This window comes from Botrytis sinoallii (assembly GCF_014898435.1).
Source record: "Botrytis sinoallii strain Bc 23 chromosome Unknown BSIN_001, whole genome shotgun sequence".
NCBI classification, from domain to species: domain Eukaryota; kingdom Fungi; phylum Ascomycota; class Leotiomycetes; order Helotiales; family Sclerotiniaceae; genus Botrytis; species Botrytis sinoallii.
Window position 1 is genome coordinate 1,154,605 of NW_024066028.1, and position 144,179 is coordinate 1,298,783.

Sequence of the window (144,179 nt, forward strand, 5' to 3'; positions counted from 1 at the left end):
TATTGTAGAAAGTAATGGTATTCAAATGGATCTAGAGAAAATCCGAATAATTGTGGATTGGAAATTATCTGTTAGTATAATCGATATTCAAGTATTTATTAGGTTTTTGAACGTTTACTAATAATTTATTAGAGATTTTTCGAAGATTATTAATTTAATAATAGATCTGATCAAAAAGAATGTTTTGTTCTTGTAGAGTTTTGTTTGTTAAAAAGTGTTTGACTAATTAAAGTAAGCATTTATTAAAGTACTTGTTCTGGTTTCCTTTAATTAAGAAAAGGAAGTGATTATAGAAACCAATATCTTCGATTACGTATCCGCTGGAGTACTCTCTTAATATAATAATAATGGAGTACTTAAACCTATTACATTCTTCTCTAAAAAACACTTAGTAATTGAATGTAATTACAAGATTTATGATAAAGAACTATTAGTTATTATCCATTGTTTCGAAAAATGGTATTTCGAGTTGGAAGGCGTCGCATTATCAATTCAAGTAATCACTGATTATAGAAATCTGGAATATTTTATTACAATAAAGCTATTGAATTGCTATCAAGCCTATTAATTCGAATTTCTATTTTGATTTAATTTCCGAATCATTTATTGCCCCAAAAGCTAAATGCCAAATTTGATATACTAACCAGAAGATTAGAAGATTTTTTTAAAAAAGGAATAAATATCTTCTACATTAAAGCTATATTATTCTGAAATAAGAAAATCTGGATTTCAATTTGTTTCCCACTATTGTTACCCTAATCGAATCCAAGATTGCTAAGAAAGTATACTTCACTATAACTATTTATAACTAAAGAAATCCCGATTCTACTAATACTACCAACCACTTGGATTCCGATAATACCATAACTTTACTAGAAAATAATAAAGTTATAGAGTCTGCAATTCTATATATCATATTTATATTTAACCTTATAATACAATTAAAGGATTTAGAAAACCTTTTAAACCTTTTTATTGATTTGTTTACCCTGTTCCATAAAGGCTACCAAGCTAATCCTATATCCAAATCTATTCTGAAATTCTTATAAAAGGGATTTCCGAAATATTTGAAAATCATTTTTATTGAATATATCAAAACAACAATCTATTGTATTATTAAGGAAAACTATATATTCCAATTATAATCCCCTGAAAACCTATTTGCTCCATCTATACCATGAATCGCTCACTGTTAATTATCTGTATCGTACCCGAATCTTTGAATTATTATCCCGAAACTATTATTAGTCTGGATATTACAATTATATTATGCAGTGGGTCCGTAATTGTTATAATTACTACTACACTACTCCGAATTGCAGAGGTCAGGAGGGAGTTCTCCGCCCACTCCCGATTCTATAAAAAGCTTGGCAAGATATCTTAATAGATTTTATTACATATTTGCCCAAAAATACTGATTTTGATACTATTATAATAATAATTAACTGATTAATGAAAATAAAACATTTCTTGCCCTACTATGGTACCTACAACTCCAAAAAGATTGCCCACCTATTCCGAAAGAATATCTGAAAGCTCTACAGCTTATCCCTGATTATTATATCTGATTGTGGAGCTTAATTTGTTTCTGAATTCTGGAAACATATCTGTAAGCGCTTGGGTGTAACCGCCAAGCTTTTAATTACTTATTATTCTGAAACTGATGGATAAACCGAGAGGACTAATGTGATACTGAAATAATACCTCTGATCGTATATAGCCTATTTACAAAACGATTGGGTAGAATAGTTTCCATTTATCGAATTCTCTATTAAGAATATTTGATCTGAAAGTATTCAAATAATCCTGTTTTTTTTGAATTATAGGTTTTATTTTTATTTGGGCTTCGAGTCTATATTGTCCCAAAGTAATCGTTTTGCTATACAAAATATTGAAGAATTTGTTACTAAAATGGAAGCTATTTCCTTATATCTATAAACTGAACTAATTACTAATCAAGCCTGATACTTGAAGAATATTGATACCTGTTGTTTCTTTATTTGTAAATATCTATTTGATAATCTGATTTAACTGAATACTAGAAATATTAAGATCCTATACTTATAGAAAAGCTCGATTAGAAGAACCTTAGGCCTTTCAAAATCCTGAATCTGATAAATCCCTATGCTTATAAACTAGAGCTCCCAGCTTCAATAAAGATTCACTCTGTTTTCCATATCAACCTGCTATATCCTATACACAATAATCCTGTTCCTGAACAGTGTAATCCGCCATCATTCCTTATAGAAATAAACAGCCTCGAGCGTTTTGAGGTTGCCGAAATCCTGAACTCCTGTTAGAAAAGAAGAGGTCGTAAAGGACCTTGCCTGAAATACATTATTTGTTGGATCGACTACAATACACCAATTAAGGAACCTACAAGCTATCTGAAAGACACACAAAAACTGATTCACAATTTCCATCGAAAATACCCTGATAAACCAGGACCCACTTGATCGAATACTGCCCGCCTCCGGACAATCGAACCATAATACCTTCGCCTCAACGGAACTCGGCTCTTAAAAGAAGAATAATGTTACGGTATAAGATCACATAACATATTGGTTCCCTCAAAGAGGACCGAATTGGACACTCGCGCCGGAGCGCAAGTGAGCTAGGGCCTGATCGGGCTAGCTCACTTAGCAAAATCCTATATATCTTCAACTTGAAAGATCCTGTATTATAGTTTTTTAAACTACATCTTAATCCTCAATCTAAACCTATTACCCGAATTAGTATAACTTTACTAGATTAGAGCAAAATTATTAGAACCCTATCCCACCCGTCTGTCTGTTTTGTGATACTACGTAGCTCCTACCTATTAAAATATCGCTTTCGCGATGACTACTCCGCACCCGCCTGGCTGGCCTAGGGACTCCTCAGAATTTGGCGCTTCTGTATCGGAGGACCCCCAGGTTTGGTATCAATACCTTCAATCGGTATTTGTGTATTATATCAAGCTGAAGAAAACCAATAGATCACTTGAACACGAAATTTCCGAATCCCTAATCCGCGAATATATTCAAACTGCTCTACACAAATAGGTTACTATTCAAAACACTTGTTTATTCGATCATCTTACCAAATCTATATCTATTATATCTACTCGTTTGAAAACTGTATTTTTCAAAACTCCTACTGATTTTATCCCCAAACCTATTATACCTGCTCTAACTACTTGATTGAGTAAGTATATCTCTAATCCGAAAGAGTTTGATAGTATCCGTTCCGATTTATATAGATTTGTTTAATAGATATATAGAAAATTGAATACAAATAATAATAGATTCCCAATAACTTCTATCTACTTGACTTACACTATTAGAAAACTTACTAGAAAAGCATACAAGCTTATATTACCTAAAATCTTCCATGGGATTCTTTAGTTTATTAACTATATTATATTTCTCGAATATTTCGAAAATGCTTTTAGAAATCCTGATTCAATACAAAACGTATAGAATAAACTATATATACTAAAGTAAAGATATCTCGATTTTAGTATTTTCTTTGCGGAATTCTAGAGATTTGCTTTAAAAGGAGAGATGCCTAATGATATTCTAACCCTACTTTTATTTCAAGAAATCTTTTGCGAATTACAAGATATATTTGTTGGAAATCACATGTGTAGCACATGTGTAGCACATGCACACTACTATAAAACTCCTTCTTTGGACTTTCTGGATATATAGATCTGATATATATATTTCAATATATCACTTCTTATATATAATTTACTATCTATTTCTAATAGATTATAAGCACCGTGTCATTATAAGCTTTATTTTATACCTCTATATCCCCTAAATCTCGAGTTCTCATTCCTCTATAACTATCCCTACTCTTGATATTATAGCAAGCAAGATTATTATCAATATAGTTCAAACAAAATGGAGAATACTAATCACTTTCAACAATTATAATTGGATAGACTTCTATAAAACTATTCGAATTATTATGATAGTAGTATCTGTATTGTCCCTGTGTATAGAGAGAAGTATAAGATCAGTGAGCAATCGAACCGATATTACTGAATGAAATAGAAAAGCAGGAATTGTATTTTCTATTATTAATTCCTGTATTATTCCTATATATCGCTTTTAATTCATGTATATAATCAATGTAGAAGACATTATAGAAACCTGGGCGAAATTCTTAACGTTCAATAATAATGCAAACCTTCAATACACTTAGAATCTCCGGTAATAGTTTATTTGCAAGCAATTCGATTCTAAAATAGAAACAATTCAATTCTTCTTCAATCAACTCCTCAACTATCAATATAAATTATTTGCAATAATACAACCTCTATCTGAAATAAAGATTTACTTTTATCTTTTGAATATATTATTAGATACAGAAGTCTGGTAGATATAGTAAAACTTTATTATATCATTAAATATGAATATACGAGATGTGCTATATGCTTTATAACAAGTTGAGAGAATTCTTTGAGATATAATAAATCATTCAGCAATAGCTAATATTATACAAGGAAATATAAAAGGAAGAGGTAATAAGAGAGCTTGAGGAAAGAGCAAAAAAGGATATAAAGAATATTATAGGAATAGAAGAAAATATATGCTTAAAAAAGACAACAATATTTTACTAAGTTCTGGTAAAGCTATTAAGACTGGATCTTATACTTGCAAATTCTGTAAGAAGAAAGGATACTGGCAAGATACTTGTTGGGAGTATAATAAAGTCAGAAAAGCCTAGTATTCAAATAAAAATACTGAGAATAATGGTTTTGTATAAGTAGTTATAGCAAACGAATATATTGATTCTCTATATTCTAATATTGCAATGTATGCCAAAATCCAAAATGATATATGGATTCTTGATTCGGGAGCCTTTCATCATTTCACTAGTTTTATTGAAAATCTTTTTAATATTGTATAATAAGGTACTTTACAAAGAATCAAAACTGTGAATAATATATATTTTATAAGCACTACATACAGAACAGTTATTATTGGAAACTCTATATTAAGAGATATCTGATATATTAAGAACTTTCAGAATAATCAATTCATTTCAATTGAAACACTTACCAAAACAAATCGAAAAGTTATCTTCGAAAAGGATTCAGCATTATACTGGAAAAATGGTCAGCTAGAGATAGCTATAAGATATATTAATAATAGTTATATTATTCGATAATTATTTATTCAACAAGTATATATAATAAATATAGATTTAGAAATAGAAGAGATTGATATAAATAATAATAAAGCTGAGATTATATATTAACGCTTAGGTTATTTCAATTATAATTAAATAGATAAGCTAAAGAAAGCTTTAAATAGATTGTATTTATTTATTTATTTATTTATAGTGATTAACATCTAATATCTGACCTCCCAAGGGGTATTCTAGATGTACTAAGGAGCGGGCCTACAGGCCGCTAGTGTTCCAGCTGCTTATAATAATATAATGTTAGCTAATTAGGGGCTTGTTGCCTTTGGTATTCCTTTGCTCAATACCGCTTATAGCGATCCTGCGGCTGTTCTGTCTAAGGGTTTGTAGTTCTATTTCAAAGGGCCTTGTTTCATATACCATCCGAATATCGGCGGATAATCAGATCGATTGTTATCGATCGGGAAAGCGCTCGGAGTGCTTATAGTTATTCAATGCAGATCTTAGGTTGATTAGAGTAGAGAGCTTATCCTCGGGATATTGGAGCAAATTGGAATTCGTGTAGTTTTGTATAGTTTGAATATATCCTAATATAGAATCTGGATCTAGCGAGAAGGTCAGTAAAGCTATATTGTGTTTGCAGGATGTGATTGATATATGCTATTGTGTCCCATTCAGATCGAAGTCGATTTAGTGTAAGCAGTTAGTTATTGTATGTTTGATTATTGATTGAATATTAAAAGAAATGTAGTGGGCTTTTCTTAATCCCATATGTATAGAAGTTCATACTATTTTCGTGATTGAATTTGATATAATAGGCTGCAAAGTTATCGTATTTAGTCTGTATCGCTATGAGTCTGTATAATACCCCGCGAGGGAGCTTGAGGCTTTCCGGTTCCGAGGTATCATATACCGGTTTCCATGCATTGTACGTTTCGAAGATCAGGCCCCTTTTTTCCTTCCACTATCTGCTTTCGGAACACCGACATTTGGCACGTAGGACAGAGCGGGAGCTACTGACTGTAGGGAGGCAGGATGGGCTAGGGTCAAGCGGCCCAGCCGTGCCCTGATCAGCGAGGCGATCGGCTGCCTCGTTGCCCTCAATCTCAGTATGCCCAGGGGACCACTTGATTACAATATCGTAGTGTTGCATCGCTTGATGACATTTGTGATATGCCCATTGAGAGGAGGCAGCAGCGCTTCCTCGCATTCCCCAGATTACTGAGGTGCTATCAATGTATAACCATATTCGTCCCTGATAGGGGCGATCAATGATGCTCAGGAGGCGTTTTAGTCCCCGCCATGCGCCGATCGCCTCAGCGTCAAAAACATGCGACTGTTCGCGTACACGGCCGTAGCCGCTATCGATCTGTTGCTTGCCGCGGTAGATTGCAAAGCCGTACCCACGCGGTAAATAGATTGTATTATACTAAAAGAAAGAAAAGTGTTAATCGAAAAGCTTGTGAGCCTTATTTTGCAAAAAGGATAAATAAGTATTTCAACAAATACACAGTTATCCGTATATCTACAAAACTACGACGCTTGTATATGGATTTATCAGGGATTCAAGAATCTTCTGAAAATAGAAACAAATACTTTATTACAATTGTTGATAATACAACAAAAGGAACTTGACTTAGATTCACAAAAGATAAATCTGCAGAAACTGTTATATCTATACTAATAGATCTTATCAATCAGATTGAGAAAGAGTTCAATTGTAAGATTGCTATTATTAAAGCAGATAACAGGAAAGGTGAATTTGGGATATTCTTTTAAATAGAGATTGGAAAGAGAGGATTGATATTTGAACCCTTACCTTCTGGAAAGTACTCTATAAATGAAGTAATCGAAAAGAAGATTCAAAATATTAATACTATAGCGAGATTGCTATTGAGTAAATCAGATATCAAGCCTAGTATATGGGAATTCATTATCAAATATATTGTGTATCTGAAAAACAGATCATTTATCAAAATATTATCTTTTGGAGAGACAGGAATGCTCTTTATATTGATAATGTTATATGAGGTTATATACAATAGACAGCCTGACTTTAAGAAGCTCAGGATATTCGGTTATAAAGTGTGGATCAGGAATCTCCAGTAACTAGGTTTAATAACTAAGAAATTCGAGTTTAGAATATTCAAAGAAAAGTATATTATAATTGGAATAAATAAAAATAAAATCTATTGCTTTTTCAATCTTTATATTAAAACTATTATTAGAATAATAGATGCTGACTTTAATAAATACAGATATCCATTTAAAGAACTTAAAGAAGAAAATATTCCAGAATTGTCTGGAATAAAGAGAAAAGGAAACCTTATTTATATGATAAGCAAAAGGCTATAAAAAGAAGAATATAATTAGCAATATAAAAAGATATATAAGAAAATATATATATTAATAAGTAAGAGGAAGTTCAAATTCAAAATGAATAAAAGAAAGCTTGGATTTATCCTTTGCGAATATTATAGCAATAATAACTATAGAGAACTAAATATTTAATACAAAATATATAAATACCTTTATTTTCAAAACAAAGAATACAAATAGTTATAGAGATTTCAAAAGCTAGGCCTATTCCAATGATTGTTTTAGTTTGAGATGCTCTAAATGAAAATTGCAAAAAAATGGTTAAGAAAGATCTTTAATGATTAGATTATTTAGTATATAGTTGTATTGTATACTGCCTCTGTATACTTTAAAGATCTTTTAATTGATGATTATAATTCAATACTTAAAGAATCAATAGAAACTTAAAGACATTATGCAAAGGAATGCCTAAGTATGAATAGAAGCAATCAGAAATGAATTGTAGAGTTTTAAGAATAATAATATTTTCGAAATTATAAATAAAGCTATACCCACAGACCGAAAGCTATTAAATAATAAATATATTCTAAGAAATAAACTAGATTGCTTTAGCAATTGATTAGAAGAAAAGCAAAATTAATAATCAAGGGGTATCTTCAAAAATATAGAATAAACTACCAAAGATTTTTGCTGATATATAAGATATTCGATTTATTCACATTTTACTAACAAAAGCTATAATAAAAGATTTAAAGATTGATAAATAGATATTGATACTGTTTTCTTGAATAATAAGCTAATAAATATAGAAACCTTATAGAAATACTAGAATATTTTCGAAGAAATTTTCCCTGAATTAAACTCAAAGTAAACTATATACTTCAAATTGAAAAGTCAGTTTATAGCTTAAAACAAGCACTAGAGTTTGGTGGATTGTGGTTCGAAAATTCTTTAAAGAGATTGGACTTGAAGAATCGATAGTAAATCCGAATCTTTTTATAGAAAAGGGAGTATATCTTCTACTATATATAGATGATCTGCTAATAATAGAAATTGTACCAATATGAATTCGATGAAAAAATATCAAAAGTCGAATGGAAATACAAAGACTTAGGCGAAATCAATATATTCCTAGGTATTCAAATAGACAACATCAATAAGATCAATCACTTAAGATATATTAATCGAATTATACAAAAAAGATTTTATAAAGATTGGGATCGACTTTATTGATATAAAAGATTTGCTCTTACCTCCTAGTATAACTATACAAGATACAAACGAAAATGAATTCCTTTGTTAAAACGATATGATATATATCTTCAAATGTTGATAGTACTATTTATCTCTCGAATTGTATTCGATCTGATATAGTATATACTATTAGCCAGCTTGCTTATATTATTATACACTAAGGGAAAGTCATTTAGTAACTTGTAAAACACTTATTTCAATATCTTATTAGTATATATTCAATGGATATAATCTATTCAAATCAACTAAATATGCTTGTATACGAATATCGAGCTTATATAGATTCGATTTGGGGATCTGTAGTCAATAGGAAATCTGTTTAAGAATAGCTTTTATTAAATATAAAGAAGCTATAATATAATCTTTACAAAACAGAAATCAATATCTCTCTATATAATAAAAGCTAAAATTATAATAGCAAAACGAGAATACAAAAGAATTAGTTTGAATAGAAAAGCTAGTAAAAGATTTAAAAGAATATTTTAAGGAAAAGCTCTTTATATCCAACTTTATATTATGATAACATTAGTGGAATTGATTGGATACAAGAGAATAAGTTTTATAGTAAAATAAAGCATATCGATATTCGATAGAATTACATTCAAAAAGATATAGTTGATACCAAAAGACTATATATTGTATGAATTCTAGAAACTAAATAAACAGCCAATATCCTTACAAAACACTCACATACTCTGGCTTTATAACTTATAAAAAAAAATCTAGAATTGGATCTGGAATGCTGAATACAAATATATTAAAAAGAGTTAATAATTATATTTGATCAAATCAGTCACTTTGATCGATTTGATTAATTTAACTCAAATTGACCAAATTGACCAAATTGATCAAATTGACCAAATTAATAAAAATCACTAAATACACTTATTTCAACAATTTCATTAGGTTTATCAGATTCACTATATTTACCAAATCTATCGAATTTATCAAAAATTGTTCAAATTGATCGAATTGGTCAATTTATTATAAATTAACCAAATTGACCAAATTGACTATTTTAAAAAAACCATATGGGGTAATAGATAAGCTGAAGGTCTGTTTATATATAATAAGATTTAAGTGATTTACCATACTAAAAAGGTAACCCTACAATTGAAGGGTAACGAATCCGAAGCAATCCGTTGATATATATACAAAGTGTTGAAAGGTGTGGTTCACGTGATCATGGAGCAGGGGGAGCTAGCCCCAATTAGTACTAGTAAGAGCTCTGTCCTATACAGAGCTCTTTCTCTCGGAAGTAGAAGAATATACTTAGTACACTAGTCCTCCTAATACTATTACTTTCTATCCTATACTTCCCATCTTATTCCCTATAGAGAGTTATACTTAAAACAGATTATAAGCCCGGATTCGCATCTAGATTAGAAACTATTGGTAAAAAGAAATGCGTAGAGGTACAAAAAAAAAGGCAAAGACCTATATAATCAAAAAAAAGGTAAAGATTTATACAATAAAGAGAATAAGTTGTAGAGATATAAAAAAAAGGTAAAGGTTTAAATCAAATCGAAAAAATTGTAATAAAGGCTCCTTACTAATATAAAATCGAAATCCCCAAAAAGATGTATTTACTCTATATAAAAAACTCAAACCACACTAAAAAGAAAGTAAATAAATATCCCCACATTGTAATACATCAAAACCAAAATCAATAATAATACTTGCAATTATGGGAGACGATTCTGATAATAGACAGTCAAAGATCCTAATATTGGATAGAAAGAATTGGTGCTATTGGTTTAAGATGATAAAGCTGTATTTCGTAAAGAAAGGATGGGGTTATGCTATTACAAAACAATATGGCTGTATGCAGAACACTCTATGCAGATTTTATCAAATTGATGGATACGATATATAAGATAAAGAAGGCCCCAAATTGATACAGAGCTTTTTATTGTTTAATATATTAATAATATAAATAACAAACTTATCAAAAAATACTAGTAAGTTCAGTAATATTTATTTATTTATTTATTTATAGTGATTAACGTCTAATATCTGACCTCCCAAGGGGTATTCTAGATGTACTAAGGAGCGGGCCTACAGGCCGCTAGTGTTCCAGCACTCATAGTAGTGTAATGTTAGCTAATCAGGGGCTTATTGCCTTTAGTGTTTCTTTACTCAGTATTGCTTATGGCGATTCTGTGGTTATTCTATTTAAGGGTTTGTGGTTTTATTCTAGAGGGCCTTGTTTTGTATGTCGTTCAGGTATTGGCGGATGATTGGGTTGATTATTATCAATCGGGAGAGTGTTTTAGAGTGCTTATGGCTAATCGGTGCGGGTTTTAGGTTGATTGGGGTGGAGAGTTTGTTCTCGGGGTATTAAAGCAGATTGGTATTTATGTAATTATATATGATTTGGGCATATTCTAGTGTAGAATCTGGATTTGGTGAGAAGGTCAGTAAAGCTGTGTTGTGATTGCAGGATGCGGTTGATATATGCTATCGTGTCCTATTCGAATTGTAATTGATTTGGTGTAAGTGGTTAGTTGCTATGCATCTGATTATTAATTGGATATCGAAAGAAATATAATAAGCTTTCTCTCGATTCTATATATACAAATGTTTTTATTATTTTTGTAGTTGAATTTGATATGATAGACTGCAAAATCACTGTATCCAATCCGCAATCATTATAAGTCTGTATAGTACTCCGCGGGGAAGCTTTGAGGCTCCCGGCTCTGAGGTATTATATGCTGGCTTCTATGCATTGTATGTTTTGGAGATCAGATCTTTTTTCGTATTTTACTATTATTTTTTAAGTGCCGACATTTGGTATATAGAATAGAGCGAGAGTTGCTGACGATAGGGAGGCACGATGGATTAGGATCAAGTAGTCCAATTGTACCCTGATTAGCAAAACAATCGGCTGCCTTGTTGCTCTTTATCTCAGTATATCTAGAGAATCACTTGATTGCGATATTGTAGTATTGTATTACTTGATGGCATTTATAATAGACCTATTGGAAGGAATCAGCAGTGCTATCCTCATATTCCCCAGATTACTGAGGTGCTATCAATATATAGCTATATTCGGCCTTGATAAGGGCGTTTTGATAGTATTCAGAAGATACTCCAATCCCTGCTATACGCCGATCGCCTTGGCATCAAAAGATATATGACTGTTTTGTATATACAATTGTAACTGCTGTCGACTTATTGCTTATTATAATAGATTGCAAAACTGTATCCTATACAGTAAAACCGCGTTTTATTATATTATTCGAATCCATCTAAGAATATAGAATAATCTTTTTGGGGAATTAGGTTTTATTAGTCTTTAAACGCTTTCATAGTGTTCTCTTTGCTTATATTATTACTTGGATTAGTATGGCATTTAGGGGAGAAGTGTGGCTATAGGAATCTAGGGCGCTTGGTTATAGGGATGCTCGTTTTATTCTTTGTAATCTGGTAATAGAATCTTTCAGTGTGCTTGTGCCTTGTTCTTTTTTCTTGATATATAGCTTCAATCGGTTTACAAGTAGGTATTGTATATTCATTGTCTAAAAGTCGAAACACGAATCTCAACCTGGCTTGTTCTAGTGTAACAATTCCAGCTGGGAGATCAGTTTCTGCAAGGAGTGCGGTTATCAGGGTTGTCTTGTAGACAGATAAAGCTTCTCGTGCTGCATTGTAAATCGTCCTTGCTGACTAGGTTGACGTATTTCTTGATGCCAATACCAACTGACAGAAATGAATTATATTATAATTACTTTCTAGAATATATTATAATACAAAGTAGATTCGCTACACCTATAATACTTTCCCAGCTCATTTGTGATAAAGCTACTAGTATTAGGCTTCTGTAGAATCTTTTGATTACATTAAATTATTTATTATATAATTACCTTTAGAAGTTTCGATCAGGACCAAAACCATTCCTTTATGCTTTTATTCCTGTTTGTTCCTTAAGCTTATCTGATATCTTCATTATGCCCTTTGCCCTATAGTATTCGATTATAGACTGATACACATATCCGTCCTCTCAAGTTATATAAACAGTATCACTATCGCTATCATTATATACTATACCTCGCAGCTAATAGCCATTTCGTGTTACCTTGCCGGATCTCTCCTATATAATAAAGCCAACTATATCTTGCAGACTTGCTATTTCAAACCTCTAGCCAGACAGCCCTTCTATAGTGTTTCCAACTCACTAACCAAAGCTTTGCTTGTAAAATCCATTCCCCCAATGTATAATTTGTAATCGAAAGTAGAACACTAGAAGCGCATTGCATATATATATCATAGGATTAGCCTTTACCTGAAATCCTCTATTGCCATAATATCGATCGAGCATTATCAAGTATAGCTTGCTAAAAGCACCTTTCTATAACAAAGCTCCTCCACCACCATAACCGCTCCCATACACTCAAAGATAGATACTAAAAACATTCCTCCTCCTATTCTATATATACTCCACCAGCCCTATAGACAATTGTTCTAGCCTTTATATACTTCCTATTACTCCCTTTATCATTTATAAATATCCGATTCAGTATACCGCAGATTGTACGTATTGTTTGGATGTAAAAACTCTACACACTAATACCCCAAGGTATTCTGGTCGATTTGTCGTTGTTCAAGTAAGGATATTGGCCCTGTTTCTAACACAGGCTTCAGTTAGATTTAGGCTATATTATAGAAACTTCATTATCCACTATTTCAAGAACTAATTTCTACTTTCGCAAACACTCTACCACAATATACTCTGGCTCTGCTTTCTATACAGATTTGTAAAGACATAGTTCTACATCAATCCCGCTCTTATCTCCCTTCCATTGTTAAATGGTTTTCATCTCGTTTTGCTAATAGTCCTCTATTCCGAGCATCTTCGCGATCACTTTCTGGTAATCAGCTGTATGTACCTTCGCTCCCAATATGGCCTCCGATTAGTATACAACCACCACCCGGCTCAGCTGACTCTACTTAGCTCTCCATCACACGATCAAAGGTTCGTAGAATACACCACATACAGGTGAGAGTCATCGTATCCCTGAGTTCAGTAATAAGTAAACCAAATTGGGAGGGTAAAGTACAAATATGTTTATTTCTCAAGATTTGCAAAACAAGTTTATATAATTGATAATATGAAAATTAAAAGAGAATGTTATAATTGAAGAAGGCTAAAGCAAGATATACTTTATCTAAAAGGAATAGTTAAAATAAAAGTAATATAAAAGGATTTGTTAACTGAAGATATTATTTTAAGATTCTTTATTCAAGAATTGCTAAAATGTTTCAATATTACTATTAAAACAATTGATACTCAAAACCGTAATTTTATAATCAAGTTTGAAAAAGATTCAAGCTATAGATAAAATAATTGTTTTAGAAATATTATTTTAACAAATAAGAATAGAAATATAAGTATAACAATAATCGTATTAAAACCATTAAGATTATAGATAATATGATAAAGACTATTATTAAAGTTTTGAGAGAAGATTTTATAATTTAAATAAAGGAAAAGAATACTTTTATTATAACAAACCGAATTATATTGTACAAGACTATCATATAAGGAAAATATTCAAAATCTATATTAAAAACAATCCAATCAAAAAGTCATTATTCTTATCGAGATATTAAACAAACTCAAATTAAAGAAACCATAAGTCTTTCCTCTAGTAATTTAACTTTCGTTTATATACAATCACGATTATATTATAACTGAAACCTCAAATAAGGAAAAACCTTACCATTATCTAAGTGAGTTTGTATATATATCCTTCTATGGCAATATTAGAAAATGGATTGCAGATACTGATTGTTTGTTGTATATACTAATTAATCCCATCTTTTATCTAACTTAAACCACTTTCCAAACCAAGATAGATAAAGGTTGGAGGGGGAGAATTGATTGTGAGAAAGTATGGAATAGTAAAAATAAAGTGAAATGAAAAGGTATATAAGTTGAAGGTGTTATATATTCCAGGACTAGAAGCAAGCTTGTTATTTACAAAATCGTTTTGTAGGGAATTCAATATTAAGGGAGTCTTCAATGACAAGAAGATATACTTTTATAGAAATAGAAAAGTCCTATTATCTACAAACAATTTTCATAAAATTTATGTGATTGCTAATACCGTTACTAGTAACTTTGATACTGCATTTCCAGTTGTAAAGAAGAATAAGGAAGTTCCACCAGAAGTTGAGAATATTATTTATAGTGAAAACAAAACAAACAAAGCAGATACCCAATAACAAAACCGCCTGAACCAGTACTAGCTATAACATTGTTGCTTCGAATATATAGAATATAAAGTCTTAAATAAACTATATCTTATTACAACCCTAAAGAAGAATATCAAGTTACCTATAGATCTAAAGTCTTGTAAAATATATACAGTAACAAAGATAAAAAAGCATTACAGTACAATTCTCTCAGAATACAAAAAACAACCATTAACTCTCATATCACTGAATGTATCGAAATCATTTCCAGTATTATTTCAAAAAAAACAATATTTTACAGAGATAATCTATAGCTAAACAAGAAAGGTTTGAATAATATATCTGGAAAAGAAAAGTAATATCATTAAAGAACTCGAGAAGTAAAGAGTTGATATAAAACGAAAAAGTAGATTCCTGATTGAAGCAATATGTACCGACAATGCTTTAGAGATCGAGAAGGTATTGCAGAAATGGCAAGACAAGTTGGGTATGTAATGATAATCGATATGTATGTATACCTCAAATCAAAATGGTATAGCTGAATAAGTAATTCAAACTATCTAATCAAATATTTATATAATACTTAAAGACTTAGAAATACCAATTGAATTTTTGGGATTATATAATAAAGGCAAATATGTATACTAAAAACAGAACGTATATAGGATTATAGGTAAATAAATTCGAGGTTAAATAAAGATATAGAGAGATATCTACTAGCTAATAGTGGGATATGACTGTATAAGCAAAGAAGAAGTAAGTATTGTTATACAAGGTATGAACCAGAATAGTACTATCGATAGTATACATTAAGATGTAAGAATTGAAGTGCTACTCTTATATCAATCCAATATCTTATCCTAATAGTGCTCGCCGAGACAAGTTAATGAATAAACAAGAATAGGTGTGTTTGTTGGATATAATGATTATATAATAAAGCAATTATAGATATATGCCCTGGATAGATATATAGTAATAAAAACAAGCAATTGTATATTCTTCAAAGGATTATTAGGAGGTAAGATAGATCTAAAACTACACTCTATCACTTTAGGGGGAGAATTCATAGAAAAATAGGGAATACAAAACATTTTACTGGAATGATAATTAATAGGAAGACCTTGCAAGACTACAATTGAAACTACAAGCATAGCACCTATAGAATCTGCATTTACCAAATCAGTTGAATACAATTCAAAGGATGAAGTCCCAAATCTCACTGAGATATTTACACCAAGATTAAGAACTATTCTATAAGTCGTTATTCTGTATATAATACAATCATTAAATGCCAATCTAATAAATATAACCACAAAGATCGAAAAGGATATTGAATCAACAACAAAAAAAGAGATTAAAAAAAACAAAATAATAAAGCTGACTTTCAAAATATCAAGTGTTTATATGTATTCCTTACCATTATTATAAACTTGAAACCGGATTAAGAGTTCTTTACAGAACAACAAAGTAAAAACTATATATTTATTTCAGAGATAATCATTACAAATACAATAACAAGGGATATACCGATTCCGAAAATATATAAAGAGATAATAAGCGATCCAATCTACAATAAACAATAGCAAACAGCTATCGACCAGAAGATTAAGGAATTGGAAAAGAATAAGATATAGCGACAAATCTACAATAATAGAACGAATAATTTAGTCAGCACAAAATGGGTATTCACAACGAAACTGAATGTAGATGGATCATTGGAATGATTCAAGGCTAGACTAGTAGTAAGAGGCTTCATATAAAAGTACGGAATGGACTTTTCGATACATTCACATCTATAATATAATCAATAACAATTCGTTTATTTTTATTTATTATAATATTACAGAACCTTAAGGTATATTACTTCGATATAAAAAACATATTTATTAAAACAAAACTAAAAGAAAAGATTTTTCTATCTACACCATAAGGAGTTAATATTAAATAAAAATATGTTTTTGAAGTTCTTTATAATTTATATAAACTAAAACAAACAGCTTATAATTGAAACAACCTCATAAAGAAATGACTTATCGAATAGAATTTATACAAAGCCTAACTAATCCATACTTGTTCACCTACTCTAATAAAAGGATTATAGTATTGCTATATATCAATAATCTTCTTATTATAGTATGGAATTTAGATAATATATTGTAATTCAATAAACAATTTACTTTTATCTTTAATACCAAGAATCTGAGGGAAATCGAGAACTCAAAGCTTCTAGATATGAAAATTACTAAAAACAAAAAGAACAGGATTCTATATATCAACCAAGAATAATATTTCGAAAAAGTATTAAGTAAATATGGATTTATAAAGGGAATATTTAGATCTATCTCAATATTAATAAACAATTATAAAGCATTTCGATCGACTCGAGAGGATGATAAATAAGCAGATCCCATTAAATACAACTATATAATCAGAGAATTGATATACACAATAATATACTCAAAACCTGATATAGCTTTTGGTCTAGAAAAGCTCAGTCAATATATAAAAAATCCAGCAGAATTTTATATAAATCAATTACGAAAAGTAATACACTATTTACAAATAATAATCAATTATAAACTACATTTCAAACCAGAGAGAATTCAAAATCTAATAATCTATTCCGATACAGATTACACTAGTAATATGGTTGATAGAAAAAGTACATCAGGAATAGTCGCACTTTTGGAAGGAGAACCAGTATTCTGGATAAGTCGAAAGCAGAACTCCGTATCAACATCAACAATTGAATCAGAGTATATAGCTCAATCAATTATAGCAAAACAAGACTAATAATTAGCCCAAATACTTCGAGATATAAAATACAAAAAGTTTGTTACAGAGAACGGATCCACTATCGATATGAAGGGAGATAATCAAGAAGCTATAACCCTAATTAAGAATATACAATTAACTAACAGATCAAAGCACATTAATATTGCATACCATTATATACAGGATTTTAAGTAGAAAGAAAAAATCGATATCAACTACATTCCCACAGATAAAATGATAGCAGATAAACTAACGAAACCATTGACCAAGGATACATTCAAGAAATTCATAGAAATGCTAGGAATAACAAATCACCACAATTGACCCAAAGGGGAGTATTGAAAGATATAATTCATGTGATCATGGAGCAGGGAAAGCTAGCCCCAATTAGTACTAGTAAGAGCTCTGTCCTATACAGAGCTCTTCCTCTCGGAAGTGGAAGAATATACTTAGTACACTAGTCCTCCTAATGCCATCACTTTCTACCCTATGCTTCCCATCTTATTCCCTATAGAGAGTCATACTTAAAACACAAAGAGGATTTTACAAAAGCAGATTGAATTCGTATTGCTAAATGGATTGAATCCGATCTGATATAAACAAGGAAAACAGGATTCAGATAAAAAGTATTCTTGTACTACAATACAATATTAAATTATAGGGCTATCGAATTCCACTGGAGATATAAACATTATAGACAACTCTGGAATGTTAGTACTATCGCAGGAGTTAATAAGACTCTTTACAAATATGTATATATATAGAGTTTATATGATTTAGATAGTAGATTCCTACTATAAAAGGGATATTGGAAATCATATATGTAGTATATGTATGGCATGTGCATATCACTATAAAACTCCTTCTTTGGACTTCCCGGATATATAGATTTGATATACATATTTCAATATATCACTCCTTATGCGTAACTTGCTGTCTATTTCTGACAATATTATTATATAACCTTGCTTCAATCTATGAATTTTGTTAATATATTAATTACTTATAATAACTTGATAACCAATTCTATTAATATTAATAACAAATCTATTGTATTCATTCTATTGTTTCTAAAACTTTATTTTGGAGAATAATTGCTGTTCTGTTTTTATGATTCGCTAGTCTGAAGTCTACTTCTGGAGATCCAATGGACCTGAGTTTAGGAAAAAAGGAATATACTACTAGGAATCTGGGTTCGCAGTGGAAACGCAGTAAATGCTATTGCTGTGGCTTTGTCAGCTATCTGATACGAGACTGCTTATATTCCGATATCTGTTCTGTTCAATTCTGAGTTATTATTATTATAACCAGCTCTATGAGAACCAGCCCTGTACCGAATAATCCTTTGAGGGGCCGAGTCTTTATCCATTCCTTACTTTGCTTTCTTTCTCGCTCATTGACCAGCTCAATCAATTCAGGAAACAGAATATATCTAACCTAAATCACAATCAGGATGATTTTTTGCATACTCTTCACTTATCTATTACTACTATTTATAGCCTTCCTTTAAAAGATAAACTAAACAATTATACAGATCTAATGATTCTATCTATTACTCTACTCTTAGAAAAAAATATCCTTTCGATATATACTATAGTCGATAGCGGATACAAGGAATTGCTTTTGTAAATCGAAGTTGAATGTCTTTTTAGAAAATATTAGTATATCAATTGTCTATAGTATTCGAAGTTATAGGATTCGATAGAAATATCCTGTTTGATAATCGAGTTACCTTTTATATCCGAATAAAACTTAGAATCAATAATCATATCAAGAAGAAAATCGTTTTGTATGTAACCGAGCTAGCTTACTATTCTATTGTACTGGGGATAGCTTGATTTAAGAAATACAATCTCTATATCGACTTCGCGATAAACTTGTTTTAATTCGATAACTCGTTTTGCTATGAATTTTGTAATACTCCGTTTCGCCCGTTCTGTATAAAAGCTTTGCCAGATATTTTTCCAAAAGCCCAATCTATATATCTATCTACCTGTTCTGAAAGGTTAAAGAATAAGGATATAATCGCGATCTCCCTAAAAGCCTATTCGGCTTATACTTGTTGGAAATATAAAATATTCTAAATATCAATCGAGCAAATCAATGATATTTTAAATAAAAAAAAGAAGATATTCGATTTTAAAAATCTATTACTTGAATTCCGAAATTGGAAAGATATCTTCTTTCTAAAGAATATAGAGAAGCTATTTCCTTATTGATTATATGATTATAAGATCTGTTTCAAAAAAGAAGCTATTCCTTTTTTCAGTATTTTGTATTCTATATTCTATTTCGAATTAGAAGCCTTGAAAGAATAGCTGGAAGAGAATCTTAGAAAAGGGTTCATCCGGCTGAGCTCTTCCCCCATTGCTTTCCCTATTTTATTTGTCAAGAAGGCTGATGGAGGTCTCCGGTTTTGTATAGATTACTGTACTTTAAATAACTTGTCGGTCAAGAATCGATATTCTTTACTATTAACAAAAGAATCTCTAAATAATCTAAAAAGAATAAAGTATTTTAATAAAATCAATATCATTTTTGTTTTTAATAATATAAGAGTGAAAGAAGGGCAGGAATATCTGATTGCGTTTTGTATCCGATTCGGATTGTTTGAATCCTTAGTTATATTGTTTGGGCTGATAGGGGCTTCTGTAACTTTTTAGAGGTTTATTAATAATTCTTTATGAGGATATCTGAATGTATTTTGTATTGTTTATCTGGACGACATTCTGATATACAATTGAACTTAAGAGGAATATGTTTGTTATATTTAGAAGGTTTTGTAAGTATTGAGGGAAGCCGGCTTGTTTGTTAAATTCGAAAAGTATAAATTTCTGAAATCCGAAATCAAGTTCCTAGGCTTTATTATAGGAAGCGATAATATCCAAATGAACCTAGAGAAAATCCGAACAATTGTGGATTGGAAATTGCTTATTAATATAATTGATATTCAAATATTCATTAGGTTTTCGAACTTTTATTAATAGTTTATTAGAGATTTTTCGAAGATTATTAATCTAATGATAAATCTGACCAGAAAGAATGTTCTGTTTCTATAAAGTTCTATCTGTTAAAAAGTATTCGATTGATTGAAGTAAACATTTATTGAAGTATTTATCCTAGTTTTCTTTGATTAGGAAAAGGAAATAATTGTAAAAACCAATATCTCTGATTATATATCCATCGGAGTACTTTTCCAATACGACAATGATGGAGTATTTAGATTTGTTATGTTTTTCTCTAAAAAACATTCGGCAATTAAATATAATTATAAGATTTACAACAAAGAATTGTTAGCTATTATTCGTTACTTCGAAGAATAGCACTCCAAGTTAGAAAGCGTTGTATCATTAATTCAAATAATCACTAATTATAGGAATCTGGAATACTTCACTATAACAAAACTATTGAACTATTATTAAGCCCGCTAATCCGAATTTCTATTTCGATTTAATTTCCAAATCATTTATCGTTTTAGGAAGTTAGATGTCAAATCCGATATACTGATTAGAAGATCAGAAGATCTCTTTAAGAAAAAGGATAAACACTTTTTACATTAAAGCTGTATTATCCTGAAATAAGAGAATCTGGATTCCGATTTGTTTTCCGCTGTTATTATTCTAATCGAATTCAAGATTGCTAAGAAAGTACATTTCGCTGTAACCACTTATAATTAGAGAAACCCCGATTTTATTGATATTATTAATCACTTGGATTCTAATAATATTGTAATTTTGCTAGAAAATGGTAAAGTTATAGAGCCTGCAATCTTACATACCATATTTGTATCCAACCTTGTGATATGATTAGAAAACCCAGAAACCCCTTTAAACCTTTCTGTTGATCTGTTTATCTTGTTCCACAAAGGCTACCAAGCTGACCCTGTATTCGAATCTGTCCTGAAATCTTTATAAGAAGGATCCCCAAAACACTCGAAAATCACTCTTACTGAATGTATTGAAAACAACAATCTACTATACTATTGAAGGAAACTATACATTCCCAACCATAACCCCCTGAAAACCTACCTGCTCCACTTATATCACGAATCGCCTATTGCTGGTTACCCGCACCGTATCCGAATCTTTGAATTACTATTCCGAAATTATTATTAGTCTGGATACTACGATTATATTATACAATAGATCCATAACTACCATAGTTGCCATTACATTACCTCGAATTGCAAAGGCCAGAAGGGAATTCTCTATTTACTCCTGATCCTATAGAGAGTTTGGCAAGATATCTCAATAGATTTCATTACACATCTATTTGAAAGTACCGGTTTCGATACTATTATAATAATAATTGACCAATTAACAAAAATAAAATATTTCTTGCTCTACTATAGTACCTACAACTCTAAAGAGATTGCCTACTTGTTCTGAAAGAATATCTGGAAGCTTTATGGCTTACCCCTAATTATTATATTTAATTATAAAGTTCAATTTGTCTTTAAATTTTGAAAACATATCTATAAGCATTTGGGCATAGTTGTTAAGCTTTTAATTGCTTATTATTCTGAAACTAATAAACAAATCGAGAGGGCTAATTGTTGAACCTTAATGCCTTGTATTTAAGGTTACTAGGAATGAGGGGTAATCAGGATCGACAGAGGCTTATAGAAGATTCTAGTCTTGTAGCGACGACGACATTGATTAGAAATACAAGAGATAAAACAGAAGGTTCTAGATAGTCCTGAAAGGCCTATATATACAGGTCCTCTATCATTGTAAATAAATAATCAAGTTGAAATCAATATTCAAAAAAGGATAATATTAAATCTGAGTCACCATTCGCATATATATTATATATCACTTATATATATATATATAATAAATCTTTGAACAAAAGGTTATAAGCCCGGGATAGCGCCAGGACTTAGATATTTTAATTCGATCAATTCGAAGAGGAGCTTATAAAATCGATTTATAAAGCTCAGTACACTTAGACTACAAGCTAGAATAGAGAAAGATTATAATTTCGAGAAGCCGAAGATTAGTAAGCTCACCAATACGAATTATAAACCATAGAATATCTAAGTAAAGCAACTTCTTAAAAGCCAGAGCCTTTGGAATATAATAAAGAAAGATACAGATATCAGAAAAAAGGCTTTAGGATCGAAGAATCCGGAAATCATAGACACAAAGACTAGCACAATCATTATAAGCCTTTGCGGAAAGAAAGCTTTAAGCTTTATATTGCTCTGCTCAACTGTTAAGGAGCAATAGAAAGTGCTGAAAGATATGTATTAGCCATTAGAACAACAACAATTAAGCTCTAAGATACAAGCTTTCACAGAGTATAAGATATCAGAAGGAAGTTCAGCTAAGGTAGCAAAGATAGCTAATTATCTTAATACCTTACAAGCTGAAATAAGTGAAATATCACCAACAAAAAAGCCATCGAACACATTAAAGATATCGATCTTTTATAAGGTAATCAGAGATATGGATTCGCGGTTTGACCCCTTGATTCTTCAATTAGAGGTCAGAGATGAACCACTAAGCTTTAATGCTATAGTAGCTAAATTCATGGAATTCGAGCATCGAATAGGCCCTAAAAAGAGTATAAAAGAAAATACTCTGAGTGCAAAAACAGATTCGAAAGGATTTAAAGGAAAATGCTTCAATTGCGGAAAGGGAGGGTATAGAAAGGCTGATTGTAGAAAGGCTAAAAAGGATCCGGATAGTTCTAATTCGAATAACCCAACTACTGGACCATTATCGATATTCAATGGTAGTAGAGGCCTATTACCAAAAGCGGAACAAGTGAAATCAGCCGAGATTAGTTGAATGGTTAATATAAGCCAAAAGTGTTCTCAAGAACCTATATGGATAGTGGATTCAGGGTGCTCAAGGCATATGACATATACTAAGGAGGAATTTAGTGATTATAAACTATTGGATGAATCTATCGATATTACTATAGCATTGGGAACTGTAATTAAGGCTATTGGTAAAGGGACTGTAGTTTTAAAGGTTAAGGTTGAAGGGGAAATTAGGTTTACACCCTTAACTCGAGTTTTACACATTCCAGGACTAGCAGGATTGTTAATCTCGGTTTTGCAGTTTCAAGATAAAGGACTGACTATAACAACTATAACTAGTTCTGAAAAGAAGCTACTGATACAATATCAAGGAATGACTATAGATACTGCCTATCGAATAGGGCATGCCTATACCCTTAAAGAACCTGATCAGTATAGAGTTAATAGCCTAAAAGCTTTTAAATTGATAGAAGTCTTTAAACAAAAGGAAGCGGTATTGTAGCATCGAAGATTAGGCCACTTGAGCCCAGGAAGCCTTAGTATGCTGCATAAAGCTACTAAAGGCTTGAAAAAACCAATTAAAGGCTTAACAGAGCTATGCGAAGCTTGTATTACCTCGAAATCAATAAGAATAATAAATCGGAAAGCTTCAGAATGTTGTAAAAGCCTATTAGAGAGAATCTATAGTGACTTTTGAAGTCCTTATAAGATACCAGACTTATTCGGAGAGCTTTATATGCTTACTTTTACAGATAACTATACTCACAAATCATGGGTTTATTTCACTAAAGATAGGAAATCATTGCAAAATATATTTCAGATTTTTAAGGCTAGAGTAGAGAATGAGACAGGTTTAAAGCTCAAGATTTTTAAAGCTGATAATGCCTCTGAATATAAGGCATTAGAGTCTCAAATAACTACTACTGGCATAGTATTCGAATATACTACGCTATATACACCTAAACAGAATAGAATAGCGGAAAGGCTAAATAAAAGCCTAATATCGTTAGCTAAAACTATGCTTCAAGACGCAGAACTACCACCGAAGTTTTGGCCAGAAGCAGTTGCTACAGTCTGTTACTTAAGGAATAGAATTCCTATTAGCCCTGATGGCAAAACACCCGAAGAAGCATATAGTGGCAAAAAGCTATATATCAGACATTTGAAAGCATTTGGCTGTGTAGTTTATACTCATATTCCAAAGGAAAAGCATTCTAAATTGGAACCGAATACTAGGAAAACGGTATTTGTAGGTTATATGCCTACAAGTAGACAATATAGACTATATGATATTGAAAAGAGGAATATCATAGTATCAACAGAGCCTAAATTCTTGGAAAATAAGCATCTGAGATGGCTAGAAGGCTTAAAAGATGAGAGAGAAGTATTAGTGCCTTTCGATTCAATAGAGTCTGTATTATTTATTAGTAGTAATAATAAGGGATCTATAGAACTCCAATCAGAAGAAGAAGATATTGGCGATACAATAGTGATAGATACAGGAAATTGGACAGCCGGATCTAGATCTTCTGAGAACTCTAGGTTTAGGGGGGTAAAGGCTCTTGAAGAAGAAGAAGAGTCTGAAAGCGAATTTGAAGATATCCAACAAGAGCCGGAAACCCAGAATCCTCAAGATATATTAAGCGAAGAAAGGTCTATAGGATGTACACTTAAAGAGCGAAAGCCAATAAATTATGCTTTGTCGATTATATCGAAAATCAAAACACCTGAAAGCTATAAAGAAGCTATAAACAACTCTGTGTATAATATATATTGAAAAGAAGCTATTCAAGAAAAGCTAAATAAATTACAAGCTCTTGGAACTTGGAAATATACAGAATTGTTTAAAGAAAAGAAAACAATAAAGTATAAATGGATATTTACAGTCAAATATACCCCTACTAACTTGATTAACAAATTCAAGGCTAAACTAATAGTCCAAGGATTTAAGCAGATTCCAGAGAATGATTTCCTAGAAATATTCAGTCCTATAATCAGACAAGAAAGCTTGAGAGCTTTATTAACTATAAGAGCCTATAAGAACCTGGAAATACGCCAAATAGATATAGTCAATGCCTACCCAAAAACTGAACTATATACTACAATATACCTTAAGCCTCCAAAAGCATTAATAAAATACCCAAAAGATAAAGCTTTGCTTCTGAAAAGACTATTATATGGTTTAAAGCAATCAGAAAGAAAATAGTATATTGAGGCTTACAAAGGATTAAATAAGCTAGGGTTTAATTCAACTTATAGCGACCCAAGTGTATTCAGAAATCCGGAAACAGATATATTAATAGGATTATATATAGATAATATAATTCTATTAAAATTCAACTTAAAGGATATTCAAGAAGTCATAAAAAGAATATCGAAGATTTAGGAAATAAAAGATTTAGAAAACGTAAACAAAATATTAGGCCTACAAGTCATCAGAGATCAACAAAAGAAGACTCTGAATATAAACCAGAAACAATATATTGAAGATCTAATCAAGCGATTTAGGATGGATAGGGCTAAACCTGAGAAATTACCAGCAAATAATCGAAATACATTGGTTATAGAGCTTTCCGATAAAGCTCAAGCAGATCAAGCCCTATATCAGAATGCTATAGAAGATATATTATGGGTAGCTAAAGGTACCCGTATTGATATAGCTTATATATCGGGACAAATCAGCCAATATTGTAGTAGGCCTATAATAAAGCATTGGAATACTGTAATGAGGGTATTGCGATATCTTAAAGGAACTATTGATTATAGTTTAGAATACGGCTAAACAGATAAAGCTACAAAACTATAAGAATACTGTGATGCCAACTATGCTGGGGATATAATAAATCGAAAATCGATATCAGGACATCTATATTTATTATTAGGAGGACTTATAAACTGGAGCTCAACTAAACAATGCTGTGTCAGTACTTTAACAACTAAAGCTGAATATATAGCTTTATCAGAAGCTAGCAAGTAAGGACAGTAATTGAGAGGGCTATTGAAAAAGCTTCATAAAGAACAATATCTAGACAAGAGCTTAGAAATACCAGTTTATAGTAATAATCAAGGATGTATAGCACTAGCTAAGAATCCTATAGCTTACAATCGCACTAAGCATATTGATATCAGATATCACTATATTAGGGATCTAGTAGCCTATGGAAAGACTACTATTGAATATTGCCTAACTAAGGATATGCTAGCAGATTTACTTACAAAGCCATTGTCAGCACCAGCATATATGAATTGTATCAAAGGGCTATTAAAGATTTAATAAGGATAGGAATATTTACAAGATATAGGAAGGGGACTGTTGAACCTTAATGCCTTATATTTAAGGTTACTAGGAATGAGGGGTAATCAGGATTGACAGAGGCTTATAGAAGATTCTAGTCTTGTAGCAACGACGATATTGATTAGAAATACAAGAGATAAAACAGAAGGTTCTAGATAGTCCTGAAAGGCCTATATATACAGGTCCTCTATCATTGTAAATAAATAATCAAGTTGAAATCAATATTCAAGAAAGGACAATATTAAATCTGAGTCACCACTCGCGTATATATTATATATCACTTATATATATATATATGATAAACCTCTGAACAAGACTAATATAATATTAAAACAATATCTCCGGTTATATATAGTCTATCTGCAAAACGATTAGGTAGAGTGACTCCCACTCGCCGAATTCTTTATCAATAATACCTAATCTGAAAACACTCGAATAACCCTGTTCTTCTCGAACTACGGATTTCATCCCCATCTAGACTTCGAGTCTATACTATCTCAAAATAACTGTCCTGCTATACGAAATGCCAAAGAATTTGTTACTAAAATGAAAACTATCTCCTTATACCTACAAATCAAATTAATTGTTAATCAAGCCTGATACTCGAAGAATACTAATACCTACCATTCCCCTACCTATAAATACCTACCCGATAACCTAGTTTAGCTGAACACCAGAAATATCAAGACTCTATGCCTATAAAAGAAGCTTGATTAGAAGAACCTCAAGCCCTTTAAGATTCTGAACCTGATAGACCCATATATCTATAAACTGAAACTCTCTGTTTCAATAAAGATTCACTCTGTTTTTCATATCAACTTATTATACCCTGCATATAATAACCCTGTCCCTAGGCAATGCAACCCGTCGCCATCACCTATCGAAGTCGACGGCTTAGAACAGTTCGAAGCCGCCGAAATCCTGAACTCCTATTAGAAAAGAAAAGGTTGTGGAGGACCTTGTCTAAAGTATACCATCCACTAGGTCGACTACAAGACACCGATTGAAAAACCCACAAACTACCTGGAGAACACGTAAGAACTGATTTGTAATTTCTATTAAAGATATCCTGATAAATCAGAACCTACTTGATCGAATACTGCCCACCTCCGAATAATCAAACCATAATACCTTCACCTCAACAAAGCTCGGTTTTTAAAAGAAGAGTAATATTACAATATAAGATTATGTGATATATTGGTTCTCTCGGAGAAAACAGAATTGGGTATTCGCATCGGAGCGCAAGTGAGTTAGGGCCTGATTGGGTTAACTTGCTTAGCAAAATCCTGTATATCTTTAATTTGGAAGATTCTATATCATAGCTTTTTGAGCTACGTTTTAATCCTTAATCTGAATCTATTACTCGAATCAATATAACTTTATCAGATTAGGGCAAAGTTATTAGAATCCTATCCCGCCCGCCTGCCCCGTGATATTTAGTCAGATCCTAGAAAAAGATTATAATGAAATCTTTGCTTTTATAATACGATTTGATACACTCCACTTATTTCTAGCAATCACTGTAAAAGAAAATTTAGAATACTAGCAATTTGATATAAAGAATACTTTCACAGAATCCCAGCTCAAAAAAGAAATATACCTTATACCGTTTTAAGAAGTAAATATATTGAACGGATATATCTTACAAGTATTATTTATTTATTTATTTATTTATAGTGATTAACGTCTTGTGGAGGACCTCCCGAGGGGTATGAAAGACGTGACTAGATCTAGAGTTACAAATACAGAAAGGCGCTGATGCGCACGCTAGTAAAACCTCATAGGGTAAACCCAGTTCCTTCTATATATCCTAAACAAGCCAGTGTAATGATCGCAAATAGGGCCGTTTTTTGATTGGCCCCATATTCCTAGCGCTTCCTTCTGCTCATGGAGAGGAGCGCTCTGATTGTACAATTACTTCTGTCATAGAATCATGTTTTATAGACAGGAGCAGTGTGTACAGGTGTGCCGCTTCAAAGAAGTGGGTGTATATGTGGTGATGCTTCAGAGGAGCGGAGGGTTCGGCTATTAGGCCGCTCAAGAGGAGCGGCCGGAACGGTGGTTCTGCTTGATAGCGGAGTGGCGCATAGGCGCAGTGGTGGTGGCTGGAGGGGGGATCACTAGTTCCTCCTCAGCACTCGATCGATCGCTTTTGCGGCCCATAATAGAGAAGCTCTATTAGGGTTAGCGGTAGATTGTCGAAGCTCAGAGGAGCTGTGTTATGAGGTCCACACTAAGGTGGCCTATGAGGCGGCATATAGAGTGGATCTATGTGGATCCCAAAGATGGGGATTGGCCCATATATACGAAAATTTCGTCGCTATAGCCTTAAGTCGTAGAACAGTGGGAGAGTGGCCCGATCACTTTACCACTGAACCAGCCGGGCTCCTTGCGGAGGACAATGGTCTTTTTGTCCTTACAAGTATTAAAAAGTTTATATAGTCTTAAATAAGTTGAATGGGACTAAAATCAGCTCTTAAAATCAGAATTAATTAGATAGGGTTTTAAATAAAGTTTTATTAATCCATATCTTTATATATATATAGTTTGACAAATCAATCTACTTATATACATTGATAATATAATTGCTTTCTCGATTTCAAAGGATTAATTTACCTAGTTCTCTATAATACTCTCTTTACACTTTAATACCAAGAATCTGGGAAAGATAAATAAGATTCTAGGTATTAGAATTATAAAAGATTAGATAAACAGATTATTTATACTAGATTAAGAAGAATACCTGGAAGTAATACTCATAAAGTTCGGAATCTCATATGCTCAGTATTACACTAAGAAGGTATCTACTGTGGATTATTTATATCTATAACCTATTATAAAGACAATAAACCTATCGTAGGTCATGAGCTAGTATATGAGTATATAGTATATAAGAGGGAATAGACTAATATTAGTCTATTATGGGAAGCTGGCTCGTATTAACAACTAAATAGCTATGAAACACGTGATTTTCATGAAACAGTATATGATATTCTTATTTTCTTTTTCTATATTCGAGGGGAAAAGGCCTTATTTTATGCTTTTTCCTACTAATCTAGCTTTCCACTTTCGTTTATTTCTCGTAGATCTCTTCCTAATCCGGCCATTCCATCAAATAAAGCTTTTCTTTCTTATTCCTTATTCGATTTCGCTAGTACTATGTCGATCTTACTACGAATGGATTGAAAGAACTAATAAAGAGCTAATAAAGAATTGATTTTCAGGCCGTTCTAGGCTAAGAGCTCTCTTAAGCGACGATCATGTGATCTGATCATGTGATATTGTGATTTGCTCTTAGTATACTATATGAATATAGAACTATATATATATATAAAAAGATATATTATTATATTATTTTTTATATAAAAACAATAAAACCAATTAATATAACTAAGTATCAACAAGTGATAGGTAGTCTTATTTATCTAATAGTGTACATACAATCAGATATCTTATTTATTCTAGACCGATTATTACAATACATAACAAAACCAATAAAGTACTATAGGATAGAAGTGAAGAATCTAATAAAATACCTAAAATCAACTATCACTTAGAATTATTATTATTATTAGTAATTTTCAACCGGGCCGTATAGGCGAGCCTCCCGGGGGGCATTACGGTTGGGCTAATTGCGGGGTGATCTTCTAATTTACATAATCCTCCTTTCCTAGGGATGGGGTCTCAATACCCTTAGTAGCCTCCCAAGCGATGGCTAGTGTACTTGTACTTTTGTTTCCGATTCTTTGAGCGCTTTTGTGTGCACTTTCCGATCTCTTATATAATATTTATTTGAAAGCTGTTTTATCCTGTAAGGGTAGTTTTTGTATACATTCTCTTGTAATATGGTATACTGCATACTTCAATTTTCTTTTATATAGTTTTTCTAAATCTATTCTCTCCTATTCTCTACTTATATTCACTTGAATTAATCAATTCCTTTCTTTCTCCCCTTTTATTCTTCTAATAGCATTCTAGGGTATATACTTTTATAAAAATCTGTTATAGCAATAAATTTAGCGAATTTGGTTAGTGTATATATTAACTGTTTTAGTAATTATTCTTGAACTACTTGATTATAAAATGAATATTTAGATTTGATATCTAGGGGCTAGATTTTATAGATTGTAAGGATTTTGCGGTAGTACACAATATGCTTAGGGGATTTGAATACACTGTATAAGCAGTGGATCATTGCTTCTTTGTATTTAAATTATTGGTGATAGCTTTTGAAATCGTTATATACTGAGCGGATCGCTAGTATATAGTGGAGAGTTGCTTGTGAGAATTCTAGTTCCTTAGAGCATTTATTTATACTCTTTGAATCCCATTTCTAGTACTGTTTGGAGAGTATTGATATCTATTTGATTCATCATGCCTATATTACCGATTCCATAGTAGTTTTTGCTATAGAACGGATATCGTTTGTTATAGGTCGGTTTGTATATTCTAAGGCTAATCTTTTTATACCTTTATCAGCAAGTATATCTATTTGCTTATTCCCTTTAATTCCTATATAGTCTAATAACTATTTAATCTGGATTCAATATATTTACATTAATTTATAATATAATAAAGGCTATACCTCTCATTTCTCATATCACTGATATACTATCAATATATATATAGATTTCCATCCATTTTATACCGATGATATTACTAATTATTACTTGGAGACCTCGGTATACCCTAATTGTTTTTGTATTGAATATATGAGAGTTGTAATGCAATCTATTGTTTTCTTTATATATTACTATTTGTTCTTTATATATAATATATCCATATTCTACTTGCCTATTATTCTTATTAATCTATTCCAATCCATTAGAGAATATGATAATTTAATTATATATGTGCTTATTCCATTATTCCTGGAACTACTCTGCCACTACCTTTTTTGTAAGGCTTCTAATGGGATCTATTCGATACTCTGGTGTATAGTAAGGCTCTGTTAAAATCGTTTCCTTGATTTGAGGAAGGTATTGACTGATTACCTGAACCTTTATTCTGACTGGTTATAATTGGCCTTTCCTGTTATCGGAGAAGTAGGTGGCTTTTATTCCTCGGTAATAAAGAGAGTGTTTTGGGTTAATAATTTGAGTACAAAGGGCTGCTTTCTATTTTATTTGTTTTAATACTATTTCTGCTAATGGGAGAGCATTGTTTCTTATTATCACTATATTCGGGATTGTTTGTTAGACTAGGAGAACTCCTTTAATTACTATTTATAGAATCTTATTAATAACTAAAATCGCTTTTTCTAATTAGATACTTACTATTACTAATATCCTATCTTGATATTGTCCAATGATTTTTGTTTGTTCTATATATTATATCTCTGCTTTATAGAATAAAGCTAGGTATAAACAAGTAATCACTACTTTCTATAAGAATACTATTAGGAATCCGTTTGTAATCCGGACTAGCTTTTAGATATAATAAGCCAATTTCCGGTTTTTAACTACTTGCATTTCGACATACTATTTGAATATAAGCTTACAATCAAATCATATACCTAGCTATTATAAAGCCGATCCTGATACAATCAGAGAAATAATGTAATCACAATTTATTTCATATACTGAATTGATAAAATGCTTATACTGTATTATATAGATTATCTCTATCTTTTCAGATATAAAGATTATTTTGTTCCTAGCTTCCCAGCGGAATATGCTTTTTATATCTCTTATTAGCATTACAATATTTTGTTGAACACTTGTCAATAATCAGTATAAATAGATATCGTCTATATACCCGAATCAAAGTTTAGGGTTTTATTGAAATAGCTCTACGAGATAAAGCATATACAGAATTAATAAAAGGGATAAGCCTTATGGGATATAACATTTCATTATGCTATAACCAATTATTGCTTTATTAAATCTAACTTTGAATTGCCTTTAGATTAAAAAGGAGTTGATTAGAGCGATTAGATTCTGTAAGAACCCCTATTCCCTCATTTATTTTAGAAATCTGTTTTTAAATAGAGTATCGAATATTCTTTATACATTCAGTATAACCATTATGATCTCATAACCTTTGTTAAGCACTACTTCTACATTGTAAACAAACAACGCTATTAAATCCATAGCTAATCGTTTCAAAAGGGTATTACAGTATTATAGACTGAGTATTTCTTATATTAGAGCTATCCATACTAGATGTTTTGCTATAATCCTTTTAAAACCCTTCTTAATACAGAAGAGAAAGACAATAAACTGCTATAATCGTGGGGATGTTCGATCTGTCTTTCTTACTTTTAATAGTATAACTACTTTTGCTTATTTCTATACTATAGAAAAGTAATTGAACTGTAAATACTTATTGAAAATGATATATAGAATTAAGCCTATTTCTATCCAGATAGTCTTTAATAATCTCATTATAATCCGGTTTGTCCCTAGGAATATACTCGAGATCCTTATAATATTATATTCCATTTCCTCTATAAAGATAAGCTTTTTCAGAATAGTTTTTCCTTATTTTAATTGTATTCGGAGTCTGGAAGATTATTAATGACTTTGAAGTACTATAAAATCTTCAAGTATAGTAGCTTGGTCTTTTCTTTATTTAATATAGCAGTACATTCGCTTATTATAATTAATGAAAAGCGATATATAAAGCTCAGATTGTACCATCCGATTATTTTATATAGATCTCGATCTGATTTTATTTCATTAAGAAATTTCCTTTAATACCCTCTTTTGGCCTATTATATATACAATAAAAATGCTCTACATTCTATAAAATAATCACTATTAATTATATAGCTTTGAAGATATATCTCGAGTGATTATATAATCGAGTATCCATTAAGGAGCTGATTTTCCTATCTTCCAATCCAATCTTTCTATTGTTTTGATTATCTATTATAATATCTTCTATATATTTTTAATAGCTCGATCTAAAGCTATACTTGTAACTACTATTTATGCCTTCTATTTGATTTCTATTATATTAATTAATATCATTTTTTGAAATAAAGGTGTCACGGGGTGACACTAAGCCCTTTCTGTCCTGTCCTGTCCTGCTATATATGTGAGAGTAAGGTAGAACTTCCAGTTCTACCTCCTAGTCTTTTGGGCGTTTAGCTCAGCGGTAAAGCTTCTGAATACTCCCAGAGGTGATTTCGTGATATTAGATAGAACTACTCTTGGTTATAAATGGAGCTGTATGGGGGGCCTACTTATAGCTTACAAGCCTTTATTGGTTTGGGGGCTAGCATATATAGATCCTGTCTGCCTGTCTGAATGCCTGAGGTATTAGAATTCAGAATCCTGAAACCTCCTAGTAGGTGATGGTATGGAGACTATACCTTAAGGAGGGGGGTGGTGTTACGGGGTGACATTAAGCCCTTTCTGTTCTGTTCTGTTCTGTTATATATGTGAGAGTAAGGTAGAACTTCCAGTTCTACCTCCTAGTTTTTTGGGCGTTTAGCTCAGCGGTAAAGCTTCTGAATACTCCCAGAAGTGATCCCGTGGACAAAAGGTAGATCTTTCTTTTTGATATAATATACATATTGGGATCTTAATATAAGCTTGGCTCTTTATATAATAATAAAAAGGATATTATAATCAAATCTATAATATATATCAGCCCTTACTTCTATATATATTTCTAGAATATTGAAAAAGATTAATCAATTATATATTCAACTCTATATATCACTTAATCCAAGATGTTTGTGAACTTAAAGCCTTTATTATTAGATTATTCTGTAAACTAATTGCTATTATACACTGTATTTATATCTGGCTTGAATAATATATAATAAATATTAAAGTCTTCCCCAATAATTATATTTTTAGTTAATATTAGATTAAGGATCATTTTTAGGATTTTTGAGATATTCGGTTTTCTATATAGATTTAATAGTTTAATTCCGCTTATAAAAAGCTATATATAATCTCTATACTCCTCTCCTGTTAATTGTAGCACTTATAATCTAATCTCAATTTTGATATATATCATTACTCGTAAACATCCCTGCCCTTCCTCGTACATCCCGTTTACCCTCCAGGAGGTTACTAAGAATAGGTATTAGTATCCGTTATATAATTTGAATGTGTATATTGAATACCCAGAACTCTTATACATAGTTATATTGATCTTTTCTTAAATACTCACTATAATACTATTACATATAGTACAAGGCTTTTCTATATGTTTATCCAGGTAAGAGATAGTGAATTCGATCTATTCATATAGATCTTCCATTATTATATTATATTCCCCCATTCATAGTCTAATTACTCAAAGCTTTAAGATTGAGATTCTTATTGATCTTTGTTGCCCTATTATACGTAATATATTGATCTTATATATCCCGCTCTTTATTTGTTAAGCTCCCCGAGATATTATTCACTTGCTTTTTTCCAATATCGCTTTCCGAGTTATTGTTATTTTTGTATTGAGAGATTACATTTATTCTAGATTTCCTTTTCCTTCCTTATATTATCATCAGTATTTGAACTATTACTGCTAGTACTGAGGCAATAGTAGTATTGATTTCCCCTACTTATCGAATAATCTGGATCTACTTTCGATCTGGGTGCATTATCTTGCCATTTATCCATTAGGGCTTAATAGAACAGTTATTATAATCCATTGGAAAGGGCCCACAGCATCCTGTATATTGTGTTGGGTAATTATAATTTCTGATTGGCTTATAAATAGATAGTGAATATATGCACTTTCTATATACCACTTTTTTTTTATATTTTCAGCTTTTATAGTATTATTGATACCCTAGGTCATATCTTTTCAAAGCTTGTCTTCTACTTGCTAGAAACATTCGAATCTCGTTAAATAGATTATAACGAGGTAACTGCTTCTGAAAGAATAGTATCCAGATAATCCGATTCTGCTTATCTACTCCAAACTTGAATCTCGCTACCCATACTGAATATAATCCCATTTGATATTAGATTTCTTCCCTCATTTGTTTTTCCCCAATCTTTATGGACATTCCCAGGAGATCGATAATGATCATCGGGACTCCTAGTACTATATATGTATACCATAACTCACTGATCGCAAGATTTATAGTTTTAATAGCTGTTATAGCCTATTGCTTGTTCGCAAAAAGGATTATATAGGCTTTTGGGGAAGCTGTAATTGTTTATTTAGTTTGAGTAAATATTATTGTTACAATAACTCTAGCCTCTAAAGTAATAATCTCTAGAACCACCTTTACCAACACCTATCTAATCCCCTATAAAAACGATTCCATTTTGATTTGTTTGTTGAATCGAAGGAAAAGTCTTTTATCTATATATTCTAATTTTGGTACTTTATTAATCACTCGCTTAAGCCCATTTACAGCCTCTGCTTTCACAATTGAGCCAGAGGGAGTAGTAATTGTAGATTTAGGGGTTCAAAGCATCCCCGTATATATCTGTGTAGTTGGCTTTATGCTTTCTATTGCTAGCTTCGAGTTGAAGGTCCCTTTTGTATTGTCTATAATGACTATTAGTGCTCTGTGTATCAGTTCTTCTATTAGTCGGCTCAAATCCTGTTTCACAAATTGCACTACGAATTATATAAGGATCGTTTTGAAGCTAATAAGTATTAGAGCCTTATTTATAATATACTTCTATTATATATCAATCTTCTTCTGAATAGCTATCTTTACAACTATTTCAATAATATTCTGATTGTTTTTAAATAAATTTGAGAGAAGATTAGTGTTTTTGTTATTAATCTATATTTTCTTCGAAACAGTAATTGAAAAGCGGTTATCGAGATCGATCGGGGAGCCTATTATTCCTGTAGGTGATGGCTGGCTTGCTGACCCTCTTTGATTCTGCTGCGACAATATTCTCGAGCCAAGCAGCTCGGAGCGTTACAGTAATTGTGCTGGTATATATTGCATAATATGATTTCGGGATATCCGTAGATATGGTTGTTATGAGCTCGTGTGAGTTGTCTTTATGCTAGATTGACTATCACTTAGAAACTCAAATACAAACCCAAGAAAATACAATATTAGATTGTAAGAGAATACAATTTATTAGCAAATACCATAAAAGTTTTTATTGATGTAAACTGGGTAAGCAATCGATATGATTGAAAAAGTATCTCTAGGAGAGTTACTATATTCTACAGAGGATTAATCTTATGAACTAGTAAGAAGCAAAACTCAATAGTAATATCAAATACTGAATCCGAATATATATCAATGGCAATATTCACTAAGCAGGGGAGATAACTAGTTTAAATGCTTAAAGATCTAAGAAAGATAGAATATATATTAATACAAGGAAATACTATTTAATTATTAGATGATAATCAAGGAGTAATAGCTTTAATCAAAAATCCACACCTACATAAACGATCAAAGTACATTAATATATACTATTACTTTATTAGAGATTTTATTAAAAAGAAAAGATTGTGATTAGTTATATTAATACCTCGAATATAATAATAAATAGAATAACCAAACCATTAGGAAAAATCGTATTCGAAAAATTCAAGAACATACTAGGATTAAGGTAAAAACATTAAAGAATCAGAAAAGCAGAAATTGAAAAGAGTAGTAATTCTTATAGAAAAATGTTAAAAGAAATAGAAGTTATTAGTGCTAAGTATATAACGTAATTAGTAATATGATTACTTAAGCCTACTAGATTAGACTAGGCAAGGCAGGTATATTGATTCTCTACAATGTGGGGATCAAGATTAATACATATAACAATATAGTCAATATAGAGGCCTCTTCCACTCAATCTTCTAATAGATATTATATATTTAGGTTTACTATTATATTCAAGTCATTTAATTCAATCATTTGATGTGGGTTGTTTTGGTAATTTGAAATGTTTATATAGTGATCAAATTGATGGATTTATTAAGGTATATATTAATCATATTTTGAAGATTGAATTCTTTATAGTTTTTAAAGCTGTATATAAAGAATTAATCACAATTCAGAATATGAAATCAGGATTTCGAGGAGTAGATTTAATACTCTTTAATCCCAAAGCTATATTTTCGAAACTAGATATTCAAATTTATATACTTATTCCCTCTCCCCCCTTTTTCGATTTAGATTAATAAATCTCTTAAACCCCTTATAATCCAATTAAAGCTCTTTCTCAATTAACATTAATTAAATCTCAAATAACTCATTATCAATCAAGCTCCTCTATATCTATATTCGAAACTATATTAACTTTAACTAAGGGTATAAAAAGATTAACTTATAAGAATATATTTTTGAATATAGAGATTTGTATATTTCGAAAGGCAAATGAGATATTAAGCAAGTGTTGATGTATGAAAAAAACTTAATTATGTTAAGAAGGAGTATTTACTAAACAAGAGGCTTTTGATATGTTATTTCAGTAAAAGGTTGATATTCAGATTCAATACAACAAATATCAAAATAAGGGAAATCCTAATAGAGAAGTATTTTCTAATAGGTGTTGTAGTAAGTATGGAAAACCAGATCACAATTCAAGAACTTGTCAAAACAATGTAATAGATTCTAGATTATTAGATCCTTAATAGTTTCAATCAATTGATTTAATGGTTATAAAATAATATGGATTTGAATACGATAATTGAGGTGAAAGTGGCCCACATGATGATATGGCCCACATGATGATAAACCACGTTATAAGTACCTACCTACCTAGGTATTTTCCGCTTCTTATCCTTTCTCGCCTGCGGATTGGGTTGGTGGTTCGTGAACGAACGAGAGGATGCTTGATTAATATTCTCTGCCCTGCTCTCCTCTCCTCTTCCTCTCCTATCAGGCTATCAGGCTATCAGGCTACCAACCCAATTAGAGACTCACTCACCCCTAAATCTCAAATCTCAAATCTCAACTCACTCCCCTCCCCTCCAGTCCCCTTCCTCCCAAATCAACCACAGCCCTAGACTACCCAACAGCCCCCCACAGATCGGAGAGGAAACCCCCTTCGATCCATTCATCCATCCATCCAACCCACCACCACCCATCAGATTCCACCCCACAATCCCAAGTATCTTCCCTCCATCTCCATCTCCATCTCCATCTCCTCAACCAAGTCCTCCGTGCTGACTACTACCTACTACTACTACCTATATCTCTCCTTTTCATACATATACACATATACATATACACATATACATACATACATACATACATACATACATACATACATACATACATACATACATACATACATACATACATACATACATACATACATACATACATACATACATACCATACGCATAGCCTTTTCATTTCTTATTATCATAACATCCCATCATATACCATACCTTCCTTCCCTGCCTATCCACAATCCCAAAGAAAAAACATGCTCATTCGTACTTCATCCTTACATCCACACCACAAAACAATCTTCAAAAACACAATCTTCAAAACACAATCTTCAAAAACACAATCTTCAAAAACACAATCTTCAAAAACACAATCTTCAAAAACACAATCTTCAAAAACACAATCTTCAAAAACACAATCTTCAAAAAAAACATCTCAACACAACAATACCACAAAAAATCATCTCAAAATGTCAAATTCTCATATCACTAGTGACCTATCTATCTAAACTATTTCTTTTGAGAGAAGAAGAAGAAAAAGAAAGAAAAAAGAGGAAACCCCTTAAGAGCACAAAAAAAAAACCATCCGCCCAAAATTCATAGGTATCAATCATCAATTTCATTCTTAATCTTTTCTCTTCTCTTCTCTCTCTTCTCTCACGTTCTTTCACACTGTAATCTCATCTCATATCATCAATCTTTCTTTTCTTCCCTTCCCCTTTCCCCTCAAATATCTCAAATATCTCCCCATTCTCCCCTCTCAAACTACCATACGAATCTCCATCAATCCATCATCCCCCCTCAAAAACCCCTCAAAAACATCTCCCCTTTCCCTTCCATTTCCCTTTCCCTCCAAAACCCAAACAAAAACCCACAAACCCAGCTGCGTAAAGAGAAACACCTCACAAACTACACTTCACAACCACCACATCATCACAAATGCAATGAAAAGTAGTAGCTGTAAGCCCACGCGTAAAAGAGAAAAAAAAAGTAAGAAGTCGAAATGTAAAAAAGGGGGGTATGCATCCATTCCATTCCATTCCATCCATGCCTGCCAATCCGACAATAGAGTAAAATACTTGAACATAAAAAAAAAACCCCCCTGATTCGTGAAAACTTGTTGTAAAAGGTGTACGGAAATAAAGCTATGTCTGAAACATGCCACACAATGATTGATTGTGTTCGAAACCGAATATCGAAGTTGTAAAGTGGTGGAAGAAGATCAAATAATCAGTTTTGTTGTGTCCTTTCTGACCGGAGATTGTAAAATTGGTGCTGCTTCCCATACTCCGCAAACACAAAGCGATTATGAAGTTATTGTATCAAGATATGTTCACCACTAAAAGGTAAGACATATGTCTCAAATAACCCCTCCAGAAAATCAGCGTCTCGCCAGACCCTCCCTTTCCTTGAGGCGACTAGTTCTCCATCCCTCATACCAAAGTTCTCTACTCGCCTCCCTCAATTCACCCCTCCACTCTGCAAATATTGCTTCCTTCAAACGTACAAAATCACAATGTTCAACATTCATCGGATCCGCAAAACCCCATGGGAATTTACGGCCAATAACATCGGGTTCATACAAATCAGGGCTGATGATTGAGAGAGGTAAATAAGGAATCTCGCTGATTTCGGATTCGCGTTTATGGCGACGAATGGAGCCCGAGGAAAGACGCTTAGAATTGGGAGAACCACCCGAAGAAGCTGAGCCATTCTCAGAAGTAGCATATTCATCTCTTTCATCGAGGCGGCTTTGACTGTGGCCGATAATTGGGCTTTCGGGTTCATCATCTAGTCCGAGTGCTTCAAGTGGGTCGAGATTAGCCTTACGCAGACTATCCCAAACCGTCTTCTTCAAATACGTCATGTGGGCCGTTGTAATAGTGTCGGCTTTTGAGATGACCGGAATCACAGTAGTTTTTCCTTGCAATGTACGAAGGACTTGTAAATCAAGATCTTCATCCAGACTACCAAACAAACGAGGGCCTGTACCAAATACTCCAAAATGTCCATTTCCATTTGAGATGACATTCTTTGAATCTTCAATATTTTGGTCCAGGCGTGTGGGGTCGAGAATGAGGAATACAGCATGGATGTGTGTATCTTGAACCCCCGGAGCTCTCATAACCTTCATTTCTTCCGTGAAAGTTTCTTCGAATTTGCTTTCAAGAAATGAAGACATATCTCGAAGTTGAAGATCCACGACATTTTTATCCAAGCCTTCTGAATCCCACAAGGTTACACCGATTCGCTCACCCTCGATTTCCGATTCGATATAATGCGAGACGAATTTTCCCGACTTGGGGGTACGTGGAGCAAATATATCTTCGGCCAATGGTTCGGGCTTCGATCTCTTCTTGGGAGGCATAGCGAGGGAGGTTTTGAGAAAATTAAGGAAAGATGTCTTGCCTGCACCGCGTGCGCCAATGATGAGAACGCTGCAGAGCCATTAATAAAAGTCAAAAAAGAAGGTCATGGTAAAAACTTACTTGAATGGAGTAGGATCTTTGCGTCTTCGTACTCTGCGAGGACTATTAATTGTGCTCACGGCACTGCTTGCATAGCTGTATCTTCCACGATGTGTCATGCTCTCTGATCTAGCATAAGGATCAACCCAACCGCCATTCCTCGCACCCGAAGGAACGGGAGGAACTGGCACACTGAGTGTGCTACTCATCGTGTAAGATCTGGATTGAGGATCCATTGAAGCACTTCTCGCACCTTGACCACTATTTCCAGACGTCGCCGAACCCGGTCTATCTTCACCACCGAACGAGGGAAAGTGTGTAGGGACAGCAAGGTCGGGAAGACGAGGTGGAGATCTGGGGATCGCAGCTGCTTCGCGAAGGAGTCTTTCACGCTCTTGCTCTTGCAATTGAGCAAGATCTTTCTTATGCTTGGAGTTTAAATTTCCGGACTTGGACCGACGAAGTAATAAACCACCAAGACTGGAACGACGAGGGGGATTGGCGTTATTATTATGCTTTCCGTTCTCTGGAATTCCTGCTAATCTCTCGGCGCCATGTGATGGCGACGTTGCAGGAGTTCGTGGTCGGATTGAAGAAACCATCGTGGAGGTTCGATTTATTGGGAACAATAGTGTTTGTCGCAGAATTGACAGGGAAGGCTTGATTTGATCAATTCGTATTGTATGGTGAATAGACTTTTAATTGAATTGAAATTTGAAGAAGAGGGTGAATGAATGGATGTTTCCTTTGGAATTAAATTTCCCTGTAGGCCTTGCTAATCATTAATAAAATGGATTTTGGAGAAGGACAAGGTTTGGAAGAAGATGGCGAAAAAGCTGAGGACGGAAGAGAGAGTGAGTGAGTGTCGGGCTGGAAAATAAAAATATAGAAAATAAAGAGTTCGGCAGTGAGATTGATGAATTGAGATTGCGAATTACTTTTTTGAATGAATTATGATGTGAATTATTTCGCTACTCTCTTCTCTCGCGCTGTCTTGTTTCTTGAGTCGTAGACCAGAGGTTCTTCTTAACTTATAACTTATAAGACGAACTACGACGGCTTTTTTTCCTTTTTGTATTTCCATCTAAAATGGGGATTTAAAGCACACGACTGTATTGCATGAATTTTGGATATCTCGAGAGATGAAGAAGAGGTATACGGCTTTGAATCCATTGATTTGCAAATAAAAGAAAAAAGAATCAATGTCAACATACCAATACCCGTCTGGCAATGGTATCAAATGGATCCAATGAGCTCCAATTTTGATTTGGGAGATCCTTGGTAAGGCTGTAACGGTCCAAACTTTTCCATGCAATGCTAGTCGCTAGCTTCGTCTCTGGCGGTTTAGTTTCTCTTTGCTCCTGCCCTTTTGGCTGAAATGAATGAAGGGGTAGGCAGTGCTAGACGGGAGATGCTTGAGTCGAGAACTAATGTATGAGAATGATGTTTGGATCCAAAATTAGGAGAAAATGAATATGGAGATTGATGCGTAGGATATTGAAGAAGTATTGTCGACGTCGATGTGGCGAGATGTGGTTAGATGAACTGCGTCGATGCAATCATGGAGACCAGTGACGAATGGAGATTGGATATTAGATTTAATTGATAGAAGGAGGTATTAATACATGATAGTATGCGAGGAGGTCTAGGTCGGTAGGTAGATTGGTCGTCGACGATATCTAGAATAGAAGTCACAAAATAGGAACGTAGTATAATCGTATTGTTGAAGATATTCAGACCAAAGATACTATTCAGACCAAAGATACAAAAGTACAAGAGAAAGAAAGACGATATGAGATAGATCAATAGGTGGTAGATAGGAAGGTACATGGTAGGTAACATACATCAGCTACTCAATCATCACCTCTTATTATCGTTCTTCCATCCATCTAGACATTCTTCATGTATCATATGCACCATTGATCACTGTACTTGGTCCCTTTTTCCCCTTATTCAATCCAATCCAATTGATCCGATGAAAGCGAAAGAATGTCAAGCAAGTATCTCAAAGTAAATATCCAAGTATTCAAGTATCATTCAATGATTCAATTGTTCATCCCATTCTATCCCATTCATGCAATCAATCACTCAATCACTCAATCAATCAATCACTCACTCAACCATCCATATATTTAAACAGCCTTCTTCCCTCCCCTCCCCTTCCCACCCACAATTCCACAGCGATCATTTCTCCAAATCCCTCTATCCTCCGACCCATCACGAAACCCGTCCGTCCATGCCTCATCCCGTACCACAATACACAATCGGTACACAGCATCACCATCTCTCCATTCGCCATTCACCATTCACCATTCGCCATTCACCATTCACCACCCATTCATTCTCCCTCCTCCGTAACGAATTTCAGGGGCTCCCAAACCAATCTACGTACCTACCTAAGTAAAAGCCAGCCACAAACAAACCAATCACATACAATGTCTCCCTCATACATACAATACAATACAATACAATACAACAAAACCAATGATACATACCTACATACATACATACATATACACACACAATCCACTAAAAAATAATCTCCCCAACAAGGAATACCCCGACGTCTCTGATGATCGGAAAGTTTTCAGAACCCTTACGTAGACAGCCTTGGATTGGACCAGACTCGATGTTTGAGCCATCCATCGCACGCAGGGGTGCGGACGGGGTTAGGGTCAGGAACCAAAAACATGGGTGGCATGGTTGTGGATTTTGATTTTCCGACGTGGAGATGTTTCATCTTGAATACCTACGGAGTAGTATTCTGTACCGAGTACCACGAAGGATAGACTTTTTCTTCTTCACTTCTTCGTATTCTCGCAAGAAGTTTGACTATTCACTATTAACATCCACCACGTAATTCATATATAGGTATTAGATACGTATATTATACCCAGATACCTACTACGGAGTAGATCTAAAATATATAACATCAATCAATCAATCCGTAACATCTTTCATATATTTAATTGACATCTCAATAAGATTTTCTCTTAATACTCGTACTCATCATGCTCATACTTGAAAGATCGACTCATACCTATCTCGCCTACTACAACACACCATCACAACTATATCATACCCCCCTATCTCCCATCCATCTCCCATTCATCCATCCATCTTCAACCAATTCCTCTGACCTCTGGTTCAATACAACCATCTTCCTTTCTCCAAAGAAAACTATGTCACTTTCCATTTCCCGCTTTTCTTCGCCCTCCCTCACACTCTTATATCTCTTACGCCTTTTACACCCCAATTCATCAACCCATTCTCCATCACTCCAGCAATCCACAATCCATCAACCACAAACCCTCAAACCCACCCATCGAAAACCCAAAAACCAATTCATCATCACATTTCATCAAACCCATCCAACTTCCAGTCCAGTTCAATCCAATCCACTCCACTCCAACCACCAATCCACCCACCAATCCACCCCCTCAAACCCTCACCCTCACCCTCACCCTCACCCAAACCCAAACTCAACACAATGCCATAAAAAACAACCCCCTCCCTCCCCCCAATTCCAATCCCAATCCCAATAACATACATACATCCATACACATACATAAAACCGTACCCGTATACCCGTATACCCGCATAACACCATCCATCTCCCTCCAAGTTCCAACCCTCATCCTCGCCTATTATCGGATTTAACTTCTCACTCCACTCCCCTTCACTTCATTCTACTCTACTCACACACACACACACATCACTCCCACTCCCACTCCCACTCACTACATCCAACTACTCGTAATCTCTCTTATAAATCCTCCACTACCAATACACTAACCTACCTAGGTACCTATCATCAATTCGTTCACACCATACCATACCTATCTAGCATCTAGTAATTTCTTATACATACATACATACATACATATACACATGCCGCTAACAACGCGCGTTGCTCCGAGCCCCCTATCATATTATCTATCTGTCACTTAGTAGTACCTACCTACCTAGTACCTATCTACTTGTACTTGTACTTGTACTTGTACTTGTATCACACAATCCCAATGGGGAAAAAGACAACGAGTACATCATCAAAAATCGAAACCATTCATTCACGTGAGAGTACATAATTTAGAATCAAAAACACCCGTGGACATTTCCACTACACATATTCATTCACATTGATATTCATATAATTTCTTAAATATCTCAAGGTCCTTTTAATTGTTCTCTACTAGCTAAAATACTAGCTAAAATATCCACGCATCTTTTATCCGTGTCTGTAGAACATATAGCCATCTCACCCACGATAATGTGTGACACCCTTTCAGTCCCCCCCCTCAACCTCACGTTCTGCACTCCCTAGTCATATTAACTGCTGTGCACCAGAGTTCCATTTCATTTGATCACCATTTTTGACCAACCGCCCAAAGCCCAACGACCAGCTAGCCATACGTGGCCCAAAGTTTCCTGCCCAAATTCGCTTGAATGCAAAAGACTAACTCCTAAAGCAGAGGCCAAAATGTAAGGCTTGCTACACAAAATTGTTGTTAAACAATCGTCAAAAATGTATCACCAAGTTCCGAGCCATTCTATGAACAAAAGAACAAGGCAGTGATACTGCTTAGCCCAAAATGACTGTGCATCTCATAAAATGTATGCTTTAGAAGTTTGAAAGAACCAAAACGCCTTGGGTCGTACGACTCTATATCAACAAAGGAAAAAAAAACAGTGGCATTATTTACGAGCCGATTTGGTGAGGTCATAAGGTAAATGAAACTGTAAAATGAGATGTGAGGGCAAGGGCCAAAAGTTTCTGGAAATAAATAATACCGAATTCAAAGAGCGCTGGCACCTGGATAGGCGGAATTTGGTATCATGCCACCACGCATGACACGAGGCGGTCCTCGACCACCACGACCTGTAGGCAAGGCGAAGTCTGGATTATCATTCAAGAGAACATCCTCTCGTCGAGCGGCAGGTCTTCTATTCGGCATTGGAGGTCCTCCGTAACCACTAGCATCTCCGTTCCAGTTGGGATTAATCCCTCGTTGTGACACTGATGTAAAAGTGGACCTCTCAGATTCAGCTGGAGAGCGTTGCCCCGACTGAAGCTCCTCTAAAGAATTGTAAGAATTGTTGCCATCTAAGTTGCTCAACGGATTTGGATGAAGATGAGACTTAGAACCATAGTTGTTATTCGAGGAATGTGCAGCAATATTAAGGGCGGCGGGAATTGTCAGAGATGACTTTGTCGCTGGAGCTGGAGCTGGATCGGCAAAACGTGGGTCAACGTCTTCGTAATAAGTACCATTCGAGTTATCTCGTTTGTGAGTAGACTCGCTAGGAGGAAGTTCGACGACAGGTTGCGAGGCAGGGTTAAGAGGTGATGATCTACCTGCTTGCTGTCCCCATACTTGTCTTGGTGGTACATATCTGACCGCATTAGAAACTTGGCGATTCAATGATAGAAGATCACTTACTCATCTTGGCTATACTGACTCGTCTCACTAATCAACGTCTCATGCCTTTGCTGTATTTTTTGCTGTTGTAGGCCCACCATTCCAGCGACGTCGTCATCACTGTCTCTGAGATTGCCGAATTGCCCGACAAATCCCGGAGGTGGATGTGATGGACTGCCTGTTGTCGCATCCTAATGCCAAATTAGTATCATCAATTTTTCAAGGTGGTTTACGGACTAACCATCTCAATCGCCTGTCCAACCATGCCTACATTTTCTAAACCTTCCAAAGGCGGAGGTGATTCGGCACGAGGCAAGCTACTGGGTCTCATTTCGTCTGGCCTGTATGCAATATATCCACCGGGAGGCGCCGGAGAAGCATCCCTGAATCCACCAATAGGCGCCGAAGGATCAGAAGGTCCTCGGCTGTCATACCCGGGTGGGGGCGCTCTTCCACCGTTACCCATCGCCATCATTCCGTTGTTCAACCCTCCTCTGTACGGGCCTGGGTAACCGCCACCTCTTGGACCATACCCACCTCTCGGACCATACCCACCTCTCGGACCATAACCCCCTCTTGGCTGGCCATAGCCATAACCTCCACGGTTTGGGCCTGGTGGAGGGCCCCCATAACCTCCTCTGTATCCACCCCTCGGTGGTCCATAACCACCTCTTCCTGGTGGTCCTGGTGGCATTCCACCTCGCCCTCTCGAATTCATGGAAGTGTTAGAGTACTGGTGGCTCAATGCCTGTCCCGGTGGCCCAGCAGATTGGTCACGATTTCGCATACCGTATGAATTTCCTACTTGTGGCATCATCGGCATCATCGGAATTGGGTTTCCGTATTGATCTATAGATGGGGTGCCTGATTGTGGTCCATTGTAACCGTCCATTCCCTGACTCCTAATAGATCCACCAGGGACATTAGTAGGAGAGTTTTCAGTGGTTGGGGTTCTTGTAGTCAAAGGTATCCGTTCGTCACTTGTTCGTTCATTGTTATTCGCATCAAATGTGGCAAATGTTGGTAATTTCTCGTTGTCCGGATTTTTCGAACTGCTGGTGTCAGTGACAACCGGAGTGATTGTTTCATTTCCTTGACGGTTGTAGAAATTCTCCCCGTTCATCTCTGCGTTCTCCTCAATACGACGCTTCCTTGCTTTTCGACTAACCAATGTTCGGCGCATAGCGCATGACACAACACCACTTGCGGCGATAATGACTGTGGCGGCGAGCACAACATATGAACCCCATGCCATGTGAGGTACGAAGAGTAGAACATCGATGAGGAATGCGAGTAGGGTGAGAATCAAAGTCAAGATGCTCAGTATGAATATTCCCAGTAGGTATCGAGGGGAATGTGAAGGTGCATGGAAGTGAGCGGCGATGGCTAGGATTAGCATGATAAGTGTGAATAGCGCAGCTACCGGGTGGATAATGAGAATAGCAGATAATGTTGATCTGGTACTTGTAGAGAGATCGAATGTAGCTGATTGAGTTTCATCGTAAAGACTTTCTAATAATTATTCAATATCAGTGCTGTGCTTGGGATGCTAAAGTACGCATTGCGCGGAAGCATGTGTTGAAAGAGTGTGCATTCAAGAATTGGAACTCACCAGTACTATACCCAATTTCAATATTGCTACAAGTGCTTCCTTTACAAAACCCAAAGACCCCAAACTGAACTCCATCGAAAGAGGCCAATGGTATCGACTTAATTATAGGAGTTGATAGAATTGACACGAGCAAGCATGCGAATGCAGCGAGCAGCAAAAGCGATAACGGAGTCGCCGGTCTTAACATTTTGTTGTCCTGTGCTATGCTGATGCGTAGAAAATTGGAAATGCCAGCGTCTTTAAGACGCGGCAAATATCGAGGTTCTTTCGATCAAAGGGTGTCCAGGTGATGTTGTCGCGGAATGTACCTCAAGTCTCAAGTTCTCAATTTGTTGATTGTGATTATTATTGTTGTCGTCCTGAATTCCCCACTCCTGACTAGACATCGATAAATGGAATATAATTTCAGAGAATTAAGTCATAAATTGAACGATAAAGACTGGATCAATGGACGCTGTTGTTCTGTTGTTGCTGTTGTACTTTTCTCCTGACGATGGCCTTTTCTGAGAGACTAGGAGCAGGCGGGGACCAGGGCAAGAGATGGACAGTAGCCAAACAGCCAAAGTACATGTGTTTTTGTAGATTGTGATTAGAATTGACTTTGGCTTTTGGGAAAAGCAAGGTTAAAAGCGTTGATAGCCCACGCCTTCCAAGAACGGTTCCTCGTACTATGTCGTTGTAGGGTTAGAGCGTAGGCAAGTGCAGTAGAACCGTGAAGGGATATCGTGTGGAGTGGGATTCAATTGGTCTCGACTTCAGCCAAGATTGAATTCTTCCGAGGTTTCAAAGGCTGTGTAAGATAAAAATCGTAATCTTGGATAAGAGTCGGAGTATGGTAGAGACAAGAGTGTAGGAATTGGTGTCTGTTTAAAAAAAAATCCTTTGAATATTTGTTTGTACACGAAAGGATGATAGTCTGGTGGTCTTTCAATCTGTCATGTCAGTCTTTCAATATGGTGGTAATTTTCTGTCTCAATCTTATGGGCGTTTCAGATTATTATTGTCCGTCCTTGGAGGTTTTGAGGCTTGAGGGGGGAAGGGTTTGCGTCGTTCAATGAGTGTCTCGTCTTAAACTACTGCGCTACTGTACAGTCTGCACAGGATTCTGTACTCCGTAGAGGTAATGACTTATGAGCGATGGATGATGCTTCGCGCGGTACTGGGTAGGTCTTCTCGTGATAAATTGTGAATTGCTCAGCCCCGCTGATTAAAGTTGATCTTGATTATGTGCCCGGTATGTATGGATGGATGGGATGGGACTTTATTCTAAAGAAGAAGGAGAACCTGAACACGACACGACATTTTCTGCTTCTCGGAAATTTACCCAAGCAGTATCATTGAGGTCGATTATGCAGTCAATAATGAGGCGATGGCGATAAAATGGAGACGGGACGGGATGAATACGTGGGTATGGACTCTGGAGGTATGATAGATAGATAATATGGAGAATATGATACTAGAGGGAGGGGGAGAGGGGGAGGGAAGAAGAGAAGAGAAGAGGACATTAATATTAGGAATTTGTGACATTCAAAGCATGCCTACCTACCTAATTCATTCACTCGAGTATTAACTACCTACCTAGTACTTATCAGCCGGTATGATAAACTTATGAACTCGCATGACCATAATCCTCTACACTTGGTGAGTCTGGAGTCGGGAGCATCAGAAAGAGAACGAGAATTCAATACTCCCTTGAACATTTGAACTTGACGTCCCTGGGTTACGCTTTCTGGTACACGGTTTCGGACGCGCTGTTCATTTTTTACTGCCATCACCTGTAACAAACTAATCACAGTGGACATTTGTTTCCAACGACATGAGGATCTTCAAACCCTTCATGCGACATCTAAAGTTATAGATCATAAGATGGAGCTATTGCTTCCTTACTATGGATATGCAAATCATACAAGTTTATATTTAGTTCTGCCTTACTACGCCTGGCTATGTTTTCTTTTCTTTTCTTTTTATGGTACTTGAAGTCTATCAATCACATATCGAGAGTGCTAACCACCTATCTACTTCCTAAAGTCTATCATAATCTTGGTGAATGAGTGTGTATGGAAGTACTTGTCGATATCTATCGAGTATTCTATGTATACTAAGTAGGTATGAGCAAAGTTGTCCGAGAGATACTACTTTACAAGTCAATCGAAAAGAGGAATAATAAACATCCACCTAGAATGCCTACTAAGTAAGTATCTAATAACGCATAATCTCGAATTAATGCATCTTTGAACCTAATGTGTGACGGCATCCAATTCGGTGGAGGCATGCATTTGCTCTGATAGTGCTCAAGTATGATGAGGGAACAGCTAATGCTGATAAATGAATGCCAATAATCACAATCAATAGGTGAAAAGTGCTTGGCCACTTCAAACTTGGTCCTTGTAAAATCCCCCCTTCTGCATAAAATACCGGGACGATCATACAGAGTACAATATGGATGTGCTCCATTGCCGGTGGACTTTTCCTGGCTCTGATGGTTTGTTTGATGTTGTACGTACGCATATGATACGAGATGATGATATGAGAAGGATTTGGTAGAACGTGATTTAGTATTAACCTTCCATCCTTCCATCCTTTGTCCTCCGTATTTTATAACAGCTTCTCAAAAGGAAACAAATGACCACTCCCCATTCTTCAACTGCCTATTATTGGAAACATCTCCATCTTCATCTTCGGTGCCAATAATGCTTATTAGTATATCCAAGGAGAATCCGTGGAACTTCCATACTTGGATTTATTGGTCGGATATGTCAACTCGACCGAGCCGCTTAGTAATAAAGCAGGCAAACGGGACGGGGCGGGGTTAACACAAACTGATTTCTTATCAACGATAACGGTGGGAACTAGCTGATAGTTTTCCTTATATTATCGTCATCGAATATTGAACTTTTTACTTCCTCTATGCATTCCATTCACGTCGGCATTTTTACGTAGCCATGTACCTGCGAAATGCAGGCAGGAGGTTGGGGTTCATTGTACCACCATGTAACAACTTATTATTCAATACATTCTCTTCCACACACCAAATATCCCATCAGGCACGAAAACAATCAAGTCAATTTTTAATTCGGCCAAAGAAGGAGACGATTGGAAATCATGTATATACAAAGGTGCCCCAACGTCTAGCCCATGCGCAAAGATATCAACCTTTTGTCCCCCCTTCGCCAGCATCTTTGGGGACAGCCGCCCCTCCAAAGCTATATCCTCGATCCATAAAATGGGGACGAAGATTACTATATGTCTCGGCGGCGACAGGCATAGCCTATCTCATAGACACCCAATTGTACGCATCCTCTATTACCAGATCATTGCGAACATTCGGCCTGGGTATATTGGTGGCAATCGATTATAAGCTTAATTTTAGGCCAAATCCGATTCTGGGGGGTGACATTACGGACTTGCATAGGAGAAACGCTGAGAGGATGTTCAATCTTTTACACCAAAATGGCGGATTATACTTGAAAATTGGACAAGCAATTGCTATGCAAAGTGCAGTCTTGCCTCCTGAGTTCCAGAAAATGTTTGCGAGAATGTTCGATGATGCTCCGCAGAATGAGTGGCATGATGTAGAGAGGGTTATCAGGGAAGACTTTGGAGGTAAAAGTCCAGAGGAAGTGTTTGGTGTTAGTTATACAAATAAGCCTGGGAGTGGAATAATCGAAACAAAAGCTAGAGCTTCAGCATCTGTTGCGCAAGTTCATTGGGCGAGGCTGGCTGATGGGAGAGAAGTGGCAATCAAGGTTCAGAAACGAGAGATTGCTAGCCAAGTGGGTTGGGATCTGTGGGCTTTCAAGTGAGTTTCCTCTATTCGAAAAGCATTCAAAACCTTGGACCTTGCTAACAATATGTTCAGGGTAGTGATGAAAGTATACACATACTGGTTCGACCTTCCCTTGTACAGTCTAGTGCCCTATATTACTGAGCGCTTGATGCTAGAAACGGACTTTGTAAATGAAGCGAATAACTCAGAACAGATGGCCGGACTAGTAGCAGGTGAACCACGATTGAACGGTCGTGTTTATATTCCCAAGGTATATCGTGAACTTTCCTCAAAACGAGTCATGACGACAGAATGGATCGAGGGTGTACGTCTTTGGGATAAAGAAGCTTTGACAGCTCCTTGGCTGGGTGGATATGGCAAAGGTTCTCCTGGAGCAAAAGGAGCCCCACTGTCAAATCCCTCGCCAAACATCCTCTCAAGTAACAATCCCAAACCCGACCGTAGCGCGGAATGGAGAGGTCGTAATGGCAAAGGTGGTCTTGGCCTCAGTTTGAAACAAGTCATGACCACCATGGTTGATCTCTTTTCCGCACAAATGTTCCTCTGGGGAGTTGTACATTGCGATCCTCATCCAGGGAATATTTTTATCCGAAGACAGCCCAACGGTCAACCAGAACTTGTCCTAATAGACCACGGTCTATACGTTTCCATGACTCCAACTTTCCGACATCAATACTGTCAGTTCTGGAAAGCTATCATGACCTTCGACAATGCCTCGCTTAACGAAATCACTTCTGCATGGGGTGTCAAGGCCCCCGATCTTTTCGCATCGGCAACTCTTATGCGTCCATATGACGGTGGCGACAACAGCACCAAAGATCGCATCACCAAGGATCTGAAAGGCAAAACAGCCGCTGAGCGTCACTACGAAGTCCAAGAGAGACTCCGTCAAGGCATCCGAGATGTTCTTTCTGAAGAAGAAAATTTCCCCCGTGAACTCCTCTTCATCGGTCGCAATATGCGCATTGTGCAAGGAAACAACCAATTTCTCGGCTCCCCTGTTAACCGCATCAAAATGACCGGTTCATGGGCATCGCGCAGTCTGGTCGATAGCAAGGATTTGAGCTGGAGAGAGAGATGGGTTAATGGGTGGAAACATCTCTTGTTCAGATTTGTATTGTTGAGCACCGATATGGCTTTTTGGGGAAGTAAGATTAGACAATTTCTTGGATGGGGCGGAGGTATGGAGGATGATATTGAGAAGCAGATGAGGTTTTTGGCCAAAGATCAGTTCGGAGTGGAATTGCAACATGGTGTGTTTGATGGATAGATTTATGTATGTGCTGCGGCGCGGGAGTAAGAGCGGGTGTAACATCACCGTACAATCAGTTAGTCGTGTATTATAGATGAAAAGTCCTTTTCGTTTCTTGGCGGGTTAATATATCATAGATAACGTAGACTAGATATACACTCCATCATGCTAGATAGAAATAGCTGTATAATCACAAGTTGAATTTACCACTCATAAGATCTTGATTATGAAAAAATTGCAAACCCCCGCCGTTCCCCACAATAGAATAGGCTACTCGAGGAGAAGAAATATCAAAGCATAGGTATGAGTAACGAGTTCCTTTGTATGAAAAGGCAAACAGGGGAAGTAAATAGATACTTATTTCTTGATAGGCGATGATTAGGGAGAAATCTGAGATGCAGAAGAAATCTGGTGAAATCAACTTTAAGACGATGCGTGCAACTCAGGTCAGAATTGTATCTGGATTTTAAGGAATGTTTGACAGGTGTATATATCATATATTATACTAGCCAAGTCTACAGGATCTCCTATAATTAAGTATTAATCCAAGTATAGCAGTATTATGGAAATTGAAAGACAAAAAAGTGAAAGAAATATCAAGTCAGAGATTTATAAACACGCTCTTAAAGAAAGATGTCTGATTTCAAAAATGAAGAGGGATATAAATATACAAGAATCATCATCTCTCATTCAATATATAAACAATTGAAGTCGAATTCACCCCATCAATCAACTTTGACCAAGCCATCGGAACAACTTCGGGCCGAAACCTGAAAGTTGGATTTTGTTTCCCACCTTGATTTGTAGAGTTCCAGGATTGATACAACAACTATTGATTTGACTGAAAGACCTTTTCTGTAAAGAAAGAAATCGAAATCAAATGGATAAGTGTTTGTGGCATTATTTGCTGTGTTTGTTGCATGTATTCCTACTTGCCACTTATATTTTGCAAGTAGGTATGATTGATAGCTTACCTAGTATTTAGAGCTTCAAGCTTTTTCATGGGCGCAAAATCGATCAGAATAACGAGACATTTTGCATTGCAGTGGTCTGGTTTTGACTCACCAAAGTTTTCAGTCTCTCTCAATGACACGGCGCGATACGAAATTCCCCATTCGAAGATTCTCGGATTGGTATATACCTCGCTATTCGAATATACAAGAAGAGGATTCGAAGGAATTGTGGATATGGAGATTATGTCATACTCACGAAGTCGCAAACTTCACATATAATCTTCTTATGAAGAGGAGAGCAAATACCAGGCTTCTTCTGTCGCGAGCAGGTACTATGGAGGATGACGCACTTACATGGACTGACTGGCTTTGGCATCAGCACACTGATGCCGTTTCCAGTTATCGATATGCTTAAGTTCGACGGGACCCCCCCCCCCCCTCTCCCCACCTGATATGATGTCAACCATGGAGATTTTGGGTTTTGGTAGAAGCACATCGAGAATCCATAGCGAGAGATACTACTACGCTCAGGATCCAGCGGCGCCGCCACTGATTTCAGAACCTGTCATTACTGGCATGGACTTAAGTTTTGTTGAGAGCAGACGACGCTCGCGAGCTCTAACGATGGCAAGATATCAAGTGATATGTGGTTTTGGAAAATAGTATGCTGCGATTGGGATGCTGAACTGACAGCATCTGCAGTGTTTTCTGAATCAGAAACGTAAAGAGTTCCTCCGTACTGTGGAAATAGCACTAGGAAGGTTGTAAAACTCACCGAAGTGTCATCATGTGTTGATATTTCGGGGAGGGTACAGTAGATACTGGTACCTATGGAGTAGGGATATGAATAGTTCTACCAAGTGCTTGCCTAACAGTACTAGGTACATGTAGGTACTGGCTCACCTCATCGCCGAGGAACGAAGAAATTGAACGATTATTGAAGGAGAGTTCATATTATTGCTGACGTACAAAGAAGAAGTGTTCTCTTCGCTTGTAACGACGTTTCTCCTTCCATATCTAAGTATTCCCCATTTCGTTGTTTCCTTGGTCGATTCCCCCATGTGGATGGATGACCTGGACAACGCACCGCAATGCGGTTTATCTTCTCTCCCACAACCTCATTCTATTTGCTGCTGTCGATTGAAAATACTCATCCTAGAGAATGTTAGTTATAGATGGTATAGTGTATGCATGATTCTCTGAACTTACAACATCTCTTTCCTGCTTCGCCTTGACAGCGACAATGATTCTGGCCCATTCTTCTTCTTCCTCTTTCTAGTAAAATCATTAGCAAAGTTGCTATATTTCTCTTCAATCATAAACCTCAATTTATGAAGCGAGTGTACACACCTCAATCTGTTGTTGGGCTTGAACAGCTCTGTTCTGCGCCACAGCACGCGCATTATGAATGCAGATCAACTCAACCATTGCCATTCGGCAACCTTGCGCAGCACCTTGAAGGCTCCTACGAGTCGTGTATCTGTGAGTATTTAGAAGGGGGATGTACCCAGATGCATCGACCTGGTTCCATTCCTGCGATCCGCGGTAGCGTTGAATGTGTTCAAATACTGTTAAGGATTTTAGTTAGTCTAGCAGTCCTCCATACAACATAAGCAAGGAAGGATGGCACATCGTGTCATGTCTTGTCCTGTCTGAATGTAAGTATCATGTGTGAGAATAACATGGCTTACGGCTTTTTTTATGGTCATATCTAGTCATCTCGTACTGTCCCAGCAAGCTCAAGGCAGATGCTCTTGGCCAAAGGAGGCTGTTGCGTCCGGGAATTGGAATGGTGTCAGCGAAATTCATGATGGTTGAACCTATCTTGACGTTAGCGACGAAGATCGATATAAATTTGCGATCAATATGCATATACCCCCTCATAAATTGAGGTGCAGAGAAATCCCAATATTCCTTCGGAGAGACAAGGTATTGATACTACACAAGGAGTATATATGGTTTGCTTACCAGTGGTTGTCATCTTGATGTTTTATGTCTTGGAGATTTTAAAAAAAATTTCTGCTATGATGGATTGATGAAGCACAGAGAAAAGGTTTGTGAAAGTGCAGAATGAAAAACAAGGAAAAATAGGGAAAGAAAATCAACTTCTCAGCCTCAAGTATTCACTGTTACAATCCGAATCCAAATTCACTCTCAGGATCTAAAATTTGTTTGAGATTTTTATGGATATGGATACCTACCAGCTTTCTTTGGGAGAAAAAATTGTGTAGCTGTCAAAGGAACAAGTGAATTGGGCATATTTATTGAAATAGAGAACTATCTATGGGTACTCGACTCTACTATGTAGTAATGGGTTTGATATCATGATGTGATTGTGAAGCTGCCGCTTTGCTAATCTAATCTATTATTGCTTCCCTCTATCTTAATCCTGCTGCATACATACACTTTCATTGTAGCTGGTTCATAAAGAATAACTCTAAAATATGCTACACGTTCTCTGGACATCAATCGCTCAAGCGAAAGGCAGTATATTCAACCTCATTTGCTCTCCTCCCAGCTAGAATGAACGGGTTCTCTTTTGAAAAAGCGGGGAGAATGGAAGAACGGAGTAGTGTTAGGATTCAGTAGTTTCTCAGTGCCCATGTAGACAGGGTTTTCTGAAATATAATACACCTACCTATGTGAAAATACATGCAAATATACACGAGGCCTTCCACTACCTGTTGTACCAACGTTCTCTTCACCTGTCTAGCATCTCAATCTCCTATGCCGTGTCTGCCAGAAGAGGTCAAGCTGCGAAATGTATGTGCTAGTTGGTAGCCGCTGACGAAGATCTCTGGGCCGGAACATTTGCGCTCTTCCTTTTTGGTGAACCTTAAGTTCCCGGTGGAATAATTGTATATATCGTGGCTAAAATGACTCGCCTGTCATATCCGACTCGTTCGAAAAACGAAGACATCTTTTTTTCGGGTTCGTTAATGATTTAGATGGCAGGCAAGTTTGGAACCGCAGGTAGGCGTAGAGGTCTGGGTATTCTCGTCTACAATGACAACATAGGTGTTTCCTTTCTATATATATATTAGCACAATATCTCTCCTACAGAACCATTTCGTGCATAGAGGGGAGCTTCTTGGACCCGTAACTTAAGTATGCCAAGGGAGCTAGCGTAAGAGCCATAGTAAATTAGATGTTGAAGGCGAATAGGATTCGTCTGCGCTGTAGATTCCCACTATGCCGTACAAAGCACGAACAGATGGTTTCGACAAGAGGAGGTCACAAACTCGTGAGTCTGTAAAAACGTCTTCGATGAACTGACTCTGGTGTTGTGCAGCGAGTCATTGTAGGTGATATCATACTCTGTGCGCCGCGAGCGAGGATCTCCTAAATAAGGACCAAACTTTGTACAATAGAATTCGTTCTTCTCGTGTCTTGGGTCCAATATGCGAGCCTCTAAAGCTCTTCGTATGTGTCGAAGGTCTTGGACGACTATGTGCAATGTTTCGATTGAAGTGTAAGAGCACCTGCGGTAAAGCCGAAAATTCGGCCTTGCAGGGCATGTATAGCAGGCAAATCTTCCATTTGTAGGTTATGGTTTCAAAGGGCTTGTCTTGATGTCCAAAAAGGCACGGAAAGCGTCAGCCAATATTCATTCGTGTCGATGGGGGTTCGTTGACTTCAACTTCCTTGACCTACCTTCATTTTATGGCACATAAGCATTGATATAGCACAACAAGCGGGAGCTATACAGGCGTTTTGTATGTAGTATGGATAACATTCAGAGAGTGGCTGAACACGATCTTCATTACTGCTGATATTTATGGAAAGGCGAGGAATTTTCAATGTTGATGCACTTCTATTTTTCTAAATCTTCAGTCAAAGAGGCAGGTGCGAGCTTCACCTTCCGAACAGGAATATCATGGAGACAGGCAGTGTTACTTGGATTATTAAGTTACCAGATCATAAAGAACCAAAGTGGAGAGAGAATGATACCTTAACAATTTTGAAGTTATAGTAAATTACTATATCTATGGATAATTGCTAGTTCTAGTCAAATATAACCTCCCCTCACATTGTTTTTGGCAAGAACGATTTCTCCACAATCTCGTCGCCCAACAAAGCTCGAATTCGTCCATTCCGCCAATCATAATTTCAAAGAGGGCGGGACACTAGCTTCATTTTCTTCGTTTCTCCAATCTCTCCATTTTCTATAAAGTTTTCTATTTACTCCTGCCAATTCTGTTACTCTTCCTATTCTTCTCTTTTACAACCACCTTCGAAATAACCTCCATCAATTCTGATCGATCTCTTCGATCTTGATTGATTCTTCTTTCTTCTCATTCTTTCTCCATCACTTTGATTGAAGTATCCGATACTTTCAATCAAACACCAAGTCTTCTCGATTCTTGATTGTAAGTCAAGTCCACTTGTTTTGGTTTGTTCTTCATCCTTCTGTTTACTTCACGCTGCCATCAAAACAAACTCCCCTTCCTTTCATCTTCCACCTATTTCGATATATGTCGAGGCGTCTCTAACTTTTCATAATAGCGTCAAGGATTCCATTTCTCCCTTCTTCCATTCTCTTTGCGAGGCTGCCCTTGGGCTCAAGTTTGTCGCATTCACTTCTTCAATCAAGTAAGTTCTTCGATCTACCTATCAGTTTGTGCATCTGGCATGTACATGGCATTCACTTCACCTTTTTACTTCCCCGCTACTATCGTTGGCATTGCGCTGCGCGGCCATATGCGCATGTCTACTACCCCTCTTCCATTTCGCTTTATCAGGTCGCATTTGGTATCGGACAAGATTATTTATTACCTTCAACTATACCCACCTTATTCTTCTTCCTTTCTCTTGCCTTCCTTTATCTTTACCTTGTTTATCCTTACAGCTTCTCAATTGTTATTGTGGTATTATTGCATCTTCATCGATCTTCGATTAACTGATCTCACAGACTTCACACGATCATTCACTTTCTTGATTCTTTACGGTACGTCAAAGACACGTCAGATCTATGCTCTCCCCCACTTTATACTTCTTGGGCTCAACTAACTTGTTGATTCATTGCAGATCACTTCAAGTCAACATGTCTGCCTTTGAAACTGGAGATATGGCTGCTGCCTTGCCTGTCACAGCAGAAACACCTGATATTGTCGCGGTAGAGCGCAAGAAGCCTCAAGAAGCTGGCTGGGTTGCTGCCAAGAAATATGACTACGAAACTTACAACAAGTCCACCAAGGAGCAAGCAGAAGCCCGTGCTGCCATTGCAGATGATGCCGAGGGTGATGCTGAGCCAGTAGCTGATGCAGTTGAAGATGCAGAGCCAGAGACACTTGCCGTTGGCGGTCTTGGTCCTGGAGAATGGGCCTCAAGTGGTGCTGTCTATGAGTGGAACGAAGAATATGGTGATGTTGGTCCTAGATTCCCCGATCTGGAGGATCAATTGTTCGGCAATAAAAACAACCATGTTCGCCAGGGTCTCAACTTTGAGAGGTATTCAACTTCATTCCTTATTATATGATATTGTGCTAACATTATTTTCTAGCATTACCACCCTTAAGGTCACACAAGAGGGGACTGTCAAGATTGATCCCATCCGCAGATTTGAGGATGCAGGTCTTCACCCAGTCATGTTGGAAAACATCAAATGTAAGTTCCCCCAGAAACCTTCTCTTGATAGTTAATATTGACTCTCTGCTATTTTAGTGGCCGGTTATCATGTTCCAACCCCGATCCAACAGTACTGCCTTCCAGCAGTCAAGAAAGATCATGATGTAGTTGCTTGTGCTCAAACTGGTGAGTAATTATCATTCTCCAAAGCATTGAGCTATTTACTGACTTTCCATGTTCACAGGCTCCGGCAAGACTGCGGCTTTCTTGATTCCAATCTTGTCAAAGCTGATGGGTAAGGCCAAGAAGCTTGCTGCCCCTCGTCCAAACCCAGCCACTTATATGCCAGATCGTGACAACTATGTCAGAGCTGAGCCATTGGTCGTCGTTGTCTGTCCCAGTCGTGAGCTAGCAACTCAGATCTTTGATGAGGCTCGTCGCTTCTGCTACCGTAGTATGCTTCGACCTTGCGTCGTTTATGGTGGCGGTCCTCTTGTAGAGCAACTTGGTCAACTAGCCAAGGGCTGTGACCTTCTCATTGGTACCCCTGGTCGTCTTTGCGATATGATCCGCCGTCCTAATGCTCTCACTCTCAAGCGCCTTAAGTACATGGTTATTGATGAGGCAGATGAGATGTTGGACTCCAGCTGGGATGAGGAGTTGAAGCAAATTATGAGCGGTGGTGGTAAGTACTTCGATCTTTCCGGTTTCACATGAATATTGCTAATTTTGAAATAGACCAAGAAGAGGGCAATATCAACTATATGATGTTCTCTGCCACTTTTCCAAAGATGGCTCGTGCCATTGCCAAGGAACATCTGTCTCATGACCATGTTCGCATTCGTGTTGGTCGTGCTGGTAGTTCTCACACTAATATCAAGCAAGACATCATCTATGTCGATGCTTCCAACAAGCGTCAAGCTCTCTACGACTTGATTCTATCAACCCCACCTGCTCGTACCATCGTCTTCGTCAACACAAAGCGTGCTGCTGACGAAATCGATGATTTCTTGTTCAACAACGATCTTCCTTGTACATCCATTCACAGCGATCGTACTCAACGTGAGCGTGAAGACTCTATTCGTGCTTTCCGCAATGGAAAGATGCCTATCTTGATCGCTACTGGCGTTTCTGCCCGTGGGTATGTTTAACACACCGTTCCTCATTTCTCATGCAATGATGTGCACGTCATCCAAGTTTATCGGCTAACACAGACTCCAGTCTTGACGTACATAATGTGATGCATGTCATCAACTTTGATTTGCCATCCAATGATCATGGCGGTATTGAAGAGTATACTCATCGAATTGGTAAGCACATTTTTACCTCAACTTAATCTTGCAGCTGGCTAACCGTTTAATGATCAGGTCGTACCGGTCGCATTGGCAACATGGGTCTTGCAAGCTCGTTCTATAATGATCGTAATGAGGATATTGCTGAAGCTTTGGTCAAGACATTGTTGGAAACTCGCCAAGCAGTTCCTGACTTCCTTGAGGCTTATCTTCCTGAAGGTTTTACCATGGACGGCCAAACCGGTGATGTCGCAACTCTCAATTTTGATGATGATTCAGATGATGAAGAGGAAGGTGGCGAGAATGCTGAAGGTGGTGCTGAAGGTGGTGCCTGGGGAACAGAAGATGCTGCTACTGGTGGTGGTTGGGGTGCCGCTGAAACCACTGAAGCTGCTGCAGCTGATGATGCTTGGGGAGCTCCAGCTTCCGGTGATAACGGATGGAATTAAATCATCTTCACAAGTCGTGATAGGTTTTGATTTCGATAACTATCCTACACTTTCATGTTATTGACATTTCAAATGTTTCTAGCAATCTGCTTCTATTTGTCCTCTATCCGATGACATATGTGGGTAGGGAAGGCCTTGCTTTGCACAAGGGCTCTCTGCCTATTATGTTAAATTTGTATGCCTATACTTAGGCCGGAGTTGCCTTGGGGGCGGGATTGGCCTTGCATTGGAACAAGGATTTCCTGCCTGGTATGGATGCATAAAATATGGGGTTTCAATTTTCAATTCTAAGCAAAATCATAAAACAGGACAGTTAATAAAATAATACTTTGTTCTACGTGAATTTGAATTCTTACGCGTGCTTTCAGGCTGTAGCATTACTACCTCGCACCTCTAGATTGAACTTTGATAAATTCTTTGACATAGTTTGTAATAGTAAGTAGGTAAGAGTATGGAGACTGATCGAGAAAGCAGTGCTGATAGAAATGCATTCTTTCCGGGAGAAGACCTCCAATCGAGAAATTCATGTATGGGCCTTGCGCTGTATTTTAAGTTGTCAACAATCCGTGTCGGATTTGGATCAGATATCCATTTGCGTCTATCAGATACCTTGATATTGCTGTCGTGTATGAGGGATCTGATAAAATTCTTCCTTGTTCATGCCACAAGATACTCCTCGATAGCAAGAACATACATTCTACCTGTGGACGGAAAGCTCTCTTTCGAACAATCTCTTCCCTTTGTGGCCTTCAGAAATACCGAAACCCAAATAATCAGGCCAGAAAACTTCAATTATCTATTCTTCCGAATTTACGAAAAGACCTACGTACTCTACTTCACTTGTGCCAGCTGATGATGTATTTCTGCATTGAGAATTAATTCATATCAGATTTTCTTTTGTGCTCTACTCATATGAACAGTGTTTTGGTTTCTAGTCATCAAAACTTGCTAATCTGTCCCCCCCCGGAGTGTGGGAAGTGATAGCTGAGCCTGGATGTCTCATATACATGTATATCTAGTACCTCTTGACTGAGTAATGGATTTATCTTTGCGATCACAGAACTCTAAGTTTTGAGAAGATTCACTGGAGAAGGGTTGTATTAAGATTGAAGGATTCCACTCATCCATGTGATGGTATTCGAAGAAATGCAGATTTCACACATGTAAAAAGGTAGCTGAATAGATTAAAGTAAACCTTGAAACTGAACGATGACAGCGTACAGACATATGACTGTGACTAGACAGGTACACGTAGACTGGCTCACCCCGATATTGATATGAAATTCATTGATTGCCATTGAAATTCACTACACCCCAGTTGTAACCGTAGCCACAGCCATGTTTCTGAATGACCATTCCTCTCGCATTAAAATGAAAAACCATCTGGGGATTCACATGCGCCTGTACACTCTGGATAAGTTCTTTACAAAAATTTGACATCAAAAGTAGGGACACAGCATTGATCAGCAAGTCCTAAAATTCTGTTCCATTTTCTCTACGTCTTACCTTTATGACATTGCTCGACAATTCCACCCTTGCTAAACAATGACAATTCTCAATTCGAATTCACAGCTTGTGTTCACGGCGTCAACCTTCATTCTTTTGCTTCTCTCTATTCTTGCTGTTATCCTCCATACTTCGGTCTTGATCTCTAATTCCTGGGACTCATTAGCTGTAACTGAAACCATCCATTTCGACTACAAAGATTTCAGCATCTATGTTCTTCCAGAGCACCTCGACGCATTCAGTTCCAAGTTGGCGCCAGTATCTAGCATTATCTCTCTCGTTACATCTACAGATTGTCTGGCATTTACCACGGGATACTGGACCAAGAATAAACGAGTAAGATCCGCAAAGATCTATATTTTTTGCAGAATTAGTACTGATCATCCATAGACTTACCAATTCTCTCCTGTCTCAATCCTTAGATTGGCTCTGTTATTCAATACACTATTATCCTTCATCGCAGTAACATATCTCCACATCTCATACATCCGATCCGCAACATACAATCCGGAACGCAGTTATCGTGGACACTATCATGAAGGAAGATTCGATTTCGAAGCTTGGACGTGTCAGGTTGTGAGGTATTCGGATGTGTATTCGGATGGGATGTGTAGGGATGCGAGAGCGGGGCGGGTGGTGCAGATTCTGATTTTTGTGGTTGCGGTTGTGGCGATGTGGGTTGGACGGTGGGAGTTGAGAGAGGAGGGGAGGGGAGTGGAGGGCCGGAGGGGGGAGCGGCTTTGGTTGAATGAGGGCGTGGGAGAGAAGAGTGGTGGGGTAATGGATTGAGTTGTGGTGGATTGAAATGTTGGTTCTGGGTTACTGCAGGTCATATGATCAAGGTAGAGAAAGGGAAAGAAACATAGGATAAAGTTGTAGATATATTGACGGATATTTCATTTGCCCAATGATTCAGGAATTTCCACTTCCGATACCTTTTGGCTAGCATCTCTATGTATCCAAATAATTTTTGGATTTCTAGAAATATTCGCTTCACACCTTTTCAGAATTCTCAGTTATCTACCAATCCATAATTTTTCACACCTCCGAGTACTTACTTTGCACATCTGCTTTCAAAGCCGTCAATCTAATCTGCACTTTAAATTTAGCTACCTTGCACTATTGCTTTAGTTCTTAAACTGGTATCTGAATACGTACGCAGTTGTTGGCTTATGTTATCTGTGGATATCGTCATGTTGGGCTGATGTTGGTATTTTGGCGTACTTATATCCTCGATTATCTCCCGGGTAGAAAGTCAAGAATGAAAGTTTTCTCCTCCACTTCTTCTTTTATCTGGGCTTGTCAGTAATAGGATAAATTATAATCTGTCTATCTCTCTACCATTCTACAAATTAAATCTTGCAACCTACAATTTCTATGTTTCCGAACAATGGCATCAACCAGCTCCGAGGAGAATCTTCCAAGTCCTAAAGCAGGATATTGGAGATATTATAAACCTCGACTTCTTATTGACATGCTAGATGAAAGGGCGCGTGTATGCCCTGATGCGTTGTTTGGGGGATATCCCGTTAGTCATACTTGTAATTTCTAATTCCCTGGCTCCTTGACAGATGTCCATTTTGTACGGACGTCTCGTGCTCATAATCTCTCTTTTCTTACAGCTTTGGTTTCTTGCCCTCTTGTACCAAATAGACATTCACTCGCCTACTCGTAGATATCCCTGATCAATTACTCACAAGGCTATCGCAAAATTACTTATGCTCAGTTAGCAAATGTGGTAAACGGAGCTGCTAGGTTTCTTACCGAGAAGTGTGGTCCTGGAAAAGATTTTCAGACATTGTGTTATATGGGATGGAATGATTTTCGATATGTGATTTTTATTTTGGGGGCTGTGAAGGCGGGATACAAAGTAGGTTTCATCTATTTTTATGGGGGTTGAAAAGGCTGTGGTTGCTCATAGTGAGGAATCGCAAGGAAAAAGAAGAAGACAAAAACAATGAGGGTAGCTGGAGTTGTCAAAATCTGAAAGCTGACTGATGAAATATAGCTTCTCCTCACATCGCCCCTTCTCGCCGCCTCAGCAACCACTCATCTCTTCACTACCATGTCTTGCAAAGTGCTCTTAACCACCTCTCCCCAACCTCCAACTGTAGCCCCCGTTGTGAAGCTTCACGATTATTTACGTGTTCTCACAATCCCTTCTATCGAGGAGCTGCTCGATACCGCTTACGAATATTTTCCCTATGGAAAAATAGTTGAAGAGGCTAAAGGGGAACCATTAGTTGCGCTTCATACATCTGGGACTACTGGACTTCAAAAAACCAGTAATCTCTAATCATGATTTTGCGGCTGCTTATGTACGAGCGTTGCAATTAGAGCCTCCAGAGGGATTTGAGTCTTTGGATAGAAAGAGTGAAGGCGGGAGGGTGTTTTCGCTTACCGCCCCTTTTCATGTGCGTTTCTTCCTTCCTTGCAACCTAAAATCATACGTTATAACAATCATCTTATTGAATTACCTCATAATATTCTAGACATCAGCTATCTGCGTTATGATTGCAGCAATAGCAAATCAGACAACCTACATTTTTCCACCCGCGGCCACAATTCCCACCGCGGCTCTTGCAGTGGAAGGACTCAAACACACAAACGATGTCGTGGGTATTCTTGGTGGACCCCACTAGTAGCCGATTGTGCTAAAAACTCAGAGCTGCTCGATTTCTTCGCAAGTCACGTCGGATTAATGTGTTATGGGGGTGGAGATGTCGCACAAGCATTGGGAGATATCGTTTCTACCAAGCTAGATCTATATACATCTCACGGATCCACGGAATTCGTAAACTACCCCCTGGTTCGGGAAATCGGAGACCGGGAACCGAAAGATTGGAGATATTTTCACGCGCATCCAGCTGCTGGATTACAGTTTCGACTTCATCCTGAAGGAGAAAATCTGCATGAAGCGTATATCGTGCGGAATCCAAACCTGAGGATGAACAACCAGTTTTTAAACTCTTTCCTACGCTTCAGGAATTTAGAACAAAGGATCTATATTCTCCTCATCCCAGTGAACCAGATCTCTGGATCTATAAAATGAGATCAGATGATATGATTCCTCTTTCCAATGGCCAAATCGCAAATCCATCAATCATGGAACATGCGGTCCTTGACTGTACGGGTATCAAAGAAGCTGTTGTACTCCCTGTCCAGAAGATCGGCTTAGAGAACTATATCACGTGTATTACTCTCCTTATCGAACCTGCTTCTAAAGTGTTATCTACTGAACAGAAGGATGATTTGATAAAAGAACTTTGGCCGATTGTTGAAAAGACAAATTCGTACTACAGAACGAATGCCTTTGTTGAAAAGAAGCGCATCTTATTTGTGGATCCACGAAAGCCATTAGCTAGGACGGCCAAGGGGACTATTAGTAGGAAGATGGTTTTGGAGGATTACAAGGAGGAGGTTGATAAACTTACGTAGGTTATGGGGGTTTCTGTCGGGTTTGAATATCTGCTCTCTCTCCATGGCGGATGTTGTTCAGCAATAGCTTGAACTCCCAAACTCAAAGAGTTTATCTTAACCTTTCACTTCGGGGCAAGAATCATTATTGAAGATCTTCCAGAACGTACTGAATGTGAGAACCCATAAGTATACGTGAGCAATATCGAGATTGAGGAAAGTAGATTCTTTCAACAGGACATATAGTATTATTTCTGAAAGTAATTTGGAAATGTATGAGATGAGACCTATGGTAGATTTATAACTAGCGCTTATATAAATGCAATTTAATGCGTTGGGTAAGAGAAGAATGACTGGCGAGTAAAACAAAGGTGATGGCCACGGGAGTACAACCAGCCAGCTGGTGTCAACGACTTGAATCTTTAACAGCGTTGTGAAATGAGAGATGAAGAGGTCAAGAAAGAGAGACAACACGATATCTAATACTGGAAGCTATCAGAAGTGCAATAAGTGATTAGACCGATTCGTTCTGGCTGACTTCCACGTAAGGCAAATAAATATCACAAGTCTGGGTCGGACGACTATATTTTAACTCCCTTGCACGCAATTCCATGCATTCTAGTTTGTTTGACTTCACACCTCTGATATGTGGCCTGTCCCGGAGATTGTTCAAAATCTAGACGTGCAACATAACTACGAAGTTGTCACCGGAAACTTCTCCAGCCAAGGTTTGCGTACTGCCCGGAGATTGTTCATAATCTAGATATGCAACAAATCCAGATATAGTCCCAAGCTCACACTTCCTCAGCACTCGTGTGTGAAATGCGCGGAAATCTTCCTGAGTTCAGACGTGCAACAATATCAATGAGAGTTTTATGATTGATCAGCTCGTGCTCAAAATCTTGCCACGTCTCACCCTAAATGATCAAAAGTACGTAGTGTCATGGAATCTCCGGACCTCTCCTTTCTCCTCTGAAACTTCAGACAGCTCGGAGAAGGGCCAAAATTTAGACGTGCAACAAGACTATCTTGAACACATACGAATACAGGTGATTGTCATGCTCGTGAATTTCCCCTGTTGAGATTTCCGAAGAAATGTGTCTTGGCCGAATCTAGTCTAGGTCTTACCGAGCGGACCTATAAGAATGCTACATTTAGCAGAATCCTGATCCACCAATTCCGCATATGCTGTGAGGCGTGAAGCGAGAAGAGGCGAGGGGAAAGAAACTAAAAGTGTGTAAAGTAGTGAGAATAGGTGCGATGTATACAACACGAACGGTACAAACGCCTGCAGTGGATGAATCTTCCAGCCTATGAAGTAACCTAGGTAGGTAGTTGAGACATGGAGAGACAGATATGTACACGACAGTATTAGTGAATATCTTGTGCCGCTTCCATGGAGTAACTCGAGATGGTATAGATGGTATATTGAGTACGGTAGGTATAGTCTAGGTTATGGTTCCCTTTGTGATGTGTTGATGAGATGAGACTGGCATTGATTTTGTAATCTATGATTAAACTAGCGCCAAAGTTCATGTGATTAGATAACCTTACCAACAGCCTTGTATGAAGCTCGGACCCACTAAATTGAACTTGTCGCGTCTCCATCTGAACAACCTCAATTCTAGATCAACAAAGTGAACTTTGGGCTGCATTCAATTTTTTGTCAAGTCCAGCTGCTAAGTCACTACGATTATTTATCACGCCAATAACCCGACGGGAATTACTACCACATATAATCCGAACTAACCAACAATAATTCGCAAAAATGCCACCCTTCAAGGATGAGCACATTCTCATCATTGCGCCTGGCTCACAAACAACTCTTGCTCAACTAGGTCTTCCTGAATCCTTTACACCACCACAACGAAGATTTCCCACTCGTATGTTTCTCGCTCCTGATGGAAAAACCTACGAGCCATACAAAATTCGACCAAAAAAGAAAGACGCCTCAGCTACAACAAATGGCGATACCGAGATGGGTGGAATCAAAGAAGATAAGGTAGATGAGGAAGAAGAATTAGAGGAAGTCCCTGAGGATGATGAAGGCGCTATTTGGCCATTGAAAGGTTTGTTTATCTGTTTGCTTGCAGGTCTTACACATACTGATACAATGTAGAGGGTCGAATCGAGAATCTTCCAGCCTTTTGCGCTTTTTTACATCACGTTCACAATCAATTATCGCCAACTCTTCACACACCTGTAATGTTAATCGCGCAACCTGCCTGGACAGCCAAGAATCATGAAGACCTCACTCAATTCATATTTGAAAAGTTCAGAACTCCGGCGCTTTGTATTATGGACAGCGCATTGGCAACTTCATATGCATTTGGAATCGCAAACTCAACAGTCATTGATGTAGGGTTTGAAAAGGTTGACATTACTGCTGTTACGGACTTCCAAATATCTGGCAGAGGAAACATACCACAGTCGGGTGGAGAGGCAATGACATTACGCTTGCAAGAGTTACTCAAGTCGAAGGACTTTACAAGGGATATGGCAGAACAGTTGAAGAAGAGTGCAATATGCGAAATATTACCCCTGGGGACTCCTCTACCGGGCGGTGAGGAGAACGTAGAAGTCGTAAGCAACCCTGCCGCTGCAGCTTCCACTGGCGCCCCATCATCTGGACCGAATGTTAAGGTTGCAGAAGCACCTCGTGGACCAGGACTAAATACCGAGGTGGGAGAAGAAGATACCATCAATGGTGTCGATGTTACAGAAGATGATGGTGTTTTAGACGTTGCCAGTATTGTGGCAAGTGGGAAAACTCAAGAATATCTCGCAAAGATCGAAAAGGAGAAAGCTGGAAAAGCTTCTAAGAAGGCTCAGAAGGACAAAGAAGCAGCGGAGGCGGCAGCAGCTAAGCCAGTGAGATTACCAAATTCGAAGAGACCTCGCGCCACGTTCCACTACGAATCATCACTTCCTGAGCCGGATGCAAAACGCCAAAAGACACCCGAGCCAGTGACCGCAGCGAATCATGAGGGTGTACCATCTCCAAACGGCACATCCACCGATGCTCCCGTTGAGGCTACGTCAGGTACCGACGCCGCTGTTGCGGTAGATGAAACTGCAGCTCGTGAGCAAGCAAAGACAGCACGCAGACAGAAAGCTTGGGAAGATGAGCATCCGGACCGCATGAGAAGAGATATTGACATCGGCTTAGAGAGATTCCAAGCAGCCAGTGAGAGTTACATGGACGCTATTGCCGATACTGTTTACAGAACCATCCTCTCCGTCGACGACATTTCCAAACGTCAAGATGCTTGGGATTCTTTGATTATCTGTGGATCAGGATCAAAGGTCAGAGGCTTTAAAGATGCGCTCATTGCAATCCTCAATAGCCGATACCTTATTTCGCCAAGCTCTGCAACCATGTTTATGAGTGAACTCCCTTCTAATCTACCAACGCCATCCGGCACAGGTTCCATGACACCAAATGCTTCCTTCTCCTCGACACCACACCCAGTACCCTCAGCCAACGCAGTGAATCCCTTACTCCTCGCAGCGACTACCGCGTCCAATCCTGCACTCAACCCCAATATATCTTCGTTCAACAGCGGTGCAAATGCTCAGCATTCATCACACTCTCAGTCACCCACTAGCATTAAACTCGCCACTCCCCCAGGATACTTCCCAGAGTGGAAGACTTATGAAGAGGCCGTGTTCCTAGGATCTCAGGTAGCTGCCAAGGTCATTTTTGTTGTAGATCAGGGTCTATCCAAGGGGTTCTTGTCACGAGTGGATTTCAACGAAGAAGGACCAACTGCTATTCATCAAGTGTAAGTTTCTGCTTTCCATGAATCATGATATAAGTGCCTTGTACTGATATAGAAATAGTGGTCTTGTGTATTAAAAGAACTGCGAAATCGGAGTATGTGGTAATGCATCTGGGAGAAGAGAAGAGAATGATGATAAATTTACAAACAAAAAGTATACCCATATTTTCATCAAGGCTCATATATTCATGTTTGTAGTAATGAAATGAATATTCCTTTGTTTCTGCTCACCTTTGATGTACTAGATAACTTGAGCTGAGGTATCTGTGAAGGAGTAAACTCATAAGTATATCAACTAAACAGCCGATTTAAGGCTCCCAAAAAAAGAATATTCCAACTCCCTCTCTCTCACATGTAGTTATACCTCCCCGCTCTTTCGCCTCCAGTGTCCGCTCCTGCCATTTTACGACGTCCGACGAGGCTCTACCTCTCTCGTACCGAAGCTATTAGTGAAACCCCCGAATTGGTCGATTTTATATTGATAGATTTGGTCAACAATTTTAGTCTTTGGAGAAGAGTGAATCTCAGAGGAGGGTTGATGAAGTGAGAATAGGGATGAGCGGAGTGTGGTGAGAGACGCTCAACGTTGTCTTTATCAATTATCACTTTTGGAACAGAATTGGTTATCTTTTTATTCAACTTTTAACAGAGATTGAATATAAAAAAGCCAATTGGAGCCCTTCCCGCCTCTTCTTCCCTCTTCCCTCCTTCCTCGTTTTGGATTGATGACTAAAACGACCAGTTCAAGTTATATAAAGGAATAGACATCCGTATATTTCTCAGCCTTTTGGAGAAGTGGGCTTTATGGGAAGAGACAGATCAACCTACCCAGGTGAATTGACTAGGTACGCTCCTTCCTTCTCTTGTACTGCCTACCTACTACCTACCTAGTAGTACCTATTACTTATTAGGTACTGTTCGAAGGATAGATGCAACCGACTCCCAATCACGCTTTTTTCTGTCTAGCTTAGCAAATTCACTACAGCGCGCTAAATTTTTAGGCAGGTTAGACTTTATTCATTTCGCGTCACCCTTCTTCTAAATTTATTTAATTTTACCATAGAGCGCTTTTCTTTTGTAAAACTTACCTGAAAACTCAACATCTAACAACATCTACCTCTTTTACAACTACCTTCTCGAAACCTAGGTGTCTGGAAAACTTGTAAGTATTATTGTCTTCCTCCAAATCCCTTGTCCTATTCAGGTCTTTAAAATCATCTTTGTGCCAAAACTCTAGTTATTGCTTTGCAGGATTTTATTTTCCAAATTTACCTGCTAGGGTCATGTGAGTTTTTGCTAATGCTACTTACAAGAACTAGTTCAACATGAAGCCATCATCTCGCCCTGTACGAAAGGCTGCGAACAGAGTTACAAAGCCGAAATCGAAGGCATCAACCAAAAAGAAGAATACCACCATTGCCAAGAAGATCACTCCTGAGCCAGAGGCGGCCAAGTCTATTGTAACGAATCCGGTTGATCGAATTTATAAGACTGTGATTTTGGAAAGTAACGATATCGAAGATGGGTTGTGGATGATGCGCAGACTTGGCAATGGCAAATATGAAGCTGTGAATCTCAATGATGCTGCATTCGAAGACATCTGCTCAGAAGAAAATGAGGCGAGAATGGCTTCCTCTCCGGAAAGCGTCGAGGTTTTCAAAGCGAGCCAGAAGTCGATAAAAGATGTTTCATTAAAGCTGGATAGAGCTATCTTTACCGCGAGTATGTATTTGACTTCGCGTTCGAAGACAATCAATGCACTCGGGCAGAGTTAACGTTTTCACTACAGGTGGAAAGGTCTTCCGATTCAAGAAGCTCCCTATAGAGCTGCGATACAAAATTTACGAGTATGCACTAATTTCAGAAAGTGGTTTACGCCCCGGCTATGCCTCCTGCAACAGTTTCAAATTACCAGGTGTTGCCCTTGGCCTTCTTGCCTCCTGTCGCTCTATCAATGCAGAGTGCATGCAGTTCTTGTGGAAGAATACTTTCGACCTCAATGCCTGCAGCATAAAGCGCCTCAGAGAGGTTAAGGATATTTTAATCCAGAATGCCCGTAATTTCAAATACGAATGGTCTGGTAGTGGTTCTGGTCAATCTAAGGATATGCTCATTCTCGGAATGCTTGCCTCTTGCGAACATATCGATACTCTGCATCTTGTATTGTGGGGATCTTGTGTAGATGGTCACCGCGCATGGTACAATCGTAAGCCACAGCATATGTATCAGAACGACCCCACCGTTCCTGCCGTCGTTCAAAAGTTCAGTAGAAGCAATGGTTTCGATAAACTCGTTAGTCTGCATGACCTTAAAAAGGTCATTGTTACGAAGCACTGGACTTTCACCGATGCTAGTGGTTTGACCGACGTAGATTTCAAAGCTTTCGAGAAATTCTTGAATGATAAGCTTACAACGCCAGTAGCATCACCTGTGGTAAGTCCCTGATCCTGTCAGTATATTCTCCTGAGCATCTTTCTAACCACATCTAAAGGTCGTTGCTCACTTACCTTCCGCTTCAACAAGAAAGTCTACCAGAATCCTAAAGAATGCCAAACCACTCAAATATGTCCCGGATCCATTTAGCGAAGACGAGGAGGGGTTTTGGGATGAGGATGTGGATGAAGATGGTGATGACGATGGCGATGACGAAGAGGAATGAGATCCACAAAATCTGAATCATTTCCGGATATTGCGATTCTCAGCTGCGTCTGTTCATGCTTGAGGATTTGGGGCTATGTTGTCTGATACAGGGTTATGAGACTTTGATGCGCGGATATTGCGAGGGGTTCACACTTTATGTTATCTAATATGGGGCTTATGAAGATTATTTCTCGAAGAGGCCTACTATTTGCGAGAAATAATAGTATAGTAACGTTGTGAGAACGTTACAACTTACCCAAGAAGTGAGAGTAGGTTTCATTCGAGGATATCAACTTTCATATTCAGTGGTGGCGGCAAGCAATAGCTTGCTGAATAGCAACAGCGAAAGCAGTCTACTTAATGTTAATGGTCGGCTTATAAGTCTCAAAGCACTTAAGAGTTGACAATCAATTGACGTTTTGAGTACCTCATATGAAGCATATTACATGACTATAGTGCCGTATAACATTCTTCAATATACAGATCTCAAATTTGACAGTCGAACGTAGCATCAAACCATTCCTCAGGCCGTTGAGTTAGTGATCTAGGTATTATATCGTCCATCACATGCACGCCTGCTTTGAATTGTACCTTTGTGACTTGGCCCTTCGAGGGGATCAGGGATTTAGCCTTTGGTGTGGGGTACAAAATTTAGCGTTGATGGTCCAAGCATAATCAGATCCGTGTAGCTCCAAGATTTCTAGATTCACAAACTCAGCAATTTATTCCTACCTATTTAGACATATTTCATTTTTATTTGTCTTGCCATACCACAGTTCTTGATCGTAAAATAACAAAATGTCAGTCGACGGACAATCGCCACGAAGAGGCTCTATATCTTCAGCAAATACACCAATCCTTCCACCAGTATCAGCATTTGCGCAAAAGCGCGCCTTAGAAGATGATCATCAACCTGCAGTATCATCACCTCTTAATCCAGAATTCAAAGTTCAAAAGACTGGAGATGAGACACCTGGTGGCATTCGCGAACGAGCATCAAGGGCTAAAAAGGAATCGTTGAAGAAGAGAGAATCGAAGGCAGGATCGCTTGCGCCAGAAGGAAGTGCAAGAGCTACTCCAGATCCAAGATCAAGCTCTTCAAATAGAAAGAAAGCCATAATTAATTGCGTTACCCCTCTACGATACAAGATACCTCCACCGAAATTACCAGATTTCGAAGCTCCTCGTGGACCGACTCTCGTTCCTTCGCATACCAAAACCGCCCCAGATGGTACTGAAATTCAATTCCATGAGACTACTGATCAGTAAGTTTTACGGCACATAATGTATAAAGATATAAGCTTATATATATATGTAGCGTATACAACAAGAAGAACTTTCGATATACCCGTGGCATAGCAGACCCAGCTTTTCCTTCCATTCTTTACTATCGACAAACCGAAACGGAACCTTTTGGTGCTCGATTAAGTTTCGAAGATTCAGCTCCCCATATGATGATGGATGAATCGGCGAGACATATTACAACAGATAAGGGCTTCAGAATGGCGAAGGCTAATGTGGGGATAAGGGAAGGTCGTTGGTATTGGGAATGTAAAATCACAAGTGGTGTGCCAAGGCCTAAAGTAGGAGAGCCAGCGCAAGAGTCGCATGGACATGTTCGTATGGGTTTCGCAAGAAGAGAAGCAGCTCAAGATGCGCCAGTTGGATTCGATGCTTATAGTTATGGTATCCGGGATGTAGCTGGACAAAAAGTATGGATGTCTCGACCCAAGGACTTTTTCCCTGCAGGAGAATCTATTTATGAAGGAGATGTTATTGGGCTAGAGATCAATCTACCTTCGGAAAAATTACATCGGAAAGTCGTCGAAGGGAATTATAACCCGGCAGTCGACCTCACTGATGAAGATGATGGCGGAATGGAACGAGCAGATATGATACGAGATCGAGTACCTATTCGATTCAAGACTCACCTCTACTTTGAACAAATCGAATATTCCACATGCAAAGAGCTAGAAGAACTCATGAACCCATCACCAGTCATATCATCGACTGGGGGTGTCGCATCTGCAAGTCAAGATCCTGGGCCAACTCATCCTGTACCAGCTCTCCGCACTCTTCCACACTCATCTATTAAAGTATACAAAAATGGAAAGCTGATCGGAACACCATTTACGGATCTCTTATCCTTCCTCCCACACGCCTCGAAACCACAACCTCAAGTTGGGGCCAGAGAAGGTCTTGATGATGGGATGCTCGGTTATTTCCCCGCCGTGTCAGTCTTCCGCGGCGGTGCAGCGGAAGTTAATTTCGGTCCTCAATGGTGGTATCCTCCACCAGGTTCGAGCGCAGAAGATGATGTGGACATGGTGAATGATGAACCCTCTCTACCCAAAATTAGAGCAGCGAGCGATCGATACGATGAGCAAATAGTAGAAGACATTCTTTATGATATTGTTGACGAAGTTGATTTCTGGATTAGAGATGGAGGGGATAGTGGGAAGGGTAAAAAGAGGGATTTACAGTTCGCCGACGGAGGGGCGGCAAATGGCGGGGGATTGGGAGGTGGAGATGCGGGTGGGGAGATTAAGGAATTGGTGCAGGATGAGGAGTAGGTGGATGGGGAACTTTGTGCAGTGAGCAGCTCTGGAGATATCGTGCAGGGTGGAATGGGGAATTTCTTATTTACGGATATAGGTTTGAAAACAGGCACGGACACGGACACGGGCATAAATGGCGTTTGCTTGGTGCTATGTAACTGAAATAGTAGTGTTAATTTGCTGGGCATATATTTCTTAGATGGTGGTTGGTAAGTGTGCAAATGGAGCTGATGTGTTTTATCAGGAAATGGGAGAGGGCGTATCGATGACCCCGGGTAGTATAGGGATATTACCAAGATATGAGTTGCTAAAGAAGCAGGGGAGTCGAACTTATTGATTGTTGTTACTCTCGTTATAGATAGTGACAAAAGCGTTTTTGATGCTCCCCCGGGCATGGGTGATGGACAAGTTTAATAAAGTTTAATATAATTACTCGGTCCGTAGATATCTGCTTACGGAGTGGACTCCTTCTGGATCGATAGAAATAGGAATACGACAAACAAGTTTGTTGTGGAATTGTTACTTGTACCCCCAGAAAGTATGCAGACTCCGGGGCTAGATGATAAACTATAAGAGGACTTGCCAATTTTTCTCAGAAACAAAGCTGCATAGGTCTTTTCTGACAGTACGCACGAGTATCTATCTTTTGATATCAGGGGTGTTGTGACACGAGTGAATACCACTTGTGGAATCGAAACGCGTACTGTACTGTGCACTCTCCTCGCCGGCTTGGTAGGCTCACCGTGGACGGAAACATTAAGCACACCAGATTCGCTAAAATCGAAAATCTTGTAAAACCAAACTGTTATTTTGAAATTGAATAACAAATCAAAAACATATTAATAATTGATAAAGCAGGGATGGATCATAATTTGTAAAATTTTCTAATGTTTCTGTATAATTTACACATAAAACACTAATAATTTGAGTTAATAAAGAGTTTTGGAGATGTGATATATCTCTAGTGTCTAGTTTTTCCGTCCACGATGAGAGCTCGTGATTATTTCCTCTTCATTTATTATTATAGATAAATGCCGGGCTATTAACGGTTGCAGTACGTATACCCAATCTAACGAGCAAAGGAAATCCATTAAAATCAACTCCAATTATGAACGATTATCAATCCTCGGTGCCGAAACCATTGCTCCGTACTTGGAGGTTTGGGAGCTCGGGGAGATAAGGTGCGCGGCAAGTACCTGATGCGAGTACGAGGGACTGAACACCTGGTTCCGGGAAGTTCGAGATCCACAAGGCTGCGCACGATCCTTGAAACTTGGACTTTGGAGTCTTGGACTGGACTGGATTGGGAACTTGAGAGGACTTATTATTAATGCATGCCGGTACTTGAAAAGAGATATGGATGTTCTCCGCTCCCGATTCCCGTTTCAGGATTACATTGATGGGTGTGAAAAGGGGATCGGGGTGTAAAGTTTCCAGCCGTTGGGTTTCTTCAGTGTAGCGGTACGTTTCCCCGATGTGATATTCATCTCCAAGGCTTATGGTGTGTAGAGAAAGTCCTTGGGTACCTATATAGTCAACGATCTGAGCCTCGATCTTTATTCTTATTCTCAAGTCGTTCTACTCCGTCGCCATCGGTGGTAATCTAGTGGTTCTTTAACTAAGTTTGATGAAGTTTATTTCTGGTTTATATTTGATCTACAAGCTAATAGGTACACGTACAACGAAATATCCACACAGATATCGATGAATGTAATAAGCTCTATGAGATTCGATATACATACATATTATATCATCCCATTTGGCAGAGAGATACTTGAATTGAGATGTCCGAGTAATAGTAATTCCTAAATTCCTCGAAGACTAAAGCTATCCTTCCAACCATCTATCTATATATCTACTCGAGCACAGGAACTTGAATAAATCCCTACACTCATTCCTATATTGTGTTGAAGAAAAGAGAACCGAGCCCTTCGATAAAGTACCTACCCCTGTATCAATCTACAGTCCTAGTAATTCCATCCTACCAGCCTATTTGCGTAGTGGTTCGCTTATGACAACTGGAACGTGTTAGCTTTTTAGTTCAGTTCCCCATTTGGAATTTGATAGGGAAAAACTTTATTTGATCCCCAAACCAAGATGAAAAGACTTGTTAGTGAAATTCGATTTTGTACAGAGTATAATATCCAACAATAAGGCCCTTCAATTCTACATACCCCCTTGTACCAATCTATTTTGCTTTCCCTAAATGTTAGCTCGCCAGCCAGTAAGGCTACTGCCGCTTCATCTTTAAACTTCGAGAGGGTGTCAAATTGAGCCTCTACTCAGCCTCAAGTGGAGGTGTCTAGAAAGACGTTGAATATTAGAAGAAGCTCGGATAAGGTAAAGAAGTCTATCCGAGTGCTTTTGATGACATCCATGACCTCTCTCTACTGCCGTCGATATCTTCCTTTACTTAGCTCGAGTGGAAATTACAATAAAGGGTCTACATCTACCCACAAATTTACCCATATATTCTTTATTTTTCGGCATTCTTTCCTTATTGCTCGGTCTTTTCGCAACTTTTCGAATCAGCCGATTCGAAAGGGGTCAACATCATTCTAACACAAAACTAAACCTGAGATTTGAAAGATCCCTAGAGTTGATCTGCCGCTCTTGGAGCTTCCATTTGACATGGATTGTAGAACACCCAGACACCGTTCGTCTTCATTAATAGTCTATTCATTACGTACTTCGAGCGGAGTCAGCTGATTGGAACATAGGAACTGCATGTGATGCATGCAAACGAATGAAGGTATACATGATCAAAGTCGCCTTGTTTTCCACAACTTACTGATGATCATCAGATCAGATGCGAATGGGACCAGGAAGGAAAATGCAATCGCTGCCATAGACGAGAGATAGAGTGCACAGTCACGACCAAGGAGCGGAAAAAGAGAGAGAGAAAGAAGTATGAGGTAATCCCAATCGTAATCAACACATCTAACTGATTTTAGGGGTAATCATATCTCTCTCTTAGAAGATAGGCTGAAACGTATGGAGCATGCTATGACAACTTCAGGGCTCAGTATCGATGCCTCTGGCTTTGAAAGACAGACATCAGAGGAGATAACCGATCAAGCCGGGATGTTTGAAAAAGTTCTCTGCACTCACCATAAGTAATACGGGAAGTGAAAATTTTAGGGGCAAGTCTAGATCACATTTCCCGATAAATTGCTCTTATTAAAAATTATCAGGTGCTGCTTCTGGATTTTCCATGCTTTCACCAGAAGGCCTTCAACTTATCACCAGAATGACTGGGAATAACGATTTTGCAAATTTCATGGCTTCTACAAACTATACAACAATGAATCAATACTCCGTCTCCTCATCAATATGGCATACGATGCCTGATGATGAACACAAATCGCTTCCACCCAAGGAGGTTGCAGATAAGATTTTGGAATGTAAGTTTATCCCTCATTTCTTATCAACACAAAGTAACTCGTGTTCTCAGTTATTTTTGATAGAATGATGATCTCATGGCCCCTATTTGAGCGAAAGACTTTCATGGAACGTTACTCACGCCAATATCCGGTCAAATGTTCAGAAGATCCTGCTTGGTATGCATGCCTCAATGTCTGCTTTGCTCTTGCTGCGATCATGCGCAAAGAAGAATTGCCTGGAAATTCACCTCCAACACCTCAAAATGCAAAGTCTCCTGGTCATGGAGAACCGGAAAACCTGACTTGGTGGAGATGGCTTCGGAACGCAGCTAGTACTTTTGTTGATTTGCAATTTGGACCACCTTCTCTCACGGCTGTACAGGCAATGGCTGGACTAGTAATTCTCTCTCTATCATCATTCATTATGGAGCATATTAACCTCATATTAGGCATTCATTCTAGACACACTGTCAGATCCGTATCCATCTTCTGTTGTATCTGCAGCAGCGCTTCGACTTGCACAAACCATTGGCCTCCATCGTAACATGTCCAATTCCGGTCTTGATGAGGCTGAAATAGAGCAAAGACGCAACGTTTTCTGGATTGCTGTCATGATTGAACGTGGCATAGTGATTCGTCAAGGTCGCCCATCAGTAATTCATGATGAAGATATTGGGGTTGACTTACCACCTGCAAGTCAATATCCGAAGAACGCCGACGGAAGATTTGTTACATTCCGGCATAATGCTACTTTATCGTTACTTCAAGGTCGAATATACAATAGACTATACTCTGCAGAATCGTTTACAAAATCCAAAACGGAGAGACTGAAAATGGTTGGAATGCTGGATGATGAACTTCAGCAATGGTGTGAGACGATTCCAATTGAAGTTCGACCGGGTAACCCTATAAGATGCGACGAACATCATATAGTCTCAGTTGTTTGTATGCAATGGGGTTATTACCAGTGTCTTAGTACCATTCACCGAGCATCATTATATAGTGGCCCAGGCTCCTTGGATGATGATGGCGATAAATCCAAAGATGACTTCGACTCTAAATTAAATCCACGAGTATATGCCAGCGCTGCGATATGTGTCAATGCAGCAAGGAGGACGATCAATCTATTGGAGGATTGTACAAAACTCTCAAATCCTATTGAAGGAAATGTTCTACGGTATGTGTAAAAATATGGCTGGATCTATCTCACACTAACATATAATTCTTAGCATGTCTATTTACAATGCACTTGCAGCATGTGTTACTCTTTTTGCAAATATTCTTCAACATCCTCTTGATCCACAAGTACAGTCTGATCTTCAATTAATGAATGATGTAGTGTCATTTCTGTCCAGCTTTGAAGATCAAGGTGCAGCGGAGAGTCACCCATTAATACCGATTTTTCAAGAAATCAACCGTGTCGCTATGGAACATGTTAACAAGGCACAACGTAGAGCTCCGAAAAACACTAAGAGATCACGAGCTAAATGCAGTAATACTGAGGAACCGAATACAGAAAGTGATGACTCGGATGATGAGGATTACAGAACAGAGGAGTTAGAAAGTCGCAAGACAGTCTCTGAGGTATGAATGGTGCCCTGATTTTAATGGTTCTGGAGCTAATATTGTTTCTAGATTCAAGATCCACGATCTCCGACATCACCTGTAAATTCGGCAAATATTCAAGCTTCTCCTTTTTCTCCAGCACAAGCACCACGGTCCAATATTCCAACACGCATACACTCATTCGAATCCAACTCAACGAATTATATACCAGAGCGTATTCCTACATCTATACAACAAAATTACATTATACAGCAAGCGGCACAAATTCCCCAACAGTCTCCTCCATTTTATGAATCAAGTCCTCGTGTACAGCTCATTACCAATCTTTCCGATCTCGACCAGCAGCAACAACACATCAATTCTTTAGATTACCATGATTCACCTATAGATCCTCGACTCCAATCTCAATCTTACCCTTCACAAGCTTACACACATACATCCCATCCCGCCACTGGATACTACTTTTCATCTTCAGATCAACATCAACATCAGCATCAACAAAATATCAGTTCGCATCACTCGGAAACATATACAAATACATTGAGCAACCCACACGCCAGTCCGCAAGATCTGGTTTGTCAAGAGGAAGAAACTCTGCTTCAGCAAGATGGGAGTTGGTTTTTTCCGATGATTAGTCCGTGGCCTTATGGGGATGGATCGAATGTTAATTTGAACGGGGTTGGTGCAGCGATGGGGGGCGTGGGTGAAAATGAAGGAGGGGCGTGGAGACATGGTGAGAATGATAGGGAGGGAGATGGATTGGGGGGTTGGAGTGGTCGTGGGTGATGATGTGTGAAGTTGAGAGATGGATGCATAGTGGTATCGTAAAGTTTAAATGTCAGTCGAAGAGTTTGATCAAGTCTATAGGTTGTATATACGGGCATGAGGGGGAGTAGAGGACGAAGGAGGATGGTTTGGGGTTGTATAGTTATCATACCATTTCATTACTACGAAGTTTGAATACCAATTTTATCCTTCTTGAGCGTAGCAAATGATCATCACCTCAAGTGCTGGAAAATTAATACTAATTGTCTGAGGTGGATGGGAATGTTCAAAGAGAAGAATAATCAAAGATTGATAAAATATATGGAAATAAATAATTGTAAGAGTTTAGGCCCCGGCTTATCGCACACTAAGCGAAAACACAGCAAAAAGCTTCATTTATTCAACTTTTTAACTACATAAAATTTCAATAAATATATGAATTGAATTATTCAAATTAAGGAGTATAATAAATAATTATTGAAATTATTTAGAAAAATGAATAGATTATTTTTAACATTTTTTTGTAAAGAGTTGTAGGGTTTCAAAATTAGAATTTCCAAAATTTTCAAAAAAATCGATTTTTTTGTATGGGAAAAGCATTCATTATATGTAATAATGCTCATGCGGAGCATTCAAATCCCCCGAGCACATTGTGCATTGCCGCAAAGTCCTCGCGACCTATAAAACCTGGCCCCCAGATATCAAGCCCAAATACCCACCCTGCAATCAAGCAGCTCAAGAACGACTACTGAAACAGCTAATGCATACACCAGCCAAATTCGCTAAATTTATTGCTATAACAGATTTCTATAAAAGCATATGCCCTAAAACATTATCAGAAGAATAGAAAGAGAGAAGGAAAGGGATCGATTGATCCAGGCGAACATAAGCAGGGAGTAGGAGGGGATAGATCTAGAAAAGCTACGTGGAAGAAAATTGAAGCACACAGCATACCATGTTGCAATAGAATGTATACAAAAGCTACCCTTACAGGATAAAGCAGCTTTCAAACAAATACTATATAGGAGATCGGAAAGCGCGCACGGAGGCGCTCAGAGGATCGGAGACAAAGGCGCAAGTGCGCTAGCCATCGCTTGGGAGGCTACTGAGGGTATTGAGACCCCATCCCTAGGAAAGGGGGATCATGTAAACTAGAAGATCATCCCGCAGTTAGCCCAACCGTAATGCCCCCTGGGAGGCTCGCCTATACGGCCCGGTTGAAAATTACTAATAATAATAATAATAATAATTATATGTAATAAATTTTGAAAATTTTCAACTTTGAAATACTACAATTCTTTTCAAAAAAACACTAAAAACAATCTACTTTATTTTTAAGATTATATATAATAATCTCTTATATATAGAATTTTGAAACAATTATTTCAATTATTAAATAAATTGTTAGAGAAATTAGTTTATATGAGAAAACGACTTTTTTGCAGGGATTTTGTCACGAAATCAGGTGGTGTGCGATAAGCCGGGGCCTAAACTCTTACGCAAAAGACTCTGCTTCCTATTTGTCTTCTGCTAAAGATCGCACACCATTGTATCTATGTCGCCTGAGCTGCTTTCACATGGCTTCGATTGCTCTCAAAAGACAATCCAGACCTCTATCACTGATTCCCCTCTCTTCGTCTTCAGTCTCTGGGCCCTTCCCCTTCGCCCCAGCCTCCCTCAAACACCAAGCCACATCACTCAAAACACCCAATGGCAAATAAGTCCCCTTCTCCCCCCTAGCCCTCTCCAGACTCTCTCCAAGCCTACTAGTGAATTCCCATTCTCTCGCCGCCACTTCTGCTCTATCAACCACTTTCCGCGGGATCCCACACATGCTCGCACAATGCATACCGAAACTACCCTCGGCAACACCATTTTCTAATTTATACAAAAACAGAACGCTTCTCGATTCATTGTCGACTTCAATTGCCATACGTTTATTGATGACTTCTGGATGAGAATCAAATTCAAGGGCTAGAGAGTGGTAATGTGTGGCGAAGAACCCGATACATCCGATATGAGATGCGACGTGGTGCAGAACTGCTTGGGCGACTGACACTCCATCGTAGCTACTAGTGCCACGTCCGAGTTCATCGAGAATAACCAGGGAGCGGGGTGTAGCTTCAGAAAGGATTTTCTTGGTTTCTGAAAGTTCGACAAAGAAAGTGGATTGGGCGGCGAAGATATTGTCATTAGCACCTAGACGGGACATGATACGGTCGACGGGTGTAAGAGTTGCAGATTTAGCAGGTACGTAACAACCTAGTTGGGCCATTATTACTGCGACGCATGTCTATAATTTGATTGTTAGCACGCTTATTTTATGCAAAGAAACAAGAGGCATACCATTCGAAGTATTGTGGATTTTCCGGCCGCATTAGCACCAGTGAGAAGATTGATATTAGGCGATTTACCACCAAGCTGAACATCATTGGGAATGAAGTCCGTAACGTTTGGTAGAACGCAAGGGTGTCTAAGCTCTTCAAACTCAACTACACTTCGTTCGGAATCGACAAATTTGGGTCTACAAGACGTAGTACCTAAAGCTGAAGATGCAGCAGCAAGACTGACAAGACAATCAAGTTGAGCCACAACTTTCACAGCTTGAAGCCATGTTTTATAATCTTCATCGAAACGTGCGTAGAATCTGCTTGCCACTTCCTTGACAATTTGACCATGTGTTTCTTGAGTCTCTTGGAGGTCTCGGATTATATTGGTAAGCTCTGGGAAGTAGTAACGCTTAAAACCAGATGCAGCAGACGTCACCTTCCAATCTTTTGGTACCTTGATAGAAACTGGTACTTGCAATTGATGGATTTCTTTGCCAATGCTCCTCAACTCCACCTTCTTCGAATCGAACTTCTTTTGGTATTTCTTCAACAATAACGCCAGCTCTTGATTGATCTCTTCAATACGATCTTGACTCGCATCGAAATCTTCTTCGACTCCCCTTTCCGGAACGAGAATTTTGTGTTCTTTTGCCTTTTTTCGGTCAAATGCATTCTTCCACCATTGCAGTGGCTCAGCAAGATCAGGTATTGACGCGACCAAACGATTGAAAATGCCATCGCCGCTACTATATTTGCCTAAGATGTCCTTTTGAATGTACTCTATTTGTTCAAACCCCTCCAATACTTTTACGAAATCTTCAGGTCTGCATGATCCAGCATGTATACGAGAAATCAAACGTTCTAGATCAGGCATCGAAGATGTTGAAGACTTAAATGAACGACTTAATTCATCATCTTTATTAAGCAAATCCACAGCATCAAGACGTTCGTTGATCCTCTTGATATCGGAAAGGGGGTGCGACACCCATTGTCGAAACAAACGCTTTCCAAAAGGTGTAGTGCAACGATCGAGGAGTGTGTAGAGAGTACCATCAGAGTTCCCATCGAATGTGTTAGAGAAGATCTCGAGATTGATAAGAGTCTGACCATCAAGCACAAGAGTTGTACCCTTTTGGATAGGATTGTACCAGGCGAAGTTGCCTTGTGTAAGCAGAGGTTTCTCAAGCTGAAGGACTTTCAAGTATTGGAAAAGAGCTCCAAAGGCGGATATTAACAAATCCTTGTCTCTAGCCTTTTCAAGCTCCTCGGGCCAAGTCTCTTTCCCACCATCAGTTGAAGTGAAGTAGCCACCGTAATCTAGCTCTCGGCGGGATTTGTCGGCGCTCAAAAATTCCTTCTCTGATTTCAAGTAATTCCAAATGGTTGTTGGGCCAGTATTGTTTTTCAATATACGGAGCACCTTGGTCGAAACACAAGATTTTTCAAGTAATAACTCTTGAGGGCGGGTTTGGGCGACAAAGGTCTCAAATTTGGTCAGATCTACATCATCGGTAAACTCGGTAAGGAAGAATTGACCTGTTGATGTATCGACAAATGATATACCAAATGCTGGCAAGTCATCATTTGTGGTGGACTCTTTGATAGCCACACAATATGTTGCCGAATCACCTTGTAACATACTACCCTCAACCAAGGTACCAGCAGTAAGAATATAAGATAGCTCTCGATGAATGATTTTATCTGCTTTCTTGCCTTTGCTAGCGAGACCTGTACTATCTTCTCGTTCGCGCATCTCTTTTGCCAGAGCCGACTCCTTCTGATCACCAACAGCGACTTTGTAGCCTTTGGCAAGAAATTGGTTTGCCCAATGCTGTAACGACATTTCTGGTACACCGACCATTGACATATTAACACGGTCTGTGAGTTTCAAATCGAATATTTGATGTCCAATAGTAGCATCTCTTTCGTATAATTCGTAAAACTTACCCTTCTTGAAGAAAAGTATGGTGTCCCAGCACTTTTGCTTTACTTTCCAGTATTGCGCCTCGAAGGGTGTGAAGTTATTGAACGCCATTGGCGGAATAAATAGAGTACGAGGATCATAATCAGGATGACCAGGAGGATTGCGGTCAATATCACGTTCATTCGCTAGCCACTCATATCTTTGATTTGGGTCGGTTTTGGATGCCTTCTCTTTGAATTTCTTTCCGCTGGAATTTGGGGTTCTCGAAATACTCGACGACTTGGCCTGCCGGGGTTGAATATTATCTGGATCGTACTTCCATTGTTGAGCTGTCGAGATTTCTGGTATTTGCATATCTTCATCTTCATCTTCATCGACAGAGGAATGGGGCGGCAAGTTGTTGGATCGCTTTCGAGATGATGCCGTGGATGCTGGACGCTTTCTCTTTTTGGAAGATTTGCTTGGATCATCAGAATCGTCGTCGACAACAAAATCGTCCATTTCATCTATTGTTCGTAAGTTACTGCTGACAAGACCTAAATATGACAGACTGACCATCATCTCATCGGCGCCATCTAAGTCACCAACAAAGGTATCCTCATCATCATCGCTTTGAATCGTTGGCTTCTTTCCCTTCCTTCGTTGTCTAGTTCTCGGAGAGACATCTAGATCATCGTCGTCTGATTCGGCATAGCTGATTACCTTCTTAGCAGCCTAGTAAACAAGGGTATTATTAGCTTGAGAGAACTTGCATCTGCGGAAAGGAAGCGCATGCCTTTCTTGAAGGGCTGCTTGTTAAAGCCAAACCATTAATATCCACAATCTGCTCCGCAGCACTTTTAGCAGCTGCCGGGGGCAACGAGCAACTGTCTACCTCAGTTGGAATACCACCGTTTTCATTCTCTTGTGAGCTATCTGGCTCATTGTTATCACTACTTGGAACTGGAGTTATGCTCTTCTGGGCGGGTTTCTTGAACTGGGGTCTCTTCACGGTGCTGCTGGGTTTCGGTGTCGACTTTGCACTATTGGCAGAGCCATTGGGTTGTAAAATACCGCTGGATGAGCCTGTGGAAGTTTTCTGGGTAGAAGTAGTGGCAGGTTTCTTCGAAAAGAATCCTAGGATTGATGCTTGGCTCTTGTTTGATCCTATGCTTGAGTTTTGTTTCTTCAAAGTCGGAGGGCGAACCGGGGTTGTCTCATTGTCTGTATTCTTCACCATATTTGATAAAATGCGCCAGACTAAGATTTATGAAAAGTCGACCAAAAAGGATATGAGTTGAGAAGGATTTGGTGTTATGAATTATGTATTTCAAAAAGTAATTTTTGGGCCCACCAATTCTTAAATAGAGATGGATCGATCAAAATGTGAATTCTGATATCAAACAATTGAAGAATGAATTCAATAAAAGTATTGAAAATTGGGAAGTGTCCCTGGTGGCCGCTCAAAGTGAAAGTGATAGGTAGAAGACGCGCAACGCGGATTAGCGCGACAAACCGCGAAATTAAGCACGTACCAACTCTTACTCAATATTTCGAAGTTTAGCGGAAGAAACTCATCCCCTAAGGTGTCATTTATGAGTGCCTGATGTAGCCTGTGCGTTCAGTAAGAAGATTAATAATTTCAAGAATAATATTATAAATAAAGGTTCTTATATTATATGTAAAGGTTGAATATTATAAAAAAAAAAGTAATAATAAATAAATCAAGTATATTTCTAAAACTTTTTCATTGAAAAAGAATTAATAGAAGATTCTATAAATATTATTATATTATATACTCTATGTCACGGGATCACCTCTGGGAGTATTCAGAAGCTTTACCGCTGAGCTAAACGCCCAAAAGACTAGGAGGTAGAACTGGAAGTTCTACCTTACTCTCACATATATAGCAGGACAGGACAGGACAGAAAGGGCTTAGTGTCACCCCGTGACACTCTAAAATAGAAAGAAATTATAAACTATTTTAATATAATTTTACAATTAAAAATATTATTAAATTAAGATCTTAATATTTATTAAAAAAACAAAGATGTATATAAGATTTTATATAAATATAAAGAATATATTATTTACATTGTTTTTATTATCTTTAGAATAATATTAATATTGTCACGGTCAAATCCGCGTAAGGGCTGGCGAGGGCACATAAGTAGGTCCTGCGGACCTACCTCGGGCCGATGCCAGTCTGCGCACAATTATAAATTATAGAATTTTCATAGTTTAGAAGAATTAATGAAAAGTCTTTGTGCTATATTATATCTAGTTGATTCATTGCTAGTATCTACTTTTAACAAATATTAATAGAGTTAAATTATTTTAATCATTTTAATTATTTTAATTATTTCAATCATCTTAATTGTGACACTTTGCCTTAGAAGAACTGCGAGAGCAGGGTACAATTTATCCTTAGAATCTACAACTACAGAATCGGGAGCAAAGCGCTCGTAGAGCACTCCTATATACTAGCTATATATACGTAATCATACACATACGCAGGCACGCACGTGAGCGATCGCAACTGCGATTGGGTGCGATCCGTGACATTAATTATCTTAATCATTTTAATTATTTCAATCATTTCAATCGTTTTAATTATTTCAATTATTTTAATTATTTCAATCATTTCGATCATCTCAATCATCTCAATCATCTCAATCATCTCAATCATCTCAATCATCTCAATCATCTCAATCATCTCAATCATCTCAATCATCTCAATCATCTCAAGTATTAATATTATCTAAATTAAAATTTATATAAAAGGTTAAAAAAAGAAAATATAATAAAATATCAAATATAAAATTAAATAATAATCTAAATAAAAATATAGAAAAGATTAAGAATGAAAATTATTAATCTTTCTATATTACGGAGATATTCGCACCGTAATATGAATTATAAAATTAATCTGAGATCTTAGTATTAGAATTTATAAAAATAGTATTGAAAGGATAATAGAATTGAAAAGTAATTAAAAATAATAATAACTAAATAAATAAATAATAATTAAAAGATAAATATATATCTTTTATTAAGATCTATTCTATAATAGATATAAGATATTATTAATATCACTATAGAAATAGTGAAGTCAATATAGTACTATGATTCATATTATTATAATTGTCAGAAATAGACAGCAAGTTATATATAATCTATGGAGTAATATGGAGAATGTATTATATATATAGTTATCCTCTTAGAATAGAAAGCTCAGAAGAGAGAGTTTTGTAGTGGTGTGTATGTGTTATATATGTGCTGTATATGTGATTTCCAATATTCTCTCTATAATAGGAATCTTATTAGAAGATTGGGTGGAAGAGGCCTCTATATTGACTATATGGTTACGCGTGTAAGCATATTGATCTCCCCATAGTATTATATGAGGGGATCAATATGCCTGTCTATGGTTTGTCTAATCTAGCCCATTTAGGTAACCGTATTACTAATCACTATATGTGCTTAGTACCAATAACTTCTATTCCTTTTAATATTCCCCCATAAAAATTACCACTTTTGATCTTCCTAATCTTCTGTACCTTTATTATCTCAATCCTAGTATATCCTTGAATCTTTCGAATACTACTCTCGCTAAGGGTTTAGTTATCCTATCTGCTATTATATTCAATATATTGATATAACTGGTTATTACCTTTTCTTTTTCAATAAGATTTTTGATAAAGTGGTAGTATATATCGATATACTTTAATTGTTTATGTAGATACGGGTTTTTGGTTAGAGTAATTGCTTCTTAATTGTTGTTTAATAATTAAACAGTATTTTTGCGTGTAGATATGTATTCAGTTTTTTTAAAATCTTTAAGCATTTGAGTTAACCATTTTTTTTGTTTGATAAATATCGTTATAGATATGTATTCGGATTCAGTACTTAATATCGTTACTGAATTCTGCTTCTTATTAGCTCACGATATTGGTCCGCTATAAAACATAGCAACTCCCTTAGAAATACTTTTCTGATTATATTAATTATTTGCTCAGTTTGCATCAATAAAGACTTTTATTAGAAGATTGGGTGGAAGAGGCCTCTATATTGACTATATAGTTACGCGTGTAAGCATATTGATCTCCACATAGTATTATATGAGGGGATCAATATGCCTGTCTATGGTTCGTCTAATCTAGCCCGTTTAGGTAGCCGTATTACTAATCACTACACGTGCTTAGCACTGGTAACTTCTATTCCTTTTAATACTCCCCCATAGGAGTTACCACCTTTGATCTCCCTGATTTTCCACACCTCTACTGTCTCAATCCCAGCATATTTTTGAATCTTTCGAATACTACTCTCGCTAAGGGTTTAGTTATCCCATTTACTATCATATCCGATATATTAATATAACTAATTACCACCTTTTCTTTTTCAATAAGATTCCTAATAAAATGATAGTATATATCAATATGCTTTAATTGTTTATGTAAATACGGATTCTTGGTTAAAGCAATTGCTCCTTGGTTATTGTCTAACAATTGAATAATATCTCCATATACAGATATATATTTAGCCTTTCCAAGATCTTTAAACATTTAAGTTAACCATTTCCCTTGTTTAATGAACATCATTATTGATATATATTCGGACTCAGTATTTGATGTTGTTACTGAATTCTGCTTCTTATTAGTTCACAATATTGGTTTGCTATAGAATATAGCAATTCCCCCAGAAATACTTTTCTGATTATACCGATTACTTACCCAGTCTGTATCAATAAAGACTTTTATAATATCTACTAATAAATTGTATTCCTTTGCAATTTGATATTGTACTTCCTCGGGCCTGTATTTGAGTTTTTAAATAATCGTAGCTTTTAGATATCACATTAAGTTCTTTACTCCTATTCCATAACATTTCGCTGACTTTGCCATATATTGTAACAATCAGCCTAACACAAAGGAGATATTTAGTTTTGTATATATCATTAGATGAATAAGACTACCTATAACTTGTTAATATTCAATAACATCAATCAGTTTATTATCTTTTATAGCAGGTTGTAAATATAAGTAATCAATAGCAGATATCTTCTTAGCATAGTGCTAAGCATATGAGATTCCGAATTTTGTGAGTATAGCTTCCAGATATTCTTCTTGGTTTAATGTAAAAGATCTGTTTGCTTGATCTTTTATAACCCTAATATCTAGAATCTTACTAATCTCCTTTAGATTCTTGGTATTGAAGTGCGATAAGAGTATTATAAAAAACCAATTAAATTGATCTTTTGAGATTGAGGAAGCAATTATATTATCGATATATATTAGCAGATTGAGTTAGCAAGTAGTGTATATATAGAAACACAGATCAATGAGACTTTAAGTAAAGTCTTAATTGATCAATTGAGACTTTAGAAATTGATTCCAATTTTGTTTAGCTTGTTTAAAGCTATATAAGCTTCTCAATACGTATAAGATATATCCATTTGATATCTTGAGTCCCTAAGGTGGTGTAAGGTATATCTCTTTCTTAAGATAGGATTCTGTAAAAGCATTTTTTATATCAAAATATTAGTATTTCGAGTTCTCTTTTGTAATGATTGCTAAAAACAAGCAGAGCATATCGAATCGTATTATAGAAGTAAAGGTTTCGTTATAGTCTTTTCCAAGAATTTGATTAAAACCTCTTGCTATTAATCATACCTTAAATCTCTCGATTTTATTGTCCTTCGTCTTTATTATAAATACCCATTTTATTGAAACAAGATTCCCTCCTTTTGATAAAATATACTCTTCCCAAATGCTATTTGCAATTAATGAATTAATCTCTTCTTCAATAGCTTGCTTCCATTTTTCTCTATATTTGGGATCCAAGATCACTTAATGATATATAATAGGAATAGGGATTCCTAGAATCTGTTCTACAGGGAAGGCTGTATCCTCATCTATAGGGTTTTCTAAGATTACTTGCAGGTTTTCGGATAGTTTTGTTTTAATACTTGTATCGATTCTTGGTGTAAGCGGTATGGAGATTATAGTATGTTCGATAGCATTTCTATCTGGGTTTGCTATGAGTATTGCTATTATTGCTCTAATCAGTTTCTGGATATGCTTGTCTGATCCATTATTATCTCGCTTGTGTTTTCGAAAAGAGTATCTTTCAGGAATATCTATATCCATAAGTGTGATCAGGGTTTCGGTCAAGGGTTGAGTTGTAGATATAGCATCTGATATCTCTGCCTCTATTGTTCCTGAAGGTAGTATTAGGTCCTCAGATGAATTAATCTCGATGATATTCCCTTTGCTATTTGTCACGAGAGAATTAGCCTATATAAACCCAATTAGCTTAATGCTATCGGTGATATCACTTTTAGCGTGATAGTTATGAGCCCGGTATGCGTTTATAGCGCAGTGGCATAATTCTTCACTTTACCGTACTCTCTTGTAGTGGTTTTCCGTGGGCCCACTTATAAGAGGGTATTTCAACAGACCCACATTAGTCATCTGATCTTGGCCTATTGGAGCTAATGTGAGGACTCTGCTCTGTTGCCCCACTATCTCCGCTCAGCCTATTAGACATATCCAGAGAGAACCTAATACTAGTTGTATCCAATCAAAAGAGAACCTAGATTTGGCATCACATAGAAATAGGAAGAGATTTGCGCATTTATGACTCAATGAGGCTAGTACAGAGATTACTGCCTATACCCAGCTAGTCAGCAATCTCGGGGGTGTGTCACAAGAGAATTAGCCTATATAAACCCAATTAGCTTAATGCTATCGGTGATATCACTTTTAGCGTGATACTATTTTTATTGAATTTCTGGATATTATCTATTTTAGATACACTAGGAATTATTACCTTTGGGGTTTTGGGGATAGCAGTATCTTGTAATAAATTAGGTGGATATTCTGGTTTCTCTTGCATTTTGTGAGGTCTATCTCTAAATCTCCTATCAGAAACGATATTCTCTATACCTTGAGGATCTGATACTGAGTTTCTTATTTTTAAGTTTAAATCTCCTTCCTTTTTGGATTCATCTATAATCACTTGACTTACTTGTACAGTATAGTCTAATTCTGATGAGTATACTCTAATATATTTATTGGTTGTAGTTGAGTATTTCATAAAGATACCTTCTCAAGCCATATCTTGTAACTTGTTGTATTGTTAATCCTTTAGGATTGTCTTTGAATTAATATATACATAACATTTGCTTCCCCATATTTTACAATAACTGATGTTCGGGGTTGATTCTGTAAACACTTTGATCGAGCTAATTATATTGTTGTCGATAATCGGTCCAATATTCGTTCTGTTCCTGCAATATACATTATATTCAACAGCTTCATTCCAGAATTCTAGTGGTAATTCGAACTCCTTTAGTATAACTCTCATATCGGCTTTGTATCACGGGGCAGGCGGGCGGGATAGGGTTCTAATAACTTTGCCCTAATCTGGCAAGGTTATACTAATTCGGGTGATAGGTTCAGATTGAGAATTAAGATGTAGCTCAAAGAGCTATGATATAGAATCTTCCAAGTTGAAGATATACAGGATTTTACTAAGCAAGCTAGTCCGATCGGGCTCTAGCTCATTTGCGCTTTGGTGCGAGCGCCTAATTCGGTTCTCTCCGAGGGGATCAATATGTTATGTGATCTCACATTGTGATATTACCCCCCTTCTAAGAGCCGAGCTCCGTTGAGGCGAAGGTATTATAGTTCGATTTCCGGAGGCGGGCAGTATTCGATTAAGCGGGTTCTGGTTTATCAGGGTATCTTCAATAGAAATTGCAAATCAGTTCTTATACATCTTCCAGGTAACTCACAGATTTCTTGATCGGCGTATCGTAGCCGATCTAACGAACAATGTATTTCAGGTGAGGTCCTCCACGACCTCTTCTTTCCCAATAGGAGTTCAGGATTTCGGTAACCTCAAAACACTCGAGGCCATCTATTTTATAAAGGGTGGTGGCGAATTACACTACTTAGAAATAGAATTATCGTGTACAGGATATAGCAGGTTGATATAGAAAACAGGGTGAATCTTTATCGAAACTAAAAGCTCCAGTTTATAAACATAAGGGTCTATCGGGTTCAGGATTTTGAAGGGCCCGAGGTTCTTCCAATCGAGCTTCTTCTGTGGGTGTAGAATCTTGATATTTCTGGTATTCAACCAGACCAGATTACTAGACAGATATCTACAAACAGGGGAACAGTGGGCATCAGCATTCTTCAAGTATCGGATTTGATTAGCAATTAGTTCGGTTTATAGGTATAAGGAGATGGCTTTCATTTTAGCAATGAATTCTTCGGCATTTTGTATAGCAGAACGGTTATTCTGGAACAGTACAGGCTCGAAGCCCAGACAGGGGTGAAATCTATAGTTCGAAAAAAACAAAGTCATTCGGGTATTTTCGGATTAGGTGTTATTGATAGAGAATTCGGTGAGTGGGAGCTACTCTGCCCAGTCGTCTTGCAGGTAGGCTACATACAACTGGAGGTATTATTCCAGTATTGTATTAGCCCTTTCAGTTTATCCATCAGTTTCAGGATAATAAACAGTTGAAAGCTTAACGGCTATGCCCAAGCGCTTGCAAATATATTTTCAGAATTCAGAGACGAATTGAGCTCCACAATCAGATATAATGATTAGGGGTAAACCATAGAACTTCCAGATATTCTTTCGGAACAGGTAAGCGACCTCTTCGAAGTTGTAGGTACTATAGCAGAACAAGAAATGTTTCATTTTCATTAATCAGTCGACTACTACTATAATAACATCGAAACCGGTACTTTCGAGTAGGTGCGTAATGAAATCTATTGAGATATCTTGCCAAGCTCTCTGCGAGATCGGGAGTGGGCGGAGAACTCCCTCCTGGCCTCTACGATTCGGGGCAGCGCGGTGGCAACTATGGTAGTTACGGACCCATTGCGTAACATAATCGTAATATCCAGGCTAGTAGTAGTTTCGGGACAGTAATTTGAAGATTCGGGTACAATACGGGTGACCAACAATGGGCAATTCGTAGTACAAGCAGAGCAGATAGATTTTCAGAAAATCATGATTGGGAATGTATAGTTTCCCTTGGTAGTATAGCAGGTTATTGTTTTCGATATACTCGGTAAGAGTGATTTTCGGGTGTTTCGGGGATCCCTCTCATAGGGATTTCAGGACAGATTTGGGTACAAGGTCGGCTTGGTAGCCTTTGTAGAACAGAGTAAGTAGATCGACAGGAAGGTTTAGAGGGTTTTCTGGGTCCTCTAGTTGTATTGCAGGGTTGGGTACAGATATAACACATGGGATTGCAGGCTCTATAACTTTGCCATTTTCTGGCAAAGTTACGGTATCATCGGAATCCAAGTGGTTGGTGATGTCGGTAGAGTCAGGGTTTCTTTGGTTACAAGTGGTTATAGCAAAACGTACTTTCTTGGCAATCTTGGGTTCGATTAGGGTAATAGTAGCAGGAAACAGATCGGGATCCAGGTTCTCTCGTTTCAGGATAATACGGCTTTGGTGCAGGAAACATTCATCCCCCTCCTTAAGGAGATCTTCTGATCTTCTAATCAGCGCGTTGGGTTTGGCATCTAGCTTTCCGAAGCGATAAGTGATTCGGAAATTAAATCGAAACAGAAATTTGGATTAACGGGCTTGACAGCGATTCAATAGTTTTGTTGTAATGAAGTATTCCAGATTCCTATAATCGGTAATCATTTGAATTGATAATGCAGTGCTTTTCAACTTGGAATACTATTCTTCAAAATAACAAATAATAGCTAGCAATTCTTTATTGTAAATCTCATAATTGCATTCAGCTGCTGAATGTTTTTTAGAGAAGAATACAATAGGTTTAAGTACTCCATCATCATTATATTGAAAGAATACTCCAATGGATATATAATCAAAAGCATTGGTTTCTACAATCACTTCCTTTTCCTAATCGAAGGAAGCTAGAACAGATACTTCGGTAAATGCTTGCTTCAATCGGTCGAATGCTTCTTGACAGGCAGAGCTCCACAGGAATGGAATATTCTTTCTGGTTAGATTTACCATCGGGTTGATGATCTTCAAAAAATCTCTAATAAACCGTTGGTAAAAGTTCGAAAACCCAATGAATGCTTGGATATCGATTACACTAGCAGACGGTTTCCAATTTACAATTGTTCGGATTTTCTCTGAATCCATTTGGATACCATCGCTTTCTACAATAAAGCCTAGAAACTTGGTTTCGGATTTTAGGAATTTGTACTTTTCGAATTTAGCAAATAAGCCAACTTCCCTTAATACTTGCAAAACCTTCTGGACATAACAGACGTATTTCTTTCGAGTTCGGCTATATATCAAAATGTTGTTCAGGTAAGCAATGCAAAATATATTCAGGTATCCCCGTAGAGAATCATTGATAAACCTCTAAAAGATTGCGGGAACCCCTATCAGCCCGAACAGCATGACTAAGGATTCGAATAGTCCGAATCGGGTATAGAACACAATCAGATATTCCTGCCCTTCTTTTACTTTTATATTATTAAAGGTAGAGATAATATCGATCTTATTAAAATACTTTATTCCTTTCAGATTGTTTAGAAATTCTTTTGTTAATGGCAAGGGGTATCAATCCTTGACCGATAAGTTGTTCAAAGTGTAGTAATCTATACAAAACCGGAGGCCTCCATCGACCTTTTTGATAAACAAGATAGGGGAAGCGGTAGGGGAAGAGCTCGATTGGATAAACCCTTTTCTAAGATTCTTTTTCAATTATTCTTTTAGGGCTTTTAATTCGGAATAGGATATGAAGTACAAGATATTGAAAGGAGAAACAGCTTTTTCTTTGAGATGGATCTTATAATTGTACAATCGATGAAGAGGTAGCTTCTTTGTGTTTTTTGGGGAGAAAATATCTTTCCAATTTTGGAATTCGGGTAATAGGTTTTTGGGGTTGAATATCTTTTTCTTTTTATTTAGAATATCATCGATTTGTTCGATCGATATTTGGAATATTTCATATTTCCGGTGGGTGTAAGTCGAATAGGCTCTCAGGGAGATCACGGCTATATCCTTATTCTTTAATCTTTCGGGGCAGGCAGGTAGGTATACAGGTCGGGCTTTTGGAGAAATATCTGGTAGAGTTTTTATACAGGACGAATAGGACGGAATGTTATAAAATTCGTAGCAAAACGAGCTATCGAACTGGAACGAGTTTGTTGCAAAGTCGATATGGGGGTTATATTTCTTAAGCCAAGCTATCCCCAGTATAATAGGATAGTGGGCTAGTTTGGTTACATACAAAACGATCTTCTTTTCAATATAATCGTTAATTCTAAGTTCTATTCGAATGTAGGAGGTAACTCGATTATCGGGCAGGGTGTTTCTATCGAATCCTATAACTTCGAATGCTGTAGACAGTTGGTGTATTAATATTTTCTGAAAAGATATTCAATTTTAATCTATAAAGGCAATTCCTTTGTATTTGTTATTGACCATAGCGTATATCGGGAGGGTGTCTTTTTCCAAAAGTAGGATAATGGGTAGAATCATCAGATCCGTATAATTGTTTAATTTATCTTCCAAAGGAAGGCTATGAGTAGTAGCAGTAGATAAGCGGAGGGTATATGGAGGATCATTCTGATTGCAGTTTAGATCAGGCATATCTCGTTTCCCGAATTGATTGAGCTGGTCGGTAAGCGGGGAGGAGAGTAAGGTGGGAAACGGATAGAGATTCGGCCCCTCAAAGAATTGTTCGGTATAGAGCTGGTTTTTATAGGGCTAGTTGTAATAATAGTAACTCGGAGTTGAATAGAACAGGTATCGGAGTGCAGGCAGTCTCGTATCAGGTGGCTGGCAGAGCTGTAGTGATAGCATTTATTGTATTCCCGCTGCGAACCCAGGTTCCTAGCAATATATTCCTTTTTTCCTAAGCTTAGATCTATTGGATCTTCAGGAGTAGACTTCGGGCTAGCAAGTCATAAAGGCGGAGTAGCAATTATTCTTTGGGGTAAAATTTCAAAAGCAATAGGACGAATATGGTGAACTTGTTATTGATATTAATGGAATCGATTATCGAATTGTTATAAGTAATTAGTGTATTAATGAAATTCACAGGTTGGAGTAGGGTTATGCAACAGTATATCTTGTAGTTCGTGAGAGATTTCTTGAAATAGGAGCGGGGTTAAAGTATCATTAGGTATCTCTCCTTCTAGGGCGAATCTCTGGAATTCTGTAAAGAAAGTACTAAAATCGAGGTATCTTTGCTTTAATACATATAGTTTGTTCTATGCGTTTTGTATTTGATTAGGATTTTCAAAGATGGTTTCGAGATATTCGAGGAGTGTGGTATAGTCGGTGAACTGAGAAATCCCATGGGAGATCTTAGGTAGTATAAGCTTGTATACCTTTTCAGTAAGTCTTTCAGCAGTATAAGTCAAGTGGACAGAAGTTGTCGGGAATCTATTATTATTTGTATTCAATTTTTTGTATATCTATTGAATGAATCTGTACAGGTCGGAGCAGATATTATCAAACTCTTTCGAATCGGGGATGCACTTACTCAATTGAATGGTTGGAGCAGGTACAATGGGTTTGGGGATAGAGTCAGCAGGAGTTTCGGAGGATACAGTTTCCAAACGAGCAGATATAGTAGGTGTGGATTTAGCAAGGCAATCGAGTAGACAGGCGTTTTGAGTAGCAACCTGCTTGTGCAGAGCGACTTAAATACATTCACGGATTAGGGATTCGGAAATTTCGTATTCGAGCGATCTGTTGGTCTCCTCCAGCTCGGCATAATACGTAGATGCCGATTGGAGGTATTAGTACCAAACCTGGGGGTCCTCCGATACGGAAGCGCCAAATTCTGAGGAGTCCCCAGGCCGGCCAGGCGGGTGCGGAGCAGTCATCGCGAAAGCGATATTTTAATGGGTAGGAGCTACATAGTATCACGGGGCAGGCGGGTGGGATAGGGTTCTAATAACTTTGCTCTAATCTGGCAAGGTTATACTGATTCGGGTGATAGGTTCAGATTGAGGATTAAGATGTAGCTCAAAGAGCTATGATACAGGATCTTCCAAGTTGAAGATATACAGGATTTTGCTAAGCGAGCTAGCCCGATCGGGCCCTAGCTCACTTGCGCTCCGGTGCGAGCGCCCAATTCGGTCCCCTCCGAGGGGACCAATATGTCACGTGATCTCACACCGTGACACTTTGGCAATATTAATATTTCTCTCGGCAGCTCTATTCTAATGAGATAATACTATAATTGTTAATTCTGATCAAGTCCTAAAATTCCATTCTTTAATAGCTTGGATTAGCTCTAGTACATTATCAGTTCGAGCAGCTACTATCTTATCACCAATACCAAGTTTCAATTCGGTTTTCCATTTCTTTAATCTTGATATAGCTTTATCTTTTGTTTTTAGGGTCAAAATCCAATTCACTTTTATCTAGCTGTCTATAATCAATAGAAAATAGCGGTTTCTTTGTAATGATCTTAGGAATGGGCTAGCGATATCAAAATGAATAAGCTCTAGTCTTTTGTTTTATAAAGACTAAATTGTTTCAGGATTAGATTCTTTATCTTGATAAGTATACAAACTTTACATATAGGGATCTTGGATAGAACTTTAATCAGCTTTCCTAATATAATAATTTTATAAAGATTCTGTATTTTCTTTAGACTAAGATAATTAAATCGTTTATGCTATAATAAATAAGTTTCTAGATTCTTTTTAATTTTATTTGAGGAGATATCTAGAGTAATCTTATTTGGCTTAATATTACTAATAATCTTTATACTCGATAAAGCGATATCTTTGTATCCTTTTGTGATATTATCGTACAGGACAATAGCATATCACGATGGAGGGGAATGATTGGACAATAATGGTATAAGTATAAGAATGTGTATATCTCCTCATCTACAGTTAGAACTGATCTCTTCTCGTAGAGAAGAGATCGGATTATATACTGGGTGATCTTCGGGTACCGATCACGGGAGCGGTGATCGGTCCTGCGGCCGATCCGGTTATCGTTGTTCCGCTCCGGAGTATTCTATATAATGAATACCTGACCATCACATGATCTGATCCACGTGGTCTACAACACCGTTTCCGTCACAGATATCCGAAATCATATAAATTCCTTTATTCATTTTTATTTTGATAATATTTATTTCATTTTTTCGAAAATATATACAATCTGAATTGAACCTGTCCTTGAGTCTAGCTTTACAGATTTTTTTATCAGAAAAGAGATTAACTTTTAATCCCAATATATACAACATTTTTGAGAATAAAACTATACTTTTATTTTTCAGTTTTATTACAACAATACCTATCCGATTACAATACATAACTCTCTCACCGATTTTTATTATCTTTCTTTTTATTTTCTTGATATTTCTAAAAAGGGAAAGTTAATCAGATATATATAAGGAAGTACCAATATCTATATATCAATGAGAGGGGGTAATCTTATGAATAAGCTTTTTGGATATACAACACTCTTTATTATCAGATTCTTCTTTGCTTTTTAATAAATCGAGATTAATTGGAAGGCTCTTGTTATCTGTAAGATAAACTTGATTGTTCTTTTTAGAAAATAATATTTTGATTGTTTTTTTAAATATTGCTTTCTATTATTAGACTTTGTAGTATTTGTAAATCAGAGTTTGTATAAATGAGAGATTTTTGTAATTGTATAAAAAGTATTCTTTTTGCTTATATAGATAATAAGCAGAAGATTTTATATCATTATTTTGTTTTTGCTTTTTGTCACGAGAGAATATGCCTATATAAACCCAATTAGCTTAATGCTCTTGGTGATATCACTTTTAGCGTGATAGTTATGAGCCCGGTATGCGTTTATAGCGCAGTGGCATAATTCTTCACTTTACCGTACTCTCTTGTAGTGGTTTTCCGTGGGCCCACTTATAAGAGGGTATTTCAACAGAACCACATTAGTCATCTGATCTTGGCCTATTAGAGCTAATGTGAGGACTCTGCTCTGTTGCCCCACTATTTTCCGCTCAGCCTATTAGATGTATCCAGGGAGAACCTAATACTAGTTGTATCCAATCAGAAGAGAACCTAGATTTGGCATCATATGGAAATAGAAGGAGATCTGCGTATGACTCAATGAGGCTAGTACGGAGATTACTGCCTACAACCAGCTAGTCAGCAATCTCGGGGGTGTGTCACGAGAGAATATGCCTATATAAACCCAATTAGCTTAATGCTCTTGGTGATATCACTTTTAGCGTGATACTTTTCAAATAAGCTTGATCCTTTACATTCTCTTTATCGATTCGGGATTATATACTTTCCACTAGCAATATAAGCTTATTCTATCTCTTTGATACTGAGTTCTTTAATTATAAGATACTTAATCTTGTCTCCAACTATTAATATACTTTGAATATTCATAATATCGATTATTGTTTAGTAATTAATTAATAAGCTTTTTATAAAAACTAAAAAGAGAATTTGATCTTTATATAAATCTTTGAATACAGGATTAGCTGTACCGAGCTTATATCGATATTCCTTAAGCTTATCCCAGGCTTTAATGATAGTCATCTCTAGTTGATTTGAAGGTTTGAAAGTAAATATCTAGATCATTATCAGATACGAGTTTGTTGTGATATTATTTGTTCTTGAGTATTTGGATTCTAGATAATTCTATAATATATGTGCTGTATTGTATTCGTTGACTAGCACTTCATTGTCATTACTAAGCAATCTATATATATATGAAAGTGCATTAGCTTCATTCTTTAAATATACAATTTTCTTTTCAATGTTGAGTTTGATATGTATTATTGTAGTACCTTCAGTAATCAAGAAAACCTCAGTGTTATCGATCTCCATCCTAAATTCTCCGATCCTTGTATAATCCTGAAGTATGAATTTAATTATATAAAACCAATCCTTTTCTCTCAATTATATTTTCATTTACCGGAACCATCTCTCATAAATCTTTTGAATAAGAATTGGGATGTGTTTGGCTTGCTTCTTGATATTATCCATTTTGATGTTTGTGTAAAGAATTTGCAGAGTTTTTCCTTTTCCTCCCCTTTTTCTATATAGACAATACTATATAAATTTGTAATTGTAAATATATAAATGTAAATAATACTGTGTGCTTTTCAATTCTGTAAATTAGTAGTAGTGATTGATTGTAATATTATATATTGATTATAAGGTAATGCTGTATATTCTTCAACTCCGCAAGCTGGATATAAGGTAGTGCTGCACACTTCTTCAGCTCTACAAACTGGATGTAATATTAATCATATCAATTCTATCCAGAGGTTATACTAATCGGGTCTTATAATCTATTAGAAGATTGGGTGGAAGAGGCCTCTATATTGACTATATAGTTATGCGTATAAGCATATTGATCTCTATATAATATTATATGAGGGGATCAATATGCCTGTCTATGGTTTGTCTAATCTAGCCCGTTTAGGTAGCCGTATTACTAATCACTACACGTGCTTAGCACCGGTAACTTCTATTCCTTTTAACAACTTTTATAATATCTATTAATAAGTTATATTCCTTTACAATTTGGTATTGTATTCCCTTGGGCCCGTATTTGAATTTCTGAGTAATTGTAGCTCTCAAATATCGCATTAAATTCTTTACTCCTATTCCATAGCATTTCGCTAGCTTTGCTATATATTGTGATAGTCGGCCTAATACAAAGGAGATATCTGGTCTTGTGTATACTATTGGATAAATGAGACTATCTATAGCTTATTAGTATTTAATAATATCAATTAGTTTGTTGTTTTCTATAGTAGGTTGTAGGTATAAATAATCAATAGTAAATATCTTCTTAGTATAGTATTGGGGATACGATGACTCTCACCTGTACGTGGTGTATCCTACGAACCTTCGATCGTGCGATCGGAGAGCTAAGTAGAGTCAGCTGGAGCTGGGTAGTGGTTGTACACTAATCGGAGGCCGTACTGGGAGCAAAGGTACGTGCAGCTGATCATCAGAGGGTGATCGCGAAGATGCTTGGAACAGAGGATTACCAGCAAAACGGAAATGAAAACTATTCGATAGTAGAAAGGAGATGAGAGCGGGATTGATGCAGAACTATGCCTTTACGAATCTGTGTGAGAAGTAGAGCTAGAGCATATCGCAATAGAGCGTCTGCGAAGCAGAATTAGCCCTTAAAACAGCAGATAATGAAGCTTCTATAATATAGCTGAGTCTGACTGAAGTTTGTATTGAAAGCAAGGCCGATATCCTTAACTTAACGAACGAAAATCGATAGAACATCTCTGGAACGCTAGTGTACAGAGTTTTCATAATCCAATAATATATACAATCTGCAGGTATACTGGATCGGATATTTACAAATGGTGAGGGGAGTAGTAGGAAGTATATAAAGGCTAGGACAGTGTCTACTGGGATTGGTGGGAGTATATATGGAGTAGGAGGAGGGACGTTTTTAGTACCTTATCTTTGAATACACGGGAGCGGTATAGCGGCAGAGGAGTTCCGGTATAGAAAGAATGCTTTTAGCAAGCCATACTCAACAATGCTCGATTAGTATTACAGCAACGGAGGATTTCAGGCAGAGGCTAATCCTACAATATATATGTGCAATACGCTTCTAGCATTTTATTTTTGACTACAAACTATATATTAAAGAAATGGATTTTACAAGCAGAGCTTTGATTAATGGATTGGAAACACTATAGAAGGGCTGCCTGGCTAGGGATCTGAAATAGCAAGCCTGCGAGATATAATCGGTCTTGTTGTGTAAGAGAGATCCGGCAAGGTAACGCGAAACGGCTACTAGCCGCGAGGCATAGCATATAATAACAGCGACAGCAATACTGTCTATATGACTCGAGAGAACGGATATATGTGTCAGTCTATAATCGGATACTATAGGGCAGAGGGCATGATGGAGGTATCAGATAGGCTTAAGGAGTAAACAGGAATGGAGGCGTGAAGGAATGGTTTTGGTTCTGGCTGGAACTTTTGAAGGTAATTATACAATAGGTGGTTTAACGTAGTCAGAAGATTCTACAAAAGCCTAGTACTAATGGCTTTATCACAAGTGAGTCGGGAAAGCGTCTGTAGGTGTAGCGAACCTACTTTGTATTATAATATATTCTAGAAAGTAGTTATAATATAATTCATTTCTGCTACCTTGCTGAGCTTCTCAATCAAGATAGAGCACAGCGCTTCGGATATGCTGACGATATAGCTATATATCACACATCTAAGGACCTATCCACGAATACACGTATGCTCCGCCGAACCGTTCGACGCATCCTACGATGGGGAGATCAGAATAAGGTCTTTTTCGCTCCGGAAAAGTTTGAGCTACTTCACATATCGAGGAAACATAAAATTGCAAACCCAGCTATAAGGATAAATCGGGACCTAATCATTACACCGACCCCTCTAAGGCTCACCAACGGAGCACAACCGACCTTACACTGGCTTGGCGTCTTTTTTGATCGACGCCTAACATTCCTATAGCATATCAAAAACGCGCACCGCGAAAGCTATGCGTGTTGCATCCTACATTCGATCAATAGCTCATACAGCCCACGGACCATCTGCAGCCTGCTTGCGAAAAGCGATCATTACCTGTATACTCCCTATCGCCCTCTTCGGCTTCGAAGTATGGTTCGATAGGTTATACAAACAACACCCAAATGCAGGCCATATTCCGGTCAGCACCGGGATCAAGAAACACATCGACCTAGTCAGCAAGACGATTCACAATACAGCACAGGGAGCTTTACCCGTCTACAAGACGACCCCGACGACCGCACTCCTCGTAGAAGCTGGTCTCCCAGCTGGAATTGTTGCACTAGAGCAAGCCAGACTGAGGTTCGCATTTCGGCTTCAGACAGTAGATATACAACACCTACTTGTAAACCGATTGAAGCTGTGCATCAGGAAGAGAGGACGAGGCACAGGTACTCTAAAAGATCCCAATACAAAACTACAAAGAATAGGATGGGCGATCCCTGCCACCGAGCGCCCTAGACTCTTACAGCCTCACTTCTCTCCCGAATGCCGTACCGATCCAACGAATAGTATGGACAAAAAGGATGCCATAAAAGCATTCAAGAAATGGTGGAACTTAATCCTTCAAGAAGACTACTCTGTGTTTTCAAATGGGTTTGAACAATACGACGAACACAATCACCGCATGGGGTATAGTTTTGCAATCTACCGCAGCAAGCAACAGATCGATAGCAGCTACAGCTGTATACACGAACAGTCGTATATTTTTGATGCTGAGGTGATCGGCGTGTGGCAGGGATTAGAACGCCTCCTGAATATCATTGATTGCCCCTACCAGGAACGAATATAGTTATACATTGATAACACCTCAGTAATCTAGGGAATGCGAAAAAGCATTGCTGCCTCTTTTCAATGAGTATACTACAAATACTATCAAGCAATACAACACTACGATATTGTAATCAAGTGGTCCCTTGGGTATACTGAGATTGAGGGCAACGAGGCAGCCGATCGCCTCGCTGATCAGGGTATAGCTGGGCTGTTTGACTCTGGTTTATCCTGTCTTCTCACAGTCAGTAGCTCCCGCTCTGTTTTACGTGCTAAATATCGGTGTTCCGAGAGTAGATGATGTAAGGAAAAAAGGGGCCTGATCTCTGAAACATACAATGCATGGAAACCGGTATATGATACCTCGGAACCGGAAAGCCTCAAGCTCCCTCGCAGGGTACTACACAGATTTATAGCGATGCGGACCGGACACGGTGACTTTGCAGTTTATCATATCAGATTCAATTACGAAAATAGTACAAACACCTGTACATACAGGATTGAGAAAAGCCTATTGCATTTCTTTCAATGTTCAATCAATAATCAGATGCACAGTGACTGACTGCTTGTACCAAATCGATTTCGATCCGAATGGGACGCGATAGCATATATCAACCGTATTCTGTGAATACAATATAGCTTTACTGACCTTTTCGCTAGATCCAGATTCTATATTAGGATATACTCAAACTACACGAAACTATACGAATTCCAACCTGCTCCAATACCCCAAGAATGAGCTCTCCACTCCAATCAATCTAAAACCCGCACCGAACAGCTATAAGCGCTCCGAGCGCTCTTCCAATCGACAGCGATCGACCTGATCATCCGCTGACACCCGGATGGCATACGAAACAAGGCCCTCTGAAACAGGACCACAAACCCTTAGACAGAACAGCCGCAGGATCGCCATGAACAGTACTGAGCAGAGGAATACCAGAGGCAACAAACCCCTGATTAGCTAACATTAACTACTATGAGCAGCTGGAACACTAGCGGCCCGTAGGCCCGCTCCTTAGTACATCTAGAATACCCCTTGGGAGGTCAGATATTAGACGTTAATCACTATAAATTAAATAAATAAATAAATTAGTATAGTATTGAATATATGAAATTTCGAATTTTGTGAGTATAGCTTTTAGATATTCTTTTTGATCTAATATGAAAAATCTATTTGCTCGATTTCTTATAATTCTAATATCTAGAATCTTGCTAATTTCCCCAGGTTTCTTGTATTGAAGCACAATAAGAGTGTTATAAAAAACCAATTAAATTGATTTTTTGAGATCAAGAAAGCAATTATATTATTGATGTATATTAACAGATTGAGTTGGCAAGCAGCATATATATATAAATATGGATTGACAAGATTTTGAGTAAAACCCCAATTAATCAATTCGGATTTTAAAAGTTGACTTTAATCTCATCCAGCTTGCTTAAGGTTATATAAACTTCTCAATATGTGTAAAACATATCTATCTAATACCTTGATTTTTTGAGGTGTACAAGATATATCTCTTCCTTGAAATGGGATTCTATAAAAGTATTCTTTATATCGAAATACCAGTATTCCAAATTGTCTTTTATAATGATTGTTAAGAATAAGTGGAATATATCGAGTTGTATTATAGAAACAAAGATTTCATTATAGTTTTTTTTAAGAACTTAACTAAAATCTTTTACTATTAATTATACCTTGAATTTTTGATTTCATTATTCTTTGTTTTTATTATAAATACCCATTTTATTGAAATAAGATTCCCTTTTTTGATAGAATATATTCTTTCCAATATTATTTGTAATTAATAAACTGATTTCTTTTCGATAGCTTATTTCCATTTTTTTCCATATTCAAGGTCCGAAATCACTTGGTTGTATGTAATAGGAATGGGGATTCCTAGAATCTATTCTGTAGGGAAGATTATATCCTCATCTATAGTGCTCCCTAGGATTACTTAAAGATTTTTGAACAGTTTTGTTTTAATATTTGGATCGATCTTTGGTATAAGGGATATAAAGATTATAGCATATTCGATAGTATTTCCATTTGGGTTTTTTGAGAGTATTGCTATTATTGCTTTTATTAATTTTTGAACATACTTGTCTGGCTTATTATCATCTCACTTGCGTTTTCGGAGAGAGTATCTTTCAGGAATATCTATATCTATAAATATAATCGGGGTTTCAATAAAGGATTGATTATTCGCAGATACAGTGTCTAATGTTTTTATCTCATTTATTCTTGGAGATAGTATTGGATACTTAAGTGAATTGATTTCGGTGATATTCCCTTATTATCTTCATCGAATTTCTGGATATTGTTTATTTTAGGTGTATTAAGAATTATTATCTTTGGAGTCTTAGGAATAGCAGTATTTTATAATAAATCAGGTGGACACTTTGATTTCTTTTGTATTTTGTGAGATCTACCTCTAGGTTTTTTATCAGGAATAACATTCTCTGTACTTTGAGGATCTGATGCTGAGTTTTTTATTCTCAAATTTAGATCTCCTTTCTTTTTGAATTCGTTTATAATCATTTGGCTTGTTTGTATGGTATAGTTTAGTTCCGGTGAGTATACTTTAATATATTTATTAATTATAGCCGAGTATTCTACAAAAATACTTTCTCGAGTTGTATCTTGTAACTTGTTGTATCGTTGATTTCTTTGGGATTGTCTTTGGATTGATATATGTATAGCACTTGCTTTCCTATATTCTATAATGATTGATGTCGGGGTTGATTCTATAAACGCTTTAATCAAGCTAACCACACTATCGTCAATATCAGTTTAGTATTTGTTCTGTTTCTGTAGTGTGTATTATATTCAATAGCTTTATTTAGAATTCCAGTGGCAATCCAGATTCCTTTAGTATAGTTTTTATATCGGCTTTAACAATATCAATATTTCTCTTGGCAGTTTCGTTGTGATGAAATGATATTATAATTATTAGTTTTGATTGGATCCCAGAGTTTTATTCTTTAACAACTTGAATCAATTTTAATATATTATTAATTCGAGTGGCTACTATCTTGTTATTAATACTAAATTCCAATTCGATTTTTTATCTTTTCAATCTTGATATAACTTTATCTTTTGTTTTTAGAATCAAAATCTAATTTATTCTTATCCAATTGTCTATAATCAATAAGAAGTAATGGTTTTCTTGTAATAATCTTGAAAATAGGATTAGCAATATCAAAATGAATAAGCTTAATCTTTTATCTTGTAGAAAACTGAACTATTTCAAAATTAAATTCTTTATTTTGATAAATATAACAAACGTCGTATACAGAGATTTTAAATAGAACTTTGATTAGCTTTTCCAATATAATAATTTTATAAAGATTCTGTCACGGCCCAACTACATGATCTGTAGTTGCCTTCGTGCCTCAGGCACAGCATACTAGCGCGCCCTACTCCTATAAGTAGGGCTTCATCTTTCCATAGCTCTTCTACCCTTATGGTACAATATAAGTCTTTACCCGTATCTTGACAGTTTGTACCATCTTCAAATAAGCTATCACAGCTTTATTTCTTATTTTATTTCCAAAGCCCCACCGACGTCTTATCCCGATCGCGCTGATCGTATTTACTGTTGATCTATTGTATACTCTGTCGTTAATGTTTTGAGCCTCAAAAAGTGCCGAAGATGGGTGAACAATACCTGTACCAGAAGCGCCTGCATCTAGCTTATCTCCGCAGTTCCTTTTCTTGAATTACGTTCTCAATTCTGTTGAAGCCGATATCTTTCTCTTTACAGATCTATTTAATGATCCAAACGCTGTACACTTTGCTATCGCTCAAGCTGTATTTGAATCGATTGAATCAATTGCAAGCTTATTACAAGTCCAAGCTGTTGCTGCTCAGACCCAAGCTATCAATACTCAATCAAAAATTATCGAATTGAAAGATACAATTGAGATATTGAAGATTGCTGTTTACAATAATTTGCAAGTTTCATCTTGGTTGCAAGTATTTTGCTGTTTCCGAAAAGTTCAGTAGTGATGAGTAAGATATTGCAAAGCGTTAAGATTAGTATACAACTTTTCGTAGTGTAGTCAATTGTTATTTAATTGTGGATTACAAAAATAAATCAGAATTTCAGAAAATCATATTTCTTGCTAGTTTATTTTTGGCTCTGTTTATACGAATAATCAGATATACTTTGATATAATTATAGATAATGTGTATGATTCCGATCTTTGGCTCTTTGGATGGTGTATTGTAGCAGGCATCTGGTGTGAATTAAATAAGTAATATTAGACTCTAGATCTTTTATACAAAGCTTCCATAAATTACAATAAATGTAAAATGAAGAAGACCCTATTTGGTAACTTTATTATTGAATTCAAGCAATTTGCTATCAAATGCAAGAAGACTGCCGAATAACAAATCGCTAATCTTAAACTCAAAGTCTCATAAAAACTAATCGATACTTCAGTTAATCGCTCCAATAAACCTTCTACCACCAATATCAATGTGTGGGTAGTCTGGTGGCAAGGCATCTATAATGATTTAGAGGAGAAGATTCATTTTGACAATCAATACAAGAATTAAGGCACCAATTTTAGTAATCAGAAAAAACCCAATGAAAAGAAGCCTGTTATCGCTATTGTAATACCTACACCTGATCCCTCTGGAGATTCTATACAACTGAATGCTGCTCGTCAAGGTCAGTGACTCTTATTACGTTATAATAGAGAACAATATCTAGATCTTGGCCTTTGTCTTTATTGCAAAAAGCCCAGTCATATTAAATTCAACTGCAAAGAAAAGCAATGCAATAATGCAAAATATAATATTAACTCAGGAACCATACAATACCCCGATTGTCCCCTGCTACAAACCAACACATTCCGAATATCCACCGTTTTCCCGTTACCAATCACCATCACAACCCCGGACCCTATCGCAACGCTTATAGCCCTACTTACCAGAATACATTCCCGCCTACTAATTATTTCCTGACTACTGCAGCACCATTTCGATACACCTCTCCAGTCCTATTAGTAGCAGAGATCTGGACGGATTTGTTGAAGGCTCCATACATTCGGATGATAGCGGAAATTCAATTCCCCAGCTAAGCATATTAAAAGACTAATCTCGATTTATAGTTGCAAATCGAGATTCTTTGTGGAAAGTTTGCTTTTATAAATTAAGAGATCAGTTATATCTAGGGATCCTTTATATCTTAGAATAATGAATAGCAAATCTCTTAAAATCTTAACAGAAATTTTCCTTGTGTTTAACATAATCATTCTATTCATTGGCTTAATAGATAGTGGAGCTACGGGATATGGGTTTATAGATAGAACCCTTATATTTAAGCTTGGTATCCCTATACATCCCTTTCCTACTACCTGCAACCTATTACTTGCAGATGGAAAGATTTCTGATATTCTATTTTAGTATGTATTGTTAGATTTACGGATTAATAATCATAAAGAAATTGGCTTATTCTATATTATCAATCTTTCTGACACGGATCCTATGATTCTCGGTCTTCTATAGCTTCAGCACCATAACCCTACCATTAATTGGGCAATAATAACTCTTAAGTTCATGTCCATATACTACTTTAGATATTACTGCCCAGTTAACTTTACTATAATTGTTATCCCCAATCGTAATGATATACCAACCCCAGTAGACACAATGCTCAATCTAATACTATATATACCCATTAGAAAATCTATTTTGAAGTTTACTTCAAAGAAATCTATCTCAATCCTATATCGTGCTTTTATCAAAGAATCATCGATAAAAGTCTTTAGACTCCCTCCTTCTCACCCCAAAACCAATCAATACTTTGGAATACAATCCTTCGACTCCAGCTATAGAGAAAAATACTAATAGAAACCTTGTCACGGAATTCACCGTATAGTGTAACCCTACGGTATTAATCCTAGTACTCCTCCGGAGTACTCATTCCCATGATTACTAAAACTATTTCACTCAGTTCATTTGTGTACCCTATATACCTAATTAGGCGACTCCATCGCCTGATCAGGGTATATAAAGCAGGTATGATCCTATGATCACACCTCAAGTCAATCTAGTTTATTATCACTCTATATACCTATCTCCTGATCAAAGTGACCATTAGACATAGCTATTACCTCCGTGATAGTTATGAGCCCGGTTGGCACTCATACTGCGCCCTCATTATTCATATACGTCTTTTGATCACTCTGATTCATATATACTCTCTCCTATTCATCTTTACAAACTCGTCATGTCTAAATCCAATTCCTCAGAAGTCACCAGACTCGTTACCCGTGGACACTGGTCAAGATGGTTCCTGAATCTACAACACCTCTGTATATCGAAAGGTATCTGGAAGGACGTCAAACCATCTGATTCCAAGACCATTCCGATCACTCCGATCAGTTCCGGAGAATCCTCGGAAGATGGAAAAACTCTTCACCAGTTGATCCCCACCGACGAAGAAGACTGGCTCACCAAGGACCCACCTGAGCTCATTACGATCGTCGATCTCATGAGAAAATACGATTTGAACAACAATGCAAAGTACCTCGCTGATCTCGATGCTTATGAACAATCTCAACAGAAGGACTCAGAAGGAGACACTAAGATGACTCCATCACAATCCTCTAAAGAGCCAATGCTTAAGCCTGTGAGGCCTAAAGCAAGTACCTTTCAAGATATCTCAGCAGAACACTCCGCACTTCAAGGAGAGTACCGCTACCAGAGGGACAAGTACAATATCATGCATAAATCGTATCAGGATGTCTACGAATGGATTACGGAAACAGTGGACTCATCCCACCTTATGGAACTTACTCTTGACAACAGTGATGGAAAAGCTTTACCACTCAAAACGATCATTCAGAAGCTACAGGATAAGCTCGCACCTACCATCACAACAGCAAAATCTGCTATTGCTCAAGAATATCGAAACGTTCTTCAGCAAGCAACCGTAGGTCGAACTGATCCGATCAAGTGGCATAACGAATGGACTAAAGCTTATACTACCGCAAAATCATATCATGTCGAAGTAGAGGATGACTTAGCAATCATCAACTTCCTACAGGCTGTGGGAGCACGTATGCTCCCCACTTGGGCAAGCACCATGCTCATTCAGATCGAGACCAACAATCAACTTGGAATTCCCAATTACTCTTTGAAGCAATTCGGAGATATCTTTGGTGGCTTAGTCTATCAGGACTCTCTAGCACCCAAGGGCAAGGGTATATTCTCGACAATCAACTCTGAACCTAAGCATAACCCTGGTAATCCGCAAGGAAAGCAAGGCAATGCTCGGAGAGGAGGCCCCAAAAAGGCAACTGGTCGATATGAATGCCCTTGTAAGTCGGAATCTGATTGGAAGAATGGAAAGACGGGTGGTAGTCACTATCCCAAGACATGCTGGTTAGTTGAGTTCGCACTCACTGGAAAATGCGACTCCCGGAATTCCATCTCATTGACAGAGAAGGAATGCAATGACATACGAGGAAGGATCAAGGAAGATCGATGGTCGAATATACGCAAAGCCTGGGAGCAGAAGGGATGGATCAACTCAAGAGGTAGTACCTCTCAATCATATGATTCAATAGACCCTGGATCGAGAACAGTAGCCTGTCTCATCCAAGGTTCTACGAGTCATGGGATTTATAACTACTACTTCTGATCCACTCCATCAACTCTCTGACAGTACTATACTTGACAGCGGTGGCGCCATGCACCTCGTTAACAATATCGATCTTCTTGACGGACATGAATATACACCTTCACCAGCATCAGATTACGTTGAGGCAGGAACAACAAAAATTCAGGTCGTCGGACGAGGCACTCGCACGATCAAGAATATCCTCCAAAGACCTCAAGGTTCAAAAGGTGATCTGGTTCTCTCAAATGTCGCATATATTCCTGGATTTCACGTCAATATCGTCTCGGAACAAAGCTCTTAGGTGCAGGAATATGGTTTTTAGGGATGGACTCTACATTACGGAAGGGCCATCTTGAGAACAGTCATATTGTCGCTCATTGTACTCGTAAAGATAACCTCTTGTTCCTAGAATACAACCACTTTCCTCCTGCTTGATCAACCTAAGCACGATACCTGTGAATCCAAACCTTCCTGATGTGTCCCACGATCAATACCAACGTCAAACGACCATTTCGCCGATCGAGGGACCCACCTAAACCTCGAGAGGATCCGCAGAACTCTGGCATGAACGATCAGGACATTTGGGTAAGAAGCGCTCGAACATCTCGTCTTCTCAGCAAGGAACGTGAAGATAAAAGGACTCTCTAGGATTGAATGTATTGATGCTCACGCACACATGCTAAGCAATAATATCACGAGCTCCTAGTGAATCCCGATCACCACGTCCTTTCTACAAAATTCAATGGGATTTATTCGACTTTCCACGCGCATATACCGGAGCATCCTGGCTCCTGGTAATCAAGGACATGTTTAGTGGAAAGATCTTTAGCTTTCCATTATACCAAAAGACTCATTTTGAAGTGTTCGACACAATCCAGAACTTCCTTGCTTGGGTACTCAGAAAGTACAGTCTTTCAGTAGTCTGTATCAAGCAGGATAACGACACTTCAGTCATTGGTATTATGGGAAACACCGTATTCGAAAATTGGATCAAAACCGAAGGTATTGAACTTGAGTTATCTCCACCAAATACGCACGAATCAAATGGAGGATCGGAACGAGCAGGACAAGAGATAATCACCAAACAGATCAAGATGCGGATCTCCGCAGGCATTACCTGATCTTTTATGGGTTGAAGCAGTGCAAGCTTCTACCTACCTATATAACATTAGTCCTCTTAAAGCTCGATCGTTCAAATCCCCAAATGAGGTGCTGGATACTTGGTTTCATGAATACCTACGATCATCTGCCCCAGCGGTCGCGGATCACTTAACTGTCGATCTCCGCCCAAACTGGAGTAGAATATATCGATACGGGTGTAGGGCATACCCTCTGGATAAGGAAAGAGAACTAGGTATAAACAAGAGAATTTACAAAACTAACCCTAGAGCAAATATTGGATATCTCGTCGGATACGTACCAGGTTCTCCAATCTACCGTATCTGGATACCCAAGCTCAAGCGGGTCATCGTCACTCGAAACGTTACTTTCTTTGAGGAAAGAACATACAAAATGGATCAAACAGATAAAACCATCGATATACACACGGATCAAGAGCTACAGCAATTTGCACTAGCTCTCGATATTCAGCAAACAATCGATATCGATAGTACTATTGTTGATCAAGGTGACGATGTGATGACTTCGACACACACTACTACTGGTTCTGTTGACACCACCATGCGCACTTCAGATACACCTCAAGACGAGCAGGACTCGGGGGTGTCTCTGGGGGGTGGGAGCTCACACATGAATACCGAAAGTAGTAGTACGCACAAGGTTCTGCACTCTGAAGAGGCCCTAGAGGCAGAAGACCGAATTCAAGAACGAACCACCACTGATCAGGCACAGGAGTCTACAAGTTCTACTCCGACATCACCGAGCAACCGTAGTAATCAACCAGAAAGTATGGATTATGAGCACACTGGTAGTGCTACCCAAGTCATACGCGGGGAGTACGAGAGCGATCCAGACACTCATCCTACTGATACTATGGACGCCTACGTCGTAGAGGAAGTAACATCACCGGAAAGATTACCTCCTCCGACACGCACAATCGATCAATTCAAGGAAGATCAACTTTCATTTCTTCCTGATCGAGAACCCAAAGACAAAGGATCATGAGGATCGAAATTCCTCGCCCAACTCTCAATCCATCTGAGTATCAATCCTTTGATTTTGATGATACAACTCCTGATATCAACACATCTAACGGATCACCACCATCAAACTCGACAACAAAAGAGACTGCAAAACAATCCGTCAACAAGCGACCACACGCTTATAGGCACTCTTATTGCGAACTTGTCGCTCGAAGGTGATTCCCGTATCGAAGATTTCCATTCAACATTTGGCCTAGCCACCCAAATATGGATATACAGGGGGAAGAACACTCATTTGTTACCGTACACAGCGTGATCGCCTCCGCCGTACGAACAAAACCTAGCCCTCCTAAAGCACCTGAAAATGGAACCTTAGAGGAGCTACCCAACTTGCATCTATCAGGATTGCCCAAACCACCTCAGCGTTACCACCAACTCAAGGATCACTTCTTGGGGAAATGGTTTAAACGCGAGTGTGAGATTGAGATCAACAATCTGAAGGATCGCAAAACATGGCATGAAATCAATGCACAAGACGCACCAATTGCCCCTATACCATTGCAATGGGTATTCACATACAAATGCAATGAACAGGGATTCTTAACGCGATGTCGAGCTAGGCTGGTTGTTCGTGGTGATCTTCAAGCTAAAGACACGATCGAATCAACCTACGCCGCGACACTCGCCGGAAGATCATTTAGGATCGTAATGGCGCTGATAGCAAAATACGATCTGGAAACAAAGCAATTTGATGTCGTCAATGCATTTGTCAATGCTCATAGGGATCCATCAGGTGTACCTGTAGTTTGCTACTTACCGGATGGATTCAAGGAACCAAATAAGTGCGTAGTTCTTGATCGCGCACTATATGGTCTCCGAGATTCCCCTGCATTATGGTTCAAGGACTTTAGCAAGACACTAAAGAATCTAGGTCTAAACCAATGCAAGGAAGAACCCTGTCTTTTCACAAACCCAGATCAGACTGTTTTGGTACTATTCTTTGTGGACGATATACAGATCGTGTATCATCGCAAGCATGTATCAACAGCTGATGGTATCATCTCTGGTATCAAGGCGGCCTATGAATTGAGAGATCTAGGCGATACAGAGTGGTTTTTGGGTATCCGGATCATTCGCGATCGGAAAATGGGAAAACTTTGGTTAGCACATGATACCTACATTGAGAAGATTGCAAAGAAGTTTAATCTCAATAATGGCAACGCATGCACACCGTTACCAATCATGGAATTCGTGAAATATGATGGAACTGCTACTATCACATTCATACGAATCTATCAAGAAAAGGTAGGATCAGTGCTATATACCGCAATCACAGTTAGAGCAGATGTCGCATTCGCAGCATCGCAACTCAGTCACTTTCTAACTAACCCATCTCCGGATCACATGAAAGCAGTTGATCACTGTATTCGGTATCTCTGGAACACGAGATACTACTCAATTGGATACTGTCGAGAACAGATCCCACAGCTTTTGTCATTTTCAGACGCCTCATTCGCCGACGACAAGGAATCACGAAGATCATCTCAAGGTTTCGTGATCTCATTGTTCGGTGGACCAGTAGTATGGAAAGCTTCAAGACAAGATACCATCACTACTTCCACCACCGAAGCCGAATTACTTGGTGTCGAGCGCACATCAAAAGAGACACTAGCTACCCTTCGATTTCTCAAAGAGATCAATCTTGTAGTCAAGCAACCAGTCACGATCTTCTGCGACAACCAGCAAACGATCAGATTAGTAGTAGGTGAGAACGAAAGGATCACTACTAAGCTGAGACACGTCGATATACAGAACATGTGGCTACGTCAGGAATATTCAAAAGGGAGTTTCCATCTCACATATTTGCCCACAGCAGAGATGACAGCAGATGGATTAACTAAGAACTTATCACGACAAAAGTTCAATCACTTTATATCCCTCCTAAACCTACAAGACGTGAGCACCAGGATCAACAAGATCAAACGACATATTTTCCTTCAAGAGCACGCTTCTTTGTAGCGAATTCAATCTCGAGCTGCATCAATTCAAGCTTCCGCTTCTTCTCAGCAAGCTCGTCACCAGAGTCAACCACGTCCCCTTCACCAACAACATTATACTCATCATCGAGATCACTATCAAATTCAACCCTCCTTTCTTTACCCTTCGAAGCAGCGCGAGCAGGCTGTGACCAAGTCTTAGGACTCGCCGCAGGAACTCTCGTATCAACCTTCCAACGCTTTACCGCAGGAGATTGAGGAGCAGGAGAGGATCTCCGTTTCCTAGTCGGAGAGGGAGGTAATGATCTCGTGGCGGGGGAAGGACGAACGGATGATCGCGACGATCGAGCAGGGGGAGGAGACATAACCTGTGTTGGTGATGAGAGAGAGTCAAGATCGATGAACTCGCTATCCTCTTTAGTCATCGCCAACATAACCGTCATCGCAATACGGGCCGATTTCTGGTTCGGGACAGTCCTCTAAAGAGTATGTCAGCAGATCACAACGAGATAAAAAAGATCAGAACATACCTTTCCAGGAAGTACCACGAACTCAGGATCGCAAAGCTCCAACAGTCGAACACCCAAAGGTCTCAAATACACCGGGAGAGGTGTACAAGTGTGCGTGGTGCACTTCCAGCACCGAAGAGAAGACGCATTTCTCCGCTTGAAACACTTGCCATGTTCCTCATGACGACCAGAGAGAAGAGAACGAACACACTCCGTACAGGGAACAGCGTTTTGCGCACCCTTATTCCTAAGATCACGCTTTGGGCCCTTCCGCTTGCGCTCATCACGAGCTTTGCGAGTAGGTGTCCGGCTCTTACTTGACCTAGGAGCGGGGGTGGGATCGGTGGAAGAAGAGGAAGGTGACTCCAATAAGGAACTCTCGCCGTCGGAAGGAAGGTCAGGAAGATGATATTCCTCCTCGCTATCGACAAAAGGATTACCACGATCCGCGGGAGTTATCACTGTACGACCTTTGTTTGCATCAGCCCGGCGATCTCGAACAGCTTCAACCTTCTTCAGAAAGCTATCATCGAGATCTTGGTGATGTTCACCAAAGGATGGTCTTGTCCGTGAAAACTGTTTGTTGGAGGGCGATCGAACCTCAGCTGCAGGCAATAACTGACCAGGAGAACGCTGAGCATTAGATCCACCAGATTGAATGTCACCCTTCGGTGAGGTATGCGGGGAGGCGGTTGTATATCGATCAACAAGATCAATAGAGGCCGGGGACTCTCTGACAGGAGAAGGCATGATGAAAGAACGTATTGGAATTATCGAATATGAATCTAAGGAAGGGGAACTGTCTCCCTCTTATAATCATATCGATCCACTAAGTTCTCTCAAAATCCATCGAATTCCACTCAATTCCATCTCCGCCACAGAGCGTCGTATGCGCGGATCGATCGAATCAATTGATACAAACACTCAACCGCATAACAATCAAAATGACTCAAGCCTCCTGATATGCAACAATCCGAAGGATTAATTCCCTCACTTGAATATCGTCACTTTCTCACAGGCTTTCCTGATCAACGATACAACTCACTCTTTTCTTTTCTTGAAAAATCATACGCTTTATACGCCTCACGCTCCTTTATCTGATGAATAAGCCTGCCCGGCAGGTAAAATCACAGCAACTACCCGAATAAGGCGCTCACCAACGCTTACGCCGCTCACGGCCAGAAAAAATTTTCCTTTGTTTGCTATGCAGATCCCTCAGTGTAACCATCAAAGCACCGAGCGATCTGGGGGGTGTGTCACGGAATTCACCGTATAGTGTAACCCTACGGTATTAATCCTAGTACTCCTCCGGAGTACTCATTCCCATGATTACTAAAACTATTTCACTCAGTTCATTTGTGTACCCTATATACCTAATTAGGCGACTCCATCGCCTGATCAGGGTATATAAAGCAGGTATGATCCTTATGATCACACCTCAAGTCAATCTAGTTTATTATCACTCTATATACCTATCTCCTGATCAAAGTGACCATTAGACATAGCTATTACCTCCGTGATAAACCTTTATAATATAGATCCTGTTAATCCAATGCTATTCAATTCAAATCACTATTATATTCATCAAATTAACAAAAAAACAAAGACCCGCGCCAAGATGATACCAAACCGGCCGATCCTGAAACCAGTCTTAGTGCGGATTATTGCAGGCTTTAGAATATATAAGAGACTGTTACGAAACTAAAACGTTTTATCCCTATTAAACTTCCTATCACTACAAAAGCCCTTTGAGGAATCGACTAATGCCTTACGAAATATTTAACAGAAAATGAACAATATAAAGTTCCTCACAGCCAATAGCTTTATTCAATTCTGTAAAGATCAGAAAGCTTATATTACAAAAGTAATCTGGGATGAATTAGATAGAGCTTATGAGTTACATTATATAGTAATAAACAATCCTATTCAACTACATCACAATATCATAAAAAGCAATATCAAGAAGTTTATGGAAAAGACTAACCAATCTGTACCATCTATAACAAAGATTCAAAGCAAGCTATTATTCTGGCTTTATAATCTGTTCATTGGATTCTTACCCTCCTTTATTAACGAGCTTCTGCTACGATACTCTTGGGATTACAAGATCGAGATTATGTTAGGCAAAGAGCCTTCGTATAACAAAGATCGCCTAATGTTCCTAGCCGAATTCCAAGTTGTTTGCAAATAGCTCGATGATAATCTAAATAAAGGATTCATCCGTGAATCCTATTTCCGATCGGCTATCTTACTCCTCCTAATTACAAAGTCCAAAGGGGGTATTCGAATTTGCTAGGACTATTGTAGACTGAATAATATTATTATTAAGAATCGTTATTCGCTGTCATTGATTAAAGAAACCCTCAATGCTTTATACTATACTAAAGTTTATATCAAATTGGATATTATCGCTATATTCAATAAACTACGGATTGCGGAAGGTTATAAATGGAAAATTGCTTTTACAATTCGTTTTAACTTATTCGAATCCTTAGTAATGCCTTTCAGCCTTTGTAATGCTTCTATCTTATTTCAGAACTATATCAATCATATTCTTTTTAATCTCCTGAATAAAAATTGTATAGTATATCTAAATAATATCTTGATCTACTTTGAAAATGTTACAGATTATCAAAAGCAAGTTTACAAAATCGTTTAGAAACTTATTAATACTAAATTACAAATTGATATTGACAAATGCAAATTCGAAACGAGAAGAATAAAGTATCTTGGCCTAATCATTACTTTAATAATATCGAGATGAATCCCGATAAGGTTAAGACTATTCTCGAATAGAAGTTGTTAACTAAGCTAAAAGACTTTTAATGCTTTCTAGGATTCGCCAACTTCTATCGATACTTCATTTGCAATTTTTCTAAAATCACAAAACCTTTAAATTGTTTGTTGAAAAAAGAAAATATATAGAATTGGACTGCTGATCAAGAGAATACCTTTGAAAACCTGAAGCATGCTTTTGTTTTCACTTCAGTCCTTACAATGTTTAATCACCACCACTATACAGTTATCGAAACAAATACTTTCGACTGGGCTACAAGCGGAGTACTCTCTCAGTATGACGATGAGGGCCGACTACGCCCGATTACATACTTCTCCTCAAAACATAGTGCTGCTGAATGCAATTATAAGATTTATGATAAGGAACTATTAGTTATTATCAAGTCCTTAAAAGAATAAAGATCTGAACTATATGGAACTCAAGAGCCATTCGAGATCATTACTGATTATAAGAATCTAGAGTACTTTATATCGATAAAGATATTGAATTAAAGACAAACTAGATAAGCTGAATTCCTGACTGGTTTCAACTTTCGTATTATATACAGATCGGGTCTTAAAGTAATTTGTCCCGATATATTAAATAGGAAAATAGAAGATCGCTCTATATACATTGATCCTAATGACGACCGAATCAAGAATTGCTTATAAATAGTCCTTCCGAAAAGAGTATTCGACATTGCTGCATTCAAGGACCTTATCTGATAAACAAATAACAATATCGACCTTACTGCGGTACCTATAAGTATAATCATTCTCGATACTGAGAAGCCGATTGACAATCTTATCAATAAAGTATATAAATCATCCGAATTGATTATTACTATACATAAAACACTTTAAAACCCAATTGCTTGCTATTAGCTGCTATCGATTCGAAAAGATCTTTGAATCGCTCTTTAAGATTATAAATTAATCAATAATAAAAATTTTCTATTGCGATTACCTCTTTGTTCCTCCCTCCACTAAGCTTTACATTCAGATTATATACCAAACACACTCCACTGGTCCAGCAGAATATCCCGATTGAATTAAAACTATTGATCTTGTCTCCTGCACATACTAATAACCCAATATATCAAGGGAAATCGAAACTTACGTACAAGCCTATCAACTCTGCTTCCGAACCAAAGCTTTCCGTTTTGCCGTATCCGGATTTCTAGAACCCCTACCAGTACCATTCCACCCCTGATCCAACATCTCCATTAACTACATTACACCGCTATCAATCAGCAAATACTATGGCAAAAAGCATTAATATATCGTTACAGTTGTCTGCCGCCTAACGAAAATGCATCATTTCATCCCGGTTATAGGATTGTTCGCAAAGGAGCTTGCTAATCGGTTCATCGAAAAAGTCTACTGCCTATACAATGCACCTGATAATATAGTATCCGATAAGATTCACAATTTATATCAGAATTCTGGAAGCACTTATCCGAGCGTCTATCGATCACTTTGAAACAATCCTCCTTATTCCACTCCGAGTTTAATGAATAAACAGAAAGGATCAATATCATAATAGAACAATATCTTTAGACTTTTATGAATTTCCATTAAGATAACTAGTACGATTAGCTTCTACTCGCGGAGTTTGCGCTTAATAATACCACCTCAGAAACTACCAGCATATCCCCATTCTTCGCTAACTACAGTTTTCACCCACACCTCGGTATTGAGCCCTCTTCACCTATTCCCCCAAACCTATTATATCAACACAAATGCGAATTCCTAAAGACCAACGAGATTGCGGATCGATTTGATATCATTCTAACAAAATTGAAAGCCCTAATCGCTTAATCTATTCAGAGATATAAAGATTATATTAATAAGATTTATATCAATATTCTTTTATATAAAGAAATAATAAAATATAGGTTAATACTAAGAATATAAAAACCAATTACCCGATAAAAAAAAGTGATAATAAATGGAATAGCCCTTATAAGATTCTAAAAGTTTATAAACGAGCCTGTCTACTCCAGCTCCCTATTAGTTTTAAGATCTTTCTAGTATTCCACAATTCATTACTCTGATCACTCCATCGCTCACTTGAATTAGCCGGTCAAAAAGCAATCAACGAAACCGAATCCCACCAAAACCAAAGCTGTATTCTAAAAAGAGATAATAAAACGAATGAGGAAACTGAACAATAGGAATTTGATAAACTATTTGACTACTATAACGAGAACGGATTTCACTATCAAATCAAATAAAAACATTACCCAGCATCTTGGCAACCCATCGAAAACCTTCACAACCAGGAAGACACGATTATCGCTTTCCACTTAGCAAATCCAGATAAACCAGAACCGCCCGCTTGGGTAGACTTCAAAAGATCTACTACTCCTGATCTCCCGCTAATACTTATACCAAACGCACTCCCGAATCGAGGTCGAGGCAGATCTAAAAAGCTTTGGCAATTGATTACTATTCCCAAGAAAGTTCATTTTAATTCAATAATAGAAATTAGAGTATTTTAGTATTATTTTGTTTTCTAAAAGGTCAATTGGTATTGCGATCATGGACTGATTGCCTTGAGCGGGGGGTACTGTCACGGCGCCAACTACATGATCTGTAGTTGCCTTCGTGCCTCAGGCACAGCATACTAGCGCGCCCTACTTCCTATAAGTAGGGCTTCACTCTTCCATAGCTCTTCTACCCTTATGGTACAATATAAGTCTTTACCCGTACCTTGACAGATTCTATATTTTCTTTGAATCAAAATAATTAAATTGTTTGTATTATAATAGATAAGTTTCTAGATTCTTTTTGGTTTTGTTTAAAAAGATATCTAAAATAATTTCATTTAGTTTAATATTATTAATAATCTTTATACTCAATAAAGCGATATCTTTATATCCTTTTGCAATATCCAAAATCATATAAATTCCTCTATTCATTTTTACTTTGATAATATTTATTCCATTTTTTCGAAAGTATATATAATCTGAATTGAATCTGCTCTTGAGTTCAGCTTTACAGATCTTCTTATCAAAAAGGAGATTAACTTCTAATCCCGATATATATAACATTTTTGAAAATAAAACTATACCCCCATTTTCCAGCTCCATTATAGCAATATCTATTCGATTATAGTATATAATTTTCTCAACGATTTTTATTGTCTTTCTCTTTATTTTCTTGATATTTCTAAAAAGAGAAAGTTGTTAGATATATATAAGGAAATATCAATATCTGTATATCAATAAGAAGGGGTAATCTTACGAATAAGCTTTTTGAATATACAACACTCTTCATTATCAGATTCTTCTTTACTTTCTAATAAATCGAAATCAATTAAAAGGTTTTCGCTATTTGCAAGATAAGCTTAATTGCTTTTTTTAGAGAATAACACTTTGATTGTCTTTTTAAATATTACTCTCTATTATTAGATTCTATAATATTTGTGAATTAAAGCTTATACAAATAAAAGATCTTTGTAATTGTATAAAAAGTATCCTTCTTGTTTATATAGATAATAAGCAGAAGATTTTATATTATTATTTTGTTTTTGCTTTCCAAATAGACTTAATTCTTTATATTCTCTTTATTGATTCGAAATCACATACTTTCCATTAGCGATATAAGCTTGTTTTATCTCTTTGATACTAAATTCTTAACTATAAAATACTTAATCTTATTTTTGATTACTAATATGCTTTGAATGCTTATAGTATCAATTATTATTTGATAATTAATTAGTAAGCTTCTTATAAAGACTAAAAAGAGAGCTTGATTTTTATATAAATTTTTGAATACAGGATTGACTGCGCCAAGTTTATATCGATATTCCTTAAACTTGTTTCAAACTTCAATAATAATTATCTCCAATTATTTAAGGGTTTAAAATAAATATCTAAATTATTATCAAATACAAGTTTGCTATAATATCACTTATTCTCAAGTATTTAGATTTCAGATAATTCCATAATATATATATTATATTATATTCGTCAGCTAGCATTTTATTATCATTACTAAGCGATTTATATATATATAAAAATACACTAGCTTTGTCCTTTAAATATATAGTTTTCTTCTCAATATTAAATCTGATATACATTATTATAATACCTTCAATAATCAAGAAAACCTTAATGCCATCAATCTCTATCCCAAGTTTTCCAATCCTTGTATAATCCTGAAATATAAATTCAATTATATAAAACCAATCCTTTCCTTTCAATTGTATTTTTATTTGCCAAAACCATCTCTTGTAAATCTTTTAGATAAGAATTAGGATATATTTGACTTGCTCTTTGATATCATTCATTTTAATATCTATACAAAGAATTTGCAGAGTTTTTCCTTTTCCTCCCCTTTTTCTATATAGATAATGCCATATAGATTTGTGATTATAAATATATAAATGTAAATAGTATTATATACTCTTCAACTCTGCAAATTAGTAATAATAATCGATTGTAATATTATATACTGATTATAAAATAGTATTGCATACTTTTCAACTCTACAAACTGGATATAAAATAATGTCATACACTTCTTCAGCTTTGTAAGCTAGATATAATATTGATTATATCAATTCTATCCAGAGGCTATACTAACCGGGTCTCATAACCTATTAGAAGATTGGGTGAAAAAAGCCTCTATATTGACTATATTATTAGAAGATTGGGTGGAAGAGGCCTCTAGATTGACTATTTAGTTGCGTGTGTAAGCATATTGATCTCCACATAGTATTATATGAGGGGATCAATATGCCTGTCTATGGTTCGTCTAATCTAGCTCGTTTAGGTAGCCGTATTACTAATCACTACATGTGCTTAGTACTGGTAACTTCTATTCCTTTTAACACTTCCCTATAGAAATTACCACCTTTGATCTCCCTGATCTTCCACATCTCTACTGTCTCAATCCCAGCATGTTTTGAATCTTTCGAATACTACTCTCGCTAAGGGTTTAGTTATTCCATCTACTACCATATCCGATATATTGATATAACTAGTTACCACCTTTTCTTTTTCAGTAAGATCCCTAATAAAGTGATAGCATATATCGATATGCTTTGATTGTTTATATAAATACAGGTTTTTGGTTAAAGCAATTACTCCTTGATTATCGCCTAACAATTAAATAGTATCTCCGTATACAAATATATATTCAGCCTTTCCAAGATCTTTAAATACTTAAGCTAACCATCTCCCTTGCTTAGTAAACATCGCTATTGATATATATTCGGATTTAGCATTTGATATTGCTATTGAATTCTGCTTTTTATTAGCCTATAATATTGGTTTGCTATAGAATATAGCAACTTTCTTAGAAATACTTTTCTGATTATATCGATCACTTGTCCAATTTGCATCAGTGAAGACTTTTATAATATCTACTGATAGATTGTATTCCTTTACGATTTGGTATTATACTCCCTCGGGCCCGTATTTGAGTTTCTGAGTGATTGTAGCTCTCAGATATCGCATTAGATTCTTTACTTCTATTCCGTGGTATTTCGCTGGCTTGCTATATACTGTGATAATCGGTCTAACACAAAGGAGATGTTTGGTCTTGTGTATATTATTGGATAAATGAAACTATCTATAGCTTATTGATATTCAGTAATATTAATCAGTTCGTCGTCTTCTGTAGCAGGTCGTAGGCATAAGTAATCAGTAGCAGATATCTTCTTAGTATAATGCTGAGCATATGAGATTCCGAATTTTGTGAGCATAGCTTCCAGATATTCTTTTTGGTCCAATGTGAGAGATCTGTTTGCTCGATCTCTTACAATCCTAATACCTAGAATCTTGCTAATCTCCCCCAGGTTCTTAGTATTGAAATGCAATGAGAGTGTTGTAGAAAACCAATTGAGTTGATCTTTTAAGATCGAGGAAGTAATTATATCATTGATGTATATTAGTAGATTGAATTAGCGAGCAGTGTACGTATAGAGATACAGATCAGCGAGACTTTAGATGAAGCCCCAATTAATCAATTGAGACTTTAGAAGTTGATTCCAATCTCGTCCAGCTTGTTTAAGGCCATACAAGCTTCTTAATGCGTGTAAGACGCATCCATCTGATACCTTGAGTCCCTAAGGTGATGCGAGGTATATCTCTTCCTTGAGATGGGATTCTGTAAAAGCATTCTTTATATCGAAATGCCAGTATTCCGAGTTCTCTTTCGCAATGATCGCTAAGAACAAGCGGAGCATATCGAATTGCATTATAGGAGCAAAGGTTTTGTTATAGTCTTTTCCGAGAATTTGACTAAAACCTCTTACTATTAATTGTACCTTGAACCTTTCGATCTCATTATCCTTTATCTTTATTATGAATACCCATTTTGTTAAAATAAGGTTCCCTCCTTTCGATAAAATATACTCTTCCCAAATACTATTTGCAATCAATAAATTAATCTCTTCTTCAATAGCTTGCTTCCATTTTTCTTTATATTTGGGGTTCGAGATCGCTTGATGATATGTAGTAGAAATAGGGATTCCTAGAATCTGTTCTATAGGGAAGGCTGTGTCCTTATCTGTAGGGTTTCCTAAGATTACTTGCAGGTTTTTGGATAGTTTTGTTTTAATACTTGTATTGATTCTTGGTGTAAGCGGTATGGAGATTATAGCATATTCGATAGCATTTCTATCTGGGTTTGCTATGAGCATTGCTATTATTGCTCTAATCAGTTTCTGGATATGCTCATCTGATTTATTGTTATCTCGCTTGTATTTTCGAAAAGAGTATCTTTTAGGAATATCTATATCCATAGGTATAATCGGGATTTCGGTTGAGAGTTAAATTGTAGATACAGTATCTGATATCTCTGCCTCCATTGTTCCTAAAGGTAGTATTGGGTTCTTAGATGAATTGATCTCGATAATATTCCCTTCACTATCTTTATTGAATTCCTGGATATTATCTATCTTAAATATACTAGGGATTATTACCTTTAGAGTCTCAGGGATAGTAGTATCTTGTAATGAATTAGGTGGATATTCTGGTTTCTCTTATATTTTGTAAAATCTATCTCTAGATCTTTTATCAGGAACAATATTCTCTATACCTTGAGGATCTGATGCTAAGTTTCCTTATTCTCAAGTCTAGATCTCCTCTCTTTTTGGATTCGTTTATGATCATTCGGCTTGCTTGTACAGTATAGTCTAGTTTCGGTAAGTATACTCTAATATGTTTATTGATTGTGGCCGAGTATCCCATAAAGATGCCTTCTCGAGCCATATCTTGTAACTTGTTGTATCATTAATCCTTTGGGATTGTCTTTAGATTGATATATGCATAGCACTTGCTTCCTCATATTCTATAATAATTGATGTCCGGGGTTGATCCTGTGAACACTTTGATCGGGCTGACCACGCTGTCGTCGATAATCGGTCCAGTGTTTGTTCTGTTCCTACAGTATGCATCATATTCAACAGCTTCGTCCCAGAATTCCAGTGGTAATCCGGACTCCTTTAGTATAGCTCTCATATCGGCTTTGGCAATACCAATGTTTCTCTCGGCAACTCCGTTCTGATAAGATAATATTATAGTTGTTAATTCTGATTGGGTCCCAAAGTTCCATTCTTTAACAATTTGGATTAGTTTTGGTGCATTATTAGTTCGAGTAGCTACTATCTTATTACCAATATCGAGTTCCAATTCGGTTTTCCATTTCTTCAATCTTGATATAACTTTATCTTTTGTTTTTAGGGTCAAAATCCAATTCACTTTTGTTCAGCTGTTTATAATTAATAGGAAATAGCAGTTTCCTTGTAATAATCTTGGGAATAAATTAGTAATATCAAAGTTGAATAAGCTTTAGTCTTTTTGTCTTATAGGAACTGAATTGTTTTAAAATTAGATTCTTTATTTTGGTGAGTATACAACTTTGTATACAGGGATCTTGAATAGGACTTTAATCGGCTTTCCCAATGTAATAACTTTATAAGATTTTGTATTTTCTCTAAACCAAAATAGTTAAATCGTTTGTACTATAAATAGATAAGTTTCTAGATCCTTTTAATCTTATCTGAGAAGGTATCTAGAGTGATCTCATTTGGCTCAATATATTAATAATCTCTATGCTCGATAAAGTAATATCTTTGTATTCTTTTGTAATATTCGAGATTATATAAATTCCTTTATTTATTTTTTGCTTTGATAATATTTATTCTATTTTTTCGAAAGTATATACAATCTGAATTGAATCTGCCCTTGAGTTCAGCTTTACAGATCTTCTTGTTAGAGAGGAGATTATAACTCCTAATCCCGGTATATATAATGTTTTGAGAATAAAACCATGCCCTCATTTTCCAGTTCCATTGTAGCAATACCTATTTAATCATAGTATATAACTTTTTTATTAAACTTTTATCATCTTTCTCTTTATTTTCTTAATATTTCTAAAGAAAGAAAATTAATCAGATATGTGTGAGGAAACATTAGTATCTATATATCAATAAGAGGGGGTAATCTTACGGACAAGCTTTTTGGATATACAGCATTTTTTGTTATTAGATTCTTCTTTATTTTCTAATAAATCGAAATTAATTAAAAAGCTTTCGCCATCTGTAAGGTGAGCTTGATTGTTTTTCTTAGAGAATAACACTTTGGTTGTCTTTTTAAGTATTGCTTTTCGTTACTGGGCTCTGTAGTGTTTGCGGATCAGAGCTTTGTGAGTGAGAGATCTTTGTAATTGTATAAAAAGTATCCTTTTTGCTCATATAGATGATAAGCAGAAGATTTTATATTATCATTTTGTTTTTGCTTTCTAAATGGGCTTAATCCTCTGCATTCTCTTTATCGATCCGGGATTATATACTTTCTATTAGCAATATAAGTTTGTTCTATCTCTTTAATACTAAGTTCTTTAACTATAAGATATTTGATCTTTTTCCAACTGCTAGTGTACTTTGAATATTTATAGTATCAATTGTTGTTTGATAATCAATTAATAGGCTTCTTATAAGAACTAAAAAAAAAGCTTGATCTTTATATGAATCTTTGAATACAGGATTAGCTACACCAAGCTTGTATCGATATTCCTTAAGCTTGTCCCAAGCTTCAATGATAGTCATCTCCGATTGATTTGAGGATTTGAAAGTAAATATCTGGATTATTGTTAGATACAAGTTTGCTGTAATATTATTTGTTCTCGAGTATTTGAATTTCAGGTAATTCTATAATGTATATGCTGTATTGTATTCGTTGATTAGTGTTTTATCGTTATTGCTGAGCAATCTGCATATATATGAAAGTGCACTAGCTTTGTTCTTTAAATATGCAGTTTTCTTCTCAATGTTGAGTCTGATACATATTGTTGTAGCACCTTCAGTGATCGAGTAGACCTCAGTGCTATCGATCTCCATCTCAAGTTCTCCGATCTTTGTATAATCCTGAAGCGTAAATTCAATTGTATAAAACCAATCCTTTCCTCTCAATTGTATTTTCATTTACCGGAATCATTTTTTGTAAATCTCTTGGGTAAAAGTTGGAATACGCTTGACTTGCTTCTTGATATTATCCATTTTGATATCTATATAGAGAATTTACAGAGTTTTTCCTTTTCCTCCCCTTTTTCTGTATAGATAATACCATACAGATTTGTGATTATAAATATATAAGTATAGATAGCACTATGTGCTCTTCAACTCCGCAAGTTAGTAGTAATGATTGATCGTAGTACCGCGTACTGATCATAAGGTAGTGCCACGTACTCTTCAACTCTGTAAGCTGGATATAAGGTAGTGCCGCGCACTTCTTCAGCTCCGCGAGCTGGATGTAATATTGATCACGTCAATTCTATCCAGAGGCCATGCTAACCGGATCTTATAACCTATTAGAAGATTGGGTGGAAGAGGCCTCTAGATTGACTATTTAGTTGCGCGTGTAAGCATATTGATCTCCACATAGTATTATATGAGGGGATCAATATGCCTGTCTATGGTTCGTCTAATCTAGCCCGTTTAGGTAGCCGTATTACTAATCACTACACGTGCTTAGCACCGGTAACTTCTATTCCTTTTAACATATATAGTTATATGTATAAGTATATTAATCTCCTTATAGTATTATATGAGGGGATCAATATGCCTGTCTATGATTCGTCTAATCTAGCCCGTTTAGGTAGCCGTATTACTAATCACTACACGTGCTTAGCACCGGTAACTTCTATTCCTTTTAACAACTAGGTATAAACAAGTAATTACTACTTTCTATAAGAATGTTACTAAGAGTCCGTTTATAATCCGGGCTAGCCCTTGAATGTAATAAACTAATTTCCAGTTTTTGGCTATTTGTGTTTCGATATGCTATTTGAATGTAACTTGTGATCAAATTATACACCTAATCATTATAGAGCCGATTCTGGTGCGATTGGAGAGATAATGCAATTACGGTTTATTTCACATATTGGGTTGATAGAATATTGTACTATATTATATGGATTATCTCTATCTTTTTGAATATAAAGATTATTTTGTTTCTACTTTTTAGCAAAATATGCTTTTCATATTTCTTATTAGTATTATAACGTTTTATTAAATACTTGTCGATAATCGATATAGATAGATATCGTTTGCATATCCAAATCGGAGTTTAGAATCTTGCTGGAGTAGTTTTGCGAGATAAAGTAATATATAGGACTGGCAAGAGGGTAAGCCTTGTGGGGTATTGCATTTTATTGTGCTGTAATTAGTTATTGTTTTGTTAAATCTAATCCTGAGTTATTTTTAGATTAGAAAGGAGTTGATTAGAGGCAATCAGATTCTGTGGAAACCTCTGTCCTCTTATTTGTTTCAGAAGTCTATTTTTAAATAAAGCATTGAATGCTTCTTATATATCTAGTATAATCATTGTAATCTTGTAGTCTTTGTTGAATACTATTTTTATATTGTAAACAAATAATACTATTAAATCTATAGCCGATTGTTTTGAAAGGGCTTTGCAATGTTTATAGGCTGAGTATTTCTTGTATTAGGACTATCCATACTAGATGTTTTGCTATAGTCCCTTTTAAGGCTTTTTTTAATATAGAAGAGAAGAGCGATAAACTATTATAATCATAAGGATATTCGATTTGTTTTTCTCACTTTTAATAATATAACTATCTTTGCTTGTTTTTATATTATAGAAAAATGATTGAGTTATAAATACTTATTGAAAATGGTATATAGATTGGACCTATTTCCGTTTAGATAGTCTTTAGTAGTTTTATTGTAATCTAGTTTGTTCCTAGGGATATTACTCGAACCCCTATAATATTATATTCCACTTCTTTTATAGAAATAAACTTCTTTTAGAATAGTTTTTCCCTATTTAATTATATTTGGAGTCTGGGAGATTGTCGATGATTTTGAAGTTGCTGCAGAATCTCCAAAGGTATAGCAACTCGGCCTTTTCTTTATTTGATATAGTAATATATTTGTTTATATAAATTGAATAAAGAGTGATATATAGAGCTTAGGTCATACCATCTAATCACTTTATACAGATCTCGATCTGATTTTATCTTATTAAGGAATTTCCTTCAGTACCCTCTTTTGGCCTGTTATATACACAATAAGAATACTCTGCATTCTGTAGAGTAATCGCTATTGATTGTATAGCTTTGGAGATATACATTTCAAGCTATTGTATAGTTGGAGATGTTTATCAGAATAGCCGATTTTCCTATTTTCCAATTCAATCTTCCTATTATTCTGATTATCTATTATAATACCGTTCTATATATTTTTGATAGTTCGATTTAAAGCTATACTTATAATTATTATCTATACCTCCCATTTGATTCCCACTATATTAATTAATATTATTTTTTAAAATAAAAATAGATCTTTCTTCCTAATACAATATATATATTAGGATTTTATGCTGAGCTTATTTTTTATATACTAATAAGGAGAATATTATAATCGAATTTATAATTGTTGGTATCCACCATGGGGATGGTGAAGACAATATAGTACTATGGTTCACACTGTGTAATATTGCTTCTGTTCTAAAAGCTAAAGGCTACGAAACGTACGATATAGTGTGGTGCGCTAGCGCCTGCACTAGTGCGATCACATGGCTCCTGTCACATGATCCCTGTCCCAACACTGGCAAACTCTCTAAAGTCGTTGTATCGTGTCTTTTCTAGCTAATCCTTTTTTTGTGAAACCATTTGTGTTATTAATCCTTTTTATATACTTTCTCTTTTTCTCTATGAAACCATCTTTTATATAATCCTTATCCCAATCAACCTATTTCTATTTGTGGAAAACCGTTTTCTCTATCTTTATTATTCAGATAAGCCAATTCCCATATCATAATAGTTGGGCAAAAACAAGCTAAAGAGTATGCTTGTTCTTCGCCTTCTCCTATGCCTCCTTTTATGCCTCCTCTTCCGCCGCCATTTCCATTTCCACCACATCCTCCTTGTGAAAAACCTTTTCCTCTACCTTTATTTTCTTTTTCTTTATCCTTATTCGAATTATCCTTATTATCTGATAATTATTATCTGATAGTGGCGCTGGATTTTCGGAAAGAGGGGGTTCCGGTAGTGGTGAATTTTCGGAAAGAGGGGGTTCTGGTAGTGGTGAATTTTCGGAAAGAGGGGGTTCCGGTAATGCTGAATTGATTCGTTGAATAGATATTTCGAAAAGAAAGGGTTCTGGTGTTATTCTGTTCAATATGCTTATAGATCGGAATGAAAACTTTTTATCTTCAAGTGCATCAGCGATCTCTTTATCTATCCACACTCTGTATAATGATCGAATTGTATCAATTAAAGCTTTGTAAACAGGTTGTATTGTGCAAATGCGATGCTTTGCAACAAACAAGTCATATGAGCGTAGCTTATATTGAAGCTTGTATAACAAATATATACCAAGAACTTGAAAATGCTTTGATATGAAATATTTGAATACTTGAAAATAATCCGATTATAATTTGTTATCGAAATAGCTCTTTCGCTAATATTCGTATAACTTGTATCTACAGAAATCTCTAATCTTCTTTATATTCGTTTCAGCAAGATCGATAGAGTAATTTGGTTATCTCTTAGCCAATCTCTCATCTTTATGTTTCAGCTTGTGTTTCATGGAATCATCTTTATATAATCCTACCATATCGATGGATAGCAGGTAGGAAATGAGGTAAGGTACCAAAGTATAACTTTGCCAAAATTTGGCAAACTTGTTGCTTTTTTGTAGAAAGTATGTGTTTTGTTTGGCTCGAGCTGATAGCTATTGGTTTGTATTTTTCAATGTATGTTGTTTTAAAGAATAAAATGTAGATTAAGATTAAATATAAGGGTTATTGCTATATTATCGACTAAACTCAGTTTTTGTTAGTATTAAATTATATTGAATTAATACTAAACGTAAGAACTACTATTACATTGCCGACAGTCCTTATTCATACAAGAGCAGATATCAAACCATATTGCTTTGATATAAGAGTTTATATTTTTTTAGAGAAATATTAACCTTAATTACAAACCCACATTACATTTGAAATTAAGATGCCAGACTTCTGATTTGTAATATCACTAATCAGTGTTAATATCACTATAGGGATGGTGAAGACAATATAATACTATAGTTCATACTATTGTAATATTGCTTCCTGTTCTAAAAGCTAAAGGCTACGAAATGTACGATATAGTGTTGGTGCGCTAGCGCCTGCACTAGTGCGATCACATGGCTCCTGTCACATGATCCCTGTCCCAACAATAATGTATATTAGTCTTTACTTCTATATATATTTCTAAAATATTAGAGAAGATTAGATTGATTATATATCCTGCTCTGTATATCACTTGACCCAGGATGTTCATGAATTTGAAACCTTTATTGCTGGATTATTTCGTAAGCCGATTGCTATTATACACTATATTTATATTTGGCTTAAATAGTATATAATGAGTATTGAAGTCTTCTTTAATAATTATATTCCTAATTAATATTAGATCAAAAATCATCTCCAGGATTTCTAAAATATTCGATTCCCTATATAGATTTAATAATTTAATTCTGTTTATAGAAAGCTATATATAGTCTCTATACTCCTCTTCTGCTAATTATAACATTTGTAATCTAATCTTAATTCTGATATATGTTATTATTCGTGAACATCCCTGTCCTTCCTCGTACATCCCGCTCATTCTTTAAAAGGTTATTGGGGACAGGTATTAATATCCGTTATGTTAAAAGGAATAGAAGTTACCGGTGCTAAGCACGTGTAGTGATTAGTAATACGACTATCTAAACAGACTAGATTAGATAAACCATAGACAGGCATATTGATCCTTTTATATAATACTACAAGGAAATTAATATATTTATATATATTTATTTATTTATTTTATTTATAGTGATTAACGTCTTGTAGAGGACCTCCCGAGGGGTATGAAAGACGTGGCTAGATCTAGAGTTACAAATACAGAAAGGCGCTGATGCGCACGCTAGTAAAACCTCACAGGGTAAACCCAGTTCCTTCTATATATCCTAAACAAGCCAGTGTAATGATCGCAAATAGGGCCGTTTTTGATTGGCCCCATATTCCTAGCGCTTCCTTCTGCTCATGGAGAGGAGCGCTCTGATTGTACAATTACTTCTGTCATAGAACCATGTTTTATGGACAGGAGCGGTGTGTACAGGTGTGCCGCTTCAAAGAAGCGGGTGTGTGTGTGATGGTGCTCCAGAGGAGCGGAGGATTCGGCTATTGGGCCGCTCGAGAGGAGCAGCCGGAACGATGGTTCCGCTGAGTAGCGGAATGGCGCATAGGCGCAGTGGTGGCGGCTGGAGGGGGGATCAGTTCCCCCTCAGCATTCGATCGATCGCTTTTGCGGCCCATAATAGAAAAGCTCTATTAGGGTTAGCGGTAGATTGTCGGAGCTCAGTGGAGCTGTGTCAGGAGGTCCACACTAAGGTGGCCTATGAGGCGGCATATAGGGTGGATCCATGTGGATCAGATCGCTATAGCCATAAGTCGTAGAACAGTAGGAGAGTGACCCGATCACTCTACCACTGAACCAGCCAGGCTCCTTGCGGAGGACAATGGTCTTTTTGTCATATATTTATATATATAACTATATAGTTAATATAAAGGCCTCTTCCACTCAATCTTCTAATAAATTATAAGACTTGGTTAGTATAACCTTTGGATAGAATTGATATAATCAATATTACATCTAGCTCGCGGAGTTGAAGAAGTGTGTGGTATTATTTTATATTCAGTTTATAAAGTTGAAGAGTGTATGGTATTATTTTACGATTAGTATGCAATATTATAATCAATTACTATTATTAACTTGCAAAGTTGAAAAGTATATAATACTATCTATACTTATATATTTACAATCACAAATCTGTGTAGTATTATTTATATAGAAAAAGGGGAGGAAAAGGAAAAACTCTACAAATTCTCTATACAGATATTAAAATGGATGATATCAAGGAGCAAGCCAAGTATATTTTAATTCTTATTCAAGAGATTTATAAAAAATAATTCCAATAAATGAAAATATAATTAAAAGGAAAGAATTGATTTTATATAATTGAATTTATATTTCAAAATTATATAAGAATCGGAGAATTTGAGATGAAGATTGATGATATTGAGGTTTTCTCGATTATTAAAGGTATTATAATAATATATATCAGATTCAATATTGAAAAGAAAACTATATATTTAAAGAACAAAGCTAATATACTTTTATATATATATAGATTGTTCAATAATAACAATAAAACACTAACTAACAAATACAATACAGTATATATATTATAGAATTATCTGAAATTCAAATATTCGAGAATAAATGATATTATAATAAATTTATATCTAATAATGATCTAGACATTTATTTTCAAATTCTCAAATCAATCAGAAATAACTATCATTGAAGTCTTGTCACGGCGCCAACTACATGATCTGTAGTTGCCTTCGTGCCTCAGGCATAGAATACTAGCGCGCCCTATTTCCTATAAGTAGGGCTTTACTTTTCTATAGCTTTTTTATCCTTATGGTACAATATAAGTCTTTATTTGTACCATAATAATTTATATTATTATCAAATAAGCTATTACAACTTTATTTCTCATTTTATTTCCAAAGCCTTACCGATACCTTATCCCGATCGTATCGATCGTACTCATTGTTAATCTATTGTATATCCTATTATTAATGTTTTGAGCCTCAAAAAGCGCCAAAGATGGGTGAACAAGTATTTATACTAGAAGTGCCTGTATTTGGCCTATCTTTGCAATTCCTTTTCTTAAATCATATTCTCAATTCTATCGAAATCGATATCTTTCTCTTTACAGACCTATTCAATAACCCAAATGCTGTACACTTTGCTACTGTTCAAGTTGTATTTGAATCGATCGAATCGATCGCGGGCTTATTATAAGCCCAAACTGTCACTACTCAGGCTCAAGCTATCAATACTCAATCAAAGATTGTCAAATTGAAAGATACAATTGAAATATTGAAAATTGCTATTCACAATAATTTGTAAGCTTCACCTTATTACAAATATCTCGCTGTCTTTGAAAAGTTCAATAGTGATGAATAAGATATCGCAAAGCATTAAGATCAGTATATGACTTTTTATAGCGCAATCAATCGCTGCTTGACTACAAATTACAAAAATGAATCAGAGTTTTAGAAAATCACATTTCTTGTTAGCTTACTTTCTGGTTCTGTTTATACGAATAATCAGATATATTTTAATACAATTACAGATAATATGTATGATTCCGATCTTTGGCCTTTTGAATAATATACTATAGCAAGCATCTAGTATGAATTAAATAAACAATACCAGACTCTAGATCTTTCATACAAAGCTTTCATAGATTACAATAAATATAAAATGAAGAAGACCCTATTTGGTAACTTTATTACCAAATTCAAACAGCTTATTATCAAATGCAAAAAGACTATCGAACAACAAGTCGCCAATCTTAAATTCAAAGTTTTATAAAAACTAATTAATACTTCAGTTAATTACCCCAATAAACTTTCTATTGCTGATATCGATATATAAATAATCTGATGACAAGGTATTTATAATGATTTAAAGGAGAAGATTCATTTTAACAATTAATACAAAAACCAAAACACCAATTTCAGCGATCAAAAAAAACCTAATAAAAAGAAACCTACTATCATTATTGTAATATTTATATCTGATCCCTCTGGAAATCCTATACAATTGGATACTGTTTGCCAAGGCTAGTGACCCTTATTATATTATAATAAAGAATAATATCTAAATCTTGATCTTTATCTTTATTACAAAAAGCCCGATTATATCAAATTCAATTGTAAAGAAAAGCGATATAATGATACAAAATATAATATCAATTCAGAAACTATATAATATCCCGATCGTCCCCCTGCTATAAACTAATATACTTCGAATGTCCATTGTTTTCCTGTTATTGATTATTATTATAATTCCGGACCCTATTGCAATACTTATAGCCCTACTTATCAGAATACATTCCTGTCTGCTAATCGTTTCCCAACTGCCGCGGCACCATTTCGATATGCCTTTTTAGTTTCTATTAGTAGTAGAGATTTGGGTGGATTCGTCAAAGGCTCTATATATTCGGATAATAGTGGAAATTCAATTCCCTAGTTAAGTATATTAAAAGATTAATTTCGATTCATAGTTGCAAATCGAGGTTCTTTATAGAAAATTTGTTTTTGTAGATTAAGAGATTGATTATATTTAGAGATCCTTTATATTTTAAAATAATAAATAGCAAATCTTTTAAAATCTTAATGGAAATTTTCTTTATATTTAATATAATTATTCTATTTATTGGTTTAGTAGATAATAGAGTCATGGAATATGGGTTTATAGATAAAACCTTTATATCTAAATTTGGTATCCCTATATATTTCCTTTCTACTATTTGTAATCTATTATTTACAAATAGAAGGACTTCTGATATCCTATCTCAGTATATATTATTAGATCTATGAATTAACAATTATAAAGAAATTAGCTTATTCTATATTACTAATCTTTCCGATACAAACTTTATAATCCTTGGTTTTCTATAGCTTCAGCATTATAATTCTACCATTAATTAGGCAATAATGACTTTTAAGTTTATATCCATATACTGCTCCAGATATTGTTGTCTAGTTAACTCTATTGTAACTATTGTTCCCGATTGTAACAATATACCAACCCCAGTAGACACAATACTCAATCCAATACTACAAACACCTATTAGGAAGTCTATTTTGAAGTCTACTTCAAAGAAATCTATCTCAACCCCATATCGTACCTTTACTAAAAAAATCATTGACGAAAGTCTTCAAACTCTTTTCTTCTCATTTTAAAATCAGTCGATACTTTTGGAATACAATCCTTCGACTTTAATTGTGGAGAAGAATATTGATAGAAACCTTTATAATATAGATTCTGTTAATTCAATATTATCCGATTCAAACCGTTGTTACACTTATTGAATCAATGGAAAAACAGAAACCCGCGCTAAGATGATACCAAACTAGCCGATCCTGAAATCAGTCCCAGTGCGGATTATCGCAGGCTTTAGGATATGTAAAAGATTATTACAAAATCAAAATGTTTTATCCCTATTAAACCCTCTATCGCTACAGAAACTCTCTAAGGAATCGATTGATGCCTTACGAAATATCTGATAGAAAATAAATGATATAAAGTTCTTTATAGTTAATAGCTTTGTTTAATTCTATAAAGATTAGAAAGTTTATATTACAAAAATAATTTGGGATGAATTAGATAAAGCTTGTGAGTTATATTGTATAATAACAAACGATCCTATTCAACTATATTGTAATATTATAAAAAGCGATATCAAGAAATTTATGAAAAAGATTGGTCGATTTGTACTATCTACAATAGAGATTCAGAATAAACTATCACTTTGGCTTTACAATCTGTTTGCTGGGTTTTTATCCTTCCTTGCCAACGAGCTTCTGCTATAATACTCTTGGGATTATAAGATCGAGATTATGCCAGGCAAAGAGTCTCTATATAATAAAGGTTGTTTAATATCCCTAGTCGAGCTTCAAGTTATTTGCAAATAGCTTGATAATAATCTAAATAAAGGATTTATTTGCAAATCTCGTTTCCGATTGGCTATCTTATTCCTTCTAACTGTAAAGCCTGAGGGGAGTGTTTGAATCTGCCAGAACTATTATAAACTAAATAATATTATTATTAAGAATTGTTATCCGCTGCTATTAATCAAAGAAACCCTCAATGCTTTATACTATACTAAAGTTTATATCAAATTGAATATTATCGCTGTATTTAATAAATTACGAATCGCGGAAGATCATAAATGGAAGACTGTTTTTATAATTTGTTTCGGCTTATTCAAATTCTTAGTGATACTTTTCGGCCTTTGCAATGCTTCTGTCTTGTTTCAGAACTATATCAATCATATTCTTTTTGATCTTCTAAATAAGAATTGTATAGTATACCTAAACAATATCTTGATCTATTCTGAGAATGTTATAGATTATTGAAAACAAGTTCGCAAAGTTGTTCAGAGACTCATTAATATTAAATTACAAATTGATATTAACAAATACAAATTTAAAATAAGGAAAATGAAATATTTCAGTCTAATCATTATTCCTGATAATATTGAAATGGATCCTGATAAGATTAAGATTATTTTCGAATAAAAATTGTTAATTAAGCTAAAAGACCTCCAATACTTTCTAGGGTTCGCTAATTTCTATTAATATTTTATTTGCAACTTTTCTAAAATCATAGAATCTTTAAACCATTTATTGAAAAAAGAGAATATATGGAATTGGATTGCTAATTAAGAGAATGCCTTTGAAAACCTGAAGTATACTTTTGCCTTTGCTTCAGTTCTTGCAATGTTTGATCACTATTGTTGTACAGTTGTTGAAACAGATGCTTCAGATTAGGCTATAAGCGAAATGTTCTTTCAATATAACGATAAGGATCGACTATATCCGGTTGTGTATTTCTTTTCGAAATATAACGCAGCCGAATATAATTATGAGATTTATAATAAGGAATTACTAATTATTATTAAGTTTTTAGAAAAATAGAAACTCGAACTATATAGAATCCAGAAGTCATTCAAAATTATTATTAATTATAAGAATTTAGAGTACTTTATATCAATAAAGATACTAAATCAAAGATAAGTTAGATAGGCTGAATTCCTATCTGACTTTAACTTTTGTATTATATATCATTCTGGCTATAAAGTAGTTCGCCCTGATACACTAAGCTGAAAGACAGAAGACCATTCTGCTCATACCAATCCCAACAACAATCGGATCAAAAATCGCTTACAAATAATTCTTTTAGAAAAAGTATTCGATAATATTATATTCAAAAACTTTATTCAATAAGTTAATAACAATATCAATCTCATTGCAGTCTTTATAGATATAATTATTCCCAATACCAAGAAGCTAATCAATGATTTCATTGATATAGTATATAAATCATTTAAATTGATTATTATTATATACAAAACCTTCGGAACTCAGTTGCCTATTATTAGCCACTATCTATCCAAAAAATCTCCAAATCGTTTTTCAAGATTGTAGATTGATTAATAATAAAATCTTCTATTGCAATTACCTTTTGTTCTTTTCTTTGTTGAACTCTGTATCCAGATTATATATCGAACACATTTTATCGGATTTATCGGGCACTCTGATTGAATTAAGATTATTGATCTTATCTCCTGTATATACTAGTGGCCCAATATATCGAGAGAAATCAAAACTTATGTATAAGCCTATCAACTTTATTTTCGAACCAAAGCCTTCTGCCTTACCGTATCTGGATTCCTAGAACTTCTGTTTGTACTATTTCGCTTTTGGTCTGATATCTCCATTAACTATATTACATTATTATCAATTAGCGAATGTTATGGTAAGAAATATCAATATATTGTTATAATCATTTGTTGTCTAACGAAAATATATTATTTCATTCCGATTATAGGATTCTCTACAAAAAAACTTGCTGATTGGTTTGTTAAGAAAGTTTATTGTTTATATAGTTCACCTAATAATATTATATTCAATAGAGGTTTGCAATTTATATTAGAATTTTGAAATATCTATTCAAATACCTATCAATCATTTTGAAACAATCCTCTTCATTTTATTCTAAATCCAATGGACAAATAGAGAGAATAAATGCTATAATAGAATAATATCTTCGAGCTTTTATGAACTTTTATTAAAACAATTAATATAATTGGTTTCTGCTTATAGAGTTTGCATTCAATAATACAATCTTGGAGACTATTGATATATCCCCATTCTTTATTAATTACAGTTTTCATCTATATCTTGATATTGAGCTCTCCTTATCTGTTCCCTTGAATTTATTATATCAATATAGATACAAGTTCCTAAAGGCCAATGAGATTACAGATCGATTTGATATTATTCTAACAAAATTGAAAGCCCTAGCTATTCAGTCCATTCAGAAATATAAAGATTATACTAATAAGATTTGTATCAATACTCCTCTATACAAAGAGAATAACAAAATGTAGATTAATACTAAGAATATAAAGATTAATTAATCAATGAAAAAAAGTAATAACAAATAGGATGGCCTTTATAAGATTATCAAAATTTACAAACGAGTCTATTTACTTCAGCTTCCCATTAGTTTCAAGATCTTTCTAGTATTCCATAACTTATTATTCCAATCACTCCATTACTTATCTAGATTAGCCGATCAAGAAATGATCAACAATACTGAATCCCATCAGAACCAAGAACGTATTCTAGAAAGAGACAATGAAACAAACGAAGAAATCGAACAATAGGAATTCGATAAACTATTTGACTATCATAATGAGGACAGATTTCATTACCAGATCAAATAAAAACATCACTCAGCATTTTAGCAATCTACCAAAAACCTTCGCAACTAGAAAAACACAATCATCGCTTTCCACTTAGCAAATCCAGATAAACCAGAACTACCCGTTTGAATAGATTTCAAAAGATCTACTACTCCTGATCCCCCGCTAATACTTATATTAAGCGTATCCCCGAATCGAGGCTGAGGCAGATCTAAAAAGCTTCGTCAATTGATTACTATTCCTAAGAAAGTTCATTTTAATCCAATAATAGAAATTAGAGTATTTTAGTGTTATTTTGTGTTCTAGAAGATTAATTGGTATTGCGATCGTAGACCGATCGCCTTAAACAAGGAATACTGTTACGACGCCAACTATATGATCTGTAGTTGCCTTCGTGCCTCAAACACAGAATACTAGTGCGCCCTATTTCCTATAAGTAGGGCTTCACTTTTCCATAGCTCTTTTACCCTTATGGTACAATATAAGTCTTTACCCGTACCATGACAAGTCTAGAATAAGCTTAAGGAATATCAACACAAACTCGGCGCAGCTAATTCTATATTTAAAAATTCATATAAAGATTAAGCTCTCTTTTTAGTCTTTACAAAAAGCCTATCAATTGATTACCAAACAATAATCAATACTATGAACATTCAAAGCACATTAGCAGTTGGAAATAAGATCAAGTATCTTATAACTAAAGAATTTAGTATTAAAAAAATAGAACAAGTTTATATTGTTAATGAAAAGTATATGATCTTGGATTGATAAAGAGAATGTAAAGGATCAAGTTCATTTGGAAAGCAAAAATAAAATAATAATGTAAAATCTTCTGCTTGTTATTTGTATAAATAAGAAGAATACTTTTTATATAATTATAAAGATCTTTTATTTATACAAACTCTGATTTGTAAACACTATAGAACCCAATAATAAAAAGTAATACTTAAAAAGATAATTAAAATGTTATTCTTTAAGAAGAGTAACCAAACTTACCTTACAAATAATAAAAGTCTTTTAATTGATTTCGATTTATTAAAAAACAAAGAAGAATCTAATAATAAAAAGTGTTGTATATTCAAAAAAACTTATTCATAAAATTACCCCTTTTTATTGGTATGTAGATACTGATACTTCCTTATATATATCTAACCAACTTTCCTTTTTTAGAAATATCAAGAAAATAAAGAGAAAGATGATAAAAGTCGGTGGAAAAGTTATATACTGTAATCGAATAAATACTACTATAATAAAACTAGAAATAAAGGCATGATTTTACTCTCAAAAATGTTGTATGTATTGGGATTAGGAGTTAATCTCCTTTCTGGCAAAAAGATCTGTAAAGCTGGATTTAAGGACAAATTCAATTCAGATTGTATATACTTTCAAAAAAATGGAATAAATATTATTAAAACAAAAATGGATAGAGGAATTTATATGATCTTAAATATTGTAAAAGGATATAAAGATATCGCTCTATCGAGTATAAAGATTATTAATAATATTGAGTCAAATGAAACTACTCTAGATATCTTTTCAGATAAAATCAAAAAGGATTTAAAAACTTATCTATTATAATACAAACGATTTAATCATCTTAACCCAAAGAAAATACAGAATCTTTATAAAATTACTATATTGAGAAAGCCAATCAAAGTTTTATCCAAGATCTCTATATATAAAGTTTGTATACTTATCAAAATGAAAAATCTAATCCCAAAACAATTTAGTCCCTATAAAACAAAAAGATTAAAGTTTATTTATTTTGATATCACTAATCCATTCCCAAGATTATTATAAGAAAACCACTATTTCCTATTGATTATAAATAACTGGATAAAAGTAAATTGGATTTTGACCCTAAAAACAAAAAATAAAGCTATATCAAGATTAAAGAAATAGAAAATCAAATTGGAATTCGATATTGATGATAAGATAGTAGCTATTCGGATTGATAATGTATCAGAGCTAATCCAAGCTATTAAAAAATGGAATTCTGAGACCCGATCAGAATTAACAACTATAGTATTATCTTATTAGAATGGAATTGCTAAGAGAAATATTGGTATTGCTAAAGCCAATATAAGAGTTATGCTAAAGAAATCCGGATTGCCATTGGAATTCTGGGATAAAGCTATTGAATATAATATATACTATAGGAACAGAATAAACATTAGACCGATTATCAACAATAGTATAATCAGTCCAATCAAAGCATTTACAGAATCAACCCCGAATATCAATTATTATAGAATATAGGGAAATAAGTGCTATGTATATATTAATCCAAAAACAATTCCAAAGAATTAATAATATAATAAGTTATAAGATATAGCTTAAAAAGGTATCTTTATGGAATACTTGATTACAATCAATAGATATATTAGAATATATTTACCGGAATTAGGTTATATTGTACAAATAAGTTAAATAATTATAGATAAATCCAAAAGGGAGGAGATCTAGATTTGAGAATAAGGAACTCAGTATTAGATTCTTAAAATATAAAGAATATTATTTCTGATAAAAGATTTAAAAATAAATC

General features: G+C 36.4%; 11 protein-coding genes across 11 annotated transcripts; 7 read left to right on the top strand and 4 right to left on the bottom strand.

Annotated features, from left to right (window-relative positions):
* Window positions 1-40,188: 40,188 nt before the first annotated feature.
* EAF02_000242 (uncharacterized protein) lies at window positions 40,189-41,877 on the bottom strand (the record flags this gene model as incomplete). Its single annotated transcript, XM_038896290.1, has 2 exons — window positions 40,189-41,245; window positions 41,297-41,877. 2 exons carry the CDS (start codon window positions 41,875-41,877, stop codon window positions 40,189-40,191), a joined length of 1,638 nt encoding a protein of 545 aa, XP_038763149.1.
* Window positions 41,878-45,445: 3,568 nt separating this feature from the next.
* Window positions 45,446-49,516, bottom strand: EAF02_000243 (uncharacterized protein). Its single transcript, XM_038896291.1, has 4 exons — window positions 48,308-49,516; window positions 46,937-48,207; window positions 46,717-46,886; window positions 45,446-46,669 (listed from the first exon to the last, which is right to left on the bottom strand). Exons 1-4 carry the CDS (start codon window positions 48,492-48,494, stop codon window positions 46,072-46,074), a joined length of 2,226 nt encoding a protein of 741 aa, XP_038763150.1. The 5' UTR covers window positions 48,495-49,516; the 3' UTR covers window positions 45,446-46,071.
* Window positions 49,517-51,249: 1,733 nt separating this feature from the next.
* On the top strand, window positions 51,250-53,364 carry EAF02_000244 (uncharacterized protein; the record flags this gene model as incomplete). The annotated part of the gene is made up of 2 exons (XM_038896292.1): window positions 51,250-52,106; window positions 52,167-53,364. The coding sequence occupies 2 exons, from the start codon at window positions 51,250-51,252 to the stop codon at window positions 53,362-53,364; spliced, it is 2,055 nt and encodes a 684-aa protein (XP_038763151.1).
* Window positions 53,365-55,397: 2,033 nt separating this feature from the next.
* On the bottom strand, window positions 55,398-56,280 carry EAF02_000245 (uncharacterized protein; the record flags this gene model as incomplete). Its single annotated transcript, XM_038896293.1, has 5 exons — window positions 55,398-55,454; window positions 55,509-55,574; window positions 55,650-55,867; window positions 55,991-56,119; window positions 56,268-56,280. 5 exons carry the CDS (start codon window positions 56,278-56,280, stop codon window positions 55,398-55,400), a joined length of 483 nt encoding a protein of 160 aa, XP_038763152.1.
* Window positions 56,281-59,343: 3,063 nt separating this feature from the next.
* On the top strand, window positions 59,344-61,811 carry EAF02_000246 (uncharacterized protein; the record flags this gene model as incomplete). The annotated part of the gene is made up of 7 exons (XM_038896294.1): window positions 59,344-59,750; window positions 59,803-59,906; window positions 59,964-60,053; window positions 60,112-60,552; window positions 60,606-61,008; window positions 61,089-61,177; window positions 61,235-61,811. The coding sequence occupies 7 exons, from the start codon at window positions 59,344-59,346 to the stop codon at window positions 61,606-61,608; spliced, it is 1,908 nt and encodes a 635-aa protein (XP_038763153.1). The 3' UTR covers window positions 61,609-61,811.
* Window positions 61,812-64,504: 2,693 nt separating this feature from the next.
* Window positions 64,505-66,552, top strand: EAF02_000247 (uncharacterized protein; the record flags this gene model as incomplete). The annotated part of the gene is made up of 8 exons (XM_038896295.1): window positions 64,505-64,642; window positions 64,686-64,785; window positions 64,815-64,984; window positions 65,123-65,258; window positions 65,401-65,528; window positions 65,607-65,733; window positions 65,757-66,072; window positions 66,108-66,552. 8 exons carry the CDS (start codon window positions 64,505-64,507, stop codon window positions 66,550-66,552), a joined length of 1,560 nt encoding a protein of 519 aa, XP_038763154.1.
* Window positions 66,553-68,179: 1,627 nt separating this feature from the next.
* On the top strand, window positions 68,180-70,390 carry EAF02_000248 (uncharacterized protein; the record flags this gene model as incomplete). The annotated part of the gene is made up of 3 exons (XM_038896296.1): window positions 68,180-68,600; window positions 68,651-70,316; window positions 70,375-70,390. Exons 1-3 carry the CDS (start codon window positions 68,300-68,302, stop codon window positions 70,388-70,390), a joined length of 1,983 nt encoding a protein of 660 aa, XP_038763155.1. The 5' UTR covers window positions 68,180-68,299.
* Window positions 70,391-71,638: 1,248 nt separating this feature from the next.
* On the top strand, window positions 71,639-72,972 carry EAF02_000249 (uncharacterized protein; the record flags this gene model as incomplete). Its single annotated transcript, XM_038896297.1, has 3 exons — window positions 71,639-72,035; window positions 72,103-72,746; window positions 72,805-72,972. 3 exons carry the CDS (start codon window positions 71,639-71,641, stop codon window positions 72,970-72,972), a joined length of 1,209 nt encoding a protein of 402 aa, XP_038763156.1.
* Window positions 72,973-73,681: 709 nt separating this feature from the next.
* Window positions 73,682-75,526, top strand: EAF02_000250 (uncharacterized protein; the record flags this gene model as incomplete). The annotated part of the gene is made up of 2 exons (XM_038896298.1): window positions 73,682-74,218; window positions 74,272-75,526. The coding sequence occupies exons 1-2, from the start codon at window positions 73,752-73,754 to the stop codon at window positions 75,524-75,526; spliced, it is 1,722 nt and encodes a 573-aa protein (XP_038763157.1). The 5' UTR covers window positions 73,682-73,751.
* A 2,616-nt stretch (window positions 75,527-78,142) lies between these two features.
* EAF02_000251 (uncharacterized protein) lies at window positions 78,143-81,246 on the top strand (the record flags this gene model as incomplete). Its single annotated transcript, XM_038896299.1, has 10 exons — window positions 78,143-78,167; window positions 78,232-78,263; window positions 78,316-78,419; window positions 78,466-78,597; window positions 78,641-78,654; window positions 78,706-78,915; window positions 78,966-79,291; window positions 79,344-80,071; window positions 80,124-80,478; window positions 80,530-81,246. The coding sequence occupies 10 exons, from the start codon at window positions 78,143-78,145 to the stop codon at window positions 81,244-81,246; spliced, it is 2,643 nt and encodes an 880-aa protein (XP_038763158.1).
* Window positions 81,247-82,798: 1,552 nt separating this feature from the next.
* EAF02_000252 (uncharacterized protein) lies at window positions 82,799-86,698 on the bottom strand (the record flags this gene model as incomplete). Its single annotated transcript, XM_038896300.1, has 3 exons — window positions 82,799-83,518; window positions 83,572-86,193; window positions 86,255-86,698. The coding sequence occupies 3 exons, from the start codon at window positions 86,696-86,698 to the stop codon at window positions 82,799-82,801; spliced, it is 3,786 nt and encodes a 1,261-aa protein (XP_038763159.1).
* Between the last annotated feature and the right edge of the window lie 57,481 nt (window positions 86,699-144,179).

Excerpts from the sequence above, each read along its gene's own strand:
- EAF02_000243 (XM_038896291.1), bottom strand. The coding sequence starts at position 48,494 with ATGTTAAGACCGGCGACTCCGTTATCGCTTTTGCTGCTCGCTGCATTC. Across the intron at positions 48,208-48,307 it reads TGAAATTGGGTATAGTACTG|AAAGTCTTTACGATGAAACT; the intron begins GTGAGTTCCAAT and ends AATAATTATTAG. Across the intron at positions 46,670-46,716 it reads AGTCAGTATAGCCAAGATGA|ATATGTACCACCAAGACAAG; the intron begins GTAAGTGATCTT and ends TAATGCGGTCAG.